Source organism: Heptranchias perlo, unplaced genomic scaffold, assembly GCF_035084215.1.
Source record: "Heptranchias perlo isolate sHepPer1 unplaced genomic scaffold, sHepPer1.hap1 HAP1_SCAFFOLD_79, whole genome shotgun sequence".
NCBI lineage: Eukaryota > Metazoa > Chordata > Chondrichthyes > Hexanchiformes > Hexanchidae > Heptranchias > Heptranchias perlo.
Window position 1 is genome coordinate 2,532,106 of NW_027139824.1, and position 144,179 is coordinate 2,676,284.

The window sequence follows — 144,179 nt, forward strand, 5'->3', positions numbered from 1 at the left end:
AGTTCATTAGATGAAAACCAACAAAATTTGACAAGAACCACGAAAACTTCTTGTATTTTAAGATAATATCTTACGCTATTAAAGAAAAAACTTCCAGCTCGCTGAAATATGTTCATTTGCTGAAAACCATCAAAACCACGAAAAGTTCTTGTATTTGAAGATAAAATCTTTTTGCTTTGAAGAAGAAAGATCTAGCTGACTGAAATAAGTTCATTCGATGAAAACCAACAAAAATTGACAAGAACCACGGAAAGTTCTTGTATTTTAAGATAAAATCTTACTCTATTAAGGAAAAAACTTCCAGCTCGCTGAAATATGTTCATTTGCTGAAAACCATCAAAACCACGAAAAGTTCTTGTATTTGAAGATAAAATCTTTTTGCTTTGAAGAAGAAAGATCGAGCTGACTGAAATAAGTTCATTAGATGAAAACCAACAAAAATTGACAAGAACCACAAAAAGTTCTTGTATTTTAAGATAAAATCTTACGCTATTAAAGAAAAAACTTCTGGCTCGCTGACATATGTTCATTTACTGAAAACCAACAAAACCACGAAAAGTTCTTGTATTTGAAGATAAGATCTTTTTGCTTTGACGAAGAAAGATCCAGCTGACTGAAATAAGTTCATTAGATGAAAACCAACAAAAATTGACAAGAACCACGAAAAGTTCTTGTATTTTAAGATAAAATCTTACTCTATTAAGGAAAAAACTTCCAGCTCGCTGAAATATGTTCATTTGCTGAAAACCATCAAAACCACGAAAAGTTCTTGTATTTGAAGATAAAATCTTTTTGCTTTGAAGAAGAAAGATCTAGCTGACTGAAATAAGTTCATTAGATGAAAACCAACAAAAATTGACAAGAACCACGAAAAGTTCTTGTATTTTAAGATAAAATCTTACTCTATTAAGGAAAAAACTTCCAGCTCGCTGAAATATGTTCATTTGCCGAAAACCATCAAAACCACGAAAAGTTCTTGTATTTGAAGATAAAATCTTTTTGCTTTGAAGAAGAAAGATCTAGCTGACTGAAATAAGTTCATTAGATGAAAACCAACAAAAATTGACAAGAACCACGAAAAGTTCTTGTATTTTAAGATAAAATCTTACTCTATTAAGGAAAAAACTTCCAGCTCGCTGAAATATGTTCATTTGCTGAAAACCATCAAAACCACGAAAAGTTCTTGTATTTGAAGATAAAATCTTTTTGCTTTGAAGAAGAAAGATCTAGCTGACTGAAATAAGTTCATTCGATGAAAACCAACAAAAATTGACAAGAACCACGAAAAGTTCTTGTATTTTAAGATAAAATCTTACTCTATTAAGGAAAAAACTTCCAGCTCGCTGAAATATGTTCATTTGCTGAAAACCATCAAAACCACGAAAAGTTCTTGTATTTGAAGATAAAATCTTTTTGCTTTGAAGAAGAAAGATCTAGCTGACTGAAATAAGTTCATTAGATGAAAACCAACAAAATTTGACAAGAACCACGAAAACTTCTTGTATTTTAAGATAATATCTTACGCTATTAAAGAAAAAACTTCCAGCTCGCTGAAATATGTTCATTTGCTGAAAACCATCAAAACCACGAAAAGTTCTTGTATTTGAAGATAAAATCTTTTTGCTTTGAAGAAGAAAGATCTAGCTGACTGAAATAAGTTCATTCGATGAAAACCAACAAAAATTGACAAGAACCACGAAAAGTTCTTGTATTTTAAGATAAAATCTTACTCTATTAAGGAAAAAACTTCCAGCTTGCTGAAATATGTTCATTTGCTGAAAACCATCAAAACCACGAAAAGTTCTTGTATTTGAAGATAAAATCTTTTTGCTTTGAAGAAGAAAGATCTAGCTGACTGAAATAAGTTCATTAGATGAAAACCAACAAAATTTGACAAGAACCACGAAAACTTCTTGTGTTTTAAGATAAAATCTTACTCTATTAAGGAAAAAACTTCCAGCTCGCTGAAATATGTTCATTTGCTGAAAACCATCAAAACCACGAAAAGTTCTTGTATTTGAAGATAAAATCTTTTTGCTTTGAAGAAGAAAGATCTAGCTGACTGAAATAAGTTCATTAGATGAAAACCAACAAAAATTGACAAGAACCACGAAAAGTTCTTGTATTTTAAGATAAAATCTTACTCTATTAAGGAAAAAACTTCGAGCTCGCTGAAATCTGTTCATTTGCTGAAAACCATCAAAACCACGAAAAGTTCTTGTATTTGAAGATAAAATCTTTTTGCTTTGAAGAAGAAAGATCTAGCTGACTGAAATAAGTTCATTAGATGAAAACCAACAAAAATTGACAAGAACCACGAAAAGTTCTTGTATTTTAAGATAAAATCTTACTGTATTAAGGAAAAAACTTCCAGCTCGCTGAAATATGTTTATTTGCTGAAAACCAACAAAACCACGAAAAGTTCATGTATTTGAAGATAAAATATTTTTGCTTTGAAGAAGAAAGATCGAGCTGACTGAAATAAGTTCATTAGATGAAAACCAACAAAAATTGACAAGAACCACGAAAAGTTCTTGTATTTTAAGATAAAATCTTACTCTATTAAGGAAAAAACTTCCAGCTCGCTGAAATATGTTCATTTGCTGAAAACCAACAAAACCACCAAAAGTTCTTGTATTTGAAGATAAAATCTTTTTGCTTTGACGAAGAAAGATCGAGCTGACTGAAATAAGTTCATTAGATGAAAACCAACAAAAATTGACAAGAACCACGAAAAGTTCTTGTATTTTAAGATAAAATCTTAGGCTATTAAAGAAAAAACTTCCAGCTCGCTGAAATCTGTTCATTTGCTGAAAACCATCAAAACCACGAAAAGTTTTTGTATTTGAAGATAAAATCTTTTTGCTTTGAAGAAGAAAGATCTAGCTGACTGAAATAAGTTCATTAGATGAAAACCAACAAAAATTGACAAGAACCACGAAAAGTTCTTGTATTTTAAGATAAAATCTTACTCTATTAAGGAAAAAACTTCCAGCTCGCTGAAATATGTTCATTTGCTGAAAACCAACAAAACCACGAAAAGTTCATGTATTTGAAGATAAAATCTTTTTGCTTTGAAGAAGAAAGATCTAGCTGACTGAAATAAGTTCATTAGATGAAAACCAACAAAAATTGACAAGAACCACGGAAAGTTCTTGTATTTTAAGATAAAATCTTACTCTATTAAGGAAAAAACTTCCAGCTCGCTGAAATATGTTCATTTGCTGAAAACCATCAAAACCACGAAAAGTTCTTGTATTTGAAGATAAAATCTTTTTGCTTTGAAGAAGAAAGATCGAGCTGACTGAAATAAGTTCATGAGATGAAAACCAACAAAAATTGACAAGAACCACGAAAAGTTCTTGTATTTTAAGATAAAATCTTACTCTATTAAGGAAAAAACTTCCAGCTCGCTGAAATATGTTCATTTGCTGAAAACCAACAAAACCACCAAAAGTTCTTGTATTTGAAGATAAAATCTTTTTGCTTTGACGAAGAAAGATCTAGCTGACTGAAATAAGTTCATTAGATGAAAACCAACAAAAATTGACAAGAACCATGAAAAGTTCTTGTATTTTAAGATAAAATCTTAGGCGATTAAATAAAAAACTTCCAGCTCGCTGAAATCTGTTCATTTGCTGAAAACCATCAAAACCACAAAAGGTTCTTGTATTTGAAGATAAAATCTTTTTGCTTTGAAGAAGAAAGACCTAGCTGACTGAAATAAGTTCATTAGATGAAAACCAACAAAAATTGACAAGAACCACGAAAACTTCTTGTATTTTAAGATAATATCTTACGCTATTAAAGAAAAAACTTCTGACGCGCTGAAATATGTTCATTTACTGAAAACCAACAAAAACACGAAAAGTTCTTGTATTTGAAGATAAAATCTTTTTGCTTTGAAGAAGAAAGATCCAGCTGACTGAAATAAGTTCATCAGATGAAAACCAACAAAAATTGACAAGAGCCACGAAAAGTTCTTGTATTTTAAGATAATATCTTACGCTATTAAAGAAAAAACTTCTGGCTCGCTGAAATATGTTCATTTGCAGAAAACCAACAAAACCACGAAAAGTTCTTGTATTTGAAGATGAAATCTTTTTGCTTTGAAGAAGAAAGATCCAGCTGACTGAAATAAGTTCATTAGATGAAAACCAACAAAAATTGACAAGAACCACGAAAAGTTCTTGTATTTTCAGATAATATCTTACGCTATTAAAGAAAAAACTTCTGGCTCGCTGAAATATGTTCATTTGCTGAAAACCAACAAAACCACGAAAAGTTCTTGTATTTGAAGATAAAATCTTTTTGCTTTGAAGAAGAAAGATCTAGCTGACTGAAATAAGTTCATGAGATGAAAACCAACAAAAATTGACAAGAACCACGAAAAGTTCTTGTATTTTAAGATAATATCTTACGCTATTAAAGAAAAAACTTCTGGCTCGCTGAAATCTGTTCATTTGCTGAAAACCATCAAAACCACGAAAAGTTCTTGTATTTGTAGATGAAATCTTTTTGCTTTGAAGAAGAAAGATCCAGCTGACTGAAATAAGTTCATTAGATGAAAACCAACAAAAATTGACAAGAACCACGAAAAGTTCTTGTATTTTAAGATAAAATCTTACTCTATTAAGGAAAAAACTTCCAGCTCGCTGAAATATGTTCATTTGCTGAAAACCATCAAAACCACGAAAAGTTCTTGTATTTGAAGATAAAATCTTTTTGCTTTGAAGAAGAAAGATCTAGCTGACTGAAATAAGTTCATGAGATGAAAACCAACAAAAATTGACAAGAACCACGAAAAGTTCTTGTATTTTAAGATAAAATTTTACTCTATTAAGGAAAAAACTTCCAGCTCGCTGAAATATGTTCATTTGCTGAAAACCAACAAAACCACCAAAAGTTCTTGTATTTGAAGATAAAATCTTTTTGCTTTGACGAAGAAAGATCTAGCTGACTGAAATAAGTTCATTAGATGAAAACCAACAAAAATTGACAAGAACCATGAAAAGTTCTTGTATTTTAAGATAAAATCTTACTCTATTAAGGAAAAAACTTCCAGCTCGCTGAAATATGTTCATTTGCTGAAAACCATCAAAACCACGAAAAGTTCTTGTATTTGAAGATAAAATCTTTTTGCTTTGAAGAAGAAAGATCTAGCTGACTGAAATAAGTTCATTGGATGAAAACCAACAACATTTGACAAGAACCACGAAAACTTCTTGTATTTTAAGATAATATCTTACGCTATTAAAGAAAAAACTTCTGGCTCGCTGAAATCTGTTCATTTGCTGAAAACCATCAAAACCACGAAAAGTTCTTGTATTTGAAGATAAAATCTTTTTGCTTTGAAGAAGAAAGATCCAGCTGACTGAAATAAGTTCATTGGATGAAAACCAACAAAAATTGACAAGAACCACGAAAAGTTCTTGTATTTTAAGATAAAATCTTACTCTATTCAGGAAAAAACTTCGAGCTCGCTGAAATCTGTTCATTTGCTGAAAACCATCAAAACCACGAAAAGTTCTTGTATTTGAAGATAAAATCTTTTTGCTTTGAAGAAGAAAGATCGAGCTGACTGAAATAAGTTCATCAGATGAAAACCAACAAAAATTGACAAGAACCACGAAAAGTTCTTGTATTTTAAGATAAAATCTTAGGCTATTAAAGAAAAAACTTCCAGCTCGCTGAAATCTGTTCATTTGCTGAAAACCATCAAAACCACGAAAGGTTCTTGTATTTGAAGATAAAATCTTTTTGCTTTGAAGAAGAAAGATCTAGCTGACTGAAATAAGTTCATTCGATGAAAACCAACAAAATTTGACAAGAACTACGAAAACTTCTTCTATTTTAAGATAATATCTTGCGCTATTAAAGAAAAAACTTCTGGCGCGCTGAAATATGTTCATTTACTGAAAACCAACAAAACCACAAAAAGTTCTTGTATTTGAAGATAAAATATTTTTGCTTTGAAGAAGAAAGATCCAGCTGACTGAAATAAGTTCATTGGATGAAAACCAACAAAAATTGACAAGAGCCACGAAAAGTTCTTGTATTTTAAGATAAAATCTTACTCTATTAAGGAAAAAACTTCCAGCTCGCTGAAATATGTTCATTTGCTGAAAACCATCAAAACCACGAAAAGTTCTTGTATTTGAAGATAAAATCTTTTTGCTTTGAAGAAGAAAGATCTAGCTGACTGAAATAAGTTCATTAGATGAAAACCAACAAAAATTGACAAGAACCACGAAAAGTTCTTGTATTTTAAGATAAAATCTTACTCTATTAAGGAAAAAACTTCCAGCTCGCTGAAATATGTTCATTTGCTGAAAACCATCAAAACCACGAAAAGTTCTTGTATTTGAAGATAAAATCTTTTTGCTTTGAAGAAGAAAGATCTAGCTGACTGAAATAAGTTCATTAGATGAAAACCAACAAAAATTGACAACAACCACGAAAAGTTCTTGTATTTTAAGATAAAATCTTACTCTATTAAGGAAAAAACTTCCAGCTCGCTGAAATCTGTTCATTTGCTGAAAACCAACAAAACCACGAAAAGTTCATGTATTTGAAGATAAAATCTTTTTGGTTTGAAGAAGAAAGATCTAGCTGACTGAAATAAGTTCATTCGATGAAAACCAACAAAATTTGACAAGAACTACGAAAACTTCTTGTATTTTAAGATAATATCTTGCGCTATTAAAGAAAAAACTTCTGGCGCGCTGAAATATGTTCATTTACTGAAAACCAACAAAACCACAAAAAGTTCTTGTATTTGAAGATAAAATATTTTTGCTTTGAAGAAGAAAGATCCAGCTGACTGAAATAAGTTCATTGGATGAAAACCAACAAAAATTGACAAGAGCCACGAAAAGTTCTTGTATTTTAAGATAAAATCTTACTCTATTAAGGAAAAAACTTCCAGCTCGCTGAAATATGTTCATTTGCTGAAAACCATCAAAACCACGAAAAGTTCTTGTATTTGAAGATAAAATCTTTTTGCTTTGAAGAAGAAAGATCTAGCTGACTGAAATAAGTTCATTAGATGAAAACCAACAAAAATTGACAAGAACCACGAAAAGTTCTTGTATTTTAAGATAAAATCTTACTCTATTAAGGAAAAAACTTCCAGCTCGCTGAAATATGTTCATTTGCTGAAAACCATCAAAACCACGAAAAGTTCTTGTATTTGAAGATAAAATCTTTTTTCTTTGAAGAAGAAAGATCTAGCTGACTGAAATAAGTTCATTAGATGAAAACCAACAAAAATTGACAAGAACCACGAAAAGTTCTTGTATTTTAAGATAAAATCTTACTCTATTCAGGAAAAAACTTCCAGCTCGCTGAAATCTGTTCTTTTGCTGAAAACCATCAAAACCACGAAAAGTTCTTGTATTTGAAGATAAAATCTTTTTGCTTTGAAGAAGAAAGATCGAGCTGACTGAAATAAGTTCATTAGATGAAAACCAACAAAAATTGACAAGAACCACGAAAAGTTCTTGTATTTTAAGATAAAATCTTACGCTATTAAAGAAAAAACTCCCAGCACGCTGAAATATGTTCATTTGCTGAAAACCAACAAAACCACCAAAAGTTCTTGTATTTGAAGAGAAAATCTTTTTTCTTTGAAGAAGAAAGATCTAGCTGACTGAAATAAGTTCATTAGATGAAAACCAACAAAAATTGACAAGAACCACGAAAAGTTCTTGTATTTTAAGATAAAATCTTACTCTATTAAGGAAAAAACTTCCAGCTCACTGAAATATGTTCATTTGCTGAAAACCAACAAAACCACCAAAGGTTCTTGTATTTGAAGATAAAATCTTTTTGCTTTGACGAAGAAATATCTAGCTGACTGAAATAAGTTCATTAGATGAAAACCAACAAAAATTGACAAGAACCACGAAAAGTTCTTGTATTTTAAGATAAAATCTTAGGCTATTAAAGAAAAAACTTCCAGCTCGCTGAAATCTGTTCATTTGCTGAAAACCATCAAAACCACGAAAGGTTCTTGTATTTGAAGATAAAATCTTTTTGCTTTGAAGAAGAAAGATCGAGCTGACTGAAATAAGTTCATTCGATGAAAACCAACAAAATTTGACAAGAACTACGAAAACTTCTTGTATTTTAAGATAATATCTTACGCTATTAAAGAAAAAACTTCTGGCGCGCTGAAATATGTTCATTTACTGAAAACCAACAAAATCACGAAAAGTTCTTGTATTTGAAGATAAAATCTTTTTGCTTTGAAGAAGAAAGATCCAGCTGACTGAAATAAGTTCATTAGATGAAAACCAACAAAAATTGACAAGAGCCACGAAAAGTTCTTGTATTTTAAGATAAAATCTTACTCTATTAAGGAAAAAACTTCCAGCTCGCTGAAATATGTTCATTTGCTGAAAACCATCAAAACCACGAAAAGTTCTTGTATTTGAAGATAAAATCTTTTTGCTTTGAAGAAGAAAGTTCTAGCTGACTGAAATAAGTTCATTAGATGAAAACCAACAAAAATTGACAAGAACCACGAAAAGTTCTTGTGTTTTAAGATAAAATCTTACTCTATTAAGGAAAAAACTTCCAGCTCGCTGAAATATGTTCATTTGCTGAAAACCATCAAAACCACGAAAAGTTCTTGTATTTGAAGATAAAATCTTTTTGCTTTGAAGAAGAAAGATCTAGCTGACTGAAATAAGTTCATTAAATGAAAACCAACAAAAATTGACAACAACCACGAAAAGTTCTTGTATTTTAAGATAAAATCTTACGCTATTAAAGAAAAAACTCCCAGCACGCTGAAATATGTTCATTTGCTGAAAACCAACAAAACCACCAAAAGTTCTTGTATTTGAAGAGAAAATCTTTTTTCTTTGAAGAAGAAAGATCTAGCTGACTGAAATAAGTTCATTAGATGAAAACCAACAAAAATTGACAAGAACCACGAAAAGTTCTTGTATTTTAAGATAAAATCTTACTCTATGAAGGAAAAAACTTCCAGCTCGCTGAAATATGTTCATTTGCTGAAAACCAACAAACCACCAAAAGTTCTTGTATTTGAAGATAAAATCTTTTTGCTTTGACGAAGAAATATCTAGCTGACTGAAATAAGTTCATTAGATGAAAACCAACAAAAATTGACAAGAACCACGAAAAGTTCTTGTATTTTAAGATAAAATCTTACTCTATTCAGGAAAAAACTTCGAGCTCGCTGAAATCTGTTCATTTGCTGAAAACCATCAAAACCACGAAAAGTTCTTGTATTTGAAGATAAAATCTTTTTGCTTTGAAGAAGAAAGATCGAGCTGACTGAAATAAGTTCATCAGATGAAAACCAACAAAAATTGACAAGAACCACGAAAAGTTCTTGTATTTTAAGATAAAATCTTAGGCTATTAAAGAAAAAACTTCCAGCTCGCTGAAATCTGTTCATTTGCTGAAAACCATCAAAACCACGAAAGGTTCTTGTATTTGAAGATAAAATCTTTTTGCTTTGAAGAAGAAAGATCTAGCTGACTGAAATAAGTTCATTCGATGAAAACCAACAAAATTTGACAAGAACTACGAAAACTTCTTCTATTTTAAGATAATATCTTGCGCTATTAAAGAAAAAACTTCTGGCGCGCTGAAATATGTTCATTTACTGAAAACCAACAAAACCACAAAAAGTTCTTGTATTTGAAGATAAAATATTTTTGCTTTGAAGAAGAAAGATCCAGCTGACTGAAATAAGTTCATTGGATGAAAACCAACAAAAATTGACAAGAGCCACGAAAAGTTCTTGTATTTTAAGATAAAATCTTACTCTATTAAGGAAAAAACTTCCAGCTCGCTGAAATATGTTCATTTGCTGAAAACCATCAAAACCACGAAAAGTTCTTGTATTTGAAGATAAAATCTTTTTGCTTTGACGAAGAAATATCTAGCTGACTGAAATAAGTTCATTAGATGAAAACCAACAAAAATTGACAAGAACCACGAAAAGTTCTTGTATTTTAAGATAAAATCTTACTCTATTAAGGAAAAAACTTCCAGCTCGCTGAAATCTGTTCATTTGCTGAAAACCATCAAAACCACGAAAGGTTCTTGTATTTGAAGATAAAATCTTTTTGCTTTGAAGAAGAAAGATCGAGCTGACTGAAATAAGTTCATTCGATGAAAACCAACAAAATTTGACAAGAACTACGAAAACTTCTTGTATTTTAAGATAATATCTTACGCTATTAAAGAAAAAACTTCTGGCGCGCTGAAATATGTTCATTTACTGAAAACCAACAAAACCACGAAAAGTTCTTGTATTTGAAGATAAAATCTTTTTGCTTTGAAGAAGAAAGATCCAGCTGACTGAAATAAGTTCATTCGATGAAAACCAACAAAAATTGACAAGAGCCACGAAAAGTTCTTGTATTTTAAGATAAAATCTTACTCTATTAAGGAAAAAACTTCCAGCTCGCTGAAATCTGTTCATTTGCTGAAAACCATCAAAACCACGAAAAGTTCTTGTATTTGAAGATAAAATCTTTTTGCTTTGAAGAAGAAAGATCCAGCTGACTGAAATAAGTTCATTAGATGAAAACCAACAAAAATTGACAACAACCACGTAAAGTTCTTGTATTTTAAGATAAAATCTTACTCTATTAAGGAAAAAAACTTCCAGCTCGCTGAAATATGTTCATTTGCTGAAAACCATCAAAACCACGAAAAGTTTTTGTATTTGAAGATAAAATCTTTTTGCTTTGAAGAAGAAAGATCTAGCTGACTGAAATCAGTTCATTAAATGAAAACCAACAAAAATTGACAACAACCACGAAAAGTTCTTGTATTTTAAGTTAAAATCTTACTCTATTAAGGAAAAAACTTCCAGCTCGCTGAAATCTGTTCATTTGCTGAAAACCAACAAAACCACGAAAAGTTCATGTATTTGAAGATAAAATCTTTTTGCTTTGAAGAAGAAAGATCTAGCTGACTGAAATAAGTTCATTAGATGAAAACCAACAAAAATTGACAAGAACCACGAAAAGTTCTTGTATTTTAAGATAAAATCTTACTCTATTCAGGAAAAAACTTCCAGCTCGCTGAAATCTGTTCATTTGCTGAAAACCATCAAAACCACGAAAAGTTGTTGTATTTGAAGATAAAATCTTTTTGCTTTGAAGAAGAAAGATCGAGCTGACTGAAATAAGTTCATGAGATGAAAACCAACAAAAATTGACAAGAACCACGAAAAGTTCTTGTATTTTAAGATAAAATCTTACGCTATTGAAGAAAAAACTCCCAGCTCGCTGAAATATGTTCATTTGCTGAAAACCATCAAAACCACGAAAAGTTCTTGTATTTGAAGATAAAATCTTTTTGCTTTGAAGAAGAAAGATCGAGCTGACTGAAATAAGTTCATTAGATGAAAACCAACAAAAATTGACAAGAACCATGAAAAGTTCTTGTATTTTAAGATAAAATCTTAGGCTATTAAAGAAAAAACTTCCAGCTCGCTGAAATCTGTTCATTTGCTGAAAACCAACAAAACCACGAAAAGTTCTTGTATTTGAAGATGAAATCTTTTTGCTTTGAAGAAGAAAGATCCAGCTGACTGAAATAAGTTCATTAGATGAAAACCAACAAAAATTGACAAGAACCACGAAAAGTTCTTGTATTTTCAGATAATATCTTACGCTATTAAAGAAAAAACTTCTGGCTCGCTGAAATATGTTCATTTGCTGAAAACCATCAAAACCACGAAAAGTTCTTGTATTTGAAGATAAAATCTTTTTGCTTTGAAGAAGAAAGATCTAGCTGACTGAAATAAGTTCATTAAATGAAAACCAACAAAAATTGACAACAACCACGAAAAGTTCTTGTATTTTAAGATAAAATCTTTTTGCTTTGAAGAAGAAAGATCGAGCTGACTGAAATAAGTTCATTAGATGAAAACCAACAAAAATTGACAAGAACCACGAAAAGTTCTTGTATTTTAAGATAAAATCTTACGCTATTAAAGAAAAAACTCCCAGCACGCTGAAATATGTTCATTTGCTGAAAACCAACAAAACCACCAAAAGTTCTTGTATTTGAAGAGAAAATCTTTTTTCTTTGAAGAAGAAAGATCGAGCTGACTGAAATAAGTTCATTAGATGAAAACCAACAAAAATTGACAAGAACCACGAAAAGTTCTTGTATTTTAAGATAAAATCTTACGCTATTAAAGAAAAAACTCCCAGCTCGCTGAAATATGTTCATTTGCTGAAAACCATCAAAACCACGAAAAGTTCTTGTATTTGAAGATAAAATCTTTTTGCTTTGAAGAAGAAAGATCGAGCTGACTGAAATAAGTTCATTAGATGAAAACCAACAAAAATTGACAAGAACCACGAAAAGTTCTTGTATTTTAAGATAAAATCTTACTGTATTAAGGAAAAAACTTCCAGCTCGCTGAAATATGTTCATTTGCTGAAAACCAACAAAATCACCAAAAGTTCTTGTATTTGAAGATAAAATCTTTTTGCTTTGACGAAGAAAGATCTAGCTGACTGAAATAAGTTCATTAGATGAAAACCAACAAAATTTGACAAGAACCACGAAAACTTCTTGTATTTTAAGATAATATCTTACGCTATTAAAGAAAAAACTTCTGGCGCGCTGAAATATGTTCATTTACTGAAAACCAACAAAACCACGAAAAGTTCTTGTATTTGAAGATAAAATCTTTTTGCTTTGAAGAAGAAAGATCCAGCTGACTGAAATAAGTTCATCAGATGAAAACCAACAAAAATTGACAAGAGCCACGAAAAGTTCTTGTATTTTAAGATAATATCTTACGCTATTAAAGAAAAAACTTCTGGCTCGCTGAAATATGTTCATTTGCAGAAAACCAACAAAACCACGAAAAGTTCTTGTATTTGAAGATGAAATCTTTTTGCTTTGAAGAAGAAAGATCCAGCTGACTGAAATAAGTTCATTAGATGAAAACCAACAAAAATTGACAAGAACCACGAAAAGTTCTTGTATTTTCAGATAATATCTTACGCTATTAAAGAAAAAACTTCTGGCTTGCTGAAATATGTTCATTTGCTGAAAACCATCAAAACCACGAAAAGTTCTTGTATTTGAAGATAAAATCTTTTTGCTTTGAAGAAGAAAGATCGAGCTGACTGAAATAAGTTCATTAGATGAAAACCAACAAAAATTGACAAGAACCACGAAAAGTTCTTGTATTTTCAGATAAAATCTTACGCTATTAAAGAAAAAACTCCCAGCACGCTGAAATATGTTCATTTGCTGAAAACCAACAAAACCACCAAAAGTTCTTGTATTTGAAGAGAAAATCTTTTTTCTTTGAAGAAGAAAGATCTAGCTGACTGAAATAAGTTCATTAGATGAAAACCAACAAAAATTGACAAGAACCACGAAAAGTTCTTGTATTTTAAGATAAAATCTTACTCTATGAAGGAAAAAACTTCCAGCTCGCTGAAATCTGTTCATTTGCTGAAAACCATCAAAACCACGAAAGGTTCTTGTATTTGAAGATAAAATCTTTTTGCTTTGAAGAAGAAAGATCTAGCTGACTGAAATAAGTTCATTCGATGAAAACCAACAAAATTTGACAAGAACTACGAAAACTTCTTGTATTTTAAGATAATATCTTACGCTATTAAAGAAAAAACTTCTGGCGCGCTGAAATATGTTCATTTACTGAAAACCAACAAAACCACGAAAAGTTCTTGTATTTGAAGATAAAATCTTTTTGCTTTGAAGAAGATCCAGCTGACTGAAATAAGTTCATTAGATGAAAACCAACAAAAATTGACAAGAGCCACGAAAAGTTCTTGTATTTTAAGATAAAATCTTACTGTATTAAGGAAAAAACTTCCAGCTCGCTGAAATATGTTCATTTGCTGAAAACCATCAAAACCACGAAAAGTTCTTGTATTTGAAGATAAAATCTTTTTGCTTTGAAGAAGAAAGATCTAGCTGACTGAAATAAGTTCATTAGATGAAAACCAACAAAAATTGACAACAACCACGAAAAGTTCTTGTATTTTAAGATAAAATCTTACTCTATTAAGGAAAAAACTTCCAGCTCGCTGAAATCTGTTCATTTGCTGAAAACCAACAAAACCACGAAAAGTTCATGTATTTGAAGATAAAATCTTTTTGCTTTGAAGAAGAAAGATCGAGCTGACTGAAATAAGTTCATTAGATGAAAACCAACAAAAATTGACAAGAACCACGAAAAGTTCTTGTATTTTAAGATAAAATCTTACTCTATTCAGGAAAAAACTTCCAGCTCGCTGAAATCTGTTCATTTGCTGAAAACCATCAAAACCACGAAAAGTTGTTGTATTTGAAGATAAAATCTTTTTGCTTTGAAGAAGAAAGATCGAGCTGACTGAAATAAGTTCATTAGATGAAAACCAACAAAAATTGACAAGAACCACGAAAAGTTCTTGTATTTTAAGATAAAATCTTACGCTATTAAAGAAAAAACTCCCAGCTCGCTGAAATATGTTCATTTGCTGAAAACCATCAAAACCACGAAAAGTTCTTGTATTTGAAGATAAAATCTTTTTGCTTTGAAGAAGAAAGATCGAGCTGACTGAAATAAGTTCATTAGATGAAAACCAACAAAAATTGACAAGAACCACGAAAAGTTCTTGTATTTTAAGATAAAATCTTACTGTATTAAGGAAAAAACTTCCAGCTCGCTGAAATATGTTCATTTGCTGAAAACCAACAAAATCACCAAAAGTTCTTGTATTTGAAGATAAAATCTTTTTGCTTTGACGAAGAAAGATCTAGCTGACTGAAATAAGTTCATTAGATGAAAACCAACAAAATTTGACAAGAACCACGAAAACTTCTTGTATTTTAAGATAATATCTTACGCTATTAAAGAAAAAACTTCTGGCGCGCTGAAATATGTTCATTTACTGAAAACCAACAAAACCACGAAAAGTTCTTGTATTTGAAGATAAAATCTTTTTGCTTTGAAGAAGAAAGATCCAGCTGACTGAAATAAGTTCATCAGATGAAAACCAACAAAAATTGACAAGAGCCACGAAAAGTTCTTGTATTTTAAGATAATATCTTACGCTATTAAAGAAAAAACTTCTGGCTCGCTGAAATATGTTCATTTGCAGAAAACCAACAAAACCACGAAAAGTTCTTGTATTTGAAGATAAAATCTTTTTGCTTTGAAGAAGATCCAGCTGACTGAAATAAGTTCATTAGATGAAAACCAACAAAAATTGACAAGAGCCACGAAAAGTTCTTGTATTTTAAGATAAAATCTTACTGTATTAAGGAAAAAACTTCCAGCTCGCTGAAATATGTTCATTTGCTGAAAACCATCAAAACCACGAAAAGTTCTTGTATTTGAAGATAAAATCTTTTTGCTTTGAAGAAGAAAGATCTAGCTGACTGAAATAAGTTCATCAGATGAAAACCAACAAAAATTGACAAGAGCCACGAAAAGTTCTTGTATTTTAAGATAATATCTTACGCTATTAAAGAAAAAACTTCTGGCTCGCTGAAATATGTTCATTTGCAGAAAACCAACAAAACCACGAAAAGTTCTTGTATTTGAAGATGAAATCTTTTTGCTTTGAAGAAGAAAGATCCAGCTGACTGAAATAAGTTCATTAGATGAAAACCAACAAAAATTGACAAGAACCACGAAAAGTTCTTGTATTTTCAGATAATATCTTACGCTATTAAAGAAAAAACTTCTGGCTTGCTGAAATATGTTCATTTGCTGAAAACCATCAAAACCACGAAAAGTTCTTGTATTTGAAGATAAAATCTTTTTGCTTTGAAGAAGAAAGATCGAGCTGACTGAAATAAGTTCATTAGATGAAAACCAACAAAAATTGACAAGAACCACGAAAAGTTCTTGTATTTTCAGATAAAATCTTACGCTATTAAAGAAAAAACTCCCAGCACGCTGAAATATGTTCATTTGCTGAAAACCAACAAAACCACCAAAAGTTCTTGTATTTGAAGAGAAAATCTTTTTTCTTTGAAGAAGAAAGATCTAGCTGACTGAAATAAGTTCATTAGATGAAAACCAACAAAAATTGACAAGAACCACGAAAAGTTCTTGTATTTTAAGATAAAATCTTACTCTATGAAGGAAAAAACTTCCAGCTCGCTGAAATCTGTTCATTTGCTGAAAACCATCAAAACCACGAAAGGTTCTTGTATTTGAAGATAAAATCTTTTTGCTTTGAAGAAGAAAGATCTAGCTGACTGAAATAAGTTCATTCGATGAAAACCAACAAAATTTGACAAGAACTACGAAAACTTCTTGTATTTTAAGATAATATCTTACGCTATTAAAGAAAAAACTTCTGGCGCGCTGAAATATGTTCATTTACTGAAAACCAACAAAACCACGAAAAGTTCTTGTATTTGAAGATAAAATCTTTTTGCTTTGAAGAAGATCCAGCTGACTGAAATAAGTTCATTAGATGAAAACCAACAAAAATTGACAAGAGCCACGAAAAGTTCTTGTATTTTAAGATAAAATCTTACTGTATTAAGGAAAAAACTTCCAGCTCGCTGAAATATGTTCATTTGCTGAAAACCATCAAAACCACGAAAAGTTCTTGTATTTGAAGATAAAATCTTTTTGCTTTGAAGAAGAAAGATCTAGCTGACTGAAATAAGTTCATTAGATGAAAACCAACAAAAATTGACAACAACCACGAAAAGTTCTTGTATTTTAAGATAAAATCTTACTCTATTAAGGAAAAAACTTCCAGCTCGCTGAAATCTGTTCATTTGCTGAAAACCAACAAAACCACGAAAAGTTCATGTATTTGAAGATAAAATCTTTTTGCTTTGAAGAAGAAAGATCGAGCTGACTGAAATAAGTTCATTAGATGAAAACCAACAAAAATTGACAAGAACCACGAAAAGTTCTTGTATTTTAAGATAAAATCTTACTCTATTCAGGAAAAAACTTCCAGCTCGCTGAAATCTGTTCATTTGCTGAAAACCATCAAAACCACGAAAAGTTGTTGTATTTGAAGATAAAATCTTTTTGCTTTGAAGAAGAAAGATCGAGCTGACTGAAATAAGTTCATTAGATGAAAACCAACAAAAATTGACAAGAACCACGAAAAGTTCTTGTATTTTAAGATAAAATCTTACGCTATTAAAGAAAAAACTCCCAGCTCGCTGAAATATGTTCATTTGCTGAAAACCATCAAAACCACGAAAAGTTCTTGTATTTGAAGATAAAATCTTTTTGCTTTGAAGAAGAAAGATCGAGCTGACTGAAATAAGTTCATTAGATGAAAACCAACAAAAATTGACAAGAACCACGAAAAGTTCTTGTATTTTAAGATAAAATCTTACTGTATTAAGGAAAAAACTTCCAGCTCGCTGAAATATGTTCATTTGCTGAAAACCAACAAAATCACCAAAAGTTCTTGTATTTGAAGATAAAATCTTTTTGCTTTGACGAAGAAAGATCTAGCTGACTGAAATAAGTTCATTAGATGAAAACCAACAAAATTTGACAAGAACCACGAAAACTTCTTGTATTTTAAGATAATATCTTACGCTATTAAAGAAAAAACTTCTGGCGCGCTGAAATATGTTCATTTACTGAAAACCAACAAAACCACGAAAAGTTCTTGTATTTGAAGATAAAATCTTTTTGCTTTGAAGAAGAAAGATCCAGCTGACTGAAATAAGTTCATCAGATGAAAACCAACAAAAATTGACAAGAGCCACGAAAAGTTCTTGTATTTTAAGATAATATCTTACGCTATTAAAGAAAAAACTTCTGGCTCGCTGAAATATGTTCATTTGCAGAAAACCAACAAAACCACGAAAAGTTCTTGTATTTGAAGATAAAATCTTTTTGCTTTGAAGAAGATCCAGCTGACTGAAATAAGTTCATTAGATGAAAACCAACAAAAATTGACAAGAGCCACGAAAAGTTCTTGTATTTTAAGATAAAATCTTACTGTATTAAGGAAAAAACTTCCAGCTCGCTGAAATATGTTCATTTGCTGAAAACCATCAAAACCACGAAAAGTTCTTGTATTTGAAGATAAAATCTTTTTGCTTTGAAGAAGAAAGATCTAGCTGACTGAAATAAGTTCATTAGATGAAAACCAACAAAAATTGACAACAACCACGAAAAGTTCTTGTATTTTAAGATAAAATCTTACTCTATTAAGGAAAAAACTTCCAGCTCGCTGAAATCTGTTCATTTGCTGAAAACCAACAAAACCACGAAAAGTTCATGTATTTGAAGATAAAATCTTTTTGCTTTGAAGAAGAAAGATCGAGCTGACTGAAATAAGTTCATTAGATGAAAACCAACAAAAATTGACAAGAACCACGAAAAGTTCTTGTATTTTAAGATAAAATCTTACTCTATTCAGGAAAAAACTTCCAGCTCGCTGAAATCTGTTCATTTGCTGAAAACCATCAAAACCACGAAAAGTTGTTGTATTTGAAGATAAAATCTTTTTGCTTTGAAGAAGAAAGATCGAGCTGACTGAAATAAGTTCATTAGATGAAAACCAACAAAAATTGACAAGAACCACGAAAAGTTCTTGTATTTTAAGATAAAATCTTACGCTATTAAAGAAAAAACTCCCAGCTCGCTGAAATATGTTCATTTGCTGAAAACCATCAAAACCACGAAAAGTTCTTGTATTTGAAGATAAAATCTTTTTGCTTTGAAGAAGAAAGATCGAGCTGACTGAAATAAGTTCATTAGATGAAAACCAACAAAAATTGACAAGAACCACGAAAAGTTCTTGTATTTTAAGATAAAATCTTACTGTATTAAGGAAAAAACTTCCAGCTCGCTGAAATATGTTCATTTGCTGAAAACCAACAAAATCACCAAAAGTTCTTGTATTTGAAGATAAAATCTTTTTGCTTTGACGAAGAAAGATCTAGCTGACTGAAATAAGTTCATTAGATGAAAACCAACAAAATTTGACAAGAACCACGAAAACTTCTTGTATTTTAAGATAATATCTTACGCTATTAAAGAAAAAACTTCTGGCGCGCTGAAATATGTTCATTTACTGAAAACCAACAAAACCACGAAAAGTTCTTGTATTTGAAGATAAAATCTTTTTGCTTTGAAGAAGAAAGATCCAGCTGACTGAAATAAGTTCATCAGATGAAAACCAACAAAAATTGACAAGAGCCACGAAAAGTTCTTGTATTTTAAGATAATATCTTACGCTATTAAAGAAAAAACTTCTGGCTCGCTGAAATATGTTCATTTGCAGAAAACCAACAAAACCACGAAAAGTTCTTGTATTTGAAGATGAAATCTTTTTGCTTTGAAGAAGAAAGATCCAGCTGACTGAAATAAGTTCATTAGATGAAAACCAACAAAAATTGACAAGAACCACGAAAAGTTCTTGTATTTTCAGATAATATCTTACGCTATTAAAGAAAAAACTTCTGGCTCGCTGAAATATGTTCATTTGCTGAAAACCAACAAAACCACCAAAAGTTCTTGTATTTGAAGAGAAAATCTTTTTTCTTTGAAGAAGAAAGATCTAGCTGACTGAAATAAGTTCATTGGATGAAAACCAACAAAAATTGACAACAACCACGAAAAGTTCTTGTATTTTAAGATAAAATCTTACTCTATTAAGGAAAAAAACTTCCAGCTCGCTGAAATATGTTCATTTGCTGAAAACCATCAAAACCACGAAAAGTTCTTGTATTTGAAGATAAAATCTTTTTGCTTTGAAGAAGAAAGATCTAGCTGACTGAAATCAGTTCATTAAATGAAAACCAACAAAAATTGACAACAACCACGAAAAGTTCTTGTATTTTAAGATAAAATCTTACTCTATTAAGGAAAAAACTTCCAGCTCGCTGAAATCTGTTCATTTGCTGAAAACCAACAAAACCACGAAAAGTTCATGTATTTGAAGATAAAATCTTTTTGCTTTGAAGAAGAAAGATCTAGCTGACTGAAATAAGTTCATTAGATGAAAACCAACAAAAATTGACAAGAACCACGAAAAGTTCTTGTATTTTAAGATAAAATCTTACTCTATTCAGGAAAAAACTTCCAGCTCGCTGAAATCTGTTCATTTGCTGAAAACCATCAAAACCACGAAAAGTTCTTGTATTTGAAGATAAAATCTTTTTGCTTTGAAGAAGAAAGATCGAGCTGACTGAAATAAGTTCATTAGATGAAAACCAACAAAAATTGACAAGAACCACGAAAAGTTCTTGTATTTTAAGATAAAATCTTACGCTATTAAAGAAAAAACTCCCAGCTCGCTGAAATATGTTCATTTGCTGAAAACCATCAAAACCACGAAAAGTTCTTGTATTTGAAGATAAAATCTTTTTGCTTTGAAGAAGAAAGATCGAGCTGACTGAAATAAGTTCATTAGATGAAAACCAACAAAAATTGACAAGAACCACGAAAAGTTCTTGTATTTTAAGATAAAATCTTACTGTATTAAGGAAAAAACTTCCAGCTCGCTGAAATATGTTCATTTGCTGAAAACCAACAAAACCACCAAAAGTTCTTGTATTTGAAGATAAAATCTTTTTGCTTTGACGAAGAAAGATCCAGCTGACTGAAATAAGTTCATTAGATGAAAACCAACAAAAATTGACAAGAACCCTGAAAAGTTCTTGTATTTTAAGATAAAATCTTAGGCTATTAAAGAAAAAATTCCCAGCACGCTGAAATATGTTCATTTGCTGAAAACCAACAAAACCACCAAAAGTTCTTGTATTTGAAGAGAAAATTTTTTTTCTTTGAAGAAGAAAGATCTAGCTGACTGAAATAAGTTCATTAGATGAAAACCAACAAAAATTGACAAGAACCACGAAAAGTTCTTGTATTTTAAGATAAAATCTTACTCTATTAAGGAAAAAACTTCCAGCTCGCTGAAATATGTTCATTTGCTGAAAACCATCAAAACCACGAAAGGTTCTTGTATTTGAAGATAAAATCTTTTTGCTTTGAAGAAGAAAGATCGAGCTGACTGAAATAAGTTCATTCGATGAAAACCAACAAAATTTGACAAGAACTACGAAAACTTCTTGTATTTTAAGATAATATCTTACGCTATTAAAGAAAAAACTTCTGGCGCGCTGAAATATGTTCATTTACTGAAAACCAACAAAACCACGAAAAGTTCTTGTATTTGAAGATAAAATCTTTTTGCTTTGAAGAAGAAAGATCCAGCTGACTGAAATAAGTTCATTAGATGAAAACCAACAAAAATTGACAAGAGCCACGAAAAGTTCTTGTATTTTAAGATAAAATCTTACTCTATTAAGGAAAAAACTTCCAGCTCGCTGAAATATGTTCATTTGCTGAAAACCATCAAAACCACGAAAAGTTCTTGTATTTGAAGATAAAATCTTTTTGCTTTGAAGAAGAAAGATCTAGCTGACTGAAATAAGTTCATTAGATGAAAACCAACAAAAATTGACAAGAACCACGAAAAGTTCTTGTATTTTAAGATAAAATCTTACTCTATTAAGGAAAAAACTTCCAGCTCGCTGAAATATGTTCATTTGCTGAAAACCATCAAAACCACGAAAAGTTCTTGTATTTGAAGATAAAATCTTTTTGCTTTGAAGAAGAAAGATCTAGCTGACTGAAATCAGTTCATTAAATGAAAACCAACAAAAATTGACAACAACCACGAAAAGTTCTTGTATTTTAAGATAAAATCTTACTCTATTAAGGAAAAAACTTCCAGCTCGCTGAAATCTGTTCATTTGCTGAAAACCAACAAAACCACGAAAAGTTCATGTATTTGAAGATAAAATCTTTTTGCTTTGAAGAAGAAAGATCTAGCTGACTGAAATAAGTTCATTAGATGAAAACCAACAAAAATTGACAAGAACCACGAAAAGTTCTTGTATTTTAAGATAAAATCTTACTCTATTCAGGAAAAAACTTCCAGCTCGCTGAAATCTGTTCATTTGCTGAAAACCATCAAAACCACGAAAAGTTGTTGTATTTGAAGATAAAATCTTTTTGCTTTGAAGAAGAAAGATCGAGCTGACTGAAATAAGTTCATTAGATGAAAACCAACAAAAATTGACAAGAACCACGAAAAGTTCTTGTATTTTTAGATAATATCTTACTGTATTAAGGAAAAAACTTCCAGCTCGCTGAAATATGTTCATTTGCTGAAAACCAACAAAACCACCAAAAGTTCTTGTATTTGAAGATAAAATCTTTTTGCTTTGACGAAGAAAGATCTAGCTGACTGAAATAAGTTCATTAGATGAAAACCAACAAAAATTGACAAGAACCATGAAAAGTTCTTGTATTTTAAGATAATATCTTAGGCTATTAAAGAAAAAACTTCTGGCGCGCTGAAATATGTTCATTTACTGAAAACCAACAAAACCACGAAAAGTTCTTGTATTTGAAGATAAAATCTTTTTGCTTTGAAGAAGAAAGATCCAGCTGACTGAAATAAGTTCATCAGATGAAAACCAACAAAAATTGACAAGAGCCACGAAAAGTTCTTGTATTTTAAGATAATATCTTACGCTATTAAAGAAAAAACTTCTGGCTCGCTGAAATATGTTCATTTGCAGAAAACCAACAAAACCATGAAAAGTTCTTGTATTTGAAGATAAAATCTTTTTGCTTTGAAGAAGAAAGATCCAGCTGACTGAAATAAGTTCATTAGATGAAAACCAACAAAAATTGACAAGAACCACGAAAAGTTCTTGTATTTTCAGATAATATCTTACGCTATTAAAGAAAAAACTTCTGGCTCGCTGAAATATGTTCATTTGCTGAAAACCAACAAAACCACGAAAAGTTCTTGTATTTGAAGATAAAATCTTTTTGCTTTGAAGAAGAAAGATCTAGCTGACTGAAATAAGTTCATGAGATGAAAACCAACAAAAATTGACAAGAACCACGAAAAGTTCTTGTATTTTAAGATAAAATCTTACTCTATTAAGGAAAAAACTTCCAGCTCGCTGAAATCTGTTCATTTGCTGAAAACCATCAAAACCACGAAAAGTTCTTGTATTTGAAGATAAAATCTTTTTGCTTTGAAGAAGAAAGATCGAGCTGACTGAAATAAGTTCATTAGATGAAAACCAACAAAAATTGACAAGAACCACGAAAAGTTCTTGTATTTTAAGATAAAATCTTACGCTATTAAAGAAAAAACTCCCAGCTCGCTGAAATATGTTCATTTGCTGAAAACCAACAAAACCACGAAAAGTTCTTGTATTTGAAGATAAAATCTTTTTGCTTTGTAGAAGAAAGATCTAGCTGACTGAAATAAGTTCATGAGATGAAAACCAACAAAATTTGACAAGAACCACGAAAACTTCTTGTATTTTAAGATAATATCTTACGCTATTAAAGAAAAAACTTCTGGCTCGCTGAAAAATGTTCATTTGCTGAAAACCAACCAAACCACGAAAAGTTCTTGTATTTGTAGATGAAATCTTTTTGCTTTGAAGAAGAAAGATCCAGCTGACTGAAATAAGTTCATTAGATGAAAACCAACAACATTTGAGAAGAACCACGAAAACTTCTTGTATTTTAAGATAATATCTTACGCTATTAAAGAAAAATCTTCTGGCTCGCTGAAATCTGTTCATTTGCTGAAAACCATCAAAACCACGAAAAGTTCTTGTATTTGAAGATAAAATCTTTTTGCTTTGAAGAAGAAAGATCTAGCTGACTGAAATAAGTTCATTAGATGAAAACCAACAAAAATTGACAAGAACCACGAAAAGTTCTTGTATTTTAAGATAAAATCTTACTCTATTAAGGAAAAAACTTCCAGCTCGCTGAAATATGTTCATTTGCTGAAAACCATCAAAACCACGAAAAGTTCTTCTATTTGAAGATAAAATCTTTTTGCTTTGAAGAAGAAAGATCTAGCTGACTGAAATAAGTTCATCAGATGAAAACCAACAAAAATTGACAAGAACCACGGAACGTTCTTGTATTTTAAGATAAAATCTTACTCTATTAAGGAAAAAACTTCCAGCTCGCTGAAATATGTTCATTTGCTGAAAACCATCAAAACCACGAAAAGTTCTTGTATTTGAAGATAAAATCTTTTTGCTTTGAAGAAGAAAGATCTAGCTGACTGAAATAAGTTCATTAGATGAAAACCAACAAAAATTGACAATAACCACGAAAAGTTCTTGTATTTTAAGATAAAATCTTAGGCTATTAAAGAAAAAACTTCCACCTCGCTGAAATCTGTTCATTTGCTGAAAACCATCAAAACCACGAAAGGTTCTTGTATTTGAAGATAAAATCTTTTTGCTTTGAAGAAGAAAGATCTAGCTGACTGAAATAAGTTCATTCGATGAAAACCAACAAAATTTGACAAGAACTACGAAAACCTCTTGTATTTTAAGATAATATCTTGCGCTATTAAAGAAAAAACTTCTGGCGCGCTGAAATATGTTCATTTACTGAAAACCAACAAAACCACAAAAAGTTCTTGTATTTGAAGATAAAATCTTTTTGCTTTGAAGAAGAAAGATCCAGCTGACTGAAATAAGTTCATTAGATGAAAACCAACAAAAATTGACAAGAGCCACGAAAAGTTCTTGTATTTTAAGATAAAATCTTACTCTATTAAGGAAAAAACTTCCAGCTCGCTGAAATATGTTCATTTGCTGAAAACCATCAAAACCACGAAAAGTTCTTGTATTTGAAGATAAAATCTTTTTGCTTTGAAGAAGAAAGATCTAGCTGACTGAAATAAGTTCATTAGATGAAAACCAACAAAAATTGACAAGAACCACGAAAAGTTCTTGTATTTTAAGATAAAATCTTACTCTATTAAGGAAAAAACTTCCAGCTCGCTGAAATATGTTCATTTGCTGAAAACCATCAAAACCACGAAAAGTTCTTGTATTTGAAGATAAAATCTTTTTGCTTTGAAGAAGAAAGATCTAGCTGACTGAAATAAGTTCATGAGATGAAAACCAACAAAAATTGACAACAACCACGAAAAGTTCTTGTATTTTAAGATAAAATCTTACGCTATTAAAGAAAAAACTCCCAGCTCGCTGAAATATGTTCATTTGCTGAAAACCAACAAAACCACGAAAAGTTCTTGTATTTGAAGATAAAATCTTTTTGCTTTGTAGAAGAAAGATCTAGCTGACTGAAATAAGTTCATTAGATGAAAACCAACAAAATTTGACAAGAACCACGAAAACTTCTTGTATTTTAAGATAATATCTTACGCTATTAAAGAAAAAACTTCTGGCTCGCTGAAAAAAGTTCATTTGCCGAAAACCAACAAAACCACGAAAAGTTCTTGTATTTGTAGATGAAATCTTTTTGCTTTGAAGAAGAAAGATCCAGCTGACTGAAATAAGTTCATTAGATGAAAACCAACAACATTTGACAAGAACCACGAAAACTTCTTGTATTTTAAGATAATATCTTACGCTATTAAAGAAAAAACTTCTGGCTCGCTGAAATCTGTTCATTTGCTGAAAACCATCAAAACCACGAAAAGTTCTTGTATTTGAAGATAAAATCTTTTTGCTTTGAAGAAGAAAGATCCAGCTGACTGAAATAAGTTCATTAGATGAAAACCAACAAAAATTGACAAGAACCACGAAAAGTTCTTGTATTTTAAGATAAAATCTTACTCTATTCAGGAAAAAACTTCGAGCTCGCTGAAATCTGTTCATTTGCTGAAAACCATCAAAACCACGAAAAGTTCTTGTATTTGAAGATAAAATCTTTTTGCTTTGAAGAAGAAAGATCGAGCTGACTGAAATAAGTTCATTAGATGAAAACCAACAAAAATTGACAAGAACCACGAAAAGTTCTTGTATTTTAAGATAAAATCTTACGCTATTAAAGAAAAAACTCCCAGCTCGCTGAAATATGTTCATTTGCTGAAAACCAACAAAACCACGAAAAGTTCTTGTATTTGAAGATAAAATCTTTTTTCTTTGAAGAAGAAAGATCGAGCTGACTGAAATAAGTTCATTAGATGAAAACCAACAAAAATTGACAAGAACCACGAAAAGTTCTTGTATTTTAAGATAAAATCTTACTCTATTAAGGAAAAAACTTCCAGCTCGCTGAAATATGTTCATTTGTTGAAAACCATCAAAACCACGAAAAGTTCTTCTATTTGAAGATAAAATCTTTTTGCTTTGAAGAAGAAAGATCTAGCTGACTGAAATAAGTTCATTAGATGAAAACCAACAAAAATTGACAAGAACCACGAAAAGTTCTTGTATTTTAAGATAAAATCTTACGCTATTAAAGAAAAAACTCCCAGCTCGCTGAAATATGTTCATTTGCTGAAAACCAACAAAACCACGAAAAGTTCTTGTATTTGAAGATAAAATCTTTTTTCTTTGAAGAAGAAAGATCTAGCTGACTGAAATAAGTTCATTAGATGAAAACCAACAAAAATTGACAAGAACCACGAAAAGTTCTTGTATTTTAAGATAAAATCTTACTCTATTAAGGAAAAAACTGCCAGCTCGCTGAAATATGTTCATTTGCTGAAAACCATCAAAACCACGAAAAGTTCTTCTATTTGAAGATAAAATCTTTTTGCTTTGACGAAGAAATATCTAGCTGACTGAAATAAGTTCATTAGATGAAAACCAACAAAAATTGACAAGAACCACGAAAAGTTCTTGTATTTTAAGATAAAATCTTAGGATATTAAAGAAAAAACTTCCAGCTCGCTGAAATCTGTTCATTTGCTGAAAACCATCAAAACCACGAAAGGTTCTTGTATTTGAAGATAAAATCTTTTTGCTTTGAAGAAGAAAGATCTAGCTGACTGAAATAAGTTCATTCGATGAAAACCAACAAAATTTGACAAGAACTACGAAAACTTCTTGTATTTTAAGATAATATCTTGCGCTATTAAAGAAAAAACTTCTGGCGCGCTGAAATATGTTCATTTACTGAAAACCAACAAAACCACAAAAAGTTCTTGTATTTGAAGATAAAATCTTTTTGCTTTGAAGAAGAAAGATCCAGCTGACTGAAATAAGTTCATTAGATGAAAACCAACAAAAATTGACAAGAGCCACGAAAAGTTCTTGTATTTTAAGATAAAATCTTACTCTATTAAGGAAAAAACTTCCAGCTCGCTGAAATATGTTCATTTGCTGAAAACCATCAAAACCACGAAAAGTTCTTGTATTTGAAGATAAAATCTTTTTGCTTTGAAGAAGAAAGATCTAGCTGACTGAAATAAGTTCATTAGATGAAAACCAACAAAAATTGACAACAACCACGAAAAGTTCTTGTATTTTAAGATAAAATCTTACTCTATTAAGGAAAAAACTTCCAGCTCGCTGAAATCTGTTCATTTGCTGAAAACCAACAAAACCACGAAAAGTTCATGTATTTGAAGGTAAAATCTTTTTGCTTTGAAGAAGACAGATCTAGCTGACTGAAATAAGTTCATTAGATGAAAACCAACAAAAATTGACAACAACCACGAAAAGTTCTTGTATTTTAAGATAAAATCTTACTCTATTAAGGAAAAAAACTTCCAGCTCGCTGAAATCTGTTCATTTGCTGAAAACCAACAAAACCACGAAAAGTTCTTGTATTTGAAGATAAAATCTTTTTTCTTTGAAGAAGAAAGATCTAGCTGACTGAAATAAGTTCATTAGATGAAAACCAACAAAAATTGACAAGAACCACGAAAAGTTCTTGTATTTTAAGATAAAATCTTACTCTATTCAGGAAAAAACTTCGAGCTCGCTGAAATCTGTTCATTTGCTGAAAACCATCAAAACCACGAAAAGTTCTTGTATTTGAAGATAAAATCTTTTTGCTTTGAAGAAGAAAGATCGAGCTGACTGAAATAAGTTCATTAGATGAAAACCAACAAAAATTGACAAGAACCACGAAAAGTTCTTGTATTTTAAGATAAAATCTTACTCTATTCAGGAAAAAACTTCCAGCTCGCTGAAATATGTTCATTTGCTGAAAACCATCAAAACCACGAAAAGTTCTTCTATTTGAAGATAAAATCTTTTTGCTTTGAAGAAGAAAGATCTAGCTGACTGAAATAAGTTCATTAGATGAAAACCAACAAAAATTGACAAGAACCACGAAAAGTTCTTGTATTTTAAGATAAAATCTTACGCTATTAAAGAAAAAACTCCCAGCTCGCTGAAATATGTTCATTTGCTGAAAACCAACAAAACCACGAAAAGTTCTTGTATTTGAAGATAAAATCTTTTTTCTTTGAAGAAGAAAGATCTAGCTGACTGAAATAAGTTCATTAGATGAAAACCAACAAAAATTGACAAGAACCACGAAAAGTTCTTGTATTTTAAGATAAAATCTTACTCTATTAAGGAAAAAACTTCCAGCTCGCTGAAATATGTTCATTTGCTGAAAACCATCAAAACCACGAAAAGTTCTTCTATTTGAAGATAAAATCTTTTTGCTTTGAAGAAGAAAGATCTAGCTGACTGAAATAAGTTCATTAGATGAAAACCAACAAAAATTGACAAGAACCACGGAAAGTTCTTGTATTTTAAGATAAAATCTTACTCTATTAAGGAAAAAACTTCCAGCTCGCTGAAATATGTTCATTTGCTGAAAACCATCAAAACCACGAAAAGTTCTTGTATTTGAAGATAAAATCTTTTTGCTTTGAAGAAGAAAGATCTAGCTGACTGAAATAAGTTCATTAGATGAAAACCAACAAAAATTGACAATAACCACGAAAAGTTCTTGTATTTTAAGATAAAATCTTACTCTATGAAGGAAAAAACTTCCAGCTCGCTGAAATATGTTCATTTGCTGAAAACCAACAAAACCACCAAAAGTTCTTGTATTTGAAGATAAAATCTTTTTGCTTTGACGAAGAAATATCTAGCTGACTGAAATAAGTTCATTAAATGAAAACCAACAAAAATTGACAAGAACCACGAAAAGTTCTTGTATTTTAAGATAAAATCTTAGGCTATTAAAGAAAAAACTTCCAGCTCGCTGAAATCTGTTCATTTGCTGAAAACCATCAAAACCACGAAAGGTTCTTGTATTTGAAGATAAAATCTTTTTGCTTTGAAGAAGAAAGATCTAGCTGACTGAAATAAGTTCATTCGATGAAAACCAACAAAATTTGACAAGAACTACGAAAACTTCTTGTATTTTAAGATAATATCTTGCGCTATTAAAGAAAAAACTTCTGGCGCGCTGAAATATGTTCATTTACTGAAAACCAACAAAACCACAAAAAGTTCTTGTATTTGAAGATAAAATCTTTTTGCTTTGAAGAAGAAAGATCCAGCTGACTGAAATAAGTTCATTAGATGAAAACCAACAAAAATTGACAAGAGCCACGAAAAGTTCTTGTATTTTAAGATAAAATCTTACTCTATTAAGGAAAAAACTTCCAGATCGCTGAAATATGTTCATTTGCTGAAAACCATCAAAACCACGAAAAGTTCTTGTATTTGAAGATAAAATCTTTTTGCTTTGAAGAAGAAAGATCTAGCTGACTGAAATAAGTTCATTCGATGAAAACCAACAAAAATTGACAACAACCACGAAAAGTTCTTGTATTTTAAGATAAAATCTTACTCTATTAAGGAAAAAACTTCCAGCTCGCTGAAATCTGTTCATTTGCTGAAAACCAACAAAACCACGAAAAGTTCATGTATTTGAAGATAAAATCTTTTTGCTTTGAAGAAGAAAGATCCAGCTGACTGAAATAAGTTCATTAGATGAAAACCAACAAAAATTGACAACAACCACGAAAAGTTCTTGTATTTTAAGATAAAATCTTACTCTATTAAGGAAAAAAACTTCCAGCTCGCTGAAATCTGTTCATTTGCTGAAAACCAACAAAACCACGAAAAGTTCTTGTATTTGAAGATAAAATCTTTTTTCTTTGAAGAAGAAAGATCTAGCTGACTGAAATAAGTTCATTAGATGAAAACCAACAAAAATTGACAAGAACCACGAAAAGTTCTTGTATTTTAAGATAAAATCTTACTCTATTCAGGAAAAAACTTCCAGCTCGCTGAAATCTGTTCTTTTGCTGAAAACCATCAAAACCACGAAAAGTTCTTGTATTTGAAGATAAAATCTTTTTGCTTTGAAGAAGAAAGATCGAGCTGACTGAAATAAGTTCATTCGATGAAAACCAACAAAAATTGACAAGAACCACGAAAAGTTCTTGTATTTTAAGATAAAATCTTACGCTATTAAAGAAAAAACTCCCAGCACGCTGAAATATGTTCATTTGCTGAAAACCAACAAAACCACCAAAAGTTCTTGTATTTGAAGAGAAAATCTTTTTGCTTTGAAGAAGAAAGATCTAGCTGACTGAAATAAGTTCATTAGATGAAAACCAACAAAAATTGACAATAACCACGAAAAGTTCTTGTATTTTAAGATAAAATCTTACTCTATTAAGGAAAAAACTTCCAGCTCGCTGAAATATGTTCATTTGCTGAAAACCAACAAAACCACCAAAAGTTCTTGTATTTGAAGATAAAATCTTTTTGCTTTGACGAAGAAATATCTAGCTGACTGAAATAAGTTCATTAAATGAAAACCAACAAAAATTGACAAGAACCACGAAAAGTTCTTGTATTTTAAGATAAAATCTTAGGCTATTAAAGAAAAAACTTCCAGCTCGCTGAAATCTGTTCATTTGCTGAAAACCATCAAAACCACGAAAGGTTCTTGTATTTGAAGATAAAATCTTTTTGCTTTGAAGAAGAAAGATCTAGCTGACTGAAATAAGTTCATTCGATGAAAACCAACAAAATTTGACAAGAACTACGAAAACTTCTTGTATTTTAAGATAATATCTTGCGCTATTAAAGGAAAAACTTCTGGCGCGCTGAAATATGTTCATTTACTGAAAACCAACAAAACCACAAAAAGTTCTTGTATTTGAAGATAAAATCTTTTTGCTTTGAAGAAGAAAGATCCAGCTGACTGAAATAAGTTCATTAGATGAAAACCAACAAAAATTGACAAGAGCCACGAAAAGTTCTTGTATTTTAAGATAAAATCTTACTCTATTAAGGAAAAAACTTCCAGATCGCTGAAATATGTTCATTTGCTGAAAACCATCAAAACCACGAAAAGTTCTTGTATTTGAAGATAAAATCTTTTTGCTTTGAAGAAGAAAGATCTAGCTGACTGAAATAAGTTCATTCGATGAAAACCAACAAAAATTGACAACAACCACGAAAAGTTCTTGTATTTTAAGATAAAATCTTACTCTATTAAGGAAAAAACTTCCAGCTCGCTGAAATCTGTTCATTTGCTGAAAACCAACAAAACCACGAAAAGTTCATGTATTTGAAGATAAAATCTTTTTGCTTTGAAGAAGAAAGATCCAGCTGACTGAAATAAGTTCATTAGATGAAAACCAACAAAAATTGACAACAACCACGAAAAGTTCTTGTATTTTAAGATAAAATCTTACTCTATTCAGGAAAAAACTTCCAGCTCGCTGAAATCTGTTCTTTTGCTGAAAACCATCAAAACCACGAAAAGTTCTTGTATTTGAAGATAAAATCTTTTTGCTTTGAAGAAGAAAGATCGAGCTGACTGAAATAAGTTCATTCGATGAAAACCAACAAAAATTGACAAGAACCACGAAAAGTTCTTGTATTTTAAGATAAAATCTTACGCTATTAAAGAAAAAACTCCCAGCACGCTGAAATATGTTCATTTGCTGAAAACCAACAAAACCACCAAAAGTTCTTGTATTTGAAGAGAAAATCTTTTTGCTTTGAAGAAGAAAGATCTAGCTGACTGAAATAAGTTCATTAGATGAAAACCAACAAAAATTGACAAGAACCACGAAAAGTTCTTGTATTTTAAGATAAAATCTTACTCTATTCAGGAAAAAGCTTCCAGCTCGCTGAAATATGTTCATTTGCTGAAAACCAACAAAACCACCAAAAGTTCTTGTATTTGAAGATAAAATCTTTTTGCTTTGACGAAGAAATATCTAGCTGACTGAAATAAGTTCATTAGATGAAAACCAACAAAAATTGACAAGAACCACGAAAAGTTCTTGTATTTTAAGATAAAATCTTAGGCTATTCAAGAAAAAACTTCCAGCTCGCTGAAATCTGTTCATTTGCTGAAAACCATCAAAACCACGAAAGGTTCTTGTATTTGAAGATAAAATCTTTTTGCTTTGAAGAAGAAAGATCTAGCTGACTGAAATAAGTTCATTCGATGAAAACAAACAAAATTTGACAAGAACTACGAAAACTTCTTGTATTTTAAGATAATATCTTGCGCTATTAAAGAAAAAACTTCTGGCGCGCTGAAATATGTTCATTTACTGAAAACCAACAAAACCACAAAAAGTTCTTGTATTTGAAGATAAAATCTTTTTGCTTTGAAGAAGAAAGATCCAGCTGACTGAAATAAGTTCATTAGATGAAAACCAACAAAAATTGACAAGAGCCACGAAAAGTTCTTGTATTTTAAGATAAAATCTTACTCTATTAAGGAAAAAATTTCCAGCTCGCTGAAATATGTTCATTTGCTGAAAACCATCAAAACCACGAAAAGTTCTTGTATTTGAAGATAAAATCTTTTTGCTTTGAAGAAGAAAGATCTAGCTGACTGAAATAAGTTCATTAGATGAAAACCAACAAAAATTGACAAGAACCACGAAAAGTTCTTGTATTTTAAGATAAAATCTTACTCTATTAAGGAAAAAACTTCCAGCTCGCTGAAATATGTTCATTTGCTGAAAACCATCAAAACCACGAAAAGTTCTTGTATTTGAAGATAAAATCTTTTTGCTTTGAAGAAGAAAGATCTAGCTGACTGGAATAAGTTCATTAGATGAAAACCAACAAAAATTGACAACAACCACGAAAAGTTCTTGTATTTTAAGATAAAATCTTACTCTATTAAGGAAAAAACTTCCAGCTCGCTGAAATCTGTTCATTTGCTGAAAACCAACAAAACCACGAAAAGTTCATGTATTTGAAGATAATATCTTTTTGCTTTGAAGAAGAAAGATCTAGCTGACTGAAATAAGTTCATTAGATGAAAACCAACAAAAATTGACAAGAACCACGAAAAGTTCTTGTATTTTAAGATAATATCTTGCGCTATTAAAGAAAAAACTTCTGGCGCGCTGAAATATGTTCATTTACTGAAAACCAACAAAACCAAAAAAATTCTTGTATTTGAAGATAAAATCTTTTTGCTTTGAAGAAGAAAGATCCAGCTGACTGAAATAAGTTCATTAGATGAAAACCAACAAAAATTGACAAGAGCCACGAAAAGTTCTTGTATTTTAAGATAAAATCTTACTCTATTAAGGAAAAAATTTCCAGCTCACTGAAATATGTTCATTTGCTGAAAACCATCAAAACCACGAAAAGTTCTTGTATTTGAAGATAAAATCTTTTTGCTTTGAAGAAGAAAGATCTATATGTTCATTTGCTGAAAACCATCAAAACCACGAAAAGTTCTTGTATTTGAAGATAAAATCTTTTTGCTTTGAAGAAGAAAGATCTAGCTGACTGAAATAAGTTCATTAGATGAAAACCAACAAAAATTGACAAGAACCACGAAAAGTTCTTGTATTTTAAGATAAAATCTTACTCTATTAAGGAAAAAACTTCCAGCTCGCTGAAATATGTTCATTTGCTGAAAACCATCAAAACCACGAAAAGTTCTTGTATTTGAAGATAAAATCTTTTTGCTTTGAAGAAGAAAGATCTAGCTGACTGAAATAAGTTCATTACATGAAAACCAACAAAAATTGACAAGAACCACGAAAAGTTCTTGTATTTTAAGATAATATCTTAGGCTATTAAAGAAAAAACTTCCAGCTCGCTGAAATCTGTTCATTTGCTGAAAAACATCAAAACCACGAAAAGTTTTTGTATTTGAAGATAAAATCTTTTTGCTTTGAAGAAGAAAGATCTAGCTGACTGAAATAAGTTCATTCGATGAAAACCAACAAAAATTGACAAGAACCACGAAAAGTTCTTGTATTTTAAGATAAAATCTTACTCTATTAAGGAAAAAACATCCAGCTCGCTGAAATATGTTCATTTGCTGAAAACCATCAAAACCACGAAAAGTTCTTCTATTTGAAGATAAAATCTTTTTGCTTTGAAGAAGAAAGATCGAGCTGACTGAAATAAGTTCATTAGATGAAAACCAACAAAAATTGACAAGAACCACGAAAAGTTCTTGTATTTTAAGATAAAATCTTACTGTATTAAGGAAAAAACTTCCAGCTCGCTGAAATTTGTTCATTTGCTGAAAACCATCAAAACCACGAAAGGTTCTTGTATTTGAAGATAAAATCTTTTTGCTTTGAAGAAGAAAGACCTAGCTGACTGAAATAAGTTCATTCGATGAAAACCAACAAAAATTGACAAGAACCACGAAAAGTTCTTGTATTTTAAGATAAAATCTTAGGCTATTAAAGAAAAAACTTCTGGCTCGCTGAAATATGTTCATTTGGTGAAAACCAACAAAACCACGAAAAGTTCTTGTATTTGAAGATAAAATCTTTTTGCTTTGAAGAAGATAGATCCAGCTGACTGAAATAAGTTCATGAGATGAAAACCAACAAAAATTGACAAGAACCACGAAAAGTTCTTGTATTTTAAGATAAAATCTTACTCTATTAAGGAAAAAACTTCCAGCTCGCTGAAATATGTTCATTTGCTGAAAACCATCAAAACCACGAAAAGTTCTTGTATTTGAAGATAAAATCTTTTTGCTTTGAAGAAGAAAGATCTAGCTGACTGAAATAAGTTCATGAGATGAAAACCAACAAAAATTGACAAGAACCACGAAAAGTTCTTGTATTTTAAGATAATATCTTAGGCTATTAAGGAAAAAACTTCCAGCTCGCTGAAATCTGTTCATTTGCTGAAAAACATCAAAACCACGAAAAGTTTTTGTATTTGAAGATAAAATCTTTTTGCTTTGAAGAAGAAAGATCTAGCTGACTGAAATAAGTTCATTCGATGAAAACCAACAAAAATTGACAAGAACCACGAAAAGTTCTTGTATTTTAAGATAAAATCTTACTCTATTAAGGAAAAAACATCCAGCTCGCTGAAATATGTTCATTTGCTGAAAACCATCAAAACCACGAAAAGTTCTTCTATTTGAAGATAAAATCTTTTTGCTTTGAAGAAGAAAGATCGAGCTGACTGAAATAAGTTCATTAGATGAAAACCAACAAAAATTGACAAGAACCACGAAAAGTTCTTGTATTTTAAGATAAAATCTTACTGTATTAAGGAAAAAACTTCCAGCTCGCTGAAATTTGTTCATTTGCTGAAAACCATCAAAACCACGAAAGGTTCTTGTATTTGAAGATAAAATCTTTTTGCTTTGAAGAAGAAAGACCGAGCTGACTGAAATAAGTTCATTAGATGAAAACCAACAAAATTTGACAAGAACCACGAAAACTTCTTGTATTTTAAGATAATATCTTACGCTATTAAAGAAAAAACTTCTGGCGCGCTGAAATATGTTCATTTACTGAAAACCAACAAAACCACGAAAAGTTCTTGTATTTGAAGATAAAATCTTTTTGCTTTGAAGAAGAAAGATCCAGCTGACTGAAATAAGTTCATTAGATGAAAACCAACAAAAATTGACAAGAACCACGAAAAGTTCTTGTATTTTAAGATAATATCTTACGCTATTAAAGAAAAAACTTCTGGCTCGCTGAAATATGTTCATTTGCTGAAAACCAACAAAACCACGAAAAGTTCTTGTATTTGAAGATGAAATCTTTTTGCTTTGAAGAAGAAAGATCCAGCTGACTGAAATAAGTTCATTAGATGAAAACCAACAAAAATTGACAAGAACCACGAAAAGTTCTTGTATTTTAAGATAATATCTTACGCTATTAAAGAAAAAACTTCTGGCTCGCTGAAATATGTTCATTTGCTGAAAACCATCAAAACCACGAAAAGTTCTTGTATTTGAAGATAAAATCTTTTTGCTTTGAAGAAGAAAGATCTAGCTGACTGAAATAAGTTCATTAGATGAAAACCAACAAAAATTGACAAGAACCACGAAAAGTTCTTGTATTTTAAGATAAAATCTTAGGCTATTAAAGAAAAAACTTCCAGCTCGCTGAAATCTGTTCATTTGCTGAAAACCATCAAAACCACGAAAAGTTCTTGTATTTGAAGATAAAATCTTTTTGCTTTGAAGAATAAAGATCCAGCTGACTGAAATAAGTTCATTAGATGAAAACCAACAAAAATTGACAAGAACCACGAAAAGTTCTTGTATTTTAAGATAACATCTTACTCTATTCAGGAAAAAACTTGCAGCTCGCTGAAATCTGTTCATTTGCTGAAAACCATCAAAACCACGAAAAGTTCTTGTATTTGAAGATAATTCTTTTTGCTTTGAAGAAGAAAGATCGAGCTGACTGAAATAAGTTCATTAGATGAAAACCAACAAAAATTGACAAGAACCACGAAAAGTTCTTGTATTTTAAGATAAAATCTTACGCTATTAAAGAAAAAACTCCCAGCTCGCTGAAATATGTTCATTTGCTGAAAACCAACAAAACCACGAAAAGTTCTTGTATTTGAAGATAAAATCTTTTTTCTTTGAAGAAGAAAGATCTAGCTGACTGAAATAAGTTCATTAGATGAAAACCAACAAAAATTGACAAGAACCACGAAAAGTTCTTGTATTTTAAGATAAAATCTTACTCTATTAAGGAAAAAACTTCCAGCTCGCTGAAATCTGTTCATTTGCTGAAAACCATCAAAACCACGAAAAGTTCTTGTATTTGAAGATAATTCTTTTTGCTTTGAAGAAGAAAGATCGAGCTGACTGAAATAAGTTCATTAGATGAAAACCAACAAAAATTGACAAGAACCACGAAAAGTTCTTGTATTTTAAGATAAAATCTTACGCTATTAAAGAAAAAACTCCCAGCTCGCTGAAATATGTTCATTTGCTGAAAACCAACAAAACCACGAAAAGTTCTTGTATTTGAAGATAAAATCTTTTTTCTTTGAAGAAGAAAGATCTAGCTGACTGAAATAAGTTCATTAGATGAAAACCAACAAAAATTGACAAGAACCACGAAAAGTTCTTGTATTTTAAGATAAAATCTTACTGTATTAAGGAAAAAACTTCCAGCTCGCTGAAATATGTTCATTTGCTGAAAACCATCAAAACCACGAAAAGTTCTTGTATTTGAAGATAAAATCTTTTTGCTTTGAAGAAGAAAGATCTAGCTGACTGAAATAAGTTCATTAGATGAAAACCAACAAAAATTGACAAGAACCACGAAAAGTTCTTGTATTTTAAGATAAAATCTTACTCTATTAAGGAAAAAACTTCCAGCTCGCTGAAATATGTTCATTTGCTGAAAACCATCAAAACCACGAAAGGTTCTTGTATTTGAAGATAAAATCTTTTTGCTTTGAAGAAGAAAGATCTAGCTGACTGAAATAAGTTCATTCGATGAAAACCAACAAAATTTGACAAGAACCACGAAAACTTCTTGTATTTTAAGATAATATCTTACGCTATTAAAGAAAAAAAATCTGGCGCGCTGAAATATGTTCATTTACTGAAAACCAACAAAACCACGAAAAGTTCTTGTATTTGAAGATAAAATCTTTTTGCTTTGAAGAAGAAAGATCTAGCTGACTGAAATAAGTTCATCAGATGAAAACCAACAAAAATTGACAAGAGCCACGAAAAGTTCTTGTATTTTAAGATAAAATCTTACTCTATTAAGGAAAAAACTTCCAGCTCGCTGAAATATGTTCATTTGCTGAAAACCATCAAAACCACGAAAAGTTCTTGTATTTGAAGATAAAATCTTTTTGCTTTGAAGAAGAAAGATCTAGCTGACTGAAATAAGTTCATTAGATGAAAACCAACAAAAATTGACAAGAACCACGAAACGTTCTTGTATTTTAAGATAAAATCTTAGGCTATTAAAGAAAAAACTTCCAGCTCGCTGAAATCTGTTCATTTGCTGAAAACCATCAAAACCACGAAAAGTTCTTGTATTTGAAGAAAAAATCTTTTTGCTTTGAAGAAGAAACATCCAGCTGACTGAAATAAGTTCATTGGATGAAAACCAACAAAAATTGACAAGAACCACGAAAAGTTCTTGTATTTTAAGATAATATCTTACGCTATTAAAGAAAAAACTTCTGGCTCGCTGAAATATGTTCATTTGCTGAAAACCAACAAAACCACGAAAAGTTCTTGTATTTGAAGATGAAATCTTTTTGCTTTGAAGAAGAAAGATCCAGCTGACTGAAATAAGTTCATTAGATGAAAACCAACAAAAATTGACAAGAACCACGAAAAGTTCTTGTATTTTAAGATAATATCTTACGCTATTAAAGAAAAAACTTCTGGCTCGCTGAAATATGTTCATTTGCTGAAAACCAACAAAACCACGAAAAGTTCTTGTATTTGAAGATAAAATCTTTTTGCTTTGAAGAAGAAAGATCCAGCTGACTGAAATAAGTTCATGAGATGAAAACCAACAAAAATTGACAAGAACCACGAAAAGTTCTTGTATTTTAAGATAAAATCTTACTCTATTAAGGAAAAAACTTCCAGCTCGCTGAAATCTGTTCATTTGCTGAAAACCATCAAAACCACGAAAAGTTCTTGTATTTGAAGATAAAATCTTTTTGCTTTGAAGAAGAAAGATCTAGCTGACTGAAATAAGTTCATTAGATGAAAACCAACAAAAATTGACAAGAACCACGAAAAGTTCTTGTATTTTAAGATAAAATCTTACTCTATTAAGGAAAAAACTTCCAGCTCGATGAAATATGTTCATTTGCTGAAAACCATCAAAACCACGAAAAGTTCTTGTATTTGAAGATAAAATCTTTTTGCTTTGAAGAAGAAAGATCTAGCTGACTGAAATAAGTTCATTAGATGAAAACCAACAAAAATTGACAAGAACCACGAAAAGTTCTTGTATTTTAAGATAAAATCTTACTCTATTAAGGAAAAAACTTCCAGCTCGCTGAAATATGTTCATTTGCTGAAAACCATCAAAACCACGAACAGTTCTTGTATTTGAAGATAAAATCTTTTTGCTTTGACGAAGAAAGATCGAGCTGACTGAAATAAGTTCATTAGATGAAAACCAACAAAAATTGACAAGAACCACGAAAAGTTCTTGTATTTTAAGATAAAATCTTAGGCTATTAAAGAAAAAACTTCCAGCTCGCTGAAATCTGTTCATTTGCTGAAAACCATCAAAACCACGAAAAGTTCTTGTATTTGAAGATAAAATCTTTTTGCTTTGAAGAAGAAACATCCAGCTGACTGAAATAAGTTCATTGGATGAAAACCAACAAAAATTGACAAGAACCACGAAAAGTTCTTGTATTTTAAGATAAAATCTTACTCTATTCAGGAAAAAACTTCCAGCTCGCTGAAATCTGTTCATTTGCTGAAAACCATCAAAACCACGAAAAGTTCTTGTATTTGAAGATAAAATCTTTTTGCTTTGAAGAAGAAAGATCGAGCTGACTGAAATAAGTTCATTAGATGAAAACCAACAAAAATTGACAAGAACCACGAAAAGTTCTTGTATTTTAAGATAAAAATCTTACGCTATTAAAGAAAAAACTCCCAGCTCGCTGAAATATGTTCATTTGCTGAAAACCATCAAAACCACGAAAAGTTCTTCTATTTGAAGATAAAATCTTTTTGCTTTGAAGAAAGATCTCGCTGACTGAAATAAGTTCATTAGATGAAAACCAACAAAAATTGACAAGAACCACGAAAAGTTCTTGTATTTTAAGATAAAATCTTACTCTATTAAGGAAAAAACTTCCAGCTCGCTGAAATATGTTCATTTGCTGAAAACCATCAAAACCACGAACAGTTCTTGTATTTGAAGATAAAATCTTTTTGCTTTGAAGAAGAAAGATCTAGCTGACTGAAATAAGTTCATTCGATGAAAACCAACAAAAATTGACAAGAACCACGAAAACTTCTTCTATTTTAAGATAATATCTTCCGCTATTAAAGAAAAAACTTCTGGCTCGCTGAAATCTGTTGATTTGCTGAAAACCATCAAAACCACGAAAAGTTCTTGTATTTGAAGATAAAATCTTTTTGCTTTGAAGAAGAAAGATCCAGCTGACTGAAATAAGTTCATTAGATGAAAACCAACAAAAATTGACAAGAACCACGAAAAGTTCTTGTATTTTAAGATAAAATTTTACTGTATTAAGGAAAAAACTTCCAGCTCGCTGAAATCTGTTCATTTGCTGAAAACCATCAAAACCACGAAAGGTTCTTGTATTTGAAGATAAAATCTTTTTGCTTTGAAGAAGAAAGATCTAGCTGACTGAAATAAGTTCATTGGATGAAAACCAACAAAATTTGACAAGAACCACGAAAAGTTCTTGTATTTTAAGATAAAATCTTACGCTTTTAAAGAAAAAACTTCTGGCGCGCTGAAATATGTTCATTTACTGAAAACCAACAAAACCACGAAAAGTTCTTGTATTTGAAGATAAAATCTTTTTGCTTTGAAGAAGAAAGATCCAGCTGACTGAAATAAGTTCATTAGATGAAAACCAACAAAAACTGACAAGAGCCACGAAAAGTTCTTGTATTTTAAGATAAAATCTGACTCTATTAAGGAAAAAACTTCCAGCTTGCTGAAATATGTTCATTTGCTGAAAACCATCAAAACCACGAAAAGTTCTTGTATTTGAAGATAAAATCTTTTTGCTTTGAAGAAGAAAGATCTAGCTGACTGAAATAAGTTCATTGGATGAAAACCAACAAAAATTGACAAGAACCACGAAAAGTTCTTGTATTTTAAGATAAAATCTTACTCTATTAAGGAAAAAACTTCCAGCTCGCTGAAATATGTTCATTTGCTGAAAACCATCAAAACCACGAAAAGTTCTTGTATTTGAAGATAAAATCTTTTTGCTTTGAAGAAGAAAGATCTAGCTGACTGAAATAAGTTCATTCGATGAAAACCAACAAAAATTGACAAGAACCACGAAAAGTTCTTGTATTTTAAGATAAAATCTGACTCTATTAAAGAAAAAACTTCTGGCTCGCTGAAATATGTTCATTTGCTGAAAACCAACAAAACCACGAAAAGTTCTTGTATTTGAAGATAAAATCTTTTTGCTTTGAAGAAGAAAGATCGAGCTGACTGAAATAAGTTCATTAGATGAAAACCAACAAAAATTGACAAGAACCACGAAAGGTTCTTGTATTTTAAGATAAAATCTTACTCTATTAAGGAAAAAACTTCCAGCTCACTGAAATATGTTCATTTGCTGAAAACCATCAAAACCACGAAAAGTTCTTTTATTTGAAGATAAAATCTTTTTGCTTTGAAGAAGAAAGATCCAGCTGACTGAAATACGTTCATTAGATGAAAACCAACAAAAATTGACAAGAACCACGAAAAGTTCTTGTATTTTAAGATAAAATCTTAGGCTATTAAAGAAAAAACTTCCAGCTCGCTGAAATCTGTTCATTTGCTGAAAACCATCAAAACCACGAAAGGTTCTTGTATTTGAAGATAAAATCTTTTTGCTTTGAAGAAGAAAGATCTAGCTGACTGAAATAAGTTCATTAGATGAAAACCAACAAAATTTGACAAGAACCACGAAAAGTTCTTGTATTTTAAGATAAATCTTACGCTATTAAAGAAAAAACTTCTGGCGCGCTGAAATATGTTCATTTACTGAAAACCAACAAAACCACGAAAAGTTCTTGTATTTGAAGATAAAATCTTTTTGCTTTGAAGAAGAAAGATCCAGCTGACTGAAATAAGTTCATTAGATGAAAACCAACAAAAATTGACAAGAGCCACGAAAAGTTCTTGTATTTTAAGATAAAATCTTACTCTATTAAGGAAAAAACTTCAAGCTCGCTGAAATATGTTCATTTGCTGAAAACCTTCAAAACCACGAAAAGTTCTTGTATTTGAAGATAAAATCTTTTTGCTTTGAAGAAGAAAGATCTAGCTGACTGAAATAAGTTCATTAGATGAAAACCAACAAAAATTGACAGGAACCACGAAAAGTTCTTGTATTTTAAGATAAAATCTTACTCTATTAAGGAAAAAACTTCCAGCTCGCTGAAATATGTTCATTTGCTGAAAACCATCAAAACCACGAAAAGTTCTTGTATTTGAAGATAAAATCTTTTTGCTTTGAAGAAGAAAGATCTAGCTGACTGAAATAAGTTCATTAGATGAAAACCAACAAAAATTGACAAGAACCACGAAAAGGTCTTGTATTTTAAGATAAAATCTTACTCTATTAAGGAAAAAACTTCCAGCTCGCTGAAATCTGTTCATTTGCTGAAAACCAACAAAACCACGAAAAGTTCTTGTATTTGAAGATAAAATCTTTTGTTTTCAAGAAGAAAGATCTAGCTGACTGAAATAAGTTCATTAGATGAAAACCAACAAAAATTGACAAGAACCACGAAAAGTTCTTGTATTTTAAGATAAAATCTTACTCTATTAAGGAAAAAACTTCCAGCTCGCTGAAATATGTTCATTTGCTGAAAACCATCAAAACAACGAAAAGTTCTTGTATTTGAAGATAAAATCTTTTTGCTTTGAAGAAGAAAGATCTAGCTGACTGAAATAAGTTCATTAGATGAAAACCAACAAAAATTGACAAGAACCACGAAAAGTTCTTGTATTTTAAGATAAAATCTTACTCTATTAAGGAAAAAACTTCCAGCTCGCTGAAATATGTTCATTTGCTGAAAACCATCAAAACCACGAAAAGTTCTTGTATTTGAAGATAAAATCTTTTTGCTTTGAAGAAGAAAGATCTAGCTGACTGAAATAAGTTCATTAGATGAAAACCAACAAAATTTGACAAGAACCACGAAAACTTCTTGTATTTTAAGATAATATCTTACGCTATTAAAGAAAAATCTTCTGGCTCGCTGAAATATGTTCATTTGCTGAAAACCAACAAAACCACGAAAAGTTCTTGTATTTGAAGATAAAATCTTTTTGCTTTGAAGAAGAAAGATCCAGCTGACTGAAATAAGTTCATTAGATGAAAACCAACAAAAATTGACAAGAACCACGAAAAGTTCTTGTATTTTAAGATAAAATCTTACTCTATTCAGGAAAAAACTTCCAGCTCGCTGAAATATGTTCATTTGCTGAAAACCATCAAAACCACGAAAAGTTCTTGTATTTGAAGATAAAATCTTTTTGCTTTGAAGAAGAAAGATCTAGCTGACTGAAATAAGTTCATTAGATGAAAACCAACAAAAATTGACAAGAACCACGAAAAGTTCTTGTATTTTAAGATAAAATCTTACTCTATTAAGGAAAAAACTTGCAGCTCGCTGAAATATGTTCATTTGCTGAAAACCATCAAAACCACGAAAAGTTCTTGTATTTGAAGATAAAATCTTTTTGCTTTGAAGAAGAAAGATCTAGCTGACTGAAATAAGTTCATTAGATGAAAACCAACAAAATTTGACAAGAACCACGAAAACTTCTTGTATTTTAAGATAATATCTTACGCTATTAAAGAAAAAACTTCTGGCTCGCTGAAATATGTTCATTTGCTGAAAACCAACAAAACCACGAAAAGTTCTTGTATTTGAAGATAAAATCTTTTTGCTTTGAAGAAGAAAGATCCAGCTGACTGAAATAAGTTCATTAGATGAAAACCAACAAAAATTGACAAGAACCACGAAAAGTTCTTGTATTTTAAGATAAAATCTTACTCTATTAAGGAAAAAACTTCCAGCTCGCTGAAATATGTTCATTTGCTGAAAACCATCAAAACCACGAAAAGTTCTTGTATTTGAAGATAAAATCTTTTTGCTTTGAAGAAGAAAGATCTAGCTGACTGAAATAAGTTCATTAGATGAAAACCAACAAAAATTGACAAGAACCACGAAAAGTTCTTGTATTTTAAGATAAAATCTTACTGCATTAAGGAAAAAACTTCCAGCTCGCTGAAATATGTTCATTTGCTGAAAACCATCAAAACCACGAAAAGTTCTTGTATTTGAAGATAAAATCTTTTTGCTTTGAAGAAGAAAGATCCAGCTGACTGAAATAAGTTCATTAGATGAAAACCAACAAAAATTGACAAGAGCCACGAAAAGTTCTTGTATTTTAAGATAAAATCTTACTCTATTAAGGAAAAAACTTCCAGCTCGCTGAAATATGTTCATTTGCTGAAAACCATCAAAACCACGAAAAGTTCTTGTATTTGAAGATAAAATCTTTTTGCTTTGAAGAAGAAAGATCGAGCTGACTGAAATAAGTTCATTAGATGAAAACCAACAAAATTTGACAAGAACCACGAAAACTTCTTGTATTTTAAGATAATATCTTACGCTATTAAAGAAAAAACTTCTGGCTCGCTGAAATATGTTCATTTGCTGAAAACCATCAAAACCACGAAAAGTTCTTGTATTTGAAGATAAAATCTTTTTGCTTTGAAGAAGAAAGATCCAGCTGACTGAAATAAGTTCATTAGATGAAAACCAACAAAAATTGACAAGAACCACGAAAAGTTCTTGTATTTTAAGATAAAATCTTACGCTTTTAAAGAAAAAACTTCTGGCGCGCTGAAATATGTTCATTTACTGAAAACCAACAAAACCACGAAAAGTTCTTGTATTTGAAGATAAAATCTTTTTGCTTTGAAGAAGAAAGATCCAGCTGACTGAAATAAGTTCATTAGATGAAAACCAACAAAAATTGACAAGAGCCACGAAAAGTTCTTGTATTTTAAGATAAAATCTGACTCTATTAAGGAAAAAACTTCCAGCTTGCTGAAATATCTTCATTTGCTGAAAACCATCAAAACCACGAAAAGTTCTTGTATTTGAAGATAAAATCTTTTTGCTTTGAAGAAGAAAGATCTAGCTGACTGAAATAAGTTCATTAGATGAAAACCAACAAAAATTGACAAGAACCACGAAAAGTTCTTGTATTTTAAGATAAAATCTTACTCTATTAAGGAAAAAACTTCCAGCTCGCTGAAATATGTTCATTTGCTGAAAACCATCAAAACCACGAAAAGTTCTTGTATTTGAAGATAAAATCTTTTTGCTTTGAAGAAGAAAGATCTAGCTGACTGAAATAAGTTCATGAGATGAAAACCAACAAAAATTGACAAGAACCACGAAAAGTTCTTGTATTTTAAGATAAAATCTGACTCTATTGAAGAAAAAACTTCTGGCTCGCTGAAATATGTTCATTTGCTGAAAACCAACAAAACCACGAAAAGTTCTTGTATTTGAAGATAAAATCTTTTTGCTTTGAAGAAGAAAGATCCAGCTGACTGAAATAAGTTCATTAGATGAAAACCAACAAAAATTGACAAGAACCACGAAAGGTTCTTGTATTTTAAGATAAAATCTTACTCTATTAAGGAAAAAACTTCCAGCTCACTGAAATATGTTCATTTGCTTAAAACCATCAAAACCACGAAAAGTTCTTTTATTTGAAGATAAAATCTTTTTGCTTTGAAGAAGAAAGATCTTGCTGACTGAAATAAGTTCATTAGATGAAAACCAACAAAAATTGACAAGAACCACGAAAAGTTCTTGTATTTTAAGATAAAATCTTACTGTATTAAGGAAAAAACTTCCAGCTCGCTGAAATATGTTCATTTGCTGAAAACCATCAAAACCACGAAAAGTTCTTGTATTTGAAGATAAAATCTTTTTGCTTTGAAGAAGAAAGATCCAGCTGACTGAAATACGTTCATTAGATGAAAACCAACAAAAATTGACAAGAACCACGAAAAGTTCTTGTATTTTAAGATAAAATCTTAGGCTATTAAAGAAAAAACTTCCAGCTCGCTGAAATCTGTTCATTTGCTGAAAACCATCAAAACCACGAAAGGTTCTTGTATTTGAAGATAAAATCTTTTTGCTTTGAAGAAGAAAGATCTAGCTGACTGAAATAAGTTCATTAGATGAAAACCAACAAAATTTGACAAGAACCACGAAAAGTTCTTGTATTTTAAGATAAATCTTACGCTATTAAAGAAAAAACTTCTGGCGCGCTGAAATATGTTCATTTACTGAAAACCAACAAAACCACGAAAAGTTCTTGTATTTGAAGATAAAATCTTTTTGCTTTGAAGAAGAAAGATCCAGCTGACTGAAATAAGTTCATTAGATGAAAACCAACAAAAATTGACAAGAGCCACGAAAAGTTCTTGTATTTTAAGATAAAATCTTACTCTATTAAGGAAAAAACTTCAAGCTCGCTGAAATATGTTCATTTGCTGAAAACCTTCAAAACCACGAAAAGTTCTTGTATTTGAAGATAAAATCTTTTTGCTTTGAAGAAGAAAGATCTAGCTGACTGAAATAAGTTCATTAGATGAAAACCAACAAAAATTGACAAGAACCACGAAAAGTTCTTGTATTTTAAGATAAAATCTTACTCTATTAAGGAAAAAACTTCCAGCTCGCTGAAATATGTTCATTTGCTGAAAACCATCAAAACCACGAAAAGTTCTTGTATTTGAAGATAAAATCTTTTTGCTTTGAAGAAGAAAGATCTAGCTGACTGAAATAAGTTCATTGGATGAAAACCAACAAAAATTGACAAGAACCACGAAAAGGTCTTGTATTTTAAGATAAAATCTTACTCTATTAAGGAAAAAACTTCCAACTCGCTGAAATCTGTTCATTTGCTGAAAACCAACAAAACCACGAAAAGTTCTTGTATTTGAAGATAAAATCTTTTGTTATCAAGAAGAAAGATCTAGCTGACTGAAATAAGTTCATTAGATGAAAACCAACAAAAATTGACAAGAACCACGAAAAGTTCTTGTATTTTAAGATAAAATCTTACTCTATTAAGGAAAAAACTTCCAGCTCGCTGAAATATGTTCATTTGCTGAAAACCATCAAAACCACGAAAAGTTCTTGTATTTGAAGATAAAATCTTTTTGCTTTGAAGAAGAAAGATCTAGCTGACTGAAATAAGTTCATTAGATGAAAACCAACAAAAATTGACAAGAACCACGAAAAGTTCTTGTATTTTAAGATAAAATCTTACTGTATTAAGGAAAAAACTTCCAGCTCGCTGAAATATGTTCATTTGCTGAAAACCATCAAAACCACGAAAAGTTCTTGTATTTGAAGATAAAATCTTTTTGCTTTGAAGAAGAAAGATCTAGCTGACTGAAATAAGTTCATTAGATGAAAACCAACAAAATTTGACAAGAACCACGAAAACTTCTTGTATTTTAAGATAATATCTTACGCTATTAAAGAAAAATCTTCTGGCTCGCTGAAATATGTTCATTTGCTGAAAACCAACAAAACCACGAAAAGTTCTTGTATTTGAAGATAAAATCTTTTTGCTTTGAAGAAGAAAGATCCAGCTGACTGAAATAAGTTCATTAGATGAAAACCAACAAAAATTGACAAGAACCACGAAAAGTTCTTGTATTTTAAGATAAAATCTTACTCTATTCAGGAAAAAACTTCCAGCTCGCTGAAATATGTTCATTTGCTGAAAACCATCAAAACCACGAAAAGTTCTTGTATTTGAAGATAAAATCTTTTTGCTTTGAAGAAGAAAGATCTAGCTGACTGAAATAAGTTCATTAGATGAAAACCAACAAAAATTGACAAGAACCACGAAAAGTTCTTGTATTTTAAGATAAAATCTTACTCTATTAAGGAAAAAACTTCCAGCTCGCTGAAATATGTTCATTTGCTGAAAACCATCAAAACCACGAAAAGTTCTTGTATTTGAAGATAAAATCTTTTTGCTTTGAAGAAGAAAGATCTAGCTGACTGAAATAAGTTCATTAGATGAAAACCAACAAAATTTGACAAGAACCACGAAAACTTCTTGTATTTTAAGATAATATCTTACGCTATTAAAGAAAAAACTTCTGGCTCGCTGAAATATGTTCATTTGCTGAAAACCAACAAAACCACGAAAAGTTCTTGTATTTGAAGATAAAATCTTTTTGCTTTGAAGAAGAAAGATCCAGCTGACTGAAATAAGTTCATTAGATGAAAACCAACAAAAATTGACAAGAACCACGAAAAGTTCTTGTATTTTAAGATAAAATCTTACTCTATTAAGGAAAAAACTTCCAGCTCGCTGAAATATGTTCATTTGCTGAAAACCATAAAAACCACGAAAAGTTCTTGTATTTGAAGATAAAACCTTTTTGCTTTGAAGAAGAAAGATCTAGCTGACTGAAATAAGTTCATTAGATGAAAACCAACAAAAATTGACAAGAACCACGAAAAGTTCTTGTATTTTAAGATAAAATCTTACTGCATTAAGGAAAAAACTTCCAGCTCGCTGAAATATGTTCATTTGCTGAAAACCATCAAAACCACGAAAAGTTCTTGTATTTGAAGATAAAATCTTTTTGCTTTGAAGAACAAAGATCTGGCTGACTGAAATAAGTTCATCAGATGAAAACCAACAAAAATTGACAAGAACCACGGAAAGTTCTTGTATTTTAAGATAAAATCTTTCTCTATTAAGGAAAAAACTTCCAGCTCGCTGAAATATGTTCATTTGCTGAAAACCATCAAAACCACGAAAAGTTCTTGTATTTGAAGATAAAATCTTTTTGCTTTGAAGAAGAAAGATCCAGCTGACTGAAATAAGTTCATTTGATGAAAACCAACAAAAATTGACAAGAACCACGAAAAGTTCTTGTATTTTAAGATAAAATCTTAGGCTATTAAAGAAAAAACTTCCAGCTCGCTGAAATCTGTTCATTAGCTGAAAACCATCAAAACCACGAAAGGTTCTTGTATTTGAAGATAAAATCTTTTTGCTTTGAAGAAGAAAGATCTAGCTGACTGAAATAAGTTCATTCGATGAAAACCAACAAAATTTGACAAGAACCACGAAAACTTCTTGTATTTTAAGATAATATCTTACGCTATTAAAGAAAAAACTTCTGGCGCGCTGAAATATGTTCATTTACTGAAAACCAACAAAACCACGAAAAGTTCTTGTATTTGAAGATAAAATCTTTTTGCTTTGAAGAAGAAAGATCCAGCTGACTGAAATAAGTTCATTAGATGAAAACCAACAAAAATTGACAAGAGCCACGAAAAGTTCTTGTATTTTAAGATAAAATCTTACTCTATTAAGGAAAAAACTTCCAGCTCGCTGAAATATGTTCATTTGCTGAAAACCATCAAAACCACGAAAAGTTCTTGTATTTGAAGATAAAATCTTTTTGCTTTGAAGAAGAAAGATCTAGCTGACTGAAATAAGTTCATTAGATGAAAACCAACAAAATTTGACAAGAACCACGAAAACTTCTTGTATTTTAAGATAATATCTTACGCTATTAAAGAAAAAACTTCTGGCTCGCTGAAATATGTTCATTTGCTGAAAACCAACAAAACCACGAAAAGTTCTTGTATTTGAAGATAAAATCTTTTTGCTTTGAAGAAGAAAGATCCAGCTGACTGAAATAAGTTCATTAGATGAAAACCAACAAAAATTGACAAGAACCTCGAAAAGTTCTTGTATTTGAAGATAAAATCTTTTTGCTTTGAAGAAGAAAGATCTAGCTGACTGAAATAAGTTCATTAGATGAAAACCAACAAAATTTGACAAGAACCACGAAAACTTCTTGTATTTTAAGATAATATCTTACGCTATTAAAGAAAAAACTTCTGGCTCGCTGAAATATGTTCATTTGCTGAAAACCAACAAAACCACGAAAAGTTCTTGCATTTGAAGATAAAATCTTTTTGCTTTGAAGAAGAAAGATCCAGCTGACTGAAATAAGTTCATTAGATGAAAACCAACAAAAATTGACAAGAACCACGAAAAGTTCTTGTATTTTAAGATAAAATCTTACTCTATTAAGGAAAAAACTTCCAGCTCGCTGAAATATGTTCATTTGCTGAAAACCATCAAAACCACGAAAAGTTCTTGTATTTGAAGATAAAATCTTTTTGCTTTGAAGAAGAAAGATCTAGCTGACTGAAATGAGTTCATTAGATGAAAACCAACAAAAATTGACAAGAACCACGAAAAGTTCTTGTATTTTAAGATAAAATCTTACTGCATTAAGGAAAAAACTTCCAGCTCGCTGAAATATGTTCATTTGCTGAAAACCATCAAAACCACGAAAAGTTCTTGTATTTGAAGATAAAATCTTTTTGCTTTGAAGAACAAAGATCTGGCTGACTGAAATAAGTTCATTAGATGAAAACCAACAAAAATTGACAAGAACCACGGAAAGTTCTTGTATTTTAAGATAAAATCTTACTCTATTAAGGAAAAAACTTCCAGCTCGCTGAAATCTGTTCATTAGCTGAAAACCATCAAAACCACGAAAAGTTCTTGTATTTGAAGATAAAATCTTTTTGCTTTGAAGAAGAAAGATCCAGCTGACTGAAATAAGTTCATTAGATGAAAACCAACAAAAATTGACAAGAACCACGGAAAGTTCTTGTATTTTAAGATAAAATCTTACTCTATTAAGGAAAAAACTTCCAGCTCGCTGAAATATGTTCATTTGCTGAAAACCATCAAAACCACGAAAAGTTCTTGTATTTGAAGATAAAATCTTTTTGCTTTGAAGAAGAAAGATCTAGCTGACTGAAATAAGTTCATTAGATGAAAACCAACAAAAATTGACAAGAACCACGAAAAGTTCTTGTATTTTAAGATAAAATCTTACTCTATCAAGGAAAAAACTTCCAGCTCGCTGAAATATGTTCATCTGCTGAAAACCATCAAAACCACGAAAAGTTCTTGTATTTGAAGATAAAATCTTTTTGCTTTGAAGAAGAAAGATCTAGCTGACTGAAATAAGTTCATTAGATGAAAACCAACAAAAATTGACAAGAACCACGAAAAGTTCTTGTATTTTAAGATAAAATCTTACTCTATTAAGGAAAAAACTTCCAGCTCGCTGAAATATGTTCATTTGCTGAAAACCATCAAAACCACGAAAAGTTCTTGTATTTGAAGATAAAATCTTTTTGCTTTGAAGAAGAAAGATCCAGCTGACTGAAATAAGTTCATGAGATGAAAACCAACAAAAATTGACAAGAACCACGGAAAGTTCTTGTATTTTAAGATAAAATCTTACTCTTCAGGAAAAAACTTCCAGCTCGCTGAAATATGTTCATCTGCTGAAAACCATCAAAACCACGAAAAGTTCTTGTATTTGAAGATAAAATCTTTTTGCTTTGAAGAAGAAAGATCTAGCTGACTGAAATAAGTTCATTAGATGAAAACCAACAAAATTTGACAAGAACCACGAAAACTTCTTGTATTTTAAGATAATATCTTACGCTATTAAAGAAAAAACTTCTGGCTCGCTGAAATATGTTCATTTGCTGAAAACCAACAAAACCACGAAAAGTTCTTGTATTTGAAGATAAAATCTTTTTGCTTTGAAGAAGAAAGATCCAGCTGACTGAAATAAGTTCATTAGATGAAAACCAACAAAAATTGACAAGAACCACGAAAAGTTCTTGTATTTTAAGATAAAATCTTACTCTATTAAGGAAAAAACTTCCAGCTTGCTGAAATATGTTCATTTGCTGAAAAACATCAAAACCACGAAAAGTTCTTGTATTTGAAGATAAAATCTTTTTGCTTTGAAGAAGAAAGATCTAGCTGACTGAAATAAGTTCATTAGATGAAAACCAACAAAAATTGACAAGAACCACGAAAAGTTCTTGTATTTTAAGATAAAATCTTACTCTATTAAGGAAAAAACTTCCAGCTCGCTGAAATATGTTCATTTGCTGAAAACCATCAAAACCACGAAAAGTTCTTGTATTTGAAGATAAAATCTTTTTGCTTTGAAGAAGAAAGATCTAGCTGACTGAAATAAGTTCATTAGATGAAAACCAACAAAATTTGACAAGAACCACGAAAACTTCTTGTATTTTAAGATAATATCTTACGCTATTAAAGAAAAAACTTCTGGCGCGCTGAAATATGTTCATTTACTGAAAACCAACAAAACCACGAAAAGTTCTTGTATTTGAAGATAAAATCTTTTTGCTTTGAAGAAGAAAGATCCAGCTGACTGAAATAAGTTCATTAGATGAAAACCAACAAAAATTGACAAGAGCCACGAAAAGTTCTTGTATTTTAAGATAAAATCTTACTCTATTAAGGAAAAAACTTCTGGCTCGCTGAAATATGTTCATTTGCTGAAAACCAACAAAACCACGAAAAGTTCTTGTATTTGAAGATAAAATCTTTTTGCTTTGAAGAAGAAAGATCCAGCTGACTGAAATAAGTTCATTAGATGAAAACCAACAAAAATTGACAAGAACCACGAAAAGTTCTTGTATTTTAAGATAAAATCTTACTCTATTAAGGAAAAAACTTCCAGCTTGCTGAAATATGTTCATTTGCTGAAAAACATCAAAACCACGAAAAGTTCTTGTATTTGAAGATAAAATCTTTTTGCTTTGAAGAAGAAAGATCTAGCTGACTGAAATAAGTTCATTAGATGAAAACCAACAAAAATTGACAAGAACCACGAAAAGTTCTTGTATTTTAAGATAAAATCTTACTCTATTAAGGAAAAAACTTCCAGCTCGCTGAAATATGTTCATTTGCTGAAAACCATCAAAACCACGAAAAGTTCTTGTATTTGAAGATAAAATCTTTTTGCTTTGAAGAAGAAAGATCCAGCTGACTGAAATAAGTTCATTAGATGAAAACCAACAAAAATTGACAAGAACCACGAAAAGTTCTTGTATTTTAAGATAAAATCTTACTCTATTCAGGAAAAAACTTCCAGCTCGCTGAAATCTGTTCATTAGCTGAAAACCATCAAAACCACGAAAGGTTCTTGTATTTGAAGATAAAATCTTTTTGCTTTGAAGAAGAAAGATCTAGCTGACTGAAATAAGTTCATTAGATGAAAACCAACAAAATTTGACAAGAACCACGAAAACTTCTTGTATTTTAAGATAATATCTTACGCTATTAAAGAAAAAACTTCTGGCGCGCTGAAATATGTTCATTTACTGAAAACCAACAAAACCACGAAAAGTTCTTGTATTTGAAGATAAAATCTTTTTGCTTTGAAGAAGAAAGATCCAGCTGACTGAAATAAGTTCATTAGATGAAAACCAACAAAAATTGACAAGAGCCACGAAAAGTTCTTGTATTTTAAGATAAAATCTTACTCTATTAAGGAAAAAACTTCCAGCTCGCTGAAATATGTTCATTTGCTGAAAACCATCAAAACCACGAAAAGTTCTTGTATTTGAAGAGAAATCTTTTTGCTTTGAAGAAGAAAGATCTAGCTGACTGAAATAAGTTCATTAGATGAAAACCAACAAAAATTGACAAGAACCACGAAAAGTTCTTGTATTTTAAGATAAAATCTTACTCTATTAATTAAAAAACTTCCAGCTCGCTGAAATATGTTCATTTGCTGAAAACCATCAAAACCACGAAAAGTTCTTGTATTTGAAGATAAAATCTTTTTGCTTTGAAGAAGAAAGATCCAGCTGACTGAAATAAGTTCATTAGATGAAAACCAACAAAAATTGACAAGAACCACGAAAAGTTCTTGTATTTTAAGATAAAATCTTACTCTATCAAGGAAAAAACTTCCAGCTCGCTCAAATATGTTCATCTGCTGAAAACCATCAAAACCACGAAAAGTTCTTGTATTTGAAGATAAAATCTTTTTGCTTTGAAGAAGAAAGATCTAGCTGACTGAAATAAGTTCATTAGATGAAAACCAACAAAAATTGACAAGAACCACGAAAAGTTCTTGTATTTTAAGATAAAATCTGACTCTATTGAAGAAAAAACTTCTGGCTCGCTGAAATATGTTCATTTGCTGAAAACCAACAAAACCACGAAAAGTTCTTGTATTTGAAGATAAAATCTTTTTGCTTTGAAGAAGAAAGATCCAGCTGACTGAAATAAGTTCATTAGATGAAAACCAACAAAAATTGACAAGAACCACGAAAAGTTCTTGTATTTTAAGATAAAATCTTACTGTATTAAGGAAAAAACTTCCAGCTCGCTGAAATATGTTCATTTGCTGAAAACCATCAAAACCACGAAAAGTTCTTGTATTTGAAGATAAAATCTTTTTGCTTTGAAGAAGAAAGATCCAGCTGACTGAAATACGTTCATTAGATGAAAACCAACAAAAATTGACAAGAACCACGAAAAGTTCTTGTATTTTAAGATAAAATCTTAGGCTATTAAAGAAAAAACTTCCAGCTCGCTGAAATCTGTTCATTTGCTGAAAACCATCAAAACCACGAAAGGTTCTTGTATTTGAAGATAAAATCTTTTTGCTTTGAAGAAGAAAGATCTAGCTGACTGAAATAAGTTCATTAGATGAAAACCAACAAAATTTGACAAGAACCACGAAAAGTTCTTGTATTTTAAGATAAATCTTACGCTATTAAAGAAAAAACTTCTGGCGCGCTGAAATATGTTCATTTACTGAAAACCAACAAAACCACGAAAAGTTCTTGTATTTGAAGATAAAATCTTTTTGCTTTGAAGAAGAAAGATCCAGCTGACTGAAATAAGTTCATTAGATGAAAACCAACAAAAATTGACAAGAGCCACGAAAAGTTCTTGTATTTTAAGATAAAATCTTACTCTATTAAGGAAAAAACTTCAAGCTCGCTGAAATATGTTCATTTGCTGAAAACCTTCAAAACCACGAAAAGTTCTTGTATTTGAAGATAAAATCTTTTTGCTTTGAAGAAGAAAGATCTAGCTGACTGAAATAAGTTCATTAGATGAAAACCAACAAAAATTGACAAGAACCACGAAAAGTTCTTGTATTTTAAGATAAAATCTTACTCTATCAAGGAAAAAACTTCCAGCTCGCTGAAATATGTTCATCTGCTGAAAACCATCAAAACCACGAAAAGTTCTTGTATTTGAAGATAAAATCTTTTTGCTTTGAAGAAGAAAGATCTAGCTGACTGAAATAAGTTCATTAGATGAAAACCAACAAAAATTGACAAGAACCACGAAAAGTTCTTGTATTTTAAGATAAAATCTTACTCTATTAAGGAAAAAACTTCCAGCTCGCTGAAATATGTTCATTTGCTGAAAACCATCAAAACCACGAAAAGTTCTTGTATTTGAAGATAAAATCTTTTTGCTTTGAAGAAGAAAGATCCAGCTGACTGAAATAAGTTCATGAGATGAAAACCAACAAAAATTGACAAGAACCACGGAAAGTTCTTGTATTTTAAGATAAAATCTTACTCTTCAGGAAAAAACTTCCAGCTCGCTGAAATATGTTCATCTGCTGAAAACCATCAAAACCACGAAAAGTTCTTGTATTTGAAGATAAAATCTTTTTGCTTTGAAGAAGAAAGATCTAGCTGACTGAAATAAGTTCATTAGATGAAAACCAACAAAATTTGACAAGAACCACGAAAACTTCTTGTATTTTAAGATAATATCTTACGCTATTAAAGAAAAAACTTCTGGCTCGCTGAAATATGTTCATTTGCTGAAAACCAACAAAACCACGAAAAGTTCTTGTATTTGAAGATAAAATCTTTTTGCTTTGAAGAAGAAAGATCCAGCTGACTGAAATAAGTTCATTAGATGAAAACCAACAAAAATTGACAAGAACCACGAAAAGTTCTTGTATTTTAAGATAAAATCTTACTCTATTAAGGAAAAAACTTCCAGCTTGCTGAAATATGTTCATTTGCTGAAAAACATCAAAACCACGAAAAGTTCTTGTATTTGAAGATAAAATCTTTTTGCTTTGAAGAAGAAAGATCTAGCTGACTGAAATAAGTTCATTAGATGAAAACCAACAAAAATTGACAAGAACCACGAAAAGTTCTTGTATTTTAAGATAAAATCTTACTCTATTAAGGAAAAAACTTCCAGCTCGCTGAAATATGTTCATTTGCTGAAAACCATCAAAACCACGAAAAGTTCTTGTATTTGAAGATAAAATCTTTTTGCTTTGAAGAAGAAAGATCCAGCTGACTGAAATAAGTTCATTAGATGAAAACCAACAAAAATTGACAAGAACCACGAAAAGTTCTTGTATTTTAAGATAAAATCTTACTCTATTCAGGAAAAAACTTCCAGCTCGCTGAAATCTGTTCATTAGCTGAAAACCATCAAAACCACGAAAGGTTCTTGTATTTGAAGATAAAATCTTTTTGCTTTGAAGAAGAAAGATCTAGCTGACTGAAATAAGTTCATTAGATGAAAACCAACAAAATTTGACAAGAACCACGAAAACTTCTTGTATTTTAAGATAATATCTTACGCTATTAAAGAAAAAACTTCTGGCGCGCTGAAATATGTTCATTTACTGAAAACCAACAAAACCACGAAAAGTTCTTGTATTTGAAGACAAAATCTTTTTGCTTTGAAGAAGAAAGATCCAGCTGACTGAAATAAGTTCATTAGATGAAAACCAACAAAAATTGACAAGAGCCACGAAAAGTTCTTGTATTTTAAGATAAAATCTTACTCTATTAAGGAAAAAACTTCCAGCTCGCTGAAATATGTTCATTTGCTGAAAACCATCAAAACCACGAAAAGTTCTTGTATTTGAAGAGAAATCTTTTTGCTTTGAAGAAGAAAGATCTAGCTGACTGAAATAAGTTCATTAGATGAAAACCAACAAAAATTGACAAGAACCACGAAAAGTTCTTGTATTTTAAGATAAAATCTTACTCTATTAATTAAAAAACTTCCAGCTCGCTGAAATATGTTCATTTGCTGAAAACCATCAAAACCACGAAAAGTTCTTGTATTTGAAGATAAAATCTTTTTGCTTTGAAGAAGAAAGATCCAGCTGACTGAAATAAGTTCATTAGATGAAAACCAACAAAAATTGACAAGAACCACGAAAAGTTCTTGTATTTTAAGATAAAATCTTACTCTATCAAGGAAAAAACTTCCAGCTCGCTCAAATATGTTCATCTGCTGAAAACCATCAAAACCACGAAAAGTTCTTGTATTTGAAGATAAAATCTTTTTGCTTTGAAGAAGAAAGATCTAGCTGACTGAAATAAGTTCATTAGATGAAAACCAACAAAAATTGACAAGAACCACGAAAAGTTCTTGTATTTTAAGATAAAATCTGACTCTATTGAAGAAAAAACTTCTGGCTCGCTGAAATATGTTCATTTGCTGAAAACCAACAAAACCACGAAAAGTTCTTGTATTTGAAGATAAAATCTTTTTGCTTTGAAGAAGAAAGATCCAGCTGACTGAAATAAGTTCATTAGATGAAAACCAACAAAAATTGACAAGAACCACGAAAGGTTCTTGTATTTTAAGATAAAATCTTACTCTATTAAGGAAAAAACTTCCAGCTCACTGAAATATGTTCATTTGCTTAAAACCATCAAAACCACGAAAAGTTCTTTTATTTGAAGATAAAATCTTTTTGCTTTGAAGAAGAAAGATCTTGCTGACTGAAATAAGTTCATTAGATGAAAACCAACAAAAATTGACAAGAACCACGAAAAGTTCTTGTATTTTAAGATAAAATCTTACTGTATTAAGGAAAAAACTTCCAGCTCGCTGAAATATGTTCATTTGCTGAAAACCATCAAAACCACGAAAAGTTCTTGTATTTGAAGATAAAATCTTTTTGCTTTGAAGAAGAAAGATCCAGCTGACTGAAATACGTTCATTAGATGAAAACCAACAAAAATTGACAAGAACCACGAAAAGTTCTTGTATTTTAAGATAAAATCTTAGGCTATTAAAGAAAAAACTTCCAGCTCGCTGAAATCTGTTCATTTGCTGAAAACCATCAAAACCACGAAAGGTTCTTGTATTTGAAGATAAAATCTTTTTGCTTTGAAGAAGAAAGATCTAGCTGACTGAAATAAGTTCATTAGATGAAAACCAACAAAATTTGACAAGAACCACGAAAAGTTCTTGTATTTTAAGATAAATCTTACGCTATTAAAGAAAAAACTTCTGGCGCGCTGAAATATGTTCATTTACTGAAAACCAACAAAACCACGAAAAGTTCTTGTATTTGAAGATAAAATCTTTTTGCTTTGAAGAAGAAAGATCCAGCTGACTGAAATAAGTTCATTAGATGAAAACCAACAAAAATTGACAAGAGCCACGAAAAGTTCTTGTATTTTAAGATAAAATCTTACTCTATTAAGGAAAAAACTTCAAGCTCGCTGAAATATGTTCATTTGCTGAAAACCTTCAAAACCACGAAAAGTTCTTGTATTTGAAGATAAAATCTTTTTGCTTTGAAGAAGAAAGATCTAGCTGACTGAAATAAGTTCATTAGATGAAAACCAACAAAAATTGACAAGAACCACGAAAAGTTCTTGTATTTTAAGATAAAATCTTACTCTATTAAGGAAAAAACTTCCAGCTCGCTGAAATATGTTCATTTGCTGAAAACCATCAAAACCACGAAAAGTTCTTGTATTTGAAGATAAAATCTTTTTGCTTTGAAGAAGAAAGATCTAGCTGACTGAAATAAGTTCATTGGATGAAAACCAACAAAAATTGACAAGAACCACGAAAAGGTCTTGTATTTTAAGATAAAATCTTACTCTATTAAGGAAAAAACTTCCAACTCGCTGAAATCTGTTCATTTGCTGAAAACCAACAAAACCACGAAAAGTTCTTGTATTTGAAGATAAAATCTTTTGTTATCAAGAAGAAAGATCTAGCTGACTGAAATAAGTTCATTAGATGAAAACCAACAAAAATTGACAAGAACCACGAAAAGTTCTTGTATTTTAAGATAAAATCTTACTCTATTAAGGAAAAAACTTCCAGCTCGCTGAAATATGTTCATTTGCTGAAAACCATCAAAACCACGAAAAGTTCTTGTATTTGAAGATAAAATCTTTTTGCTTTGAAGAAGAAAGATCTAGCTGACTGAAATAAGTTCATTAGATGAAAACCAACAAAAATTGACAAGAACCACGAAAAGTTCTTGTATTTTAAGATAAAATCTTACTCTATTAAGGAAAAAACTTCCAGCTCGCTGAAATATGTTCATTTGCTGAAAACCATCAAAACCACGAAAAGTTCTTGTATTTGAAGATAAAATCTTTTTGCTTTGAAGAAGAAAGATCTAGCTGACTGAAATAAGTTCATTAGATGAAAACCAACAAAATTTGACAAGAACCACGAAAACTTCTTGTATTTTAAGATAATATCTTACGCTATTAAAGAAAAAACTTCTGGCTCGCTGAAATATGTTCATTTGCTGAAAACCAACAAAACCACGAAAAGTTCTTGTATTTGAAGATAAAATCTTTTTGCTTTGAAGAAGAAAGATCCAGCTGACTGAAATAAGTTCATTAGATGAAAACCAACAAAAATTGACAAGAACCACGAAAAGTTCTTGTATTTTAAGATAAAATCTTACTCTATTAAGGAAAAAACTTCCAGCTCGCTGAAATATGTTCATTTGCTGAAAACCATCAAAACCACGAAAAGTTCTTGTATTTGAAGATAAAACCTTTTTGCTTTGAAGAAGAAAGATCTAGCTGACTGAAATAAGTTCATTAGATGAAAACCAACAAAAATTGACAAGAACCACGAAAAGTTCTTGTATTTTAAGATAAAATCTTACTGCATTAAGGAAAAAACTTCCAGCTTGCTGAAATATGTTCATTTGCTGAAAACCATCAAAACCACGAAAAGTTCTTGTATTTGAAGATAAAATCTTTTTGCTTTGAAGAACAAAGATCTGGCTGACTGAAATAAGTTCATCAGATGAATACCAACAAATATTGACAAGAACCACGGAAAGTTCTTGTATTTTAAGATAAAATCTTTCTCTATTAAGGAAAAAACTTCCAGCTCGATGAAATATGTTCATTTGCTGAAAACCATCAAAACCACGAAAAGTTCTTGTATTTGAAGATAAAATCTTTTTGCTTTGAAGAAGAAAGATCCAGCTGACTGAAATAAGTTCATGAGATGAAAACCAACAAAAATTGACAAGAACCACGGAAAGTTCTTGTATTTTAAGATAAAATCTTACTCTATTAAGGAAAAAACTTCCAGCTCGCTGAAATATGTTCATTTGCTGAAAACCATCAAAACCACGAAAAGTTCTTGTATTTGAAGATAAAATCTTTTTGCTTTGAAGAAGAAAGATCCAGCTGACTGAAATAAGTTCATTTGATGAAAACCAACAAAAATTGACAAGAACCACGAAAAGTTCTTGTATTTTAAGATAAAATCTTAGGCTATTAAAGAAAAAACTTCCAGCTCGCTGAAATCTGTTCATTAGCTGAAAACCATCAAAACCACGAAAGGTTCTTGTATTTGAAGATAAAATCTTTTTGCTTTGAAGAAGAAAGATCTAGCTGACTGAAATAAGTTCATTCGATGAAAACCAACAAAATTTGACAAGAACCACGAAAACTTCTTGTATTTTAAGATAATATCTTACGCTATTAAAGAAAAAACTTCTGGCGCGCTGAAATATGTTCATTTACTGAAAACCAACAAAACCACGAAAAGTTCTTGTATTTGAAGATAAAATCTTTTTGCTTTGAAGAAGAAAGATCCAGCTGACTGAAATAAGTTCATTAGATGAAAACCAACAAAAATTGACAAGAGCCACGAAAAGTTCTTGTATTTTAAGATAAAATCTTACTCTATTAAGGAAAAAACTTCCAGCTCGCTGAAATATGTTCATTTGCTGAAAACCATCAAAACCACGAAAAGTTCTTGTATTTGAAGATAAAATCTTTTTGCTTTGAAGAAGAAAGATCTAGCTGACTGAAATAAGTTCATTAGATGAAAACCAACAAAATTTGACAAGAACCACGAAAACTTCTTGTATTTTAAGATAATATCTTACGCTATTAAAGAAAAAACTTCTGGCTCGCTGAAATATGTTCATTTGCTGAAAACCAACAAAACCACGAAAAGTTCTTGTATTTGAAGATAAAATCTTTTTGCTTTGAAGAAGAAAGATCCAGCTGACTGAAATAAGTTCATTAGATGAAAACCAACAAAAATTGACAAGAACCACGAAAAGTTCTTGTATTTGAAGATAAAATCTTTTTGCTTTGAAGAAGAAAGATCTAGCTGACTGAAATAAGTTCATTAGATGAAAACCAACAAAATTTGACAAGAACCACGAAAACTTCTTGTATTTTAAGATAATATCTTACGCTATTAAAGAAAAAACTTCTGGCTCGCTGAAATATGTTCATTTGCTGAAAACCAACAAAACCACGAAAAGTTCTTGTATTTGAAGATAAAATCTTTTTGCTTTGAAGAAGAAAGATCCAGCTGACTGAAATAAGTTCATTAGATGAAAACCAACAAAAATTGACAAGAACCACGAAAAGTTCTTGTATTTTAAGATAAAATCTTACTCTATTAAGGAAAAAACTTCCAGCTCGCTGAAATATGTTCATTTGCTGAAAACCATCAAAACCACGAAAAGTTCTTGTATTTGAAGATAAAATCTTTTTGCTTTGAAGAAGAAAGATCTAGCTGACTGAAATGAGTTCATTAGATGAAAACCAACAAAAATTGACAAGAACCACGAAAAGTTCTTGTATTTTAAGATAAAATCTTACTGCATTAAGGAAAAAACTTCCAGCTCGCTGAAATATGTTCATTTGCTGAAAACCATCAAAACCACGAAAAGTTCTTGTATTTGAAGATAAAATCTTTTTGCTTTGAAGAACAAAGATCTGGCTGACTGAAATAAGTTCATTAGATGAAAACCAACAAAAATTGACAAGAACCACGGAAAGTTCTTGTATTTTAAGATAAAATCTTACTCTATTAAGGAAAAAACTTCCAGCTCGCTGAAATCTGTTCATTAGCTGAAAACCATCAAAACCACGAAAAGTTCTTGTATTTGAAGATAAAATCTTTTTGCTTTGAAGAAGAAAGATCCAGCTGACTGAAATAAGTTCATTAGATGAAAACCAACAAAAATTGACAAGAACCACGGAAAGTTCTTGTATTTTAAGATAAAATCTTACTCTATTAAGGAAAAAACTTCCAGCTCGCTGAAATATGTTCATTTGCTGAAAACCATCAAAACCACGAAAAGTTCTTGTATTTGAAGATAAAATCTTTTTGCTTTGAAGAAGAAAGATCTAGCTGACTGAAATAAGTTCATTAGATGAAAACCAACAAAATTTGACAAGAACCACGAAAACTTCTTGTATTTTAAGATAATATCTTACGCTATTAAAGAAAAAACTTCTGGCTCGCTGAAATATGTTCATTTGCTGAAAACCAACAAAACCACGAAAAGTTCTTGTATTTGAAGATAAAATCTTTTTGCTTTGAAGAAGAAAGATCCAGCTGACTGAAATAAGTTCATTAGATGAAAACCAACAAAAATTGACAAGAACCACGAAAAGTTCTTGTATTTTAAGATAAAATCTTACTCTATTAAGGAAAAAACTTCCAGCTCGCTGAAATATGTTCATTTGCTGAAAACCATCAAAACCACGAAAAGTTCTTGTATTTGAAGATAAAACCTTTTTGCTTTGAAGAAGAAAGATCTAGCTGACTGAAATAAGATCATTAGATGAAAACCAACAAAAATTGACAAGAACCACGAAAAGTTCTTGTATTTTAAGATAAAATCTTACTGCATTAAGGAAAAAACTTCCAGCTCGCTGAAATATGTTCATTTGCTGAAAACCATCAAAACCACGAAAAGTTCTTGTATTTGAAGATAAAATCTTTTTGCTTTGAAGAACAAAGATCTGGCTGACTGAAATAAGTTCATCAGATGAAAACCAACAAAAATTGACAAGAACCACGGAAAGTTCTTGTATTTTAAGATAAAATCTTTCTCTATTAAGGAAAAAACTTCCAGCTCGATGAAATATGTTCATTTGCTGAAAACCATCAAAACCACGAAAAGTTCTTGTATTTGAAGATAAAATCTTTTTGCTTTGAAGAAGAAAGATCCAGCTGACTGAAATAAGTTCATGAGATGAAAACCAACAAAAATTGACAAGAACCACGGAAAGTTCTTGTATTTTAAGATAAAATCTTACTCTATTAAGGAAAAAACTTCCAGCTCGCTGAAATATGTTCATTTGCTGAAAACCATCAAAACCACGAAAAGTTCTTGTATTTGAAGATAAAATCTTTTTGCTTTGAAGAAGAAAGATCCAGCTGACTGAAATAAGTTCATTTGATGAAAACCAACAAAAATTGACAAGAACCACGAAAAGTTCTTGTATTTTAAGATAAAATCTTAGGCTATTAAAGAAAAAACTTCCAGCTCGCTGAAATCTGTTCATTAGCTGAAAACCATCAAAACCACGAAAGGTTCTTGTATTTGAAGATAAAACCTTTTTGCTTTGAAGAAGAAAGATCTAGCTGACTGAAATAAGTTCATTCGATGAAAACCAACAAAATTTGACAAGAACCACGAAAACTTCTTGTATTTTAAGATAATATCTTACGCTATTAAAGAAAAAACTTCTGGCGCGCTGAAATATGTTCATTTACTGAAAACCAACAAAACCACGAAAAGTTCTTGTATTTGAAGATAAAATCTTTTTGCTTTGAAGAAGAAAGATCCAGCTGACTGAAATAAGTTCATTAGATGAAAACCAACAAAAATTGACAAGAGCCACGAAAAGTTCTTGTATTTTAAGATAAAATCTTACTCTATTAAGGAAAAAACTTCCAGCTCGCTGAAATATGTTCATTTGCTGAAAACCATCAAAACCACGAAAAGTTCTTGTATTTGAAGATAAAATCTTTTTGCTTTGAAGAAGAAAGATCTAGCTGACTGAAATAAGTTCATTAGATGAAAACCAACAAAATTTGACAAGAACCACGAAAACTTCTTGTATTTTAAGATAATATCTTACGCTATTAAAGAAAAAACTTCTGGCTCGCTGAAATATGTTCATTTGCTGAAAACCAACAAAACCACGAAAAGTTCTTGTATTTGAAGATAAAATCTTTTTGCTTTGAAGAAGAAAGATCCAGCTGACTGAAATAAGTTCATTAGATGAAAACCAACAAAAATTGACAAGAACCACGAAAAGTTCTTGTATTTGAAGATAAAATCTTTTTGCTTTGAAGAAGAAAGATCTAGCTGACTGAAATAAGTTCATTAGATGAAAACCAACAAAATTTGACAAGAACCACGAAAACTTCTTGTATTTTAAGATAATATCTTACGCTATTAAAGAAAAAACTTCTGGCTCGCTGAAATATGTTCATTTGCTGAAAACCAACAAAACCACGAAAAGTTCTTGTATTTGAAGATAAAATCTTTTTGCTTTGAAGAAGAAAGATCCAGCTGACTGAAATAAGTTCATTAGATGAAAACCAACAAAAATTGACAAGAACCACGAAAAGTTCTTGTATTTTAAGATAAAATCTTACTCTATTAAGGAAAAAACTTCCAGCTCGCTGAAATATGTTCATTTGCTGAAAACCATCAAAACCACGAAAAGTTCTTGTATTTGAAGATAAAATCTTTTTGCTTTGAAGAAGAAAGATCTAGCTGACTGAAATGAGTTCATTAGATGAAAACCAACAAAAATTGACAAGAACCACGAAAAGTTCTTGTATTTTAAGATAAAATCTTACTGCATTAAGGAAAAAACTTCCAGCTCGCTGAAATATGTTCATTTGCTGAAAACCATCAAAACCACGAAAAGTTCTTGTATTTGAAGATAAAATCTTTTTGCTTTGAAGAACAAAGATCTGGCTGACTGAAATAAGTTCATTAGATGAAAACCAACAAAAATTGACAAGAACCACGGAAAGTTCTTGTATTTTAAGATAAAATCTTACTCTATTAAGGAAAAAACTTCCAGCTCGCTGAAATCTGTTCATTAGCTGAAAACCATCAAAACCACGAAAAGTTCTTGTATTTGAAGATAAAATCTTTTTGCTTTGAAGAAGAAAGATCCAGCTGACTGAAATAAGTTCATTAGATGAAAACCAACAAAAATTGACAAGAACCACGGAAAGTTCTTGTATTTTAAGATAAAATCTTACTCTATTAAGGAAAAAACTTCCAGCTCGCTGAAATATGTTCATTTGCTGAAAACCATCAAAACCACGAAAAGTTCTTGTATTTGAAGATAAAATCTTTTTGCTTTGAAGAAGAAAGATCTAGCTGACTGAAATAAGTTCATTAGATGAAAACCAACAAAAATTGACAAGAACCACGAAAAGTTCTTGTATTTTAAGATAAAATCTTACTCTATCAAGGAAAAAACTTCCAGCTCGCTGAAATATGTTCATCTGCTGAAAACCATCAAAACCACGAAAAGTTCTTCTATTTGAAGATAAAATCTTTTTGCTTTGAAGAAGAAAGATCTAGCTGACTGAAATAAGTTCATTAGATGAAAACCAACAAAAATTGACAAGAACCACGAAAAGTTCTTGTATTTTAAGATAAAATCTTACGCTATTAAAGAAAAAACTCCCAGCTCGCTGAAATATGTTCATTTGCTGAAAACCAACAAAACCACGAAAAGTTCTTGTATTTGAAGATAAAATCTTTTTGCTTTGAAGAAGAAAGATCCAGCTGACTGAAATAAGTTCATTAGATGAAAACCAACAAAAATTGACAAGAACCACGGAAAGTTCTTGTATTTTAAGATAAAATCTTACTCTTCAGGAAAAAACTTCCAGCTCGCTGAAATATGTTCATTTGCTGAAAACCATCAAAACCACGAAAAGTTCTTGTATTTGAAGATAAAATCTTTTTGCTTTGAAGAAGAAAGATCCAGCTGACTGAAATAAGTTCATTGGATGAAAACCAACAAAAATTGACAAGAACCACGAAAAGTTCTTGTATTTTAAGATAAAATCTTAGGCTATTAAAGAAAAAACTTCCAGCTCGCTGAAATCTGTTCATTTGCTGAAAACCATCAAAACCACGAAAAGTTCTTGTATTTGAAGATAAAATCTTTTTGCTTTGAAGAAGAAAGATCTAGCTGACTGAAATAAGTTCATTAGATGAAAACCAACAAAAATTGACAAGAACCACGAAAAGTTCTTGTATTTTAAGATAAAATCTTACTCTATCAAGGAAAAAACTTCCAGCTCGCTGAAATATGTTCATCTGCTGAAAACCATCAAAACCACGAAAAGTTCTTGTATTTGAAGATAAAATCTTTTTGCTTTGAAGAAGAAAGATCTAGCTGACTGAAATAAGTTCATTAGATGAAAACCAACAAAATTTGACAAGAACCACGAAAACTTCTTGTATTTTAAGATAATATCTTACGCTATTAAAGAAAAAACTTCTGGCTCGCTGAAATATGTTCATTTGCTGAAAACCAACAAAACCACGAAAAGTTCTTGTATTTGAAGATAAAATCTTTTTGCTTTGAAGAAGAAAGATCCAGCTGACTGAAATAAGTTCATTAGATGAAAACCAACAAAAATTGACAAGAACCACGAAAAGTTCTTGTATTTTAAGATAAAATCTTACTCTATTAAGGAAAAAACTTCCAGCTTGCTGAAATATGTTCATTTGCTGAAAAACATCAAAACCACGAAAAGTTCTTGTATTTGAAGATAAAATCTTTTTGCTTTGAAGAAGAAAGATCTAGCTGACTGAAATAAGTTCATTAGATGAAAACCAACAAAAATTGACAAGAACCACGAAAAGTTCTTGTATTTTAAGATAAAATCTTACTCTATTAAGGAAAAAACTTCCAGCTCGCTGAAATATGTTCATTTGCTGAAAACCATCAAAACCACGAAAAGTTCTTGTATTTGAAGATAAAATCTTTTTGCTTTGAAGAAGAAAGATCCAGCTGACTGAAATAAGTTCATGAGATGAAAACCAACAAAAATTGACAAGAACCACGAAAAGTTCTTGTATTTTAAGATAAAATCTTAGGCTATTAAAGAAAAAACTTCCAGCTCGCTGAAATCTGTTCATTAGCTGAAAACCATCAAAACCACGAAAGGTTCTTGTATTTGAAGATAAAATCTTTTTGCTTTGAAGAAGAAAGATCTAGCTGACTGAAATAAGTTCATTAGATGAAAACCAACAAAATTTGACAAGAACCACGAAAACTTCTTGTATTTTAAGATAATATCTTACGCTATTAAAGAAAAAACTTCTGGCGCGCTGAAATATGTTCATTTACTGAAAACCAACAAAACCACGAAAAGTTCTTGTATTTGAAGATAAAATCTTTTTGCTTTGAAGAAGAAAGATCCAGCTGACTGAAATAAGTTCATTAGATGAAAACCAACAAAAATTGACAAGAGCCACGAAAAGTTCTTGTATTTTAAGATAAAATCTTACTCTATTAATTAAAAAACTTCCAGCTCGCTGAAATATGTTCATTTGCTGAAAACCATCAAAACCACGAAAAGTTCTTGTATTTGAAGATAAAATCTTTTTGCTTTGAAGAAGAAAGATCCAGCTGACTGAAATAAGTTCATTAGATGAAAACCAACAAAAATTGACAAGAACCACGAAAAGTTCTTGTATTTTAAGATAAAATCTTACTCTATCAAGGAAAAAACTTCCAGCTCGCTCAAATATGTTCATCTGCTGAAAACCATCAAAACCACGAAAAGTTCTTGTATTTGAAGATAAAATCTTTTTGCTTTGAAGAAGAAAGATCTAGCTGACTGAAATAAGTTCATTAGATGAAAACCAACAAAAATTGACAAGAACCACGAAAAGTTCTTGTATTTTAAGATAAAATCTTTTTGCTTTGAAGAAGAAAGATCTAGCTGACTGAAATAAGTTCATTAGATGAAAACCAACAAAATTTGACAAGAACCACGAAAACTTCTTGTATTTTAAGATAATATCTTACGCTATTAAAGAAAAAACTTCTGGCTCGCTGAAATATGTTCATTTGCTGAAAACCAACAAAACCACGAAAAGTTCTTGTATTTGAAGATAAAATCTTTTTGCTTTGAAGAAGAAAGATCCAGCTGACTGAAATAAGTTCATTAGATGAAAACCAACAAAAATTGACAAGAACCACGAAAAGTTCTTGTATTTTAAGATAAAATCTTACTCTATTAAGGAAAAAACTTCCAGCTTGCTGAAATATGTTCATTTGCTGAAAACCATCAAAACCACGAAAAGTTCTTGTATTTGAAGATAAAATCTTTTTGCTTTGAAGAAGAAAGATCTAGCTGACTGAAATAAGTTCATTAGATGAAAACCAACAAAAATTGACAAGAACCACGAAAAGTTCTTGTATTTTAAGATAAAATCTTCCTCTATTCAGGAAAAAACTTCCAGCTCGCTGAAATATGTTCATTTGCTGAAAACCATCAAAACCACGAAAAGTTCTTGTATTTGAAGATAAAATCTTTTTGCTTTGAAGAAGAAAGATCCAGCTGACTGAAATAAGTTCATTGGATGAAAACCAACAAAAATTGACAAGAACCACGAAAAGTTCTTGTATTTTAAGATAAAATCTTAGGCTATTAAAGAAAAAACTTCCAGCTCGCTGAAATCTGTTCATTAGCTGAAAACCATCAAAACCACGAAAGGTTCTTGTATTTGAAGATAAAATCTTTTTGCTTTGAAGAAGAAAGATCGAGCTGACTGAAATAAGTTCATTGGATGAAGACCAACAAAATTTCACAAGAACCACGAAAACTTCTTGTATTTTAAGATAATATCTTACGCTATGAAAGAAAAAACTTCTGGCGCGCTGAAATATGTTCATTTACTGAAAACCAACAAAACCACGAAAAGTTCTTGTATTTGAAGATAAAATCTTTTTGCTTTGAAGAAGAAAGATCCAGCTGACTGAAATAAGTTCATTAGATGAAAACCAACAAAAATTGACAAGAGCCACGAAAAGTTCTTGTATTTTAAGATAAAATCTTACTCTATTAAGGAAAAAACTTCCAGCTCGCTGAAATATGTTCATTTGCTGAAAACCATCAAAACCACGAAAAGTTCTTGTATTTGAAGATAAAATCTTTTTGCTTTGAAGAAGAAAGATCCAGCTGACTGAAATAAGTTCATTAGATGAAAACCAACAAAAATTGACAAGAACCACGAAAAGTTCTTGTATTTTAAGATAAAATCTTACTCTATCAAGGAAAAAACTTCCAGCTCGCTCAAATATGTTCATCTGCTGAAAACCATCAAAACCACGAAAAGTTCTTGTATTTGAAGATAAAATCTTTTTGCTTTGAAGAAGAAAGATCTAGCTGACTGAAATAAGTTCATTAGATGAAAACCAACAAAAATTGACAAGAACCACGAAAAGTTCTTGTATTTTAAGATAAAATCTTACGCTATTAAAGAAAAAACTCCCAGCTCGCTGAAATATGTTCATTTGCTGAAAACCAACAAAACCACGAAAATTTCTTGTGTTTGAAGATAAAATCTTTTTGCTTTGAAGAAGAAAGATCTAGCTGACTGAACTAAGTTCATTAGATGAAAACCAACAAAAATTGACAAGAACCACGAAAAGTTCTTGTATTTTAAGATAAAATCTTACTCTATTAAGGAAAAAACTTCCAGCTCGCTGAAATATGTTCATTTGCTGAAAACCATCAAAACCACGAAAAGTTCTTGTATTTGAAGATAAAATCTTTTTGCTTTGAAGAAGAAAGATCTAGCTGACTGAAATAAGTTCATTAGATGAAAACCAACAAAAATTGACAAGAACCACGAAAAGTTCTTGTATTTTAAGATAAAATCTTACTCTATTAAGGAAAAAACTTCCAGCTCGCTGAAATATGTTCATTTGCTGAAAACCATCAAAACCACAAAAAGTTCTTGTATTTGAAGATAAAATCTTTTTGCTTTGAAGAAGAAAGATCGAGCTGACTGAAATAAGTTCATTAGATGAAAACCAACAAAAATTGACAAGAACCACGAAAAGTTGTTGTATTTTAAGATAAAATCTTACGCTATTAAAGAAAAAACTCCCAGCTCGCTGAAATATGTTCATTTGCTGAAAACCAACAAAACCACGAAAAGTTCTTGTATTTGAAGATAAAATCTTTTTGCTTTGAAGAAGAAAGATCTAGCTGACTGAAATAAGTTCATTAGATGAAAACCAACAAAATTTGACAAGAACCACGAAAACTTCTTGTATTTTAAGATAATATCTTACGCTATTAAAGAAAAAACTTCTGCCTCGCTGAAATATGTTCATTTGCTGAAAACCAACAAAACCACGAAAAGTTCTTGTATTTGAAAATAAAATCTTTTTGCTTTGAAGAAGAAAGATCCAGCTGACTGAAATAAGTTCATTAGATGAAAACCAACAAAAATTGACAAGAACCACGAAAAGTTCTTGTATTTTAAGATAAAATCTTACTCTATTAAGGAAAAAACTTCCAGCTCGCTGAAATATGTTCATTTGCTGAAAACCATCAAAACCACGAAAAGTTCTTGTATTTGAAGATAAAAACTTTTTGCTTTGAAGAAGAAAGATCTAGCTGACTGAAATAAGTTCATTAGATGAAAACCAACAAAAATTGACAAGAACTACGAAAAGTTCTTGTATTTTAAGATAAAATCTTACTCTATTAAGGAAAAAACTTCCAGCTCGCTGAAATATGTTCATTTGCTGAAAACCATCAAAACCACGAAAAGTTCTTGTATTTGAAGATAAAATCTTTTTGCTTTGAAGAAGAAAGATCTAGCTGACTGAAATAAGTTCATTAGATGAAAACCAACAAAAATTGACAAGAACCACGAAAAGTTCTTGTATTTTCAGATAAAATCTTACGCTATTAAAGAAAAAACTCCCAGCTCGCTGAAATATGTTCATTTGCTGAAAACCAACAAAACCACGAAAGGTTCTTGTATTTGAAGATAAAATCTTTTTGCTTTGAAGAAGAAAGATCGAGCTGACTGAAATAAGTTCATTGGATGAAGACCAACAAAATTTCACAAGAACCACGAAAACTTCTTGTATTTTAAGATAATATCTTACGCTATGAAAGAAAAAACTTCTGGCGCGCTGAAATATGTTCATTTACTGAAAACCAACAAAACCACGAAAAGTTCTTGTATTTGAAGATAAAATCTTTTTGCTTTGAAGAAGAAAGATCCAGCTGACTGAAATAAGTTCATTAGATGAAAACCAACAAAAATTGACAAGAGCCACGAAAAGTTCTTGTATTTTAAGATAAAATCTTACTCTATTAAGGAAAAAACTTCCAGCTCGCTGAAATATGTTCATTTGCTGAAAACCATCAAAACCACGAAAAGTTCTTGTATTTGAAGATAAAATCTTTTTGCTTTGAAGAAGAAAGATCCAGCTGACTGAAATAAGTTCATTAGATGAAAACCAACAAAAATTGACAAGAACCACGAAAAGTTCTTGTATTTTAAGATAAAATCTTACTCTATCAAGGAAAAAACTTCCAGCTCGCTCAAATATGTTCATCTGCTGAAAACCATCAAAACCACGAAAAGTTCTTGTATTTGAAGATAAAATCTTTTTGCTTTGAAGAAGAAAGATCTAGCTGACTGAAATAAGTTCATTAGATGAAAACCAACAAAAATTGACAAGAACCACGAAAAGTTCTTGTATTTTAAGATAAAATCTTACGCTATTAAAGAAAAAACTCCCAGCTCGCTGAAATATGTTCATTTGCTGAAAACCAACAAAACCACGAAAATTTCTTGTGTTTGAAGATAAAATCTTTTTGCTTTGAAGAAGAAAGATCTAGCTGACTGAACTAAGTTCATTAGATGAAAACCAACAAAAATTGACAAGAACCACGAAAAGTTCTTGTATTTTAAGATAAAATCTTACTCTATTAAGGAAAAAACTTCCAGCTCGCTGAAATATGTTCATTTGCTGAAAACCATCAAAACCACGAAAAGTTCTTGTATTTGAAGATAAAATCTTTTTGCTTTGAAGAAGAAAGATCTAGCTGACTGAAATAAGTTCATTAGATGAAAACCAACAAAAATTGACAAGAACCACGAAAAGTTCTTGTATTTTAAGATAAAATCTTACTCTATTAAGGAAAAAACTTCCAGCTCGCTGAAATATGTTCATTTGCTGAAAACCATCAAAACCACAAAAAGTTCTTGTATTTGAAGATAAAATCTTTTTGCTTTGAAGAAGAAAGATCGAGCTGACTGAAATAAGTTCATTAGATGAAAACCAACAAAAATTGACAAGAACCACGAAAAGTTGTTGTATTTTAAGATAAAATCTTACGCTATTAAAGAAAAAACTCCCAGCTCGCTGAAATATGTTCATTTGCTGAAAACCAACAAAACCACGAAAAGTTCTTGTATTTGAAGATAAAATCTTTTTGCTTTGAAGAAGAAAGATCTAGCTGACTGAAATAAGTTCATTAGATGAAAACCAACAAAATTTGACAAGAACCACGAAAACTTCTTGTATTTTAAGATAATATCTTACGCTATTAAAGAAAAAACTTCTGCCTCGCTGAAATATGTTCATTTGCTGAAAACCAACAAAACCACGAAAAGTTCTTGTATTTGAAAATAAAATCTTTTTGCTTTGAAGAAGAAAGATCCAGCTGACTGAAATAAGTTCATTAGATGAAAACCAACAAAAATTGACAAGAACCACGAAAAGTTCTTGTATTTTAAGATAAAATCTTACTCTATTAAGGAAAAAACTTCCAGCTCGCTGAAATATGTTCATTTGCTGAAAACCATCAAAACCACGAAAAGTTCTTGTATTTGAAGATAAAAACTTTTTGCTTTGAAGAAGAAAGATCTAGCTGACTGAAATAAGTTCATTAGATGAAAACCAACAAAAATTGACAAGAACTACGAAAAGTTCTTGTATTTTAAGATAAAATCTTACTCTATTAAGGAAAAAACTTCCAGCTCGCTGAAATATGTTCATTTGCTGAAAACCATCAAAACCACGAAAAGTTCTTGTATTTGAAGATAAAATCTTTTTGCTTTGAAGAAGAAAGATCTAGCTGACTGAAATAAGTTCATTAGATGAAAACCAACAAAAATTGACAAGAACCACGAAAAGTTCTTGTATTTTCAGATAAAATCTTACGCTATTAAAGAAAAAACTCCCAGCTCGCTGAAATATGTTCATTTGCTGAAAACCAACAAAACCACCAAAAGTTCTTGTATTTGAAGATAAAATATTTTTGCTTTGAAGAAGAAAGATCTAGCTGACTGAAATAAGTTCATTAGATGAAAACCAACAAAAATTGACAAGAACCACGGAAAGTTCTTGTATTTTAAGATAATATCTTACGCTATTAAAGAAAAAACTTCTGGCTCGCTGAAATATGTTCATTTGCTGAAAACCAACAAAACCACGAAAAGTTCTTGTATTTGAAGATAAAATCTTTTTGCTTTGAAGAAGAAAGATCTAGCTGACTGAAATAAGTTCATTAGATGAAAACCAACAAAAATTGACAAGAACCATGAAAAGTTCTTGTATTTTAAGATAAAATCTTACTCTATTAAGGAAAAAACTTCCAGCTCGCTGAAATATGTTCATTTGCTGAAAACCATCAAAACCACGAAAAGTTCTTGTATTTGAAGATAAAATCTTTTTGCTTTGAAGAAGAAAGATCCAGCTGACTGAAATAAGTTCATTAGATGAAAACCAACAAAAATTGACAAGAACCACGAAAAGTTCTTGTATTTTAAGATAAAATCTTACGCTATTAAAGAAAAAACTCCCAGCTCGCTGAAATATGTTCATTTGCTGAAAACCAACAAAACCACCAAAAGTTCTTGTATTTGAAGATAACATCTTTTTGCTTTGAAGAAGAAAGATCTAGCTGACTGAAATAAGTTCATGAGATGAAAACCAACAAAAATTGACAAGAACCACGGAAAGTTCTTTCATTTTAAGATAAAATCTTACTCTATTTAGGAAAAAACTTCCAGCTCGCTGAAATATGTTCATTTGCTGAAAACCATCAAAACCACGAAAAGTTCTTGTATTTGAAGATAAAATCTTTTTGCTTTGAAGAAGAAAGATCTAGCTGACTGACATAAGTTCATTCGATGAAAACCAACAAAAATTGACAAGAACCACGAAAAGTTCTTGTATTTTAAGATAAAATCTTCGGCTATTAAAGAAAAAACTTCCAGCTCGCTGAAATCTGTTCATTTGCTGAAAACCATCAAAACCTCGAAAGGTTCTTGTATTCGAAGATAAAATCTTTTTGCTTTGAAGAAGAAAGATCTAGCTGACTGAAATAAGTTCATGAGATGAAAACCAACAAAATTTGACAAGAACCACGAAAACTTCTTGTATTTTAAGATAATATCTTACGCTATTAAAGAAAAAACTTCTGGCGCGCTGAAATATGTTCATTTGCTGAAAACCAACAAAACCACGAAAACTTCTTGTATTTTAAGATAAAATCTTACTCTATTAAGGAAAAAACTTCCAGCTCGCTGAAATATGTTCATTTGCTGAAAACCATCAAAACCACGAAAAGTTCTTGTATTTGAAGATAAAATCTTTTTGCTTTGAAGAAGAAAGATCAAGCTGACTGAAATAAGTTCATTCGATGAAAACCAACAAAAATTGACAAGAACCACGAAAACTTCTTGTATTTTAAGATAATATCTTACGCTATTAAAGAAAAAACTTCTGGCTCGCTGAAATATGTTCATTTGCTGAAAACCAACAAAACCACGAAAAGTTCTTGTATTTGAAGATAAAATCTTTTTTCTTTGAAGAAGAAAGATCCAGCTGACTGAAATAAGTTCATTAGATGAAAACCAACAAAAATTGACAAGAACCACGAAAAGTTCTTGTATTTTAAGATAAAATCTTACTCTATTAAGGAAAAAACTTCCAGCTCGCTGAAATATGTTCATTTGCTGAAAACCATCAAAACCACGAAAAGTTCTTGTATTTGAAGATAAAATCTTTTTGCTTTGAAGAAGAAAGATCTGGCTGACTGAAATAAGTTCATTAGATGAAAACCAACAAAAATTGACAAGAACCACGAAAATTTCTTGTATTTTAAGATAAAATCTTACTCTATTAAGGAAAAAACTTCCAGCTCGCTGAAATATGTTCATTTGCTGAAAACCATCAAAACCACGAAAAGTTCTTGTATTTGAAGATAAAATCTTTTTGCTTTGAAGAAGAAAGATCTAGCTGACTGAAATAAGTTCATGAGATGAAAACCAACAAAAATTGACAAGAACCACGAAAAGTTCTTGTATTTTAAGATAAAATCTTACTCTATTAAGGAAAAAACTTCCAGCTCGCTGAAATCTGTTCATTTGCTGAAAACCAACAAAACCACGAAAAGTTCTTGTATTTGAAGATAAAATCTTTTTGCTTTGAAGAAGAAAGATCTAGCTGACTGAAATAAGTTCATTAGATGAAAACCAACAAAAATTGACAAGAACCACGAAAAGTTCTTGTATTTTAAGGTAAAATCTTAGGCTATTAAAGAAAAAACTTCGAGCTCGCTGAAATCTGTTCATTTGCTGAAAACCATCAAAACCACGAAAAGTTTTTGTATTTGAAGATAAAATCTTTTTGCTTTGAAGAAGAAAGATCTAGCTGACTGAAATAAGTTCATTAGATGAAAACCAACATAAATTGACAAGAACCATGAAAAGTTCTTGTATTTTAAGATAAAATCTTACTCTATTCAGGAAAAAACTTCCAGCTCGCTGAAATATGTTCATTTGCTGAAAACCATCAAAATCACGAAAAGTTCTTGTATTTGAAGATAAAATCTTTTTGCTTTGAAGAAGAAAGATCTAGCTGACTGAAATAAGTTAATAAGATGAAAACCAACAAAAATTGACAAGAACCACGAAAAGTTCTTGTATTTTAAGATAAAATCTTACTCTATTAAGGAAAAAACTTCCAGCTCGCTGAAATATGTTCATTTGCTGAAAACCATCAAAACCACGAAAAGTTCTTGTATTTGAAGATAAAATCTTTTTGCTTTGAAGAAGAAAGATCTAGCTGACTGAAATAAGTTCATTCGATGAAAACCAACAAAAATTGACAAGAACCACGAAAAGTTCTTGTATTTTAAGATAAAATCTTACTCTATTAAGGAAAAAACTTCCAACTCGCTGAAATATGTTCATTTGCTGAAAACCATCAAAACCACGAAAAGTTCTTGTATTTGAAGATAAAATCTTTTTGCTTTGAAGAAGAAAGATCCAGCTGACTGAAATAAGTTCATTAGATGAAAACCAACAAAAATTGACAAGAACCACGAAAAGTTCTTGTATTTTAAGATAAAATCTTACTCTATTCAGGAAAAAACTTCCAGCTCGCTGAAATATGTTCATTTGCTGAAAACCATCAAAACCACGAAAAGTTCTTGTATTTGAAGATAAAATCTTTTTGCTTTGAAGAAGAAAGATCTAGCTGACTGAAATAAGTTCATTAGATGAAAACCAACAAAATTTGACAAGAACCACGAAAACTTCTTGTATTTTAAGATAATATCTTACGCTATGAAAGAAAAAAATTCTGGCGCGCTGAAATATGTTCATTTACTGAAAACCAACAAAACCACGAAAAGTTCTTGTATTTGAAGATAAAATCTTTTTGCTTTGAAGAAGAAAGATCCAGCTGACTGAAATAAGTTCATTAGATGAAAACCAACAAAAATTGACAAGAGCCACGAAAAGTTCTTGTATTTTAAGATAAAATCTTACTTTATTAAGGAAAAAACTTCCAGCTCGCTGAAATATGTTCATTTGCTGAAAACCATCAAAACCACGAAAAGTTCTTGTATTTGAAGATAAAATCTTTTTGCTTTGAAGAAGAAAGATCCAGCTGACTGAAATAAGTTCATTAGATGAAAACCAACAAAAATTGACAAGAACCACGAAAAGTTCTTGTATTTTAAGATAAAATCTTACTCTATCAAGGAAGAAACTTCCAGCTCGCTCAAATATGTTCATCTGCTGAAAACCATCAAAACCACGAAAAGTTCTTGTATTTGAAGATAAAATCTTTTTGCTTTGAAGAAGAAAGATCTAGCTGACTGAAATAAGTTCATTAGATGAAAACCAACAAAAATTGACAAGAACCACGAAAAGTTCTTGTATTTTAAGATAAAATCTTACTCTATTAAGGAAAAAACTTCCAGCTCGCTGAAATATGTTCATTTGCTGAAAACCATCAAAACCACAAAAAGTTCTTGTATTTGAAGATAAAATCTTTTTGCTTTGAAGAAGAAAGATCGAGCTGACTGAAATAAGTTCATTAGATGAAAACCAACAAAAATTGACAAGAACCACGAAAAGTTGTTGTATTTTAAGATAAAATCTTACGCTATTAAAGAAAAAACTCCCAGCTCGCTGAAATATGTTCATTTGCTGAAAACCAACAAAACCACGAAAAGTTCTTGTATTTGAAGATAAAATCTTTTTGCTTTGAAGAAGAAAGATCTAGCTGACTGAAATAAGTTCATTAGATGAAAACCAACAAAATTTGACAAGAACCACGAAAACTTCTTGTATTTTAAGATAATATCTTACGCTATTAAAGAAAAAACTTCTGGCTCGCTGAAATATGTTCATTTGCTGAAAACCAACAAAACCACGAAAAGTTCTTGTATTTGAAGATAAAATCTTTTTGCTTTGAAGAAGAAAGATCCAGCTGACTGAAATAAGTTCATTAGATGAAAACCAACAAAAATTGACAAGAACCACGAAAAGTTCTTGTATTTTAAGATAAAATCTTACTCTATTAAGGAAAAAACTTCCAGCTCGCTGAAATATGTTCATTTGCTGAAAACCATCAAAACCACGAAAAGTTCTTGTATTTGAAGATAAAATCTTTTTGCTTTGAAGAAGAAAGATCTAGCTGACTGAAATAAGTTCATCAGATGAAAACCAACAAAAATTGACAAGAACTACGAAAAGTTCTTGTATTTTAAGATAAAATCTTACTCTATTAAGGAAAAAACTTCCAGCTCGCTGAAATATGTTCATTTGCTGAAAACCATCAAAACCACGAAAAGTTCTTGTATTTGAAGATAAAATCTTTTTGCTTTGAAGAAGAAAGATCTAGCTGACTGAAATAAGTTCATTAGATGAAAACCAACAAAAATTGACAAGAACCACGAAAAGTTCTTGTATTTTCAGATAAAATCTTACGCTATTAAAGAAAAAACTCCCAGCTCGCTGAAATATGTTCATTTGCTGAAAACCAACAAAACCACCAAAAGTTCTTGTATTTGAAGATAAAATCTTTTTGCTTTGAAGAAGAAAGATCTAGCTGACTGAAATAAGTTCATTAGATGAAAACCAACAAAAATTGACAAGAACCATGAAAAGTTCTTGTATTTTAAGATAAAATCTTACTCTATTAAGGAAAAAACTTCCAGCTCGCTGAAATATGTTCATTTGCTGAAAACCATCAAAACCACGAAAAGTTCTTGTATTTGAAGATAAAATCTTTTTGCTTTGAAGAAGAAAGATCCAGCTGACTGAAATAAGTTCATTAGATGAAAACCAACAAAAATTGACAAGAACCACGAAAAGTTCTTGTATTTTAAGATAAAATCTTACGCTATTAAAGAAAAAACTCCCAGCTCGCTGAAATATGTTCATTTGCTGAAAACCAACAAAACCACCAAAAGTTCTTGTATTTGAAGATAAAATCTTTTTGCTTTGAAGAAGAAAGATCTAGCTGACTGAAATAAGTTCATTAGATGAAAACCAACAAAATTTGACAAGAACCACGAAAACTTCTTGTATTTTAAGATAATATCTTACGCTATTAAAGAAAAAACTTCTGGCTCGCTGAAATATGTTCATTTGCTGAAAACCAACAAAACCACGAAAAGTTCTTGTATTTGAAGATAAAATCTTTTTGCTTTGAAGAAGAAAGATCTAGCTGACTGAAATAAGTTCATTAGATGAAAACCAACAAAAATTGACAAGAACCACGAAAAGTTCTTGTATTTTAAGATAAAATTTTACTGTATTAAGGAAAAAACTTCCAGCTCGCTGAAATATGTTCATTTGCTGAAAACCATCAAAACCACGAAAAGTTCTTGTATTTGAAGATAACATCTTTTTGCTTTGAAGAAGAAAGATCTAGCTGACTGAAATAAGTTCATCAGATGAAAACCAACAAAAATTGACAAGAACCACGGAAAGTTCTTGTATTTTAAGATAAAATCTTACTCTAGTAAGGAAAAAACTTCCAGCTCGCTGAAATATGTTCATTTGCTGAAAACCATCAAAACCACGAAAAGTTCTTGTATTTGAAGATAAAATCTTTTTGCTTTGAAGAAGAAAGATCCAGCTGACTGAAATAAGTTCATGAGATGAAAACCAACAAAAATTGACAAGAACCACGGAAAGTTCTTGTATTTTAAGATAAAATCTTACTCTATTAAGGAAAAAACTTCCAGCTCGCTGAAATATGTTCATTTGCTGAAAACCATCAAAACCACGAAAAGTTCTTGTATTTGAAGATAAAATCTTTTTGCTTTGAAGAAGAAAGATCTAGCTGACTGACATAAGTTCATTAGATGAAAACCAACAAAAGTTGACAAGAACCACGAAAAGTTCTTGTATTTTAAGATAAAATCTTCGGCTATTAAAGAAAAAACTTCCAGCTCGCTGAAATCTGTTCATTTGCTGAAAACCATCAAAACCACGAAAGGTTCTTGTATTTGAAGATAAAATCTTTTTGCTTTGAAGAAGAAAGATCTAGCTGACTGAAATAAGTTCATGAGATGAAAACCAACAAAATTTGACAAGAACCACGAAAACTTCTTGTATTTTAAGATAATATCTTACGCTATTAAAGAAAAAACTTCTGGCGCGCTGAAATATGTTCATTTGCTGAAAACCAACAAAACCACGAAAACTTCTTGTATTTTAAGATAAAATCTTACTCTATTAAGGAAAAAACTTCCAGCTCGCTGAAATATGTTCATTTGCTGAAAACCATCAAAACCACGAAAAGTTCTTGTATTTGAAGATAAAATCTTTTTGCTTTGAAGAAGAAAGATCAAGCTGACTGAAATAAGTTCATTCGATGAAAACCAACAAAAATTGACAAGAACCACGAAAACTTCTTGTATTTTAAGATAATATCTTACGCTATTAAAGAAAAAACTTCTGGCTCGCTGAAATATGTTCATTTGCTGAAAACCAACAAAACCACGAAAAGTTCTTGTATTTGAAGATAAAATCTTTTTTCTTTGAAGAAGAAAGATCCAGCTGACTGAAATAAGTTCATTAGATGAAAACCAACAAAAATTGACAAGAACCACGAAAAGTTCTTGTATTTTAAGATAAAATCTTACTCTATTCAGGAAAAAACTTCCAGCTCGCTGAAATATGTTCATTTGCTGAAAACCATCAAAATCACGAAAAGTTCTTGTATTTGAAGATAAAATCTTTTTGCTTTGAAGAAGAAAGATCTAGCTGACTGAAATAAGTTAATAAGATGAAAACCAACAAAAATTGACAAGAACCACGAAAAGTTCTTGTATTTTAAGATAAAATCTTACTCTATTAAGGAAAAAACTTCCAGCTCGCTGAAATATGTTCATTTGCTGAAAACCATCAAAACCACGAAAAGTTCTTGTATTTGAAGATAAAATCTTTTTGCTTTGAAGAAGAAAGTTCTAGCTGACTGAAATAAGTTCATTAGATGAAAACCAACAAAAATTGACAAGAACCACGAAAAGTTCTTGTATTTTAAGATAAAATCTTACTCTATTAAGGAAAAAACTTCCAACTCGCTGAAATATGTTCATTTGCTGAAAACCATCAAAACCACGAAAAGTTCTTGTATTTGAAGATAAAATCTTTTTGCTTTGAAGAAGAAAGATCCAGCTGACTGAAATAAGTTCATTAGATGAAAACCAACAAAAATTGACAAGAACCACGAAAAGTTCTTGTATTTTAAGATAAAATCTTACTCTATTCAGGAAAAAACTTCCAGCTCGCTGAAATATGTTCATTTGCTGAAAACCATCAAAACCACGAAAAGTTCTTGTATTTGAAGATAAAATCTTTTTGCTTTGAAGAAGAAAGATCTAGCTGACTGAAATAAGTTCATTAGATGAAAACCAACAAAAATTGACAAGAACCGCGAAAAGTTCTTGTATTTTAAGATAAAATCTTACTCCATTAAGGAAAAAACTTCCAGCTCGCTGAAATTTGTTCATTTGCTGAAAACCATCAAAACCACGAAAAGTTCTTGTATTTGAAGATAAAATCTTTTTGCTTTGAAGAAGAAAGATCTAGCTGACTGAAACAAGTTCATTAGATGAAAACCAACAAAAATTGACAAGAACCACGAAAAGTTCTTGTATTTTAAGATAAAATCTTAGGCTATTAAAGAAAAAACTTCCAGCTCGCTGAAATCTGTTCATTTGCTGAAAACCATCAAAACCACGAAAAGTTCTTGTATTTGAAGATAAAATCTTTTTGCTTTGAAGAAGAAAGATCTAGCTGACTGAAATAAGTTCATTGGATGAAAACCAACAAAAATTGACAAGAACCACGAAAAGTTCTTGTATTTTAAGATAAAATCTTACTCTATTAAGGAAAAAACTTCCAGCTCGCTGAAATCTGTTCATTTGCTGAAAACCAACAAAACCACCAAAAGTTCTTGTATTTGAAGATAAAATCTTTTTGCTTTGAAGAAGAAAGATCTAGCTGACTGAAATAAGTTCATTTGATGAAAACCAACAAAAATTGACAAGAACCATGAAAAGTTCTTGTATTTTAAGATAAAATCTTACTCTATTAAGGAAAAAACTTCCAGCTCGCTGAAATATGTTCATTTGCTGAAAACCATCAAAACCACGAAAAGTTCTTGTATTTGAAGATAAAATCTTTTTGCTTTGAAGAAGAAAGATCTAGCTGACTGAAATAAGTTCATTAGATGAAAACCAACAAAAATTGACAAGAACCACGAAAAGTTCTTGTATTTTAAGATAAAATCTTACTCTATTAAGGAAAAAACTTCCAGCTCGCTGAAATGTGTTCATTTGCTGAAAACCATCAAAACCACGAAAAGTTCTTGTATTTTAAGATAAAATCTTAGGCTATTAAAGAAAAAACTTCCAGCTCGCTGAAATCTGTTCATTTGCTGAAAACCATCAAAACCACGAAAGGTTCTTGTATTTGAAGATAAAATCTTTTTGCTTTGAAGAAGAAAGATCTAGCTGACTGAAATAAGTTCATTAGATGAAAACCAACAAAAATTGACAAGAACCATGAAAAGTTCTTGTATTTGAAGATAAAATCTTACTCTATTAAGGAAAAAACTTCCAGCTCGCTGAAATATGTTCATTTGCTGAAAACCATCAAAACCACGAAAAGTTCTTGTATTTGAAGATAAAATCTTTTTGCTTTGAAGAAGAAAGATCTAGCTGACTGAAATAAGTTCATTAGATGAAAACCAACAAAAATTGACAAGAACCACGAAAAGTTCTTGTATTTTAAGATAAAATCTTACTGTATTAAGGAAAAAACTTCCAGCTCGCTGAAATATGTTCATTTGCTGAAAACCATCAAAACCACGAAAAGTTCTTGTATTTGAAGATAAAATCTTTTTGCTTTGAAGAAGAAAGATCTAGCTGACTGAAATAAGTTCATTAGATGAAAACCAACAAAAATTGACAAGAACCACGAAAAGTTCTTGTATTTTAAGATAAAATCTTACTCTATTCAGGAAAAAACTTCCAGCTCGCTGAAATCTGTTCATTTGCTGACAACCAACAAAACCACCAAAAGTTCTTGTATTTGAAGATAAAATCTTTTTGCTTTGACGAAGAAAGATCTAGCTGACTGAAATAAGTTCATCAGATGAAAACCAACAAAAATTGACAAGAACCACGAAAAGTTCTTGTATTTTAAGATAAAATCTTAGGCTATTAAAGAAAAAACTTCCAGCTCGCTGAAATCTGTTCATTTGCTGAAAACCATCAAAACCACGAAGGGTTCTTGTATTTGAAGATAAAATCTTTTTGCTTTGAAGAAGAAAGATCTAGCTGACTGAAATAAGTTCATTAGATGAAAACCAACAAAATTTGACAAGAACCACGAAAACTTCTTGTATTTTAAGATAATATCTTACGCTATTAAAGAAAAAACTTCTGGCGCGCTGAAATATGTTCATTTACTGAAAACCAACAAAACCACGAAAAGTTCTTGTATTTGAAGATAAAATCTTTTTGCTTTGAAGAAGAAAGATCCAGCTGACTGAAATAAGTTCATTAGATGAAAACCAACAAAAATTGACAAGAGCCACGAAAAGTTCTTGTATTTTAAGATAATATCTTACGCTATTAAAGAAAAAACTTCTGGTTCGCTGAAATATGTTCATTTGCTGAAAACCAACAAAACCTCGAAAAGTTCTTGTATTTGAAGATAAAATCTTTTTGCTTTGAAGAAGAAAGATCCAGCTGACTGAAATAAGTTCATGAGATGAAAACCAACAAAAATTGACAAGAACCACGAAAAGTTCTTGTATTTTAAGATAAAATCTTACTCTATGAAGGAAAAAACTTCCAGCTCGCTGAAATATGTTCATTTGCTGAAAACCATCAAAACCACGAAAAGTTCTTGTATTTGAAGATAAAATCTTTTTGCTTTGAAGAAGAAAGATCTCGCTGACTGAAATAAGTTCATTAGATGAAAACCAACAAAAATTGACAAGAACCACGAAAAGTTCTTGTATTTTAAGATAAAATCTTCGGCTATTAAAGAAAAAACTTCCAGCTCGCTGAAATCTGTTCATTTGCTGAAAACCATCAAAACCACGAAAAGTTCTTGTATTTGAAGATAAAATCTTTTTGCTTTGAAGAAGAAAGATCTAGCTGACTGAAATAAGTTCATTGGATGAAAACCAACAAAAATTGACAAGAACCACGAAAAGTTCTTGTATTTTAAGATAAAATCTTACTCTATTAAGGAAAAAACTTCCAGCTCGCTGAAATCTGTTCATTTGCTGAAAACCAACAAAACCACCAAAAGTTCTTGTATTTGAAGATAAAATCTTTTTGCTTTGAAGAAGAAAGATCTAGCTGACTGAAATAAGTTCATTAGATGAAAACCAACAAAAATTGACAAGAACCATGAAAAGTTCTTGTATTTGAAGATAAAATCTTACTCTATTAAGGAAAAAACTTCCAGCTCGCTGAAATATGTTCATTTGCTGAAAACCATCAAAACCACGAAAAGTTCTTGTATTTGAAGATAAAATCTTTTTGCTTTGAAGAAGAAAGATCTAGCTGACTGAAATAAGTTCATTAGATGAAAACCAACAAAAATTGACAAGAACCACGAAAAGTTCTTGTATTTTAAGATAAAATCTTACTGTATTAAGGAAAAAACTTCCAGCTCGCTGAAATATGTTCATTTGCTGAAAACCATCAAAACCACGAAAAGTTCTTGTATTTGAAGATAAAATCTTTTTGCTTTGAAGAAGAAAGATCTAGCTGACTGAAATAAGTTCATTAGATGAAAACCAACAAAAATTGACAAGAACCACGAAAAGTTCTTGTATTTTAAGATAAAATCTTACTCGATTCAGGAAAAAACTTCCAGCTCGCTGAAATCTGTTCATTTGCTGACAACCAACAAAACCACCAAAAGTTCTTGTATTTGAAGATAAAATCTTTTTGCTTTGACGAAGAAAGATCTAGCTGACTGAAATAAGTTCATCAGATGAAAACCAACAAAAATTGACAAGAACCACGAAAAGTTCTTGTATTTTAAGATAAAATCTTAGGCTATTAAAGAAAAAACTTCCAGCTCGCTGAAATCTGTTCATTTGCTGAAAACCATCAAAACCACGAAGGGTTCTTGTATTTGAAGATAAAATCTTTTTGCTTTGAAGAAGAAAGATCTAGCTGACTGAAATAAGTTCATTAGATGAAAACCAACAAAATTTGACAAGAACCACGAAAACTTCTTGTATTTTAAGATAATATCTTACGCTATTAAAGAAAAAACTTCTGGCGCGCTGAAATATGTTCATTTACTGAAAACCAACAAAACCACGAAAAGTTCTTGTATTTGAAGATAAAATCTTTTTGCTTTGAAGAAGAAAGATCCAGCTGACTGAAATAAGTTCATTAGATGAAAACCAACAAAAATTGACAAGAGCCACGAAAAGTTCTTGTATTTTAAGATAATATCTTACGCTATTAAAGAAAAAACTTCTGGCTCGCTGAAATATGTTCATTTGCTGAAAACCAACAAAACCTCGAAAAGTTCTTGTATTTGAAGATAAAATCTTTTTGCTTTGAAGAAGAAAGATCCAGCTGACTGAAATAAGTTCATGAGATGAAAACCAACAAAAATTGACAAGAACCACGAAAAGTTCTTGTATTTTAAGATAAAATCTTACTCTATGAAGGAAAAAACTTCCAGCTCGCTGAAATATGTTCATTTGCTGAAAACCATCAAAACCACGAAAAGTTCTTGTATTTGAAGATAAAATCTTTTTGCTTTGAAGAAGAAAGATCTCGCTGACTGAAATAAGTTCATTAGATGAAAACCAACAAAAATTGACAAGAACCACGAAAAGTTCTTGTATTTTAAGATAAAATCTTAGGCTATTAAAGAAAAAACTTCCAGCTCGCTGAAATCTGTTCATTTGCTGAAAACCATCAAAACCACGAAAAGTTCTTGTATTTGAAGATAAAATCTTTTTGCTTTGAAGAAGAAAGATCTAGCTGACTGAAATAAGTTCATTGGATGAAAACCAACAAAAATTGACAAGAACCACGAAAAGTTCTTGTATTTTAAGATAAAATCTTACTCTATTAAGGAAAAAACTTCCAGCTCGCTGAAATCTGTTCATTTGCTGAAAACCAACAAAACCACCAAAAGTTCTTGTATTTGAAGATAAAATCTTTTTGCTTTGAAGAAGAAAGATCTAGCTGACTGAAATAAGTTCATTAGATGAAAACCAACAAAAATTGACAAGAACCATGAAAAGTTCTTGTATTTGAAGATAAAATCTTACTCTATTAAGGAAAAAACTTCCAGCTCGCTGAAATATGTTCATTTGCTGAAAACCATCAAAACCACGAAAAGTTCTTGTATTTGAAGATAAAATCTTTTTGCTTTGAAGAAGAAAGATCTAGCTGACTGAAATAAGTTCATTAGATGAAAACCAACAAAAATTGACAAGAACCACGAAAAGTTCTTGTATTTTAAGATAAAATCTTACTGTATTAAGGAAAAAACTTCCAGCTCGCTGAAATATGTTCATTTGCTGAAAACCATCAAAACCACGAAAAGTTCTTGTATTTGAAGATAAAATCTTTTTGCTTTGAAGAAGAAAGATCTAGCTGACTGAAATAAGTTCATTAGATGAAAACCAACAAAAATTGACAAGAACCACGAAAAGTTCTTGTATTTTAAGATAAAATCTTACTCTATTCAGGAAAAAACTTCCAGCTCGCTGAAATCTGTTCATTTGCTGACAACCAACAAAACCACCAAAAGTTCTTGTATTTGAAGATAAAATCTTTTTGCTTTGACGAAGAAAGATCTAGCTGACTGAAATAAGTTCATCAGATGAAAACCAACAAAAATTGACAAGAACCACGAAAAGTTCTTGTATTTTAAGATAAAATCTTAGGCTATTAAAGAAAAAACTTCCAGCTCGCTGAAATCTGTTCATTTGCTGAAAACCATCAAAACCACGAAGGGTTCTTGTATTTGAAGATAAAATCTTTTTGCTTTGAAGAAGAAAGATCTAGCTGACTGAAATAAGTTCATTAGATGAAAACCAACAAAATTTGACAAGAACCACGAAAACTTCTTGTATTTTAAGATAATATCTTACGCTATTAAAGAAAAAACTTCTGGCGCGCTGAAATATGTTCATTTACTGAAAACCAACAAAACCACGAAAAGTTCTTGTATTTGAAGATAAAATCTTTTTGCTTTGAAGAAGAAAGATCCAGCTGACTGAAATAAGTTCATTAGATGAAAACCAACAAAAATTGACAAGAGCCACGAAAAGTTCTTGTATTTTAAGATAATATCTTACGCTATTAAAGAAAAAACTTCTGGCTCGCTGAAATATGTTCATTTGCTGAAAACCAACAAAACCTCGAAAAGTTCTTGTATTTGAAGATAAAATCTTTTTGCTTTGAAGAAGAAAGATCCAGCTGACTGAAATAAGTTCATGAGATGAAAACCAACAAAAATTGACAAGAACCACGAAAAGTTCTTGTATTTTAAGATAAAATCTTACTCTATGAAGGAAAAAACTTCCAGCTCGCTGAAATATGTTCATTTGCTGAAAACCATCAAAACCACGAAAAGTTCTTGTATTTGAAGATAAAATCTTTTTGCTTTGAAGAAGAAAGATCTCGCTGACTGAAATAAGTTCATTAGATGAAAACCAACAAAAATTGACAAGAACCACGAAAAGTTCTTGTATTTTAAGATAAAATCTTAGGCTATTAAAGAAAAAACTTCCAGCTCGCTGAAATCTGTTCATTTGCTGAAAACCATCAAAACCACGAAAAGTTCTTGTATTTGAAGATAAAATCTTTTTGCTTTGAAGAAGAAAGATCTAGCTGACTGAAATAAGTTCATTAGATGAAAACCAACAAAAATTGACAAGAACCACGAAAAGTTCTTGTATTTTAAGATAATATCTTACGCTATTAAAGAAAAAACTTCTGGCGCGCTGAAATATGTTCATTTACTGAAAACCAACAAAACCACGAAAAGTTCTTGTATTTGAAGATAAAATCTTTTTGCTTTGAAGAAGAAAGATCCAGCTGACTGAAATAAGTTCATTAGATGAAAACCAACAAAAATTGACAAGAGCCACGAAAAGTTCTTGTATTTTAAGATAATATCTTACGCTATTAAAGAAAAAACTTCTGGCTCGCTGAAATATGTTCATTTGCTGAAAACCAACAAAACCTCGAAAAGTTCTTGTATTTGAAGATAAAATCTTTTTGCTTTGAAGAAGAAAGATCCAGCTGACTGAAATAAGTTCATGAGATGAAAACCAACAAAAATTGACAAGAACCACGAAAAGTTCTTGTATTTTAAGATAAAATCTTACTCTATGAAGGAAAAAACTTCCAGCTCGCTGAAATATGTTCATTTGCTGAAAACCATCAAAACCACGAAAAGTTCTTGTATTTGAAGATAAAATCTTTTTGCTTTGAAGAAGAAAGATCGAGCTGACTGAAATAAGTTCATTAGATGAAAACCAACAAAAATTGACAAGAACCACGAAAAGTTCTTGTATTTTAAGATAAAATCTTAGGCTATTAAAGAAAAAACTTCCAGCTCGCTGAAATCTGTTCATTTGCTGAAAACCATCAAAACCACGAAAAGTTCTTGTATTTGAAGATAAAATCTTTTTGCTTTGAAGAAGAAAGATCTAGCTGACTGAAATAAGTTCATTGGATGAAAACCAACAAAAATTGACAAGAACCACGAAAAGTTCTTGTATTTTAAGATAAAATCTTACTCTATTAAGGAAAAAACTTCCAGCTCGCTGAAATCTGTTCATTTGCTGAAAACCAACAAAACCACCAAAAGTTCTTGTATTTGAAGATAAAATCTTTTTGCTTTGAAGAAGAAAGATCTAGCTGACTGAAATAAGTTCATTAGATGAAAACCAACAAAAATTGACAAGAACCATGAAAAGTTCTTGTATTTGAAGATAAAATCTTACTCTATTAAGGAAAAAACTTCCAGCTCGCTGAAATATGTTCATTTGCTGAAAACCATCAAAACCACGAAAAGTTCTTGTATTTGAAGATAAAATCTTTTTGCTTTGAAGAAGAAAGATCTAGCTGACTGAAATAAGTTCATTAGATGAAAACCAACAAAAATTGACAAGAACCACGAAAAGTTCTTGTATTTTAAGATAAAATCTTACTGTATTAAGGAAAAAACTTCCAGCTCGCTGAAATATGTTCATTTGCTGAAAACCATCAAAACCACGAAAAGTTCTTGTATTTGAAGATAAAATCTTTTTGCTTTGAAGAAGAAAGATCTAGCTGACTGAAATAAGTTCATTAGATGAAAACCAACAAAAATTGACAAGAACCACGAAAAGTTCTTGTATTTTAAGATAAAATCTTACTCTATTCAGGAAAAAACTTCCAGCTCGCTGAAATCTGTTCATTTGCTGACAACCAACAAAACCACCAAAAGTTCTTGTATTTGAAGATAAAATCTTTTTGCTTTGACGAAGAAAGATCTAGCTGACTGAAATAAGTTCATCAGATGAAAACCAACAAAAATTGACAAGAACCACGAAAAGTTCTTGTATTTTAAGATAAAATCTTAGGCTATTAAAGAAAAAACTTCCAGCTCGCTGAAATCTGTTCATTTGCTGAAAACCATCAAAACCACGAAGGGTTCTTGTATTTGAAGATAAAATCTTTTTGCTTTGAAGAAGAAAGATCTAGCTGACTGAAATAAGTTCATTAGATGAAAACCAACAAAATTTGACAAGAACCACGAAAACTTCTTGTATTTTAAGATAATATCTTACGCTATTAAAGAAAAAACTTCTGGCGCGCTGAAATATGTTCATTTACTGAAAACCAACAAAACCACGAAAAGTTCTTGTATTTGAAGATAAAATCTTTTTGCTTTGAAGAAGAAAGATCCAGCTGACTGAAATAAGTTCATTAGATGAAAACCAACAAAAATTGACAAGAGCCACGAAAAGTTCTTGTATTTTAAGATAATATCTTACGCTATTAAAGAAAAAACTTCTGGCTCGCTGAAATATGTTCATTTGCTGAAAACCAACAAAACCTCGAAAAGTTCTTGTATTTGAAGATAAAATCTTTTTGCTTTGAAGAAGAAAGATCCAGCTGACTGAAATAAGTTCATGAGATGAAAACCAACAAAAATTGACAAGAACCACGAAAAGTTCTTGTATTTTAAGATAAAATCTTACTCTATGAAGGAAAAAACTTCCAGCTCGCTGAAATATGTTCATTTGCTGAAAACCATCAAAACCACGAAAAGTTCTTGTATTTGAAGATAAAATCTTTTTGCTTTGAAGAAGAAAGATCTCGCTGACTGAAATAAGTTCATTAGATGAAAACCAACAAAAATTGACAAGAACCACGAAAAGTTCTTGTATTTTAAGATAAAATCTTAGGCTATTAAAGAAAAAACTTCCAGCTCGCTGAAATCTGTTCATTTGCTGAAAACCATCAAAACCACGAAAAGTTCTTGTATTTGAAGATAAAATCTTTTTGCTTTGAAGAAGAAAGATCTAGCTGACTGAAATAAGTTCATTAGATGAAAACCAACAAAATTTGACAAGAACCACGAAAAGTTCTTGTATTTTAAGATAAAATCTTGCTCTATTAAGGAAAAAACTTCCAGCTCGCTGAAATCTGTTCATTTGCTGACAACCAACAAAACCACCAAAAGTTCTTGTATTTGAAGATAAAATCTTTTTGCTTTGACGAAGAAAGATCTAGCTGACTGAAATAAGTTCATCAGATGAAAACCAACAAAAATTGACAAGAACCACGAAAAGTTCTTGTATTTTAAGATAAAATCTTAGGCTATTAAAGAAAAAACTTCCAGCTCGCTGAAATCTGTTCATTTGCTGAAAACCATCAAAACCACGAAAGTTTCTTGTATTTGAAGATAAAATCTTTTTGCTTTGAAGAAGAAAGATCTAGCTGACTGAAATAAGTTCATTAGATGAAAACCAACAAAATTTGACAAGAACCACGAAAACTTCTTGTATTTTAAGATAATATCTTACGCTATTAAAGAAAAAACTTCTGGCGCGCTGAAATATGTTCATTTACTGAAAACCAACAAAACCACGAAAAGTTCTTGTATTTGAAGATAAAATCTTTTTGCTTTGAAGAAGAAAGATCCAGCTGACTGAAATAAGTTCATTAGATGAAAACCAACAAAAATTGACAAGAGCCACGAAAAGTTCTTGTATTTTAAGATAATATCTTACGCTATTAAAGAAAAAACTTCTGGCTCGCTGAAATATGTTCATTTGCTGAAAACCAACAAAACCACGAAAAGTTCGTGTATTTGAAGATGACATCTTTTTGCTTCGAAGAAAAAAGATCCAGCTGACTGAAATAAGTTCATTAGATGAAAACCAACAAAAATTGACAAGAACCACGAAAAGTTCTTGTATTTTAAGATAATATCTTACGCTATTAAAGAAAAAACTTCTGGCTCGCTGAAATATGTTCATTTGCTGAAAACCAACAAAACCACGAAAAGTTCTTGTATTTGAAGATAAAATTTTTTTGCTTTGAAGAAGAAAGATCCAGCTGACTGAAATAAGTTCATGAGATGAAAACCAACAAAAATTGACAAGAACCACGAAAAGTTCTTGTATTTTAAGATAAAATCTTACTCTATTAAGGAAAAAACTTCCAGCTCGCTGAAATATGTTCATTTGCTGAAAACCATCAAAACCACGAAAAGTTCTTGTATTTGAAGATAAAATCTTTTTGCTTTGAAGAAGAAAGATCTAGCTGACTGAAATAAGTTCATTAGATGAAAACCAACAAAAATTGACAAGAACCACGAAAAGTTCTTGTATTTTAAGATAAAATCTTACGCTATTAAAGAAAAAACTTCTGGCTCGCTGAAATATGTTCATTTGCTGAAAACCAACAAAGCCACGAAAAGTTCTTGTATTTGAAGATAAAATCTTTTTGCTTTGAAGAAGAAAGATCCAGCTGACTGAAATAAGTTCATTAGATGAAAACCAACAAAAATTGACAAGAACCACGAAAAGTTCTTGTATTTTAAGATAATATCTTACGCTATTAAAGAAAAAACTTCTGGCTCGCTGAAATATGTTCATTTGCTGAAAACCAACAAAACCACGAAAAGTTCTTGTATTTGAAGATAAAATCTTTTTGCTTTGAAGAAGAAAGATCTAGCTGACTGAAATAAGTTCATTAGATGAAAACCAACAAAAATTGACAAGAACCACGAAAAGTTCTTGTATTTTAAGATAAAATCTTAGGCTATTAAAGAAAAAACTTCCAGCTCGCTGAAATCTGTTCATTTGCTGAAAACCATCAAAACCACGAAAAGTTCTTGTATTTGAAGATAAAATCTTTTTGCTTTGAAGAAGAAAGATCTAGCTGACTGAAATAAGTTCATTAGATGAAAACCAACAAAAATTGACAAGAACCACGAAAAGTTCTTGCATTTTAAGATAAAATCTTACTCTATTAAGGAATAAACTTCCAGCTCGCTGAAATCTGTTCATTTGCTGAAAACCAACAAAACCACCAAAAGTTCTTGTATTTGAAGATAAAATCTTTTTGCTTTGAAGAAGAAAGATCTAGCTGACTGAAATAAGTTCATTAGATGAAAACCAACAAAAATTGACAAGAACCATGAAAAGTTCTTGTATTTTAAGATAAAATCTTACTCTATTAAGGAAAAAACTTCCAGCTCGCTGAAATATGTTCATTTGCTGAAAACCATCAAAACCACGAAAAGTTCTTGTATTTGAAGATAAAATCTTTTTGCTTTGAAGAAGAAAGATCTAGCTGACTGAAATAAGTTCATTAGATGAAAACCAACAAAAATTAACAAGAACCACGAAAAGTTCTTGTATTTTAAGATAAAATCTTACTCTATTAAGGAAAAAACTTCCAGCTCGCTGAAATATGTTCATTTGCTGAAAACCATCAAAACCACGAAAAGTTCTTGTATTTGAAGATTAAATCTTTTTGCTTTGAAGAAGAAAGATCTAGCTGACTGAAATAAGTTCATCAGATGAAAACCAACAAAAATTGACAAGAACCACGAAAAGTTCTTGTATTTTAAAATAAAATCTTAGGCTATTAAAGAAAAAACTTCCAGCTCGCTGAAATCTGTTCATTTGCTGAAAACCATCAAAACCACGAAGGGTTCTTGTATTTGAAGATAAAATCTTTTTGCTTTGAAGAAGAAAGATCCAGCTGACTGAAATAAGTTCATTAGATGAAAACCAACAAAATTTGACAAGAACCACGAAAACTTCTTGTATTTTAAGATAATATCTTACGCTATTAAAGAAAAAACTTCTGGCGCGCTGAAATATGTTCATTTACTGAAAACCAACAAAACCACGAAAAGTTCTTGTATTTGAAGATAAAATCTTTTTGCTTTGAAGAAGAAAGATCCAGCTGACTGAAATAAGTTCATTAGATGAAAACCAACAAAAATTGACAAGAGCCACGAAAAGTTCTTGTATTTTAAGATAATATCTTACGCTATTAAAGAAAAAACTTCTGGCTCGCTGAAATATGTTCATTTGCTGAAAACCAACAAAGCCACGAAAAGTTCTTGTATTTGAAGATGAAATCTTTTTGCTTTGAAGAAGAAAGGTCTAGCTGACTGAAATAAGTTCATTAGATGAAAACCAACAAAAATTGACAAGAACCACGAAAAGTTCTTGTATTTTAAGATAAAATCTTACTGTATTAAGGAAAAAACTTCCAGCTCGCTGAAATATGTTCATTTGCTGAAAACCATCAAAACCACGAAAAGTTCTTGTATTTGAAGATAAAATCTTTTTGCTTTGAAGAAGAAAGATCTAGCTGACTGAAATAAGTTCATTAGATGAAAACCAACAAAAATTGACAAGAACCACGAAAAGTTCTTGTATTTTAAGATAAAATCTTACTCTATTAAGGATAAAACTTCCAGCTCGCTGAAATCTGTTCATTTGCTGACAACCAACAAAACCACCAAAAGTTCTTGTATTTGAAGATAAAATCTTTTTGCTTTGACGAAGAAAGATCTAGCTGACTGAAATAAGTTCATCAGATGAAAACCAACAAAAATTGACAAGAACCACGAAAAGTTCTTGTATTTTAAGATAAAATCTTAGGCTATTAAAGAAAAAACTTCCAGCTCGCTGAAATCTGTTCATTTGCTGAAAACCATCAAAACCACGAAGGGTTCTTGTATTTGAAGATAAAATCTTTTTGCTTTGAAGAAGAAAGATCTAGCTGACTGAAATAAGTTCATTAGATGAAAACCAACAAAATTTGACAAGAACCACGAAAACTTCTTGTATTTTAAGATAATATCTTACGCTATTAAAGAAAAAACTTCTGGCGCGCTGAAATATGTTCATTTACTGAAAACCAACAAAACCACGAAAAGTTCTTGTATTTGAAGATAAAATCTTTTTGCTTTGAAGAAGAAAGATCCAGCTGACTGAAATAAGTTCATTAGATGAAAACCAACAAAAATTGACAAGAGCCACGAAAAGTTCTTGTATTTTAAGATAATATCTTACGCTATTAAAGAAAAAACTTCTGGCTCGCTGAAATATGTTCATTTGCTGAAAACCAACAAAACCACGAAAAGTTCGTGTATTTGAAGATGAAATCTTTTTGCTTCGAAGAAGAAAGATCCAGCTGACTGAAATAAGTTCATTAGATGAAAACCAACAAAAATTGACAAGAACCACGAAAAGTTCTTGTATTTTAAGATAATATCTTACGCTATTAAAGAAAAAACTTCTGGCTCGCTGAAATATGTTCATTTGCTGAAAACCAACAAAACCACGAAAAGTTCTTGTATTTGAAGATAAAATCTTTTTGCTTTGAAGAAGAAAGATCCAGCTGACTGAAATAAGTTCATGAGATGAAAACCAACAAAAATTGACAAGAACCACGAAAAGTTCTTGTATTTTAAGATAAAATCTTACTCTATTCAGGAAAAAACTTCCAGCTCGCTGAAATATGTTCATTTGCTGAAAACCATCAAAACCACGAAAAGTTCTTGTATTTGAAGATAAAATCTTTTTGCTTTGAAGAAGAAAGATCTAGCTGACTGAAATAAGTTCATTAGATGAAAACCAACAAAAATTGACAAGAACCACGAAAAGTTCTTGTATTTTAAGATAAAATCTTACGCTATTAAAGAAAAAACTTCTGGCTCGCTGAAATATGTTCATTTGCTGAAAACCAACAAAGCCACGAAAAGTTCTTGTATTTGAAGATAAAATCTTTTTGCTTTGAAGAAGAAAGATCCAGCTGACTGAAATAAGTTCATTAGATGAAAACCAACAAAAATTGACAAGAACCACGAAAAGTTCTTGTATTTTAAGATAATATCTTACGCTATTAAAGAAAAAATTTCTGGCTCGCTGAAATATGTTCATTTGCTGAAAACCAACAAAACCACGAAAAGTTCTTGTATTTGAAGATAAAATCTTTTTGCTTTGAAGAAGAAAGATCCAGCTGACTGAAATAAGTTCATGAGATGAAAACCAACAAAAATTGACAAGAACCACGAAAAGTTCTTGTATTTTAAGATAAAATCTTACTCTATTAAGGAAGAAACTTCCAGCTCGCTGAAATATGTTCATTTGCTGAAAACCATCAAAACCACGAAAAGTTCTTGTATTTGAAGATAAAATCTTTTTGCTTTGAAGAAGAAAGATCTAGCTGACTGAAATAAGTTCATTAGATGAAAACCAACAAAAATTGACAAGAACCACGAAAAGTTCTTGTATTTTAAGATAAAATCTTACGCTATTAAAGAAAAAACTTCCAGCTCGCTGAAATATGTTCATTTGCTGAAAACCATCAAAACCACGAAAAGTTCTTGTATTTGAAGATAAAATCTTTTTGCTTTGAAGAAGAAAGATCTAGCTGACTGAAATAAGTTCATTAGATGAAAACCAACAAAAATTGACAAGAACCACGAAAAGTTCTTGTATTTTAAGATAAAATCTTACGCTATTAAAGAAAAAACTTCTGGCTCGCTGAAATATGTTCATTTGCTGAAAACCAACAAAGCCACGAAAAGTTCTTGTATTTGAAGATAAAATCTTTTTGCTTTGAAGAAGAAAGATCCAGCTGACTGAAATAAGTTCATTCGATGAAAACCAACAAAAATTGACAAGAACCACGAAAAGTTCTTGTATTTTAAGATAATATCTTACGCTATTAAAGAAAAAACTTCTGGCTCGCTGAAATATGTTCATTTGCTGAAAACCAACAAAACCACGAAAAGTTCTTGTATTTGAAGATAAAATCTTTTTGCTTTGAAGAAGAAAGATCCAGCTGACTGAAATAAGTTCATGAGATGAAAACCAACAAAAATTGACAAGAACCACGAAAAGTTCTTGTATTTTAAGATAAAATCTTACTCTATTAAGGAAGAAACTTCCAGCTCGCTGAAATATGTTCATTTGCTGAAAACCATCAAAACCACGAAAAGTTCTTGTATTTGAAGATAAAATCTTTTTGCTTTGAAGAAGAAAGATCTAGCTGACTGAAATAAGTTCATTAGATGAAAACCAACAAAAATTGACAAGAACCACGAAAAGTTCTTGTATTTTAAGATAAAATCTTACGCTATTAAGGAAAAAACTTCCAGCTCGCTGAAATATGTTCATTTGCTGAAAACCATCAAAACCACGAAAAGTTCTTGTATTTGAAGATAAAATCTTTTTGCTTTGAAGAAGAAAGATCTCGCTGACTGAAATAAGTTCATTAGATGAAAACCAACAAAAATTGACAAGAACCACGAAAAGTTCTTGTATTTTAAGATAAAATCTTACTCTATTAAGGAAAAAACTTCCAGCTCGCTGAAATATGTTCATTTGCTGAAAACCATCAAAACCACGAAAAGTTCTTGTATTTGAAGATTAAATCTTTTTGCTTTGAAGAAGAAAGATCTAGCTGACTGAAATAAGTTCATCAGATGAAAACCAACAAAAATTGACAAGAACCACGAAAAGTTCTTGTATTTTAAGATAAAATCTTAGGCTATTAAAGAAAAAACTTCCAGCTCGCTGAAATCTGTTCATTTGCTGAAAACCATCAAAACCACGAAGGGTTCTTGTATTTGAAGATAAAATCTTTTTGCTTTGAAGAAGAAAGATCCAGCTGACTGAAATAAGTTCATTAGATGAAAACCAACAAAAATTGACAAGAGCCACGAAAAGTTCTTGTATTTTAAGATAATATCTTACGCTATTAAAGAAAAAACTTCTGGCTCGCTGAAATATGTTCATTTGCTGAAAACCAGCAAAGCCACGAAAAGTTCTTGTATTTGAAGATGAAATCTTTTTGCTTTGAAGAAGAAAGATCTAGCTGACTGAAATAAGTTCATTAGATGAAAACCAACAAAAATTGACAAGAACCACGAAAAGTTCTTGTATTTTAAGATAAAATCTTACTCTATTAAGGAAAAAACTTCCAGCTCGCTGAAATATGTTCATTTGCTGAAAACCATCAAAACCACGAAAAGTTCTTGTATTTGAAGATAAAATCTTTTTGCTTTGAAGAAGAAAGATCTAGCTGACTGAAATAAGTTCATGAGATGAAAACCAACAAAAATTGACAAGAAACACGAAAAGTTCTTGTATTTTAAGATAAAATCTTAGACTATTAAAGAAAAAACTTCCAGCTCGCTGAAATCTGTTCATTTGCTGAAAACCATGAAAACCACGAAAAGTTTTTGTATTTGAAGATAAAATCTTTTTGCTTTGACGAAGAAAGATCTAGCTGACTGAAAATAGTTCATTAGATGAAAACCAACAAAAATTGACAAGAACCATGAAAAGTTCTTGTATTTTAAGATAAAATCTTACTCTATTAAGGAAAAAACTTCCAGCTCGCTGAAATATGTTCATTTGCTGAAAACCATCAAAACCACGAAAAGTTCTTGTATTTGAAGATAAAATCTTTTTGCTTTGAAGAAGAAAGATCTAGCTGAGTGAAATAAGTTCATTAGATGAAAACCAACAAAAATTGACAAGAACCACGAAAAGTTCTTGTATTTTAAGATAAAATCTTACTGTATTAAGGAAAAAACTTCCAGCTCGCTGAAATATGTTCATTTGCTGAACACCATCAAAACCACGAAAAGTTCTTGTATTTGAAGATAAAATCTTTTTGCTTTGAAGAAGAAAGATCTAGCTGACTGAAATAAGTTCATTAGAAGAAAACCAACAAAAATTGACAAGAACCACGAAACGTTCTTGTATTTTAAGATAAAATCTTACTCTATTAAGGAAAAAACTTCCAGCGCGCTGAAATATGTTCATTTGCTGAAAACCATCAAAACCACGAAAAGTTCTTGTATTTGAAGATAAAATCTTTTTGCTTTGAAGAAGAAAGATCCAGCTGACTGAAATAAGTTCATGAGATGAAAACCAACAAAAATTGACAAGAACCACGAAAAGTTCTTGTATTTTAAGATAAAATCTTACTCTATTCAGGAAAAAACTTCCAGCTCGCTGAAATATGTTCATTTGCTGAAAACCATCAAAACCACGAAAAGTTCTTGTATTTGAAGATAAAATCTTTTTGCTTTGAAGAAGAAAGATCGAGCTGACTGAAATAAGTTCATTAGATGAAAACCAACAAAAATTGACAAGAACCACGAAAGGTTCTTGTATTTTAAGATAAAATCTTACTCTATTAAGGAAAAAACTTCCAGCTCGCTGAAATATGTTCATTTGCTGAAAACCATCAAAACCACGAAAAGTTCTTGTATTTGAAGATAAAATCTTTTTGCTTTGAAGAAGAAAGATCTAGCTGAGTGAAATAAGTTCATTAGATGAAAACCAACAAAAATTGACAAGAACCACGAAAAGTTCTTGTATTTTAAGATAAAATCTTACTCTATTAAGGAAAAAACTTCCAGCTCGCTGAAATATGTTCATTTGCTGAAAACCATCAAAACCACGAAAAGTTCTTGTATTTGAAGATAAAATCTTTTTGCTTTGAAGAAGAAAGATCTAGCTGACTGAAATAAGTTCATTAGATGAAAACCAACAAAAATTGACAAGAACCACGAAAAGTTCTTGTATTTTAAGATAAAATCTTACTGTATTAAGGAAAAAACTTCCAGCTCGCTGAAATATGTTCATTTGCTGAAAACCATCAAAACCACGAAAAGTTCTTGTATTTGAAGATAAAATCTTTTTGCTTTGAAGAAGAAAGATCCAGCTGAATGAAATAAGTTCATGAGATGAAAACCAACAAAAATTGACAAGAACCACGAAACGTTCTTGTATTTTAAGACAAAATCTTACTCTATTAAGGAAAAAACTTCCAGCTCGCTGAAATATGTTCATTTGCTGAAAACCATCAAAACCACGAAAAGTTCTTGTATTTGAAGATAAAATCTTTTTGCTTTGAAGAAGAAAGATCAAGCTGACTGAAATAAGTTCATTAGATGAAAACCAACAAAAATTGAAAGAGAACCACGAAAAGTTCTTGTATTTTAAGATAAAATCTTACTCTATTAAGGAAAAAACTTCCAGCTCGCTGAAATATGTTCATTTGCTGAAAACCATCAAAACCACGAAAAGTTCTTGTATTTGAAGATAAAATCTTTTTGCTTTGAAGAAGAAAGATCTAGCTGAGTGAAATAAGTTCATGAGATGAAAACCAATAAAAATTGACAAGAACCACGAAAAGTTCTTGTATTTTAAGATTAAATCTTACTCTATTAAGGAAAAAACTTCCAGCTCGCTGAAATATGTTCATTTGCTGAAAACCATCAAAACCACGAAAAGTTCTTGTATTTGAAGATAAAATCTTTTTGCTTTGTAGAAGAAAGATCTAGCTGACTGAAATAAGTTCATTAGATGAAAACCAACAAAAATTGACAAGAACCACGAAAAGTTCTTGTATTTTAAGATAAAATCTTACTGTATTAAGGAAAAAACTTCCAGCTCGCTGAAATATGTTCATTTGCTGAACACCATCAAAACCACGAAAAGTTCTTGTATTTGAAGATAAAATCTTTTTGCTTTGAAGAAGAAAGATCTAGCTGACTGAAATAAGTTCATTAGATGAAAACCAACAAAAATTGACAAGAACCACGAAAAGTTCTTGTATTTTAAGATAAAATCTTACTCTATTAAGGAAAAAACTTCCAGCTCGCTGAAATATGTTCATTTGCTGAAAACCATCAAAACCACGAAAAGTTCTTGTATTTGAAGATAAAATCTTTTTGCTTTGAAGAAGAAAGATCTAGCTGACTGAAATAAGTTCATGAGATGAAAACCAACAAAAATTGACAAGAAACACGAAAAGTTCTTGTATTTTAAGATAAAATCTTAGACTATTAAAGAAAAAACTTCCAGCTCGCTGAAATCTGTTCATTTGCTGAAAACCATGAAAACCACGAAAAGTTTTTGTATTTGAAGATAAAATCTTTTTGCTTTGACGAAGAAAGATCTAGCTGACTGAAAATAGTTCATTAGATGAAAACCAACAAAAATTGACAAGAACCATGAAAAGTTCTTGTATTTTAAGATAAAATCTTACTCTATTAAGGAAAAAACTTCCAGCTCGCTGAAATATGTTCATTTGCTGAAAACCATCAAAACCACGAAAAGTTCTTGTATTTGAAGATAAAATCTTTTTGCTTTGAAGAAGAAAGATCTAGCTGAGTGAAATAAGTTCATTAGATGAAAACCAACAAAAATTGACAAGAACCACGAAAAGTTCTTGTATTTTAAGATAAAATCTTACTGTATTAAGGAAAAAACTTCCAGCTCGCTGAAATATGTTCATTTGCTGAACACCATCAAAACCACGAAAAGTTCTTGTATTTGAAGATAAAATCTTTTTGCTTTGAAGAAGAAAGATCTAGCTGACTGAAATAAGTTCATTAGAAGAAAACCAACAAAAATTGACAAGAACCACGAAACGTTCTTGTATTTTAAGATAAAATCTTACTCTATTAAGGAAAAAACTTCCAGCGCGCTGAAATATGTTCATTTGCTGAAAACCATCAAAACCACGAAAAGTTCTTGTATTTGAAGATAAAATCTTTTTGCTTTGAAGAAGAAAGATCCAGCTGACTGAAATAAGTTCATGAGATGAAAACCAACAAAAATTGACAAGAACCACGAAAAGTTCTTGTATTTTAAGATAAAATCTTACTCTATTCAGGAAAAAACTTCCAGCTCGCTGAAATATGTTCATTTGCTGAAAACCATCAAAACCACGAAAAGTTCTTGTATTTGAAGATAAAATCTTTTTGCTTTGAAGAAGAAAGATCGAGCTGACTGAAATAAGTTCATTAGATGAAAACCAACAAAAATTGACAAGAACCACGAAAGGTTCTTGTATTTTAAGATAAAATCTTACTCTATTAAGGAAAAAACTTCCAGCTCGCTGAAATATGTTCATTTGCTGAAAACCATCAAAACCACGAAAAGTTCTTGTATTTGAAGATAAAATCTTTTTGCTTTGAAGAAGAAAGATCTAGCTGAGTGAAATAAGTTCATTAGATGAAAACCAACAAAAATTGACAAGAACCACGAAAAGTTCTTGTATTTTAAGATAAAATCTTACTCTATTAAGGAAAAAACTTCCAGCTCGCTGAAATATGTTCATTTGCTGAAAACCATCAAAACCACGAAAAGTTCTTGTATTTGAAGATAAAATCTTTTTGCTTTGAAGAAGAAAGATCTAGCTGACTGAAATAAGTTCATTAGATGAAAACCAACAAAAATTGACAAGAACCACGAAAAGTTCTTGTATTTTAAGATAAAATCTTACTGTATTAAGGAAAAAACTTCCAGCTCGCTGAAATATGTTCATTTGCTGAAAACCATCAAAACCACGAAAAGTTCTTGTATTTGAAGATAAAATCTTTTTGCTTTGAAGAAGAAAGATCCAGCTGAATGAAATAAGTTCATGAGATGAAAACCAACAAAAATTGACAAGAACCACGAAACGTTCTTGTATTTTAAGACAAAATCTTACTCTATTAAGGAAAAAACTTCCAGCTCGCTGAAATATGTTCATTTGCTGAAAACCATCAAAACCACGAAAAGTTCTTGTATTTGAAGATAAAATCTTTTTGCTTTGAAGAAGAAAGATCAAGCTGACTGAAATAAGTTCATTAGATGAAAACCAACAAAAATTGAAAGAGAACCACGAAAAGTTCTTGTATTTTAAGATAAAATCTTACTCTATTAAGGAAAAAACTTCCAGCTCGCTGAAATATGTTCATTTGCTGAAAACCATCAAAACCACGAAAAGTTCTTGTATTTGAAGATAAAATCTTTTTGCTTTGAAGAAGAAAGATCTAGCTGAGTGAAATAAGTTCATGAGATGAAAACCAATAAAAATTGACAAGAACCACGAAAAGTTCTTGTATTTTAAGATTAAATCTTACTCTATTAAGGAAAAAACTTCCAGCTCGCTGAAATATGTTCATTTGCTGAAAACCATCAAAACCACGAAAAGTTCTTGTATTTGAAGATAAAATCTTTTTGCTTTGTAGAAGAAAGATCTAGCTGACTGAAATAAGTTCATTAGATGAAAACCAACAAAAATTGACAAGAACCACGAAAAGTTCTTGTATTTTAAGATAAAATCTTACTGTATTAAGGAAAAAACTTCCAGCTCGCTGAAATATGTTCATTTGCTGAACACCATCAAAACCACGAAAAGTTCTTGTATTTGAAGATAAAATCTTTTTGCTTTGAAGAAGAAAGATCTAGCTGACTGAAATAAGTTCATTAGATGAAAACCAACAAAAATTGACAAGAACCACGAAAAGTTCTTGTATTTTAAGATAAAATCTTACTCTATTAAGGAAAAAACTTCCAGCTCGCTGAAATATGTTCATTTGCTGAAAACCATCAAAACCACGAAAAGTTCTTGTATTTGAAGATAAAATCTTTTTGCTTTGAAGAAGAAAGATCTAGCTGACTGAAATAAGTTCATGAGATGAAAACCAACAAAAATTGACAAGAAACACGAAAAGTTCTTGTATTTTAAGATAAAATCTTAGACTATTAAAGAAAAAACTTCCAGCTCGCTGAAATCTGTTCATTTGCTGAAAACCATGAAAACCACGAAAAGTTTTTGTATTTGAAGATAAAATCTTTTTGCTTTGACGAAGAAAGATCTAGCTGACTGAAATAAGTTCATTAGATGAAAACCAACAAAAATTGACAAGAACCATGAAAAGTTCTTGTATTTTAAGATAAAATCTTACTCTATTAAGGAAAAAACTTCCAGCTCGCTGAAATATGTTCATTTGCTGAAAACCATCAAAACCACGAAAAGTTCTTGTATTTGAAGATAAAATCTTTTTGCTTTGAAGAAGAAAGATCTAGCTGACTGAAATAAGTTCATCAGATGAAAACCAACAAAAATTGACAAGAACCATGAAAAGTTCTTGTATTTTAAGATAAAATCTTACTCTATTAAGGAAAAAACTTCCAGCTCGCTGAAATATGTTCATTTGCTGAAAACCATCAAAACCACGAAAAGTTCTTGTATTTGAAGATAAAATCTTTTTGCTTTGAAGAAGAAAGATCTAGCTGACTGAAATAAGTTCATTAGATGAAAACCAACAAAAATTGACAAGAACCACGAAAAGTTCTTGTATTTTAAGATAAAATCTTACTGTATGAAGGAAAAAACTTCCAGCTCACTGAAATATGTTCATTTGCTGAAAACCATCAAAACCACGAAAAGTTCTTGTATTTGAAGATAAAATCTTTTTGCTTTGAAGAAGAAAGATCTAGCTGACTGAAATAAGTTCATTAGATGAAAACCAACAAAAATTGACAAGAACCACGAAAAGTTCTTGTATTTTAAGATAATATCTTCCGCTATTAAAGAAAAAACTTCTGGCGCGCTGAAATCTGTTCATTTGCTGAAAACCAACAAAACCACGAAAAGTTCTTGTATTTGAAGATAAAATCTTTTTGCTTTGAAGAAGAAAGATCCAGCTGACTGAAATAAGTTCATTAGATTAAAACCAACAAAAATTGACAAGAGCCACGAAAAGTTCTTGTATTTTAAGATAATATCTTACGCTATTAAAGAAAAAACTTCTGGCTCGCTGAAATATGTTCATTTGCTGAAAACCAACAAAACCACGAAAAGTTCTTGTATTTGAAGATGAAATCTTTTTGCTTTGAAGAAGAAAGATCCAGCTGACTGAAATAAGTTCATTAGATGAAAACCAACAAAAATTGACAAGAACCACGAAAAGTTCTTGTATTTTAAGATAATATCTTACGCTATTAAAGAAAAAACTTCTGGCTCGCTGAAATATGTTCATTTGCTGAAAACCAACAAAACCACGAAAAGTTCTTGTATTTGAAGATAAAATCTTTTTGCTTTGAAGAAGAAAGATCCAGCTGACTGAAATAAGTTCATGAGATGAAAACCAACAAAAATTGACAAGAACCACGAAAAGTTCTTGTATTTTAAGATAAAATCTTACTCTATTAAGGAAAAAACTTCCAGCTCGCTGAAATGTGTTCATTTGCTGAAAACCATCAAAACCACGAAAAGTTCTTGTATTTTAAGATAAAATCTTAGGCTATTAAAGAAAAAACTTCCAGCTCGCTGAAATCTGTTCATTTGCTGAAAACCATCAAAACCACGAAAGGTTCTTGTATTTGAAGATAAAATCTTTTTGCTTTGAAGAAGAAAGATCTAGCTGACTGAAATAAGTTCATTAGATGAAAACCAACAAAATTTTACAAGAACCACGAAAACTTCTTGTATTTTAAGATAATATCTTACACTATTAAAGAAAAAACTTCTGGCGCGCTGAAACATGTTCATTTACTGAAAACCAACAAAACCACGAAAAGTTCTTGTATTTGAAGATAAAATCTTTTTGCTTTGAAGAAGAAAGATCCAGCTGACTGAAATAAGTTCATTGGATGAAAACCAACAAAAATTGACAAGAGCCACGAAAAGTTCTTGTATTTTAAGATAATATCTTACGCTATTAAAGAAAAAACTTCTGGCTCGCTGAAATATGTTCATTTGCTGAAAACCAACAAAACTACGAAAAGTTCTTGTATTTGAAGATAAAATCTTTTTGCTTTGAAGAAGAAAGATCTAGCTGACTGAAATAAGTTCATTAGATGAAAACCAACAAAAATTGACAAGAACCACGAAAAGTTCTTGTATTTTAAGATAAAATCTTAGGCTATTAAAGAAAAAACTTCCAGCTCGCTGAAATCTGTTCATTTGCTGAAAACCATCAAAGCCACGAAAAGTTTTTGTATTTGAAGATAAAATCTTTTTGCTTTGAAGAAGAAAGATCTAGCTGACTGAAATAAGTTCATTCGATGAAAACCAACAAAAATTGACAAGAACCATGAAAAGTTCTTGTATTTTAAGATAAAATCTTACTCTATTAAGGAAAAAACTTCCAGCTCGCTGAAATATGTTCATTTGCTGAAAACCATCAAAACCACGAAAAGTTCTTGTATTTGAAGATAAAATCTTTTTGCTTTGAAGAAGAAAGATCTAGCTGACTGAAATAAGTTCATTAGATGAAAACCAACAAAAATTGACAAGAACCACGAAAAGTTCTTGTATTTTAAGATAAAATCTTACTGTATTAAGGAAAAAACTTCCAGCTCGCTGAAATATGTTCATTTGCTGAAAACCATCAAAACCACGAAAAGTTCTTGTATTTGAAGATAAAATCTTTTTGCTTTGAAGAAGAAAGATCTAGCTGACTGAAATAAGTTCATTAGATGAAAACCAACAAAAATTGACAAGAACCACGAAAAGTTCTTGTATTTTAAGATAAAATCTTACTCTATTAAGGAAAAAACTTCCAGCTCGCTGAAATATGTTCATTTGCTGAAAACCATCAAAACCACGAAAAGTTCTTGTATTTGAAGATAAAATCTTTTTGCTTTGAAGAAGAAAGATCTAGCTGACTGAAATAAGTTCATTAGATGAAAACCAACAAAAATTGACAAGAACCACGAAAAGTTCTTGTATTTTAAGATAAAATCTTACTCTATTAAAGAAAAAACTCCCAGCTCGCTGAAATATGTTCAGTTGCTGAAAACCAACAACACCACGAAAATTTCTTGTATTTGAAGATAAAATCTTTTTTCTTTGAAGAAGAAAGATCTAGCTGACTGAAATAAGTTCATGAGATGAAAACCAACAAAAATTGACAAGAACCACGAAAAGTTCTTGTATTTTAAGATAAAATCTTACTGTATTAAGGAAAAAACTTCCAGCTCGCTGAAATATGTTCATTTGCTGAAAACCATCAAAACCACGAAAAGTTCTTGTATTTGAAGATAAAATCTTTTTGCTTTGAAGAAGAAAGATCTAGCTGACTGAAATAAGTTCATTAGATGAAAACCAACAAAAATTGACAAGAACCACGAAAAGTTCTTGTATTTTAAGATAAAATCTTAGGCTATTAAAGAAAAAACTTCCAGCTCGCTGAAATCTGTTCATTTGCTGAAAACCATCAAAACCACGAAAAGTTTTTGTATTTGAAGATAAAATCTTTTTGCTTTGAAGAAGAAAGATCTAGCTGACTGAAATAAGTTCATTCGATGAAAACCAACAAAAATTGACAAGAACCATGAAAAGTTCTTGTATTTTAAGATAAAATCTTACTCTATTAAGGAAAAAACTTCCAGCTCGCTGAAATATGTTCATTTGCTGAAAACCATCAAAACCACGAAAAGTTCTTGTATTTGAAGATAAAATCTTTTTGCTTTGAAGAAAGATCGAGCTGACTGAAATAAGTTCATTAGATGAAAACCAACAAAAATTGACAAGAACCACGAAAAGTTCTTGTATTTTAAGATAAAATCTTACTGTATTAAGGAAAAAACTTCCAGCTCGCTGAAATATGTTCATTTGCTGAAAACCATCAAAACCACGAAAAGTTCTTGTATTTGAAGATAAAATCTTTTTGCTTTGAAGAAAGATCGAGCTGACTGAAATAAGTTCATTAGATGAAAACCAACAAAAATTGACAAGAACCACGAAAAGTTCTTGTATTTTAAGATAAAATCTTACTCTATTAAGGAAAAAACTTCCAGCTCGCTGAAATCTGTTCATTTGCTGAAAACCAACAAAACCACCAAAAGTTCTTGTATTTGAAGATAAAATCTTTTTGCTTTGACGAAGAAAGATCTAGCTGACTGAAATAAGTTCATCAGATGAAAACCAACAAAAATTGACAAGAACCACGAAAAGTTCTTGTATTTTAAGATAAAATCTTAGGCTATTAAAGAAAAAACTTCCAGCTCGCTGAAATCTGTTCATTTGCTGAAAACCATCAAAACCACGAAAGGTTCTTGTATTTGAAGATAAAATCTTTTTGCTTTGAAGAAGAAAGATCTAGCTGACTGAAATAAGTTCATTAGATGAAAACCAACAAAATTTGATAAGAACCACGAAAACTTCTTGTATTTTAAGATAATATCTTACGCTATTAAAGAAAAAACTTCTGGCGTGCTGAAATATGTTCATTTACTGAAAACCAACAAAACCACGAAAAGTTCTTGTATTTGAAGATAAAATCTTTTTGCTTTGAAGAAGAAAGATCCAGCTGACTGAAATAAGTTCATTAGATGAAAACCAACAAAAATTGACAAGAGCCACGAAAAGTTCTTGTATTTTAAGATAATATCTTACGCTATGAAAGAAAAAACTTCTGGCTCGCTGAAATCTGTTCATTTGCTGAAAACCATCAAAACCACGAAAAGTTCTTGTATTTGAAGATAAAATCTTTTTGCTTTGAAGAAGAAAGATCTCGCTGACTGAAATAAGTTCATGAGATGAAAACCAACAAAAATTGACAAGAACCACGAAAAGTTCTTGTATTTTAAGATAAAATCTTAGGCTATTAAAGAAAAAACTTCCAGCTCGCTGAAATCTGTTCATTTGCTGATTACCATCAAAACCACGAAAAGTTTTTGTATTTGAAGATAAAATATTTTTGCTTTGAAGAAGAAAGATCTAGCTGACTGAAATAAGTTCATTAGATGAAAACCAACAAAAATTGACAAGAACCACGAAAAGTTCTTGTATTTTAAGATAAAATCTTACTCTATTAAGGAAAAAACTTCCAGCTCGCTGAAATATGTTCATTTGCTGAAAACCATCAAAACCACGAAAAGTTCTTGTATTTGAAGATAAAATCTTTTTGCTTTGAAGAAGAAAGATCTAGCTGACTGAAATAAGTTCATTAGATGAAAACCAACAAAAATTGACAAGAACCACGAAAAGTTCTTGTATTTTAAGATAAAATCTTACTCTATTAAGGAAAAAACTTCCAGCTCGCTGAAATATGTTCATTTGCTGAAAACCATCAAAACCACGAAAAGTTCTTGTATTTGAAGATAAAATCTTTTTGCTTTGAAGAAGAAAGATCTAGCTGACTGAAATAAGTTCATTAGATGAAAACCAACAAAAATTGACAAGAACCACGAAAAGTTCTTGTATTTTAAGATAAAATCTTAGGCTATTAAAGAAAAAACTTCCAGCTCGCTGAAATCTGTTCATTTGCTGAAAACCATCAAAACCACGAAAAGTTTTTGTATTTGAAGATAAAATCTTTTTTGCTTTGAAGAGGAAAGATCTAGCTGACTGAAATAAGTTCATTAGATGAAAACCAACAAAAATTGACAAGAACCATGAAAAGTTCTTGTATTTTAAGATAAAATCTTACTCTATTAAGGAAAAAACTTCCAGCTCGCTGAAATATGTTCATTTGCTGAAAACCATCAAAACCACGAAAAGTTCTTGTATTTGAAGATAAAATCTTTTTGCTTTGAAGAAGAAAGATCTAGCTGACTGAAATAAGTTCATTAGATGAAAACCAACAAAAATTGACAAGAACCACGAAAAGTTCTTGTATTTTAAGATAAAATCTTACTCTATTAAGGAAAAAACTTCCAGCTCGCTGAAATCTGTTCATTTGCTGAAAACCAACAAAACCACCAAAAGTTCTTGTATTTGAAGATAAAATCTTTTTGCTTTGACGAAGAAAGATCTAGCTGACTGAAATAAGTTCATCAGATGAAAACCAACAAAAATTGACAAGAACCACGAAAAGTTCTTGTATTTTAAGATAAAATCTTAGGCTATTAAAGAAAAAACTTCCAGCTCGCTGAAATCTGTTCATTTGCTGAAAACCATCAAAACCACGAAAGGTTCTTGTATTTGAAGATAAAATCTTTTTGCTTTGAAGAAGAAAGATCTAGCTGACTGAAATAAGTTCATTAGATGAAAACCAACAAAATTTGATAAGAACCACGAAAACTTCTTGTATTTTAAGATAATATCTTACGCAATTAAAGAAAAAACTTCTGGCGTGCTGAAATATGTTCATTTACTGAAAACCAACAAAACCACGAAAAGTTCTTGTATTTGAAGATAAAATCTTTTTGCTTTGAAGAAGAAAGATCCAGCTGACTGAAATAAGTTCATTAGATGAAAACCAACAAAAATTAACAAGAGCCACGAAAAGTTCTTGTATTTTAAGATAATATCTTACGCTATGAAAGAAAAAACTTCTGGCTCGCTGAAATCTGTTCATTTGCTGAAAACCATCAAAACCACGAAAAGTTCTTGTATTTGAAGATAAAATCTTTTTGCTTTGAAGAAGAAAGATCTAGCTGACTGAAATAAGTTCATGAGATGAAAACCAACAAAAATTGACAAGAACCACGAAAAGTTCTTGTATTTTAAGATAAAATCTTAGGCTATTAAAGAAAAAACTTCCAGCTCGCTGAAATCTGTTCATTTGCTGATTACCATCAAAACCACGAAAAGTTTTTGTATTTGAAGATAAAATATTTTTGCTTTGAAGAAGAAAGATCTAGCTGACTGAAATAAGTTCATTAGATGAAAACCAACAAAAATTGACAAGAACCACGAAAAGTTCTTGTATTTTAAGATAAAATCTTACTCTATTAAGGAAAAAACTTCCAGCTCGCTGAAATATGTTCATTTGCTGAAAACCATCAAAACCACGAAAAGTTCTTGTATTTGAAGATAAAATCTTTTTGCTTTGAAGAAGAAAGATCTAGCTGACTGAAATAAGTTCATTAGATGAAAACCAACAAAAATTGACAAGAACCACGAAAAGTTCTTGTATTTTAAGATAAAATCTTACTCTATTAAGGAAAAAACTTCCAGCTCGCTGAAATATGTTCATTTGCTGAAAACCATCAAAACCACGAAAAGTTCTTGTATTTGAAGATAAAATCTTTTTGCTTTGAAGAAGAAAGATCTAGCTGACTGAAATAAGTTCATTAGATGAAAACCAACAAAAATTGACAAGAACCACGAAAAGTTCTTGTATTTTAAGATAAAATCTTAGGCTATTAAAGAAAAAACTTCCAGCTCGCTGAAATCTGTTCATTTGCTGAAAACCATCAAAACCACGAAAAGTTTTTGTATTTGAAGATAAAATCTTTTTTGCTTTGAAGAGGAAAGATCTAGCTGACTGAAATAAGTTCATTAGATGAAAACCAACAAAAATTGACAAGAACCATGAAAAGTTCTTGTATTTTAAGATAAAATCTTACTCTATTAAGGAAAAAACTTCCAGCTCGCTGAAATATGTTCATTTGCTGAAAACCATCAAAACCACGAAAAGTTCTTGTATTTGAAGATAAAATCTTTTTGCTTTGAAGAAGAAAGATCTAGCTGACTGAAATAAGTTCATTAGATGAAAACCAACAAAAATTGACAAGAACCACGAAAAGTTCTTGTATTTTAAGATAAAATCTTACTCTATTAAGGAAAAAACTTCCAGCTCGCTGAAATCTGTTCATTTGCTGAAAACCAACAAAACCACCAAAAGTTCTTGTATTTGAAGATAAAATCTTTTTGCTTTGACGAAGAAAGATCTAGCTGACTGAAATAAGTTCATCAGATGAAAACCAACAAAAATTGACAAGAACCACGAAAAGTTCTTGTATTTTAAGATAAAATCTTAGGCTATTAAAGAAAAAACTTCCAGCTCGCTGAAATCTGTTCATTTGCTGAAAACCATCAAAACCACGAAAGGTTCTTGTATTTGAAGATAAAATCTTTTTGCTTTGAAGAAGAAAGATCTAGCTGACTGAAATAAGTTCATTAGATGAAAACCAACAAAATTTGATAAGAACCACGAAAACTTCTTGTATTTTAAGATAATATCTTACGCAATTAAAGAAAAAACTTCTGGCGTGCTGAAATATGTTCATTTACTGAAAACCAACAAAACCACGAAAAGTTCTTGTATTTGAAGATAAAATCTTTTTGCTTTGAAGAAGAAAGATCCAGCTGACTGAAATAAGTTCATTAGATGAAAACCAACAAAAATTGACAAGAGCCACGAAAAGTTCTTGTATTTTAAGATAATATCTTACGCTATGAAAGAAAAAACTTCTGGCTCGCTGAAATCTGTTCATTTGCTGAAAACCATCAAAACCACGAAAAGTTCTTGTATTTGAAGATAAAATCTTTTTGCTTTGAAGAAGAAAGATCTAGCTGACTGAAATAAGTTCATTAGATGAAAACCAACAAAAATTGACAAGAACCACGAAAAGTTCTTGTATTTTAAGATAAAATCTTAGGCTATTAAAGAAAAAACTTCCAGCTCGCTGAAATCTGTTCATTTGCTGAAAACCATCAAAACCACGAAAAGTTTTTGTATTTGAAGATAAAATCTTTTTGCTTTGAAGAGGAAAGATCTAGCTGACTGAAATAAGTTCATTAGATGAAAACCAACAAAAATTGACAAGAACCATGAAAAGTTCTTGTATTTTAAGATAAAATCTTACTCTATTAAGGAAAAAACTTCCAGCTCGCTGAAATATGTTCATTTGCTGAAAACCATCAAAACCACGAAAAGTTCTTGTATTTGAAGATAAAATCTTTTTGCTTTGAAGAAGAAAGATCTAGCTGACTGAAATAAGTTCATTAGATGAAAACCAACAAAAATTGACAAGAACCACGAAAAGTTCTTGTATTTTAAGATAAAATCTTACTCTATTAAGGAAAAAACTTCCAGCTCGCTGAAATCTGTTCATTTGCTGAAAACCAACAAAACCACCAAAAGTTCTTGTATTTGAAGATAAAATCTTTTTGCTTTGACGAAGAAAGATCTAGCTGACTGAAATAAGTTCATCAGATGAAAACCAACAAAAATTGACAAGAACCACGAAAAGTTCTTGTATTTTAAGATAAAATCTTAGGCTATTAAAGAAAAAACTTCCAGCTCGCTGAAATCTGTTCATTTGCTGAAAACCATCAAAACCACGAAAGGTTCTTGTATTTGAAGATAAAATCTTTTTGCTTTGAAGAAGAAAGATCTAGCTGACTGAAATAAGTTCATTAGATGAAAACCAACAAAATTTGATAAGAACCACGAAAACTTCTTGTATTTTAAGATAATATCTTACGCTATTAAAGAAAAAACTTCTGGCGTGCTGAAATATGTTCATTTACTGAAAACCAACAAAACCACGAAAAGTTCTTGTATTTGAAGATAAAATCTTTTTGCTTTGAAGAAGAAAGATCCAGCTGACTGAAATAAGTTCATTAGATGAAAACCAACAAAAATTGACAAGAGCCACGAAAAGTTCTTGTATTTTAAGATAATATCTTACGCTATGAAAGAAAAAACTTCTGGCTCGCTGAAATCTGTTCATTTGCTGAAAACCATCAAAACCACGAAAAGTTCTTGTATTTGAAGATAAAATCTTTTTGCTTTGAAGAAGAAAGATCTCGCTGACTGAAATAAGTTCATGAGATGAAAACCAACAAAAATTGACAAGAACCACGAAAAGTTCTTGTATTTTAAGATAAAATCTTACGCTATTAAAGAAAAAACTTCCAGCTCGCTGAAATCTGTTCATTTGCTGATTACCATCAAAACCACGAAAAGTTTTTGTATTTGAAGATAAAATATTTTTGCTTTGAAGAAGAAAGATCTAGCTGACTGAAATAAGTTCATTAGATGAAAACCAACAAAAATTGACAAGAACCACGAAAAGTTCTTGTATTTTAAGATAAAATCTTACTGTATTAAGGAAAAAACTTCCAGCTCGCTGAAATATGTTCATTTGCTGAAAACCATCAAAACCACGAAAAGTTCTTGTATTTGAAGATAAAATCTTTTTGCTTTGAAGAAGAAAGATCTAGCTGACTGAAATAAGTTCATTAGATGAAAACCAACAAAAATTGACAAGAACCACGAAAAGTTCTTGTATTTTAAGATAAAATCTTACTCTATTAAGGAAAAAACTTCCAGCTCGCTGAAATATGTTCATTTGCTGAAAACCATCAAAACCACGAAAAGTTCTTGTATTTGAAGATAAAATCTTTTTGCTTTGAAGAAGAAAGATCTAGCTGACTGAAATAAGTTCATTAGATGAAAACCAACAAAAATTGACAAGAACCACGAAAAGTTCTTGTATTTTAAGATAAAATCTTAGGCTATTAAAGAAAAAACTTCCAGCTCGCTGAAATCTGTTCATTTGCTGAAAACCATCAAAACCACGAAAAGTTTTTGTATTTGAAGATAAAATCTTTTTGCTTTGAAGAGGAAAGATCTAGCTGACTGAAATAAGTTCATTAGATGAAAACCAACAAAAATTGACAAGAACCATGAAAAGTTCTTGTATTTTAAGATAAAATCTTACTCTATTAAGGAAAAAACTTCCAGCTCGCTGAAATATGTTCATTTGCTGAAAACCATCAAAACCACGAAAAGTTCTTGTATTTGAAGATAAAATCTTTTTGCTTTGAAGAAGAAAGATCTAGCTGACTGAAATAAGTTCATTAGATGAAAACCAACAAAAATTAACAAGAACCACGAAAAGTTCTTGTATTTTAAGATAAAATCTTACTCTATTAAGGAAAAAACTTCCAGCTCGCTGAAATATGTTCATTTGCTGAAAACCATCAAAACCACAAAAAGTTCTTGTATTTGAAGATAAAATCTTTTTGCTTTGAAGAAGAAAGATCGAGCTGACTGAAATAAGTTCATTAGATGAAAACCAACAAAAATTGACAAGAACCACGAAAAGTTCTTGTATTTTAAGATAAAATCTTACTCTATTAAAGAAAAAACTTCTGGCTCGCTGAAATATGTTCATTTGCTGAAAACCAACAAAACCACGAAAAGTTCTTGTATTTGAAGATAAAATCTTTTTGCTTTGAAGAAGAAAGATCGAGCTGACTGAAATAAGTTCATTAGATGAAAACCAACAAAAATTGACAAGAACCACGAAAAGTTCTTGTATTTTAAGATAAAATCTTACTCTATTAAGGAAAAAACTTCCAGCTCGCTGAAATATGTTCATTTGCTGAAAACCATCAAAACCACGAAAAGTTCTTGTATTTGAAGATAAAATCTTTTTGCTTTGAAGAAGAAAGATCTAGCTGACTGAAACAAGTTCATTAGATGAAAACCAACAAAAATTGACAAGAACCACGAAAAGTTCTTGTATTTTAAGATAAAATCTTACGCTTTTAAAGAAAAAACTCCCAGCTCGCTGAAATATGTTCATTTGCTGAAAACCAACAAAACCACGAAAAGTTCTTGTATTTGAAGATAAAATCTTTTTTCTTTGAAGAAGAAAGATCTAGCTGACTGAAATAAGTTCATTAGATGAAAACCAAGAAAAATTGACAAGAACCACGAAAAGTTCTTGTATTTTCAGATAAAATCTTACTCTATTAAGGAAAAAACTTCCAGCTCGCTGAAATATGTTCATTTGCTGAAAACCATCAAAACCACGAAAAGTTCTTGTATTTGAAGATAAAATCTTTTTGCTTTGAAGAAGAAAGATCGAGCTGACTGAAATAAGTTCATTAGATGAAAACCAACAAAAATTGACAAGAACCACGAAAAGTTCTTGTATTTTAAGATAAAATCTTACTCTATTAAGGAAAAAACTTCCAGCTCGCTGAAATCTGTTCATTTGCTGAAAACCATCAAAACCACGAAAAGTTCTTGTATTTGAAGATAAAATCTTTTTGCTTTGAAGAAGAAAGATCTCGCTGACTGAAATAAGTTCATTAGATGAAAACCAACAAAAATTGACAAGAACCACGAAAAGTTCTTGTATTTTAAGATAAAATCTTAGGCTATTAAAGAAAAAACTTCCAGCTCGCTGAAATCTGTTCATTTGCTGAAAACCATCAAAACCACGAAAAGTTTTTGTATTTGAAGATAAAATCTTTTTGCTTTGAAGAGGAAAGATCTAGCTGACTGAAATAAGTTCATTAGATGAAAACCAACAAAAATTGACAAGAACCACGAAAAGTTCTTGTATTTTAAGATAAAATCTTACTCTATTAAGGAAAAAACTTCCAGCTCGCTGAAATCTGTTCATTTGCTGACAACCAACAAAACCACCAAAAGTTCTTGTATTTGAAGATAAAATCTTTTTGCTTTGACGAAGAAAGATCTAGCTGACTGAAATAAGTTCATCAGATGAAAACCAACAAAAATTGACAAGAACCACGAAAAGTTCTTGTATTTTAAGATAATATCTTACGCTATTAAAGAAAAAACTTCTGGCTCACTGAAATATGTTCATTTGCTGAAAACCAACAAAACCACGAAAAGTTCGTGTATTTGAAGATGAAATCTTTTTGCTTCGAAGAAGAAAGATCCAGCTGACTGAAATAAGTTCATTAGATGAAAACCAACAAAAATTGACAAGAACCACGAAAAGTTCTTGTATTTTAAGATAATATCTTACGCTATTAAAGAAAAAACTTCTGGCTCGCTGAAATATGTTCATTTGCTGAAAACCAACAAAACCACGAAAAGTTCTTGTATTTGAAGATAAAATCTTTTTGCTTTGAAGAAGAAAGATCCAGCTGACTGAAATAAGTTCATGAGATGAAAACCAACAAAAATTGACAAGAACCACGAAAAGTTCTTGTATTTTAAGATAAAATCTTACTCTATTAAGGAAAAAACTTCCAGCTCGCTGAAATATGTTCATTTGCTGAAAACCATCAAAACCACGAAAAGTTCTTGTATTTGAAGATAAAATCTTTTTGCTTTGAAGAAGAAAGATCTAGCTGACTGAAATAAGTTCATTAGATGAAAACCAACAAAAATTGACAAGAACCACGAAAAGTTCTTGTATTTTAAGATAAAATCTTACTCTATTAAGGAAAAAACTTCCAGCTCGCTGAAATATGTTCATTTGCTGAAAACCATCAAAACCACGAAAAGTTCTTGTATTTGAAGATAAAATCTTTTTGCTTTGAAGAAGAAAGATCTAGCTGACTGAAATAAGTTCATCAGATGAAAACCAACAAAAATTGACAACAACCACGAAAAGTTCTTGTATTTTAAGATAAAATCTTACGCTATTAAAGAAAAAACTTCTGGCTCGCTGAAATATGTTCATTTGCTGAAAACCAACAAAGCCACGAAAAGTTCTTGTATTTGAAGATAAAATCTTTTTGCTTTGAAGAAGAAAGATCCAGCTGACTGAAATAAGTTCATTAGATGAAAACCAACAAAAATTGACAAGAACCACGAAAAGTTCTTGTATTTTAAGATAATATCTTACGCTATTAAAGAAAAAACTTCTGGCTCGCTGAAATATGTTCATTTGCTGAAAACCAACAAAACCACGAAAAGTTCTTGTATTTGAAGATAAAATCTTTTTGCTTTGAAGAAGAAAGATCCAGCTGACTGAAATAAGTTCATGAGATGAAAACCAACAAAAATTGACAAGAACCACGAAAAGTTCTTGTATTTTAAGATAAAATCTTACTCTATTCAGGAAGAAACTTCCAGCTCGCTGAAATATGTTCATTTGCTGAAAACCATCAAAACCACGAAAAGTTCTTGTATTTGAAGATAAAATCTTTTTGCTTTGAAGAAGAAAGATCTAGCTGACTGAAATAAGTTCATTAGATGAAAACCAACAAAAATTGACAAGAACCACGAAAAGTTCTTGTATTTTAAGATAAAATCTTACGCTATTAAAGAAAAAACTTCCAGCTCGCTGAAATCTGTTCATTTGCTGAAAACCATCAAAACCACGAAAAGTTCTTGTATTTGAAGATAAAATCTTTTTGCTTTGAAGAAGAAAGATCTAGCTTACTGAAATAAGTTCATTAGATGAAAACCAACAAAAATTGACAAGAACCACGAAAAGTTCTTGTATTTTAAGATAAAATCTTACTCTATTAAGGAAAAAACTTCCAGCTCGCTGAAATCTGTTCATTTGCTGAAAACCAACAAAACCACGAAAGGTTCTTGTATTTGAAGATAAAATCTTTTTGCTTTGAAGAAGAAAGATCTAGCTGACTGAAATAAGTTCATGAGATGAAAACCAACAAAATTTGATAAGAACCACGAAAACTTCTTGTATTTTAAGATAATATCTTACGCTATTAAAGAAAAAACTTCTGGCGTGCTGAAATATGTTCATTTACTGAAAACCAACAAAACCACGAAAAGTTCTTGTATTTGAAGATAAAATCTTTTTGCTTTGAAGAAGAAAGATCCAGCTGACTGAAATAAGTTCATGAGATGAAAACCAACAAAAATTGACAAGAACCACGAAAAGTTCTTGTATTTTAAGATAAAATCTTACTCTATTAAGGAAAAAACTTCCAGCTCGCTGAAATCTGTTCATTTGCTGAAAACCATCAAAACCACGAAAAGTTCTTGTATTTGAAGATAAAATCTTTTTGCTTTGAAGAAGAAAGATCTCGCTGACTGAAATAAGTTCATTAGATGAAAACCAACAAAAATTGACAAGAACCACGAAAAGTTCTTGTATTTTAAGATAAAATCTTAGGCTATTAAAGAAAAAACTTCCAGCTCGCTGAAATCTGTTCATTTGCTGATTACCATCAAAACCACGAAAAGTTTTTGTATTTGAAGATAAAATATTTTTGCTTTGAAGAAGAAAGATCTAGCTGACTGAAATAAGTTCATTAGATGAAAACCAACAAAAATTGACAAGAACCACGAAAAGTTCTTGTATTTTAAGATAAAATCTTACTGTATTAAGGAAAAAACTTCCAGCTCGCTGAAATATGTTCATTTGCTGAAAACCATCAAAACCACGAAAAGTTCTTGTATTTGAAGATAAAATCTTTTTGCTTTGAAGAAGAAAGATCTAGCTGACTGAAATAAGTTCATTAGATGAAAACCAACAAAAATTGACAAGAACCACGAAAAGTTCTTGTATTTTAAGATAAAATCTTAGGCTATTAAAGAAAAAACTTCCAGCTCGCTGAAATCTGTTCATTTGCTGATTACCATCAAAACCACGAAAAGTTTTTGTATTTGAAGATAAAATATTTTTGCTTTGAAGAAGAAAGATCTAGCTGACTGAAATAAGTTCATTAGATGAAAACCAACAAAAATTGACAAGAACCACGAAAAGTTCTTGTATTTTAAGATAAAATCTTACTGTATTAAGGAAAAAACTTCCAGCTCGCTGAAATATGTTCATTTGCTGAAAACCATCAAAACCACGAAAAGTTCTTGTATTTGAAGATAAAATCTTTTTGCTTTGAAGAAGAAAGATCTAGCTGACTGAAATAAGTTCATTAGATGAAAACCAACAAAAATTGACAAGAACCACGAAAAGTTCTTGTATTTTAAGATAAAATCTTACTCTATTAAGGAAAAAACTTCCAGCTCGCTGAAATATGTTAATTTGCTGAAAACCATCAAAACCACGAAAAGTTCTTGTATTTGAAGATAAAATCTTTTTGCTTTGAAGAAGAAAGATCTCGCTGACTGAAATAAGTTCATTAGATGAAAACCAACAAAAATTGACAAGAACCACGAAAAGTTCTTGTATTTTAAGATAAAATCTTAGGCTATTAAAGAAAAAACTTCCAGCTCGCTGAAATCTGTTCATTTGCTGAAAACCATCAAAACCACGAAAAGTTTTTGTATTTGAAGATAAAATGTTTTTGCTTTGAAGAGGAAAGATCTAGCTGACTGAAATAAGTTCATTAGATGAAAACCAACAAAAATTGACAAGAACCATGAAAAGTTCTTGTATTTTAAGATAAAATCTTACCCTATTAAGGAAAAAACTTCCAGCTCGCTGAAATATGTTCATTTGCTGAAAACCATCAAAACCACGAAAAGTTCTTGTATTTGAAGATAAAATCTTTTTGCTTTGAAGAAGAAAGATCTAGCTGACTGAAATAAGTTCATTAGATGAAAACCAACAAAAATTGACAAGAACCACGAAAAGTTCTTGTATTTTAAGATAAAATCTTACTCTATTAAGGAAAAAACTTCCAGCTCGCTGAAATATGTTCATTTGCTGAAAACCATCAAAACCACAAAAAGTTCTTGTATTTGAAGATAAAATCTTTTTGCTTTGAAGAAGAAAGATCGAGCTGACTGAATTAAGTTCATTAGATGAAAACCAACAAAAATTGACAAGAACCACGAAAAGTTCTTGTATTTTAAGATAAAATCTTACTCTATTAAAGAAAAAACTTCTGGCTCGCTGAAATATGTTCATTTGCTGAAAACCAACAAAACCACGAAAAGTTCTTGTATTTGAAGATAAAATCTTTTTGCTTTGAAGAAGAAAGATCGAGCTGACTGAAATAAGTTCATTAGATGAAAACCAACAAAAATTGACAAGAACCACGAAAAGTTCTTGTATTTTAAGATAAAATCTTACTCTATTAAGGAAAAAACTTCCAGCTCGCTGAAATATGTTCATTTGCTGAAAACCATCAAAACCACGAAAAGTTCTTGTATTTGAAGATAAAATCTTTTTGCTTTGAAGAAGAAAGATCTAGCTGACTGAAATAAGTTCATTAGATGAAAACCAACAAAAATTGACAAGAACCACGAAAAGTTCTTGTATTTTAAGATAAAATCTTACGCTATTAAAGAAAAAACTCCCAGCTCGCTGAAATATGTTCATTTGCTGAAAACCAACAAAACCACGAAAAGTTCTTGTATTTGAAGATAAAACCTTTTTTCTTTGAAGAAGAAAGATCTAGCTGACTGAAATAAGTTCATTTGATGAAAACCAAGAAAAATTGACAAGAACCACGAAAAGTTCTTGTATTTTCAGATAAAATCTTACTCTATTAAGGAAAAAACTTCCAGCTCGCTGAAATATGTTCATTTGCTGAAAACCATCAAAACCACGAAAAGTTCTTGTATTTGAAGATAAAATCTTTTTGCTTTGAAGAAGAAAGATCGAGCTGACTGAAATAAGTTCATTAGATGAAAACCAACAAAAATTGACAAGAACCACGAAAAGTTCTTGTATTTTAAGATAAAATCTTAGGCTATTAAAGAAAAAACTTCCAGCTCGCTGAAATCTGTTCATTTGCTGAAAACCATCAAAACCACGAAAAGTTTTTGTATTTGAAGATAAAATCTTTTTGCTTTGAAGAGGAAAGATCTAGCTGACTGAAATAAGTTCATCAGATGAAAACCAACAAAAATTGACAAGAACCACGAAAAGTTCTTGTATTTTAAGATAAAATCTTACTCTATTAAGGAAAAAACTTCCAGCTCGCTGAAATCTGTTCATTTGCTGACAACCAACAAAACCACCAAAAGTTCTTGTATTTGAAGATAAAATCTTTTTGCTTTGACGAAGAAAGATCTAGCTGACTGAAATAAGTTCATCAGATGAAAACCAACAAAAATTGACAAGAACCACGAAAAGTTCTTGTATTTTAAGATAAAATCTTAGGCTATTAAAGAAAAAACTTCCAGCTCGCTGAAATCTGTTCATTTGCTGAAAACCATCAAAACCACGAAGGGTTCTTGTATTTGAAGATAAAATCTTTTTGCTTTGAAGAAGAAAGATCTAGCTGACTGAAATAAGTTCATTAGATGAAAACCAACAAAATTTGACAAGAACCACGAAAACTTCTTGTATTTTAAGATAATATCTTACGCTATTAAAGAAAAAACTTCTGGCGCGCTGAAATATGTTCATTTACTGAAAACCAACAAAACCACGAAAAGTTCTTGTATTTGAAGATAAAATCTTTTTGCTTTGAAGAAGAAAGATCTAGCTGACTGAAATAAGTTCATTAGATGAAAACCAACAAAAATTGACAAGAGCCACGAAAAGTTCTTGTATTTTAAGATAATATCTTACGCTATTAAAGAAAAAACTTCTGGCTCACTGAAATATGTTCATTTGCTGAAAACCAACAAAACCACGAAAAGTTCGTGTATTTGAAGATGAAATCTTTTTGCTTCGAAGAAGAAAGATCCAGCTGACTGAAATAAGTTCATTAGATGAAAACCAACAAAAATTGACAAGAACCACGAAAAGTTCTTGTATTTTAAGATAATATCTTACGCTATTAAAGAAAAAACTTCTGGCTCGCTGAAATATGTTCATTTGCTGAAAACCAACAAAACCACGAAAAGTTCTTGTATTTGAAGATAAAATCTTTTTGCTTTGAAGAAGAAAGATCCAGCTGACTGAAATAAGTTCATGAGATGAAAACCAACAAAAATTGACAAGAACCACGAAAAGTTCTTGTATTTTAAGATAAAATCTTACTCTATTCAGGAAGAAACTTCCAGCTCGCTGAAATATGTTCATTTGCTGAAAACCATCAAAACCACGAAAAGTTCTTGTATTTGAAGATAAAATCTTTTTGCTTTGAAGAAGAAAGATCTAGCTGACTGAAATAAGTTCATTAGATGAAAACCAACAAAAATTGACAAGAACCACGAAAAGTTCTTGTATTTTAAGATAATATCTTACGCTATTAAAGAAAAAACTTCCAGCTCGCTGAAATCTGTTCATTTGCTGAAAACCATCAAAACCACGAAAAGTTCTTGTATTTGAAGATAAAATCTTTTTGCTTTGAAGAAGAAAGATCCAGCTGACTGAAATAAGTTCATTAGATGAAAACCAACAAAAATTGACAAGAGCCACGAAAAGTTCTTGTATTTTAAGATAATATCTTACGCTATTAAAGAAAAAACTTCTGGCTCGCTGAAATATGTTCATTTGCTGAAAACCAACAAAACCACGAAAAGTTCTTGTATTTGAAGATAAAATCTTTTTGCTTTGAAGAAGAAAGATCTAGCTGACTGAAATAAGTTCATTAGATGGAAACCAACAAAAATTGACAAGAACCACGAAAAGTTCTTGTATTTTAAGATAAAATCTTACTCTATTAAGGAAAAAACTTCTGGCTCGCTGAAATATGTTCATTTGCTGAAAACCATCAAAACCACGAAAAGTTCTTCTATTTGAAGATAAAATCTTTTTGCTTTGAAGAAGAAAGATCTAGCTGACTGAAATAAGTTCATTAGATGAAAACCAACAAAAATTGACAAGAACCACGAAAAGTTCTTGTATTTTAAGATAAAATCTTACTCTATTAAGGAAAAAACTTCCAGCTCGCTGAAATATGTTCATTTGCTGAAAACCATCAAAACCACGAAAAGTTCTTGTATTTGAAGATAAAATCTTTTTGCTTTGAAGAAGAAAGATCTAGCTGACTGAAATAAGTTCATTAGATGAAAACCAACAAAAATTGACAACAACCACGAAAAGTTCTTGTATTTTAAGATAAAATCTTACGCTATTAAAGAAAAAACTTCTGGCTCGCTGAAATATGTTCATTTGCTGAAAACCAACAAAGCCACGAAAAGTTCTTGTATTTGAAGATAAAATCTTTTTGCTTTGAAGAAGAAAGATCCAGCTGACTGAAATAAGTTCATTAGATGAAAACCAACAAAAATTGACAAGAACCACGAAAAGTTCTTGTATTTTAAGATAATATCTTACGCTATTAAAGAAAAAACTTCTGGCTCGCTGAAATATGTTCATTTGCTGAAAACCAACAAAACCACGAAAAGTTCTTGTATTTGAAGATAAAATCTTTTTGCTTTGAAGAAGAAAGATCCAGCTGACTGAAATAAGTTCATGAGATGAAAACCAACAAAAATTGACAAGAACCACGAAAAGTTCTTGTATTTTAAGATAAAATCTTACTCTATTCAGGAAGAAACTTCCAGCTCGCTGAAATATGTTCATTTGCTGAAAACCATCAAAACCACGAAAAGTTCTTGTATTTGAAGATAAAATCTTTTTGCTTTGAAGAAGAAAGATCTAGCTGACTGAAATAAGTTCATTAGATGAAAACCAACAAAAATTGACAAGAACCACGAAAAGTTCTTGTATTTTAAGATAAAATCTTACGCTATTAAAGAAAAAACTTCCAGCTCGCTGAAATCTGTTCATTTGCTGAAAACCATCAAAACCACGAAAAGTTCTTGTATTTGAAGATAAAATCTTTTTGCTTTGAAGAAGAAAGATCTAGCTTACTGAAATAAGTTCATTAGATGAAAACCAACAAAAATTGACAAGAACCACGAAAAGTTCTTGTATTTTAAGATAAAATCTTACTCTATTAAGGAAAAAACTTCCAGCTCGCTGAAATCTGTTCATTTGCTGAAAACCAACAAAACCACGAAAGGTTCTTGTATTTGAAGATAAAATCTTTTTGCTTTGAAGAAGAAAGATCTAGCTGACTGAAATAAGTTCATGAGATGAAAACCAACAAAATTTGATAAGAACCACGAAAACTTCTTGTATTTTAAGATAATATCTTACGCTATTAAAGAAAAAACTTCTGGCGTGCTGAAATATGTTCATTTACTGAAAACCAACAAAACCACGAAAAGTTCTTGTATTTGAAGATAAAATCTTTTTGCTTTGAAGAAGAAAGATCCAGCTGACTGAAATAAGTTCATGAGATGAAAACCAACAAAAATTGACAAGAACCACGAAAAGTTCTTGTATTTTAAGATAAAATCTTACTCTATTAAGGAAAAAACTTCCAGCTCGCTGAAATCTGTTCATTTGCTGAAAACCATCAAAACCACGAAAAGTTCTTGTATTTGAAGATAAAATCTTTTTGCTTTGAAGAAGAAAGATCTCGCTGACTGAAATAAGTTCATTAGATGAAAACCAACAAAAATTGACAAGAACCACGAAAAGTTCTTGTATTTTAAGATAAAATCTTAGGCTATTAAAGAAAAAACTTCCAGCTCGCTGAAATCTGTTCATTTGCTGATTACCATCAAAACCACGAAAAGTTTTTGTATTTGAAGATAAAATATTTTTGCTTTGAAGAAGAAAGATCTAGCTGACTGAAATAAGTTCATTAGATGAAAACCAACAAAAATTGACAAGAACCACGAAAAGTTCTTGTATTTTAAGATAAAATCTTACTGTATTAAGGAAAAAACTTCCAGCTCGCTGAAATATGTTCATTTGCTGAAAACCATCAAAACCACGAAAAGTTCTTGTATTTGAAGATAAAATCTTTTTGCTTTGAAGAAGAAAGATCTAGCTGACTGAAATAAGTTCATTAGAAGAAAACCAACAAAAATTGACAAGAACCACGAAAAGTTCTTGTATTTTAAGATAAAATCTTACTCTATTAAGGAAAAAACTTCCAGCTCGCTGAAATATGTTAATTTGCTGAAAACCATCAAAACCACGAAAAGTTCTTGTATTTGAAGATAAAATCTTTTTGCTTTGAAGAAGAAAGATCTAGCTGACTGAAATAAGTTCATTAGATGAAAACCAACAAAAATTGACAAGAACCACGAAAAGTTCTTGTATTTTAAGATAAAATCTTACTCTATTAAGGAAAAAACTTCCAGCTCGCTGAAATCTGTTCATTTGCTGAAAACCATCAAAACCACAAAAAGTTCTTGTATTTGAAGATAAAATCTTTTTGCTTTGAAGAAGAAAGATCGAGCTGACTGAAATAAGTTCATTAGATGAAAACCAACAAAAATTGACAAGAACCACGAAAAGTTCTTGTATTTTAAGATAAAATCTTACTCTATTAAAGAAAAAACTTCTGGCTCGCTGAAATATGTTCATTTGCTGAAAACCAACAAAACCACGAAAAGTTCTTGTATTTGAAGATAAAATCTTTTTGCTTTGAAGAAGAAAGATCGAGCTGACTGAAATAAGTTCATTAGATGAAAACCAACAAAAATTGACAAGAACCACGAAAAGTTCTTGTATTTTAAGATAAAATCTTACTCTATTAAGGAAAAAACTTCCAGCTCGCTGAAATATGTTCATTTGCTGAAAACCATCAAAACCACGAAAAGTTCTTGTATTTGAAGATAAAATCTTTTTGCTTTGAAGAAGAAAGATCTAGCTGACTGAAATAAGTTCATTAGATGAAAACCAACAAAAATTGACAAGAACCACGAAAAGTTCTTGTATTTTAAGATAAAATCTTACGCTATTAAAGAAAAAACTCCCAGCTCGCTGAAATATGTTCATTTGCTGAAAACCAACAAAACCACGAAAAGTTCTTGTATTTGAAGATAAAACCTTTTTTCTTTGAAGAAGAAAGATCTAGCTGACTGAAATAAGTTCATTAGATGAAAACCAAGAAAAATTGACAAGAACCACGAAAAGTTCTTGTATTTTCAGATAAAATCTTACTCTATTAAGGAAAAAACTTCCAGCTCGCTGAAATATGTTCATTTGCTGAAAACCATCAAAACCACGAAAAGTTCTTGTATTTGAAGATAAAATCTTTTTGCTTTGAAGAAGAAAGATCGAGCTGACTGAAATAAGTTCATTAGATGAAAACCAACAAAAATTGACAAGAACCACGAAAAGTTCTTGTATTTTAAGATAAAATCTTAGGCTATTAAAGAAAAAACTTCCAGCTCGCTGAAATCTGTTCATTTGCTGAAAACCATCAAAACCACGAAAAGTTTTTGTATTTGAAGATAAAATCTTTTTGCTTTGAAGAGGAAAGATCTAGCTGACTGAAATAAGTTCATTAGATGAAAACCAACAAAAATTGACAAGAACCACGAAAAGTTCTTGTATTTTAAGATAAAATCTTACTCTATTAAGGAAAAAACTTCCAGCTCGCTGAAATCTGTTCATTTGCTGACAACCAACAAAACCACCAAAAGTTCTTGTATTTGAAGATAAAATCTTTTTGCTTTGACGAAGAAAGATCTAGCTGACTGAAATAAGTTCATCAGATGAAAACCAACAAAAATTGACAAGAACCACGAAAAGTTCTTGTATTTTAAGATAAAATCTTAGGCTATTAAAGAAAAAACTTCCAGCTCGCTGAAATCTGTTCATTTGCTGAAAACCATCAAAACCACGAAGGGTTCTTGTATTTGAAGATAAAATCTTTTTGCTTTGAAGAAGAAAGATCTAGCTGACTGAAATAAGTTCATTAGATGAAAACCAACAAAATTTGACAAGAACCACGAAAACTTCTTGTATTTTAAGATAATATCTTACGCTATTAAAGAAAAAACTTCTGGCGCGCTGAAATATGTTCATTTACTGAAAACCAACAAAACCACGAAAAGTTCTTGTATTTGAAGATAAAATCTTTTTGCTTTGAAGAAGAAAGATCTAGCTGACTGAAATAAGTTCATTAGATGAAAACCAACAAAAATTGACAAGAGCCACGAAAAGTTCTTGTATTTTAAGATAATATCTTACGCTATTAAAGAAAAAACTTCTGGCTCACTGAAATATGTTCATTTGCTGAAAACCAACAAAACCACGAAAAGTTCGTGTATTTGAAGATGAAATCTTTTTGCTTCGAAGAAGAAAGATCCAGCTGACTGAAATAAGTTCATTAGATGAAAACCAACAAAAATTGACAAGAACCACGAAAAGTTCTTGTATTTTAAGATAATATCTTACGCTATTAAAGAAAAAACTTCTGGCTCGCTGAAATATGTTCATTTGCTGAAAACCAACAAAACCACGAAAAGTTCTTGTATTTGAAGATAAAATCTTTTTGCTTTGAAGAAGAAAGATCCAGCTGACTGAAATAAGTTCATGAGATGAAAACCAACAAAAATTGACAAGAACCACGAAAAGTTCTTGTATTTTAAGATAAAATCTTACTCTATTCAGGAAGAAACTTCCAGCTCGCTGAAATATGTTCATTTGCTGAAAACCATCAAAACCACGAAAAGTTCTTGTATTTGAAGATAAAATCTTTTTGCTTTGAAGAAGAAAGATCTAGCTGACTGAAATAAGTTCATTAGATGAAAACCAACAAAAATTGACAAGAACCACGAAAAGTTCTTGTATTTTAAGATAAAATCTTACGCTATTAAAGAAAAAACTTCCAGCTCGCTGAAATCTGTTCATTTGCTGAAAACCATCAAAACCACGAAAAGTTCTTGTATTTGAAGATAAAATCTTTTTGCTTTGAAGAAGAAAGATCTAGCTGACTGAAATAAGTTCATTAGATGAAAACCAACAAAAATTGACAAGAACCACGAAAAGTTCTTGTATTTTAAGATAAAATCTTACTCTATGAAGGAAAAAACTTCCAGCTCGCTGAAATCTGTTCATTTGCTGAAAACCAACAAAACCACCAAAAGTTCTTGTATTTGAAGATAAAATCTTTTTGCTTTGAAGAAGAAAGATCTAGCTGACTGAAATAAGTTCATTAGATGAAAACCAACAAAAATTGACAAGAACCATGAAAAGTTCTTGTATTTTAAGATAAAATCTTACTCTATTAAGGAAAAAACTTCCAGCTCGCTGAAATATGTTCATTTGCTGAAAACCATCAAAACCACGAAAAGTTCTTGTATTTGAAGATTAAATCTTTTTGCTTTGAAGAAGAAAGATCTAGCTGACTGAAATAAGTTCATCAGATGAAAACCAACAAAAATTGACAAGAACCACGAAAAGTTCTTGTATTTTAAGATAAAATCTTAGGCTATTAAAGAAAAAACTTCCAGCTCGCTGAAATCTGTTCATTTGCTGAAAACCATCAAAACCACGAAGGGTTCTTGTATTTGAAGATAAAATCTTTTTGCTTTGAAGAAGAAAGATCCAGCTGACTGAAATAAGTTCATTAGATGAAAACCAACAAAATTTGACAAGAACCACGAAAACTTCTTGTATTTTAAGATAATATCTTACGCTATTAAAGAAAAAACTTCTGGCGCGCTGAAATATGTTCATTTACTGAAAACCAACAAAACCACGAAAAGTTCTTGTATTTGAAGATAAAATCTTTTTGCTTTGAAGAAGAAAGATCCAGCTGACTGAAATAAGTTCATTAGATGAAAACCAACAAAAATTGACAAGAGCCACGAAAAGTTCTTGTATTTTAAGATAATATCTTACGCTATTAAAGAAAAAACTTCCAGCTCGCTGAAATATGTTCATTTGCTGAAAACCAACAAAACCACGAACAGTTCTTGTATTTGAAGATAAAATCTTTTTGCTTTGAAGAAGAAAGATCTAGCTGACTGAAATAAGTTCATTAGATGGAAACCAACAAAAATTGACAAGAACCACGAAAAGTTCTTGTATTTTAAGATAAAATCTTACTCTATTAAGGAAAAAACTTCTGGCTCGCTGAAATATGTTCATTTGCTGAAAACCATCAAAACCACGAAAAGTTCTTCTATTTGAAGATAAAATCTTTTTGCTTTGAAGAAGAAAGATCTAGCTGACTGAAATAAGTTCATTAGATGAAAACCAACAAAAATTGACAAGAACCACGAAAAGTTCTTGTATTTTAAGATAAAATCTTACTCTATTAAGGAAAAAACTTCCAGCTCGCTGAAATATGTTCATTTGCTGAAAACCATCAAAACCACGAAAAGTTCTTGTATTTGAAGATAAAATCTTTTTGCTTTGAAGAAGAAAGATCCAGCTGACTGAAATAAGTTCATTAGATGAAAACCAACAAAAATTGACAAGAACCACGAAACGTTCTTGTATTTTAAGATAAAATCTTACTCTATTAAGGAAAAAACTTCCAGCTCACTGAAATATGTTCATTTGCTGAAAACCATCAAAACCACGAAAAGTTCTTGTATTTGAAGATAAAATCTTTTTGCTTTGAAGAAGAAAGATCTAGCTGACTGAAATAAGTTCATTAGATGAAAACCAACAAAAATTGACAAGAACCACGAAAAGTTCTTGTATTTTAAGATAAAATCTGACTGTATTAAGGAAAAAACTTCCAGCTCGCTGAAATATGTTCATTTGCTGAACACCATCAAAACCACGAAAAGTTCTTGTATTTGAAGATAAAATCTTTTTGCTTTGAAGAAGAAAGATCTAGCTGACTGAAATAAGTTCATTAGAAGAAAACCAACAAAAATTGACAAGAACCACGAAAAGTTCTTGTATTTTAAGATAAAATCTTGCTCTCTTCAGGAAAAAACTTCCAGCTCGCTGAAATATGTTCATTTGCTGAAAACCATCAAAACCACGAAAAGTTCTTGTATTTGAAGATAAAATCTTTTTGCTTTGAAGAAGAAAGATCTAGCTGACTGAAATAAGTTCATTAGATGAAAACCAACAAAAATTGACAAGAACCACGAAAGGTTCTTGTATTTTAAGATAAAATCTTACTCTATTAAGGAAAAAACTTCCAGCTCGCTGAAATATGTTCATTTGCTGAAAACCATCAAAACCACGAAAAGTTCTTGTATTTGAAGATAAAATCTTTTTGCTTTGAAGAAGAAAGATCTAGCTGAGTGAAATAAGTTCATTAGATGAAAACTAACAAAAATTGACAAGAACCACAAAAAGTTCTTGTATTTTGAGATAAAATCTTACTCTATTAAGGAAAAAACTTCCAGCTCGCTGAAATATGTTCATTTGCTGAAAACCATCAAAACCACGAAAAGTTCTTGTATTTGAAGATAAAATCTTTTTGCTTTGAAGAAGAAAGATCTAGCTGACTGAAATAAGTTCATTAGATGAAAACCAACAAAAATTGACAAGAACCACGAAATGTTCTTGTATTTTAAGATAAAATCTTACTGTATTGAGGAAAAAACTTCCAGCTCGATGAAATATGTTCATTTGCTGAACACCATCAAAACCACGAAAAGTTCTTGTATTTGAAGATAAAATCTTTTTGCTTTGAAGAAGAAAGATCTAGCTGACTGAAATAAGTTCATTAGATGAAAACCAACAAAAATTGACAAGAACCACGAAAAGTTCTTGTATTTTAAGATAAAATCTTACTGTATTAAGGAAAAAACTTCCAGCTCGCTGAAATATGTTCATTTGCTGAAAACCATCAAAACCACGAAAAGTTCATGTATTTGAAGATAAAATCTTTTTGCTTTGAAGAAGAAAGATCCAGCTGAATGAAATAAGTTCATGAGATGAAAACCAACAAAAATTGAGAAGAACCACGAAACGTTCTTGTATTTTAAGATAAAATCTTACTCTATTAAGGAAAAAACTTCCAGCTCGCTGAAATATGTTCATTTGCTGAAAACCATCAAAACGACGAAAAGTTCTTGTATTTGAAGATAAAATCTTTTTGCTTTGAAGAAGAAAGATCTAGCTGACTGAAATAAGTTCATTAGATGAAAACCAACAAAAATTGACAAGAACCACGAAAAGTTCTTGTATTTTAAGATAAAATCTTACTCTATTAAGGAAAAAACTTCCAGCTCGCTGAAATATGTTCATTTGCTGAAAACCATCAAAACCACGAAAAGTTCTTGTATTTGAAGATAAAATCTTTTTGCTTTGAAGAAGAAAGATCTAGCTGAGTGAAATAAGTTCATGAGATGAAAACCACCAAAAATTGACAAGAACCACGAAAAGTTCTTGTATTTTAAGATTAAATCTTACTCTATTAAGGAAAAAACTTCCAGCTCGCTGAAATATGTTCATTTGCTGAAAACCATCAAAACCACGAAAAGTTCTTGTATTTGAAGATAAAATCTTTTTGCTTTGAAGAAGAAAGATCTAGCTGACTGAAATAAGTTCATTAGATGAAAACCAACAAAAATTGACAAGAACCACGAAAAGTTCTTGTATTTTAAGATAAAATCTTACTGTATTAAGGAAAAAACTTCCAGCTCGCTGAAATATGTTCATTTGCTGAACATCATCAAAACCACGAAAAGTTCTTGTATTTGAAGATAAAATCTTTTTGCTTTGAAGAAGAAAGATCTAGCTGACTGAAATAAGTTCATTAGATGAAAACCAACAAAAATTGACAAGAACCACGAAAAGTTCTTGTATTTTAAGATAAAATCTTACTCTATTAAGGAAAAAACTTCCAGCTCGCTGAAATATGTTCATTTGCTGAAAACCATCAAAACCACGAAAAGTTCTTGTATTTGAAGATAAAATCTTTTTGCTTTGAAGAAGAAAGATCTAGCTGACTGAAATAAGTTCATTCGATGAAAACCAACAAAAATTGACAAGAAACACGAAAAGTTCTTGTATTTTAAGATAAAATCTTAGACTATTAAAGAAAAAACTTCGAGCTCGCTGAAATCTGTTCATTTGCTGAAAACCATGAAAACCACGAAAAGTTTTTGTATTTGAAGATAAAATCTTTTTGCTTTGACGAAGAAAGATCTAGCTGACTGAAATAAGTTCATTAGATGAAAACCAACAAAAATTGACAAGAACCATGAAAAGTTCTTGTATTTTAAGATAAAATCTTACTGTATTAAGGAAAAAACTTCCAGCTCGCTGAAATATGTTCATTTGCTGAAAACCATCAAAACCACGAAAAGTTCTTGTATTTGAAGATAAAATCTTTTTGCTTTGAAGAAGAAAGATCCAGCTGACTGAAATAAGTTCATTAGATGAAAACCAACAAAAATTGACAAGAACCACGAAAAGTTCTTGTATTTTAAGATAAAATCTTACTCTATTAAGGAAAAAACTTCCAGCTCGCTGAAATCTGTTCATTTGCTGAAAACCAACAAAACCACCAAAAGTTCTTGTATTTGAAGATAAAATCTTTTTGCTTTGAAGAAGAAAGATCTAGCTGACTGAAATAAGTTCATTAGATGAAAACCAACAAAAATTGACAAGAACCATGAAAAGTTCTTGTATTTTAAGATAAAATCTTACTCTATTAAGGAAAAAACTTCCAGCTCGCTGAAATATGTTCATTTGCTGAAAACCATCAAAACCACGAAAAGTTCTTGTATTTGAAGATTAAATCTTTTTGCTTTGAAGAAGAAAGATCTAGCTGACTGAAATAAGTTCATCAGATGAAAACCAACAAAAATTGACAAGAACCACGAAAAGTTCTTGTATTTTAAGATAAAATCTTAGGCTATTAAAGAAAAAACTTCCAGCTCGCTGAAATCTGTTCATTTGCTGAAAACCATCAAAACCACGAAGGGTTCTTGTATTTGAAGATAAAATCTTTTTGCTTTGAAGAAGAAAGATCCAGCTGACTGAAATAAGTTCATTAGATGAAAACCAACAAAATTTGACAAGAACCACGAAAACTTCTTGTATTTTAAGATAATATCTTACGCTATTAAAGAAAAAACTTCTGGCGCGCTGAAATATGTTCATTTACTGAAAACCAACAAAACCACGAAAAGTTCTTGTATTTGAAGATAAAATCTTTTTGCTTTGAAGAAGAAAGATCCAGCTGACTGAAATAAGTTCATCAGATGAAAACCAACAAAAATTGACAAGAGCCACGAAAAGTTCTTGTATTTTAAGATAATATCTTACGCTATTAAAGAAAAAACTTCTGGCTCGCTGAAATATGTTCATTTGCTGAAAACCATCAAAACCACGAAAAGTTCTTCTATTTGAAGATAAAATCTTTTTGCTTTGAAGAAGAAAGATCCAGCTGACTGAAATAAGTTCATTAGATGAAAACCAACAAAAATTGACAAGAACCACGAAACGTTCTTGTATTTTAAGATAAAATCTTACTCTATTAAGGAAAAAACTTCCAGCTCACTGAAATATGTTCATTTGCTGAAAACCATCAAAACCACGAAAAGTTCTTGTATTTGAAGATAAAATCTTTTTGCTTTGAAGAAGAAAGATCTAGCTGACTGAAATAAGTTCATTAGATGAAAACCAACAAAAATTGACAAGAACCACGAAAAGTTCTTGTATTTTAAGATAAAATCTGACTGTATTAAGGAAAAAACTTCCAGCTCGCTGAAATATGTTCATTTGCTGAACACCATCAAAACCACGAAAAGTTCTTGTATTTGAAGATAAAATCTTTTTGCTTTGAAGAAGAAAGATCTAGCTGACTGAAATAAGTTCATTAGAAGAAACCAACAAAAATTGACAAGAACCACGAAAAGTTCTTGTATTTTAAGATAAAATCTTGCTCTATTCAGGAAAAAACTTCCAGCTCGCTGAAATATGTTCATTTGCTGAAAACCATCAAAACCACGAAAAGTTCTTGTATTTGAAGATAAAATCTTTTTGCTTTGAAGAAGAAAGATCTAGCTGACTGAAATAAGTTCATTAGATGAAAACCAACAAAAATTGACAAGAACCACGAAAGGTTCTTGTATTTTAAGATAAAATCTTACTCTATTAAGGAAAAAACTTCCAGCTCGCTGAAATATGTTCATTTGCTGAAAACCATCAAAACCACGAAAAGTTCTTGTATTTGAAGATAAAATCTTTTTGCTTTGAAGAAGAAAGATCTAGCTGAGTGAAATAAGTTCATTAGATGAAAACTAACAAAAATTGACAAGAACCACAAAAAGTTCTTGTATTTTGAGATAAAATCTTACTCTATTAAGGAAAAAACTTCCAGCTCGCTGAAATATGTTCATTTGCTGAAAACCATCAAAACCACGAAAAGTTCTTGTATTTGAAGATAAAATCTTTTTGCTTTGAAGAAGAAAGATCTAGCTGACTGAAATAAGTTCATTAGATGAAAACCAACAAAAATTGACAAGAACCACGAAATGTTCTTGTATTTTAAGATAAAATCTTACTGTATTGAGGAAAAAACTTCCAGCTCGATGAAATATGTTCATTTGCTGAACACCATCAAAACCACGAAAAGTTCTTGTATTTGAAGATAAAATCTTTTTGCTTTGAAGAAGAAAGATCTAGCTGACTGAAATAAGTTCATTAGATGAAAACCAACAAAAATTGACAAGAACCACGAAAAGTTCTTGTATTTTAAGATAAAATCTTACTGTATTAAGGAAAAAACTTCCAGCTCGCTGAAATATGTTCATTTGCTGAAAACCATCAAAACCACGAAAAGTTCATGTGTTTGAAGATAAAATCTTTTTGCTTTGAAGAAGAAAGATCCAGCTGAATGAAATAAGTTCATGAGATGAAAACCAACAAAAATTGAGAAGAACCACGAAACGTTCTTGTATTTTAAGATAAAATCTTACTCTATTAAGGAAAAAACTTCCAGCTCGCTGAAATATGTTCATTTGCTGAAAACCATCAAAACGACGAAAAGTTCTTGTATTTGAAGATAAAATCTTTTTGCTTTGAAGAAGAAAGATCTAGCTGACTGAAATAAGTTCATTCGATGAAAACCAACAAAAATTGACAAGAACCACGAAAAGTTCTTGTATTTTAAGATAAAATCTTACTCTATTAAGGAAAAAAACTTCCAGCTCGCTGAAATATGTTCATTTGCTGAAAACCATCAAAACCACGAAAAGTTCTTGTATTTGAAGATAAAATCTTTTTGCTTTGAAGAAGAAAGATCTAGCTGAGTGAAATAAGTTCATGAGATGAAAACCACCAAAAATTGACAAGAACCACGAAAAGTTCTTGTATTTTAAGATTAAATCTTACTCTATTAAGGAAAAAACTTCCAGCTCGCTGAAATATGTTCATTTGCTGAAAACCATCAAAACCACGAAAAGTTCTTGTATTTGAAGATAAAATCTTTTTGCTTTGAAGAAGAAAGATCTAGCTGACTGAAATAAGTTCATTAGATGAAAACCAACAAAAATTGACAAGAACCACGAAAAGTTCTTGTATTTTAAGATAAAATCTTACTGTATTAAGGAAAAAACTTCCAGCTCGCTGAAATATGTTCATTTGATGAACATCATCAAAACCACGAAAAGTTCTTGTATTTGAAGATAAAATCTTTTTGCTTTGAAGAAGAAAGATCTAGCTGACTGAAATAAGTTCATTAGATGAAAACCAACAAAAATTGACAAGAACCACGAAAAGTTCTTGTATTTTAAGATAAAATCTTACTCTATTAAGGAAAAAACTTCCAGCTCGCTGAAATATGTTCATTTGCTGAAAACCATCAAAACCACGAAAAGTTCTTGTATTTGAAGATAAAATCTTTTTGCTTTGAAGAAGAAAGATCTAGCTGACTGAAATAAGTTCATTCGATGAAAACCAACAAAAATTGACAAGAAACACGAAAAGTTCTTGTATTTTAAGATAAAATCTTAGACTATTAAAGAAAAAACTTCGAGCTCGCTGAAATCTGTTCATTTGCTGAAAACCATGAAAACCACGAAAAGTTTTTGTATTTGAAGATAAAATCTTTTTGCTTTGACGAAGAAAGATCTAGCTGACTGAAATAAGTTCATTAGATGAAAACCAACAAAAATTGACAAGAACCATGAAAAGTTCTTGTATTTTAAGATAAAATCTTACTCTATTAAGGAAAAAACTTCCAGCTCGCTGAAATATGTTCATTTGCTGAAAACCATCAAAACCACGAAAAGTTCTTGTATTTGAAGATAAAATCTTTTTGCTTTGAAGAAGAAAGATCTAGCTGACTGAAATAAGTTCATCAGATGAAAACCAACAAAAATTGACAAGAACCATGAAAAGTTCTTGTATTTTAAGATAAAATCTTACTCTATTAAGGAAAAAACTTCCAGCTCGCTGAAATATGTTCATTTGCTGAAAACCATCAAAACCACGAAAAGTTCTTGTATTTGAAGATAAAATCTTTTTGCTTTGAAGAAGAAAGATCTAGCTGACTGAAATAAGTTCATTAGATGAAAACCAACAAAAATTGACAAGAACCACGAAAAGTTCTTGTATTTTAAGATAAAATCTTACTGTATTAAGGAAAAAACTTACAGCTCACTGAAATATGTTCATTTGCTGAAAACCATCAAAACCACGAAAAGTTCTTGTATTTGAAGATAAAATCTTTTTGCTTTGAAGAAGAAAGATCTCGCTGACTGAAATAAGTTCATTAGATGAAAACCAACAAAAATTGACAAGAACCACGAAAAGTTCTTGTATTTTAAGATAAAATCTTACTCTATTGAGGAAAAAACTTCCAGCTCGCTGAAATCTGTTCATTTGCTGAAAACCAACAAAACCACCAAAAGTTCTTGTATTTGAAGATAAAATCTTTTTGCTTTGCGAAGAAAGATCTAGCTGACTGAAATAAGTTCATCAGATGAAAACCAACAAAAATTGACAAGAACCACGAAAAGTTCTTGTATTTTAAGATAAAATCTTAGGCTATTGAAGAAAAAACTTCCAGCTCGCTGAAATCTGTTCATTTGCTGAAAACCATCAAAACCACGAAAGGTTCTTGTATTTGAAGATAAAATCTTTTTGCTTTGAAGAAGAAAGATCTAGCTGACTGAAATAAGTTCATTAGATGAAAACCAACAAAATTTGACAAGAACCATGAAAACTTCTTGTATTTTAAGATAATATCTTCCGCTATTAAAGAAAAACTTCTGGCGCGCTGAAATATGTTCATTTACTGAAAACCAACAAAACCACGAAAAGTTCTTGTATTTGAAGATAAAATCTTTTTGCTTTGAAGAAGAAAGATCCAGCTGACTGAAATAAGTTCATTAGATTAAAACCAACAAAAATTGACAAGAGCCACGAAAAGTTCTTGTATTTTAAGATAATATCTTACGCTATTAAAGAAAAAACTTCTGGCTCGCTGAAATATGTTCATTTGCTGAAAACCAACAAAACCACGAAAAGTTCTTGTATTTGAAGATGAAATCTTTTTGCTTTGAAGAAGAAAGATCCAGCTGACTGAAATAAGTTCATGAGATGAAAACCAACAAAAATTGACAAGAACCACGAAAAGTTCTTGTATTTTAAGATAATATCTTACGCTATTAAAGAAAAAACTTCTGGCTCGCTGAAATATGTTCATTTGCTGAAAACCAACAAAACCACGAAAAGTTCTTGTATTTGAAGATAAAATCTTTTTGCTTTGAAGAAGAAAGATCCAGCTGACTGAAATAAGTTCATGAGATGAAAACCAACAAAAATTGACAAGAACCACGAAAAGTTCTTGTATTTTAAGATAAAATCTTACTCTATTAAGGAAAAAACTTCCAGCTCGCTGAAATATGTTCATTTGCTGAAAACCATCAAAACCACGAAAAGTTCTTGTATTTGAAGATAAAATCTTTTTGCTTTGAAGAAGAAAGATCTAGCTGACTGAAATAAGTTCATTAGATGAAAACCAACAAAAATTGACAAGAACCACGAAAAGTTCTTGTATTTTAAGATAAAATCTTACGCTATTAAAGAAAAAACTCCCAGCTCGCTGAAATATGTTCATTTGCTGAAAACCATCAAAACCACGAAAAGTTCTTGTATTTGAAGATAAAATCTTTTTGCTTTGAAGAAGAAAGATCGAGCTGACTGAAATAAGTTCATTAGATGAAAACCAACAAAAATTGACAAGAACCACGAAAAGTTGTTGTATTTTAAGATAAAATCTTACTCTATTAAGGAAAAAACTTCCAGCTCGCTGAAATATGTTCATTTGCTGAAAACCATCAAAACCACGAAAAGTTCTTGTATTTGAAGATAAAATCTTTTTGCTTTGAAGAAGAAAGATCTAGCTGACTGAAATAAGTTCATTAGATGAAAACCAACAAAAATTGACAAGAACCACGAAAAGTTCTTGTATTTTAAGATAAAATCTTAGGCTATTAAAGAAAAAACTTCCAGCTCGCTGAAATCTGTTCATTTGCTGAAAACCATCAAAACCACGAAAAGTTTTTGTATTTGAAGATAAAATCTTTTTGCTTTGAAGAAGAAAGATCTAGCTGACTGAAATAAGTTCATTAGATGAAAACCAACAAAAATTGACAAGAACGATGAAAAGTTCTTGTATTTTAAGATAAAATCTTACTCTATTAAGGAAAAAACTTCCAGCTCGCTGAAATATGTTCATTTGCTGAAAACCATCAAAACCACAAAAAGTTCTTGTATTTGAAGATAAAATCTTTTTGCTTTGAAGAAGAAAGATCTTGCTGACTGAAATAAGTTCATTAGATGAAAACCAACAAAAATTGACAAGAACCACGAAAAGTTCTTGTATTTTAAGATAAAATCTTACTGTATTAAGGAAAAAACTTCCAGCTCGCTGAAATGTGTTCATTTGCTGAGAACCATCAAAACCACGAAAAGTTCTTGTATTTGAAGATAAAATCTTTTTGCTTTGACGAAGAAAGATCTAGCTGACTGAAATAAGTTCATCAGATGAAAACCAACAAAAATTGACAAGAACCACGAAAAGTTCTTGTATTTTAAGATAAAATCTTAGGCTATTAAAGAAAAAACTTCCAGCTCGCTGAAATCTGTTCATTTGCTGAAAACCATCAAAACCACGAAAGGTTCTTGTATTTGAAGATAAAATCTTTTTGCTTTGAAGAAGAAAGATCCAGCTGACTGAAATAAGTTCATTGGATGAAAACCAACAAAAATTGACAAGAGCCACGAAAAGTTCTTGTATTTTAAGATAATATCTTACGCTATTAAAGAAAAAACTTCTGGCTCGCTGAAATATGTTCATTTGCTGAAAACCAACAAAACCACGAAAAGTTCTTGTATTTGAAGATGAAATCTTTTTGCTTTGAAGAAGAAAGATCCAGCTGACTGAAATAAGTTCATTAGATGAAAACCAACAAAAATTGACAAGAACCACGAAAAGTTCTTGTATTTTAAGATAATATCTTACGCTATTCAAGAAAAAACTTCTGGCTCGCTGAAATATGTTCATTTGCTGAAAACCAACAAAACCACGAAAAGTTCTTGTATTTGAAGATAAAATCTTTTTGCTTTGAAGAAGAAAGATCCAGCTGACTGAAATAAGTTCATGAGATGAAAACCAACAAAAATTGACAAGAACCACGAAAAGTTCTTGCATTTTAAGATAAAATCTTACGCTATTAAAGAAAAAACTCCCAGCTCGCTGAAATATGTTCAGTTGCTGAAAACCAACAAAACCACGAAAAGTTCTTGTATTTGAAGATAAAATCTTTTTTCTTTGAAGAAGAAAGATCTAGCTGACTGAAATAAGTTCATGAGATGAAAACCAACAAAAATTGACAAGAACCACGAAAAGTTCTTGTATTTTAAGATAAAATCTTACTCTATTAAGGAAAAAACTTCCAGCTCGCTGAAATCTGTTCATTTGCTGAAAACCATCAAAACCACGAAAAGTTCTTGTATTTGAAGATAAAATCTTTTTGCTTTGAAGAAGAAAGATCTAGCTGACTGAAATAAGTTCATTAGATGAAAACCAACAAAAATTGACAAGAACCACGAAAAGTTCTTGTATTTTAAGATAAAATCTTACTCTATTAAGGAAAAAACTTCCAGCTCGCTGAAATATGTTCATTTGCTGAAAACCATCAAAACCACGAAAAGTTCTTGTATTTGAAGATAAAATCTTTTTGCTTTGAAGAAGAAAGATCTAGCTGACTGAAATAAGTTCATTAGATGAAAACCAACAAAAATTGACAAGAACCACGAAAAGTTCTTGTATTTTAAGATAAAATCTTAGGCTATTAAAGAAAAAACTTCCAGCTCGCTGAAATCTGTTCATTTGCTGAAAACCATCAAAACCACGAAAAGTTTTTGTATTTGAAGATAAAATCTTTTTGCTTTGAAGAAGAAAGATCTAGCTGACTGAAATAAGTTCATTCGATGAAAACCAACAAAAATTGACAAGAACCATGAAAAGTTCTTGTATTTTAAGATAAAATCTTACTCTATTAAGGAAAAAACTTCCAGCTCGCTGAAATATGTTCATTTGCTGAAAACCATCAAAACCACGAAAAGTTCTTGTATTTGAAGATAAAATCTTTTTGCTTTGAAGAAGAAAGATCTAGCTGACTGAAATAAGTTCATTAGATGAAAACCAACAAAAATTGACAAGAACCACGAAAAGTTCTTGTATTTTAAGATAAAATCTTACTGTATTAAGGAAAAAACTTCCAGCTCGCTGAAATATGTTCATTTGCTGAAAACCATCCAAACCACGAAAAGTTCTTGTATTTGAAGATAAAATCTTTTTGCTTTGAAGAAGAAAGATCTAGCTGACTGAAATAAGTTCATTCGATGAAAACCAACAAAAATTGACAAGAACCATGAAAAGTTCTTGTATTTTAAGATAAAATCTTACTCTATTAAGGAAAAAACTTCCAGCTCGCTGAAATATGTTCATTTGCTGAAAACCATCAAAACCACGAAAAGTTCTTGTATTTGAAGATAAAATCTTTTTGCTTTGAAGAAGAAAGATCTCGCTGACTGAAATAAGTTCATTAGATGAAAACCAACAAAAATTGACAAGAACCACGAAAAGTTCTTGTATTTTAAGATAAAATCTTACTGTATTGAGGAAAAAACTTCCAGCTCGCTGAAATATGTTCATTTGCTGAAAACCATCAAAACCACGAAAAGTTCTTGTATTTGAAGATAAAATCTTTTTGCTTTGAAGAAGAAAGATCTAGCTGACTGAAATAAGTTCATTAGATGAAAACCAACAAAAATTGACAAGAACCACGAAAAGTTCTTGTATTTTAAGATAAAATCTTACGCTATGAAAGAAAAAACTCCCAGCTCGCTGAAATATGTTCAGTTGCTGAAAACCAACAAAACCACGAAAATTTCTTGTATTTGAAGATAAAATCTTTTTTCTTTGAAGAAGAAAGATCTAGCTGACTGAAATAAGTTCATGAGATGAAAACCAACAAAAATTGACAAGAACCACGAAAAGTTCTTGTATTTTAAGATAAAATCTTACTCTATTAAGGAAAAAACTTCCAGCTCGCTGAAATATGTTCATTTGCTGAAAACCATCAAAACCACGAAAAGTTCTTGTATTTGAAGATAAAATCTTTTTGCTTTGAAGAAGAAAGATCTAGCTGACTGAAATAAGTTCATCAGATGAAAACCAACAAAAATTGACAAGAACCACGAAAAGTTCTTGTATTTTAAGATAAAATCTTACTCTATTAAGGAAAAAACTTCCAGCTCGCTGAAATATGTTCATTTGCTGAAAACCATCAAAACCACGAAAAGTTCTTGTATTTGAAGATAAAATCTTTTTGCTTTGAAGAAGAAAGATCTAGCTGACTGAAATAAGTTCATCAGATGCAAAACCAACAAAAATTGACAAGAACCACGAAAAGTTCTTGTATTTTAAGATAAAATCTTACTCTATTAAGGAAAAAACTTCCAGCTCGCTGAAATATGTTCATTTGCTGAAAACCATCAAAACCACGAAAAGTTCTTGTATTTGAAGATAAAATCTTTTTGCTTTGAAGAAGAAAGATCTTGCTGACTGAAATAAGTTCATTAGATGAAAACCAACAAAAATTGACAAGAACCACGAAAAGTTCTTGTATTTTAAGATAAAATCTTACTGTATTAAGGAAAAAACTTCCAGCTCGCTGAAATATGTTCATTTGCTGAAAACCATCAAAACCACGAAAAGTTCTTGTATTTGAAGATAAAATCTTTTTTCTTTGAAGAAGAAAGATCTAGCTGACTGAAATAAGTTCATTAGATGAAAACCAACAAAAATTGACAAGAACCACGAAAAGTTCTTGTATTTTAAGATAAAATCTTACTCTATTAAGGAAAAAACTTCCAGCTCGCTGAAATATGTTCATTTGCTGAAAACCATCAAAACCACGAAAAGTTCTTGTATTTGAAGATAAAATCTTTTTGCTTTGAAGAAGAAAGATCTAGCTGACTGAAATAAGTTCATTAGATGAAAACCAACAAAAATTGACAAGAACCACGAAAAGTTCTTGTATTTTAAGATAAAATCTTAGGCTATTAAAGAAAAAACTTCCAGCTCGCTGAAATCTGTTCATTTGCTGAAAACCATCAAAACCACGAAAAGTTTTTGTATTTGAAGATAAAATCTTTTTGCTTTGAAGAAGAAAGATCTAGCTGACTGAAATAAGTTCATTCGATGAAAACCAACAAAAATTGACAAAAACCATGAAAAGTTCTTGTATTTTAAGATAAAATCTTACTCTATTAAGGAAAAAACTTCCAGCTCGCTGAAATATGTTCATTTGCTGAAAACCATCAAAACCACGAAAAGTTCTTGTATTTGAAGATAAAATCTTTTTGCTTTGAAGAAAAAGATCTAGCTGACTGAAATAAGTTCATTAGATGAAAACCAACAAAAATTGACAAGAACCACGAAAAGTTCTTGTATTTTAAGATAAAATCTTACTGTATTAAGGAAAAAACTTCCAGCTCGCTGAAATATGTTCATTTGCTGAAAACCATCAAAACCACGAAAAGTTCTTGTATTTGAAGATAAAATCTTTTTGCTTTGAAGAAGAAAGATCTAGCTGACTGAAATAAGTTCATTCGATGAAAACCAACAAAAATTGACAAGAACCATGAAAAGTTCTTGTATTTTAAGATAAAATCTTACTCTATTAAGGAAAAAACTTCCAGCTCGCTGAAATATGTTCATTTGCTGAAAACCATCAAAACCACGAAAAGTTCTTGTATTTGAAGATAAAATCTTTTTGCTTTGAAGAAGAAAGATCTCGCTGACTGAAATAAGTTCATTAGATGAAAACCAACAAAAATTGACAAGAACCACGAAAAGTTCTTGTATTTTAAGATAAAATCTTACTGTATTGAGGAAAAAACTTCCAGCTCGCTGAAATATGTTCATTTGCTGAAAACCATCAAAACCACGAAAAGTTCTTGTATTTGAAGATAAAATCTTTTTGCTTTGAAGAAGAAAGATCTAGCTGACTGAAATAAGTTCATTAGATGAAAACCAACAAAAATTGACAAGAACCACGAAAAGTTCTTGTATTTTAAGATAAAATCTTACGCTATGAAAGAAAAAACTCCCAGCTCGCTGAAATATGTTCAGTTGCTGAAAACCAACAAAACCACGAAAATTTCTTGTATTTGAAGATAAAATCTTTTTTCTTTGAAGAAGAAAGATCTAGCTGACTGAAATAAGTTCATGAGATGAAAACCAACAAAAATTGACAAGAACCACGAAAAGTTCTTGTATTTTAAGATAAAATCTTACTCTATTAAGGAAAAAACTTCCAGCTCGCTGAAATATGTTCATTTGCTGAAAACCATCAAAACCACGAAAAGTTCTTGTATTTGAAGATAAAATCTTTTTGCTTTGAAGAAGAAAGATCTAGCTGACTGAAATAAGTTCATCAGATGAAAACCAACAAAAATTGACAAGAACCACGAAAAGTTCTTGTATTTTAAGATAAAATCTTACTCTATTAAGGAAAAAACTTCCAGCTCGCTGAAATATGTTCATTTGCTGAAAACCATCAAAACCACGAAAAGTTCTTGTATTTGAAGATAAAATCTTTTTGCTTTGAAGAAGAAAGATCTAGCTGACTGAAATAAGTTCATCAGATGCAAAACCAACAAAAATTGACAAGAACCACGAAAAGTTCTTGTATTTTAAGATAAAATCTTACTCTATTAAGGAAAAAACTTCCAGCTCGCTGAAATATGTTCATTTGCTGAAAACCATCAAAACCACGAAAAGTTCTTGTATTTGAAGATAAAATCTTTTTGCTTTGAAGAAGAAAGATCTAGCTGACTGAAATAAGTTCATTAGATGAAAACCAACAAAAATTGACAAGAACCACGAAAAGTTCTTGTATTTTAAGATAAAATCTTACTGTATTAAGGAAAAAACTTCCAGCTCGCTGAAATATGTTCATTTGCTGAAAACCATCAAAACCACGAAAAGTTCTTGTATTTGAAGATAAAATCTTTTTGCTTTGAAGAAGAAAGATCTAGCTGACTGAAATAAGTTCATTCGATGAAAACCAACAAAAATTGACAAGGACCATGAAAAGTTCTTGTATTTTAAGATAAAATCTTACTCTATTAAGGAAAAAACTTCCAGCTCGCTGAAATATGTTCATTTGCTGAAAACCATCAAAACCACGAAAAGTTCTTGTATTTGAAGATAAAATCTTTTTGCTTTGAAGAAGAAAGATCTGGCTGACTGAAATAAGTTCATTAGATGAAAACCAACAAAAATTGACAAGAACCACGAAAAGTTCTTGTATTTTAAGATAAAATCTTACTGTATTAAGGAAAAAACTTCCAGCTCGCTGAAATATGTTCATTTGCTGAAAACCATCAAAACCACGAAAAGTTCTTGTATTTGAAGATAAAATCTTTTTGCTTTGAAGAAGAAAGATCTAGCTGACTGAAATAAGTTCATTAGATGAAAACCAACAAAAATTGACAAGAACCACGAAAAGTTCTTGTATTTTAAGATAAAATCTTACGCTGTGAAAGAAAAAACTCCCAGCTCGCTGAAATATGTTCAGTTGCTGAAAACCAACAAAACCACGAAAATTTCTTGTATTTGAAGATAAAATCTTTTTTCTTTGAAGAAGAAAGATCTAGCTGACTGAAATAAGTTCATGAGATGAAAACCAACAAAAATTGACAAGAACCACAAAAAGTTCTTGTATTTTAAGATAAAATCTTACTCTATTAAGGAAAAAACTTCCAGCTCGCTGAAATATGTTCATTTGCTGAAAACCATCAAAACCACGAAAAGTTCTTGTAT